This window comes from Vulpes lagopus, chromosome 8, assembly GCF_018345385.1.
Source record: "Vulpes lagopus strain Blue_001 chromosome 8, ASM1834538v1, whole genome shotgun sequence".
Lineage (NCBI taxonomy): Eukaryota > Metazoa > Chordata > Mammalia > Carnivora > Canidae > Vulpes > Vulpes lagopus.
Genome location: NC_054831.1, coordinates 7,092,521 through 7,224,775, shown reverse-complemented (window position 1 = coordinate 7,224,775; position 132,255 = coordinate 7,092,521). Strand labels below are relative to the sequence as shown.

The window sequence follows — 132,255 nt, the reverse complement described above, 5'->3', positions numbered from 1 at the left end:
GGCTGCGTCCAGCGCCGGACACCGGCGGTCCGGTTCCAGCCACACGGCGACCCGAAGGGGCGTGGCCGGGACCCAGGAGGAAACAGCCTCGGGCAGGTGAAGAGCGAGTCCAGGACGGTGCAGCCGCCCCCGGGAGGGGGGGGGTGTGGAGTCGGGGCGGCCCCTCGGACGCGCGGCGGGGACCCAGGCAGCCTCCGCGCAGCCGCCGCGCAGCCGCCCGGGGCCGGCGTCCCGGGATACCCGCCCCGCACCGGACTAGCGCGCAGAGGTTCCGCTGCGCCGCGCGCAGCCGGAAGTGGCCGGGCCCTAAACTGGGCGGGGGGGGAGACCCGGCGGAGCGGAAGTCACTCCGTGAGGCAGTGGCGACGGCGGCGGTGAGAGGATGAACAACAAGTTCGACGCGTGAGTGGCGCGTGGCCGCCCCGCGGGGCCCCTTCCCCCAGCCGTTCCCCCCGCGCCCGCCTCCACGGGGGCTGGCAGCGGCGAAACTCCCCGGCGCCGTCCTGCGGCCTGGGCTTGGGCTGCGGGCCTTCGCGGCCCGGGCGGCCGGCGGGGGAGAAGGGGGGCTGGGGAGGGAGGCGTCATGCAGGGGTGCGGAGGGGGGTACGGCCCGAGGGCGAAGCGCGGGGTCCCGGGAGGAGGTGGCCGCGCCGCCCGGAAGGAGATTTTTGGACGCCCCGCCCCGGTGGGTGCGGGTTGCCGGCGGCGCGGAGGGGCGGGGACGGCGGCGACGGCGGCGGTTTTGGGGTGTTGGCGCAGCCGGGCCGCCCTGCGGGGCTCCACGCACACGCTCTCCCGCCTGGGCAGCTCGCCTCGCCCCTCCGAGTCAGGGTTCTCCTCTGCAGAGTGGGGACGGTGACAGCCCGGGCCGGAGAGTGGTGAGGATGCAGTGAGGTAATGTGGCCGTTGGCGCCTGCAGGCGGCTCAGTTACGGAATGCTCCCGGCCTTCCCGAGGCTCCTTCCTGCTTCCTTTCTCCTCCCCCTTCCCCCCCCCCCCCCTCCAGCACGCTCCCTAGGAGCTGCTCCTGTTCTGGTCCACCGAGCACCCCCCTGTCATTGCCCCCGTTTCCACCTCCCCAGTTCCAGCAGCATCGTTTGGGGTCGCAAAAAAAAAAAAAAAAAAGGAAATGCAGAATTATTTCTTTGCACGTTTTCCTCTAGCGACTGTGTCTTGAGGCAGGTTATGTGCTTCTAGTAAGCATAGTTGATCTCTAGGGACCTAGATTCCCAGGTCCAGACCCACCAGTTTACCGCTTATATGACAGTGGAAGAGTCACCCAGCCATTGTTCACGTAAAGCACGTTAGCGGTTGGGGCCCTGCTGCTGCCCTGGTGTGTGAGGATCAAATCGGGTTCAGCAAGTGCTTAAAGGGACTTTGTAAATTGCTAATAGGGAGGAATGTAAAGTGGCATCACTGTTTAGGTTGTGACCTGCTGCTGATGGGAAATTGTATTTTTTTTGGAATTTTTTTGTTTTTTTTTTGTGTGCTCCCCCCCCCCCCCCCCAGTACAATGAGTGCTGGTTTGCACATTTGGGAGTCCCGGGATTCCAGCGCTCTAGGCAGCTCCTCTGGAATGTGTTCCTGGTTGCTGAGAAGTCTCTGGGACTTGGAAAAAGTCTTTGGCTAAACGTTCCCCCAGCCTGCTCTTAGCTGAGCCCATCTCAATAGGAACAGCCACACTTCCCACCACCACCCCCATTTGCACCCCTTATATCTTAAATCTTTGCAACACCAAATTCCAGATCTAAGTCCTCCTTCAGTAGAGCTTTCTGTAAATTCTGTACCTCTTCCTCCACTGAATTGAACAGATCAACATTGCATCTTAGGAAGGCACTTTATGGGTCAGCTAAGCAAGTCTTGCCCATATCATTTGGGGATCTGCGGTAAGCTAATTTAAGAATGATAGTAACAGTTTTCATAGGAATCTTGGTAGATACTTTTCATATGTTATTTCTACTGCTAACAACTCTGCTAAGGGGATCATGTTACCTCCTTTTATAGATAGGAAAATGAGGCCCTCTGAGGTTAAGTAACTTGCCCACGAAAACAGGAAGGCGCAGGAAGACGCACGTAGCAGGATTCAAACCCCGGTTTGTTTAACCTTGGTTCAAGTAACTCTTGACAAAAATTAACCTGGGTCATTTTTAATTCGTTCTAATTATTTACTATGCCTTATAATAACCCAGAATTTTTTAACATCTCCTAGGTATGCAGGAAAAAAAATAAAAGCTCTCATTTATTTGAAATTAGCAATTAGAGACCACACTCCTGTCCCTAGTTTTTATTTTTCATGTAACAAGTTTGTAGGGTTTATTTTTTAAGTTTGTTTATTTAAATAATCTCTACACCCAGCATGGGACTCGAACCCACAACCCTGAGAACAAGAGTTCCTCTGACTGAGCCAGCCAGGTTCCCCAAAAGTCTGCAGTTTTTAGACGATTGTTTGGCTTCTGTACTCTTCACCACGTGGTTCCTAAGGACTGGTTCCAGTTTGCCAGTATCCTAAAAGTCCAGTGCCTAGAGCTGGGTACTGTAGTCTAATCTGATCAGCCCAGATTAAAGAAGAGCTCTAACCTCCTGCGTGGGCTCAATTTCTGAGAGTGTAATCTAGGATTATAATTGCACCCCACCCCCTACATCTATCCAGTCAGTTAGCTACCACTGTCATTGGTCCTGTTGATGTGTGAAACCTTAGGATGATTTCACTTTCTGCAGTCCCAGACTGTGATTACCTTAGTTTTCAGATCTAGATGCCATACTTGATTTTGTTACTGTTCTCTCTTTGCTAGCTTTTGGCCCTTTCTTACAGTATTGTCGGAACCACCTGTTGGCTCCCATCCTGTTCTGCCTTGTATTGCTTTGATTTTAGAAGTGCATTCATTAAACATGTTTGTTGTCTGCCTCGGTCTCATGCTGGGCATGTAAAGATGAATTAATCTAAGTTCCTATCCACAAGGAATTGGTCTACTTATTTTTTTTTTTAAGATTTTATTTATTTATTCATGAGAATGCACAGAGAGGAGAGAGAGAGAGAGAGAGAGGCAGAGAGAGAAGCAGGCTTCATGCAGGGAGCCCGACGTGGGACTTGATCCAGGGTCTCCAGGATCACACCCTGGGCTGCAGGCAGTGCTAAACCTAAACCGCTGAGCCACCAGGGTTGCCCGGAATTGGTCTGCTTAGAGAGCAGTGTGAGGATAAACCTGGGCAGAGGTTTGGTGAGTTGACTTGGAGCCACTCAGTCTGGATAGCCTTAGAGATGCTAATTGCCCTCCTGAGTCTGGAGCACTGATTTTTAGTCCTGATTGTATCTTGGCTCAAATCCAGCTTCAAGCTGGGAAGAGTAGCCTCTGGAAGACAGGATGCAAGTGATTTGCCTTTAAGTATAGGCTTAGAGGGCAGGGTGGTTGGTTAGCTCCACCCTCAAGAAATAACACATTAGGATTTCCTTTTATCATCTCTGAAGGGAGTCAGGAAGTGTGGTCCAGGAATCACAGTAGCACTCTCTTCTCAGATATAATTATTTTTGCTATTTTTCTGTTTCCTAATCATGAATAGCAGCAAAGAAAGGAACATGTGCTTTTCTTAGGGCTAGTAAAATGAGAGATGTGGGATGACTGCCTTTCTTCAAGATGTAAAGGGAAGGGACCCCAGAAGACTATCGTGGAGGCTGGGAGGTAAGAAGAGAGGGAAATGGTTTGAGTCCTGAGATATGCCCTAAAGAAGAGAACGAGGTGCTGTCTTGGGCCCATTCAGTATAAAAAACCATTTGTTTGGGAGCTGATAAATTAGGCATGACCTTATAGCTGAGACCAGTACAAACACTGATATGATGAGGTTCAGAAGAGGGGAACCTGATCCAGCCTAGGGAGAGATTAGGAAATACTTCTAAGAGAAAGTGGCCCTTATCCTGAGTCCTAGAGGACAATTTAAGTAGGGGAAGAGAGGCTCTCCAACGAGAGACCAGACGATGAGCATAACAGAGGGAGGGGAGATCAAGAAGCTGCAAGTAAGTTGATAACATGAGAGTGGAGGTGTTTGTTGGGACCATGCAGGAGGTGATACTGGCACATACACACAGAGCAGGACCTTTGTAACCAAGCTGAGGCCTGAGTATGTATACCTTATCTCCTCAGTCAGGTGCTTGGGGACAGGCAGTAGCATCTGATACAATAAGTGGCTTGGTAAATATGGGACTTGGTGCTATACAGGCTCCTTTAGGAAAGTACATCAAACCAACTCGAGTTTAATAAGGGGAAAGGAGTATCATAAACGCAGATAACATTCTCCCAGAAGTCTCCTAGGTCTTACCAAGTCAGTGAGGTCGCAGCATCATAGACAAAACCCCTTTTCTCTCTGCTTTCTCTGCTCCATTCCCTTTCTCCCTCCTGGCTTTCTTTTCTCTTGTTCACTTTTTCCATTATGGCTTTTTTTCATATGGGACCCATATGATTGCCCCAGCTCCTGAATCTCTGATCTTTCATCTCCTGAATGAAAGGCCAAGGAAGAAATGTACTCATAATTTGAGCAAGACCACAAGGCACCAGTTATTGGCCAGGATGGACTGCCCTTATTTCAGGTGCCCTTCATAGTCCTGTCATGAGCAGGAAGGTAGGGGATGGGGTCACTTGGGGCATGGTGCACCTGAATGTATCCTACAGGTAGAGCTGTGAAGTGGGCAGAGGAGGTACCTCAATACATGGCTAGTTTGTGCATTCTAATATTTATTGAGTGCTTTTTATGTGTGTGGCATGGGAAATTTATGGACAAAAGAAATGCAAAATGCTTTGCAATGTGTTTCTGTAGGTATGTAAGATAATGTGTATGTTATCATTTGAGTATTTCTAGTACCTTTCTTGAGAATTACCTAATTCTGTTTGACTAGATAGTCCTTAGGGCCAGAGGTGATTTTGGAGAAGATCCATGATAAGCTAATGGTCCAGCTCTAAACTAAATGGCATTCTTATGTATTTGTGAAGTCATCACCTGCTTATCTTTTTGTCTAAATCCAGTGAGCTTTATATGTTACCTGAAAGCCTTAGGATACTTTCACTGCTTCTAGGAGGGTAGCACCTACTGTGCATTTGACCAATCTTACCAGGCGAAAAGACATTCATTCCTTCTTTCAGTCATTTCTTTTTCTTTTCATTAAACATTGATTCAACATCTTGTGCTACACGTTAGGGCGGCATCTTCTTGTCCTTGGTGCTGAAGGCACAAAGATTTATATTAGACTGTTCTAAGAGATCCCTCCACTTAATAGTAAAAACAGACATGGAAGGAATGTCACCTTGGGCTGAGGGGTAGTGTTTGCAGATAGCACAGCTGTGGAACTATAGGTTGCTTTGGGAGATGGGGAGGGAAAGAAGATTTCAGTAGGCAGGAGTCAGATTCTAGAGGATCTTAAATTTCATTGTATTTTATCCTGCAGGGTGGTCATCCAAAGACAGGGCACGGTTAATGGTTTTAGGCATGGAAGTTAAATGACTAGATTGAATTTATTAATTAAAGATTTTTCAAATTTATTTTAGTGTATGCGAGGCAGTGGGGAGGGCAAGAGGAAGAGAGAATCTTAAGCAGACTCTGCTGAGCATGGAGTCCAATGCTGGGCTTAACCTCACAACCTTAAAATTAGGACCCTGAGATCAACTACTTGAGCTGAAACCAAGAGTCAGATACTTAACCTACTGCACCACCCAGGTGCCCTCAGATTTGCATTTAGAAAGATGCTCGTGGCTATGTGGAGGATGGATAGAGGGTGGAGATGATTTTTGGCAAAGAAAACCGTCCCTTAAACTGTTTGCTGGGGATCCCTGGGTGGCTCAGAGGTTTGGCGCCTGCCTTTGGCCCAGGGCGTGGTCCTGGAGGCCCAGGATCAAGTCCCACATCGGGCTCCCTGCGTGGAGCCTGCTTCTCCCTCTGCCTGTGTCTCTGCCTCTCTCTCATGAATAAATAAATAAAATCTTAAAAAAAAAAAAAAAACAAAAAACTGTTTGCCTTTTGCTTCTTTACCTGTTAGAAAACTGGAAGACTGGGTTTTTTTTGGAATTCCTCCTAACTGCCTTACTGCACTCCTTGCCCTTTCCTCATCTCACGTACATCTCATTGCCTGTATTTTGAGTGACTTGGGGTTGATTATAATGTAGTTCCATTGACCTGGTGGTTTTGTTAGGTAAGCAAATATCAGCTCAGTCATGGGCTAACATTGTTTTGCCTTCCCATTCAGATTGAAAGATGATGACAGTGGGGACCATGATCAGAATGAAGAAAACAGCACACAGAAAGATGGTGAGAAGGAAAAAACGGAACGAGACAAAAGTCAGGGCAGCAGTAAGAGGAAGGTGAGTTTTGTGCTATATAGATAGAGGTGCCCTTGGACTTGAGATTTGGTTATTTTGTGGAATCTGTTATGTGAAAGACACTGGATTAACTTGATGGCACCCTGTTTGGGGATATATGCTTTTTTTTTTTTTAAGAGTTTATTTATTTGAGAGAGAGAATGTACATGCGCAGATGTGTGAGCAGGGGAAGGAGCAGAGGGAGAGGGATAAACAGACTCTGAGCTGAGTGTGGAGTCCGACTTGGGGGTCTATCTTATGACCCTGAGATCATGACCTGAGCTGTAATCAAGAGTCAGGCACCCAGGTCCCCCTGGAATATCTGCTTTTACTCTCAAAAAAAAAAGATTGTTGAATCACTGACGTTCATATTGGAAGTTAGAACTTTTCCCTTGGGATCCCTGGGTGGCGCAGCGGTTTGGCGCCTGCCTTTGGTCCAGGGCGCGATCCTGGAGACCCGGGATCGAATCCCACATCAGGCTCCTAGTGCCTGGAGCCTGCTTCTCCCTCTGCCTATGTCTCTGCCTCTCTCTCTCTCTCTCTTTCTCTCTGTGACTATCATAAATAAATAAAAATTTAAAAAAAATTAAAAAAAAAAAAGAACTTTTCCCTTGCCACAGGATCTTGAGATGTTGCCTTGCTTTACAGCATTCTCCCAGCATGAGAGATTAACCCTGGAGTTTAACAGGGCTATTTGTTGCTTCATAAGCTGCTGCTGAGTATTTCAAGTCCTACACATCCCTTCAAATTTTAGACTCTTTAGTTAATAGTAGTCTAAGCTGAAAGTGACTTGGAAAGGAGAAAATTTAGAGAATGAGAGATAGATGGATCAATTTCTTTTTTTTTTTTTTGGAATATCAAAACAATTGTTTATCTCATGAGGTCAAGTACTATCCAGATACAAACACTATAGGTGCTAAGAGAAAGGTGAATGAGACTATGGATCAAGAGATTTATATTTAATAGTAGCAGTAATAATGGTAGCTGACAATGAGCACTTAACTATATGTCAGGCACTATGCTAAGCACTTTACATCTATTAAATTTTTTTTAAGATTTATTTATTTATTTATGATAGACACACACAGAGAGAGAGGCAGAGACACAGGAGGAGGGAGAAGCAGGCTCCATGCCGGGAGCCCGACGCGGGACTCGATCCTGGGACTCCAGGATCATGCCCTGGGCCAAAGGCAGGCGCCAAAATGCTGAGCCACCCAGGGATCCCCCTCTATTAATTTATTTGTTCCTCTCAGCAGCTCTACGATATGGTTGTTATTATTTCCTTCATCTTGCAAGTAAGCAGCAGAGGCACAAACAGGTTACATAGCTTGTCAAGGTTACTAGTCAGTGAGTGATAAAGTATCATAGAGGAGGCAGTACTTGGCCTGGGAGTACTTGGCTGGGATAAGATATAAATGTAAATACCTAAGATAGAAAACAGAAAGTTACAAATGCCATAAGAGTACAGATAAAATGTTACAGGAACTTAGAGTCAGTTAAACACTAAAGAAATTTTTTGTGTAGCGGCACCTGGGTGGTTCAGTCAGTTGAATGTCTGCCTTCGGTTCAGGTTGTGATCTCAAGGTCCCTCGGCAGGGAGTCTGCTTCTCCCTCACTCTGCTCCATCTCTCTAAGTAAGTAAAATCTTAGAAAAAGAAAAGAAATTTACTGTGTAAGTGGAATCTTGGGCATGTTGCAGGTGGTGCAGTGTATCCTTTTTGTGGAGGTGTTTAAGGGGTGACACTGTAAAATGTTTTCTCAGTCTCTGATCATGTGAAAAATGCCCTAGATTAACACGGCTTCTTTAATTCACAGGCTGTTGTCCCTGGGCCAGCAGAGCATCCCCTGCAGTACAACTATACTTTCTGGTACTCCAGAAGAACCCCTGGCCGTCCCACCAGCTCACAGAGCTATGAACAGAATATCAAACAGATCGGCACCTTTGCCTCTGTGAGTACTTACTGGTTTAAGGCAATTCTTTTTTTTTTTTTTTTTTTTTAATTTTTATTTATTTATGATAGTCACACACAGAGAGAGAGGCAGAGACACAGGCAGAGGGAGAAGCAGGCTCCATGCACCGGGAGCCCGACGTGGGATTCGATCCCGGGTCTCCAGGATCGCGCCCTGGGCCAAAGGCAGGCGCCAAACCGCTGCGCCACCCAGGGATCCCTACTTACTGGTTTAATGTAGTAAGCCTCGGTAGTAGCATTCATGCCTATACTTACACCACTGCGTTTATTTACCTTCCTGGTAACCTACTTAGGATTCTGGTTTCCTTATTTGACTGACCTCAGTCTCTAAGGTGAGGTTTGCTCATTTTTAGATTTTTCATTAGATGTCCATAGGTAACATACAGAGGTATCAAGAAGTATATGAATTGTAAAATTGACCATAAGGGGACAATACAAAAATATAGGTTTGTTTAAATAGATACATATTGAGTCCTATTGTATAGTGCAAAGTGTCATGGAGGATGAAAAATTTTATAATACATTTTTTTTTTAAGATTTTTATTTATTCGTGAGAGATACAGAGAGAGAGGCAGACATAGGCAGAGGGAGAAGCAGGCTCCTTGCAGGGAGCCCGATGCAGGACTCAATCCCCAGAGCATGGGACTCTTAAACATGGGGGCATAGAGCTTACTTTAAAAACAAAACAAAACAAAACAAAAACCCTCTCATTAGGGTTTTGAACCTGTTAGTAATTATGCATGAAGTAGCATCTTTCTCTGTGTTCAAAAAGAAAATTAAATCCTAAGAATTGTTTTCATAGATCCTGTCAGAACCCAAGCTCTGTTTCTCTCCCTCACAGTTGTCTAAGTTTGTGTACCCTGAAACCTGTCTGCAGCTAAAACCAACCTTGTTCAACAAAAATTTTTATGCACTTCCTATGTGCTATATACATTTGATCTCTGGGCAGAATCAAACGGATTTATTATTTTCTTGAAATTTGTGGAGGTTTTTTCCTATTTGAAGTGCAGACACGGGACGCCCAGGTGGCTCAGTGGTTGGGTGTCTGCCTTCAGCTCAGGGCGTGATCCCCGGATCCAGGATCAAATCCCACATCAGGCTCCCTGCATGGAGGCTGCTTCTCTCTCTGCCTGTGTCTCTGCCTCTCTCTCTCTCTCTGTGTCTCTCATGAATAAATAAATAAAATCAAAAGAAAAAAAAATAAAGTGCAGACTGGAAAATGAAACTATAACAGATAGTAAACATTACAATAGGTAAAGAAGAAAGACAGTAATAAGCACTTAATGTAATTTCCTTAGATCGTTATAATAGCCCTATGAGATCAGTGATATTTATCCATATTTCACAAGCAAGGAAAAGTGAAACTTGGATTAAGTATCTGGTCAAAAGTATCAAGCCAGTCATAATCTACTTTAAGTGGAGGAGCCTGGATTACAATCAGGTTGGTTAGGCTGTAAAAGCCACATTCCAAAGCCTGTACAGACTCTTTCATTCACTCTTCCTTTACACCAAAGTGCATGTCAAGTGTCTCTAATATTTTTTAATGTTGCTTACTAGACAAACTGTTTATTACTAATCATATATATGTATGTATGTGTTTATATATATCTGATAATCAGATTATCTGATGACTCTGTTGAGTTGATACAATTTCAGCCCAAAGCAAGGATCTTACTTTAGTTAGCTGTGCTTCCCTGTTTTTTTTGTTTGGTTTGGTTTTTTTTTTTTTTTTTAAGTAGTCTCCATGCCCAGTGTGGGGCTCAAACTCATGACTCTGAGATCAAGAACTGCATGCTCCACTGATTGAGCCAGCCTAGTGCCTGCCTGTGCTCCCTTATTACTGGTAAATGTAGGCTTTTTTGAAATACTAAAAAGAGCTTGTGCATTGGGTGCATATTTGGTTCAGGAAATGTTTGTTGAATGAATTCCATAAGAGTTCTAAAATGAATCAGGACCTTGCCCTTAGAGAAATAAGTCATTCTCAGAGATTTCTAATATAGGGAGACAGAAGTGCTATAAGGAAGGCATGGCTGAAATTCAAAGGAAAGAAGGAATTAATTCCAACTTGGGGAAAGCCTCTTTCGAGCAGATGGGCTTAAAATTAAACTTAAGGAACACCTGGCTGGCTCAGTCAGAAGAACATGCAACTCTTAATCTCCTGGTTGTGAGAGTTCAAGCCCCGTGTTGGATATACAGATTACTGAAGTAAAAATAAATAAATTTAAATATATATATGAATAAAATAACCTTGAACTTAAAATTTTGAACAGGAGATATGAAAGAAAGGAATTCTTGGTAAAGGAAACAATAGAAATAAGCTTTTAAAAATATCAGAGCATTTCTAACATTCCTGAATCTATCACAGAAATGTTGTTGACCTGCCATGTGGGAATGTTAGACATTACAGGGAAGGTAGCAGCACATTGTGTTATGAACAACTGGATGAGCGCTCGGAGGGTCAGAGAAGACTGAACTTGGGTAGGGGGTAGTTTTTATTCAGGATTCTGTTTAGTTATTTGGGGGATAGTTGTGAATATTTCTAACATTTTTCTTTCCTTTTAAGAAAGTGTTATATATGAATTTCCCCAACTCGTGCGCAAAGGGTTTCCTCCCTCCCCCCCCTTTTTTTTTAAAGATTTTACTTATTTGAGAGAGCACACACACAAGTTGGGGGGAGGGGCAGAGGGAGAGGCAGATTCCCCACTGAGCAGGGAGCCCATATGACATGGGGAGCAGGGAGCCCATATGACTTGGGGAGCAGGGAGCCATATGACATGGGGCTCCATAAGTGGGGCTCAACCCCAGATCACAAACCGAGCCAAAGACAGACACTTAACTGACTGACCCCCCCCCCCCCCCCCCGCCCCCGGTACCTCCCTTTTGGCATAAATGTTTAGTTAACTAGAGCAGCAGCAGCAGCAACATCTAGGGTATCATTCTTCCAGACTCAGTGGGTGTGTGACCACAATGTTCATAGTTGACTGTCATGTAATTCAAGGCATTAGGAAATGCCTAACAATGTTAGGTTCCTTACAGAGAAATAATGACATTTTAGAACGTTTTAGCAAATCCAAAGTAGTATATCTCAGTGCTCCTTAATTCTAATATTTGACCGTATTTCAAAGTTCTTGAAGTCAGGGTGACTGAGAAGGCAGTGTCTTGAAATGGAAAGAGCAGTGGACTTGGGGATCATATGGCTCATCTGCTCTGGTTCCTGACTCAGGGAAGGGCGAGTTCTGAAACCATTTTCTCAACTATAAAATGAGAAACCTAGTTGAGACTTTTTTTTTCCCCCCAAAGATTTTAGTTTAGGGACTCCTGGATGACTCAGTGGATGAGCATCTGCCTTTGGCTTTGGTCGTGATTCCAGGGTCCTGGGATCTAGCCCTGCATCAGGCTTCCCACAGGGAGCCTGCCTCTCCCTCTGCCTATGTCTCTGCCTCTCTCTGTCTCTCTCATGAATAAATAAATAAAATCTTTTTTTAAAAAAAGATTGTATTTTAGAGAGAGTATATTTGTGACTGGGGGGAGGGACAAATGGACAGGGAGAGGGGAAGTAGACTCCCTGCTGAGCTCAGAGCCCCAAGTAGCCAATGCAGGGCTCGTCACACAACCCCGAGACCATGACCTGAGCCAAAACCAAGAGTCAGTCAGACACTCAACCAACTGAGCTACCCAGGCTTCCCAAGATTATTTCTGAAGTATTTTGTGCAGCTCCACATTCTGAGTCTGAACATTTGTTTTTTGCTTTCAGTGAGGAGTTTCAAAAACCAAAATTGCCTAAAGAGAAAGAAGAAAAAATCTTTTAAAGCCTAATCGTATTTCTCAATTTGTTTACCTCATCTCTTCTTGTTTTGGATATAAGATTGGAACTGTAAGATTTGTAGTCTGGCCATAAAATTGGGAGAGACTAAGTTATTATTTTTAAAGAACTTCCTTTTTTTTTCTTAAGGATTTTATTTATTTATTTATGAGAAATACAGAGAGAGAGAGAGGCAGAGACACAGGCAGATAGAGAAGCAGGCTCCATGCAGGGAGCCCGATGCGGAACTTGATCCCAGGTCTCCAGGATCACGCCCCGAGCCCAAGGCAGGCGCTAAACCACTGAGCCACCACAGGGATCCCCGGGAGAGAATAAATTGTTAATAGAGCAGTACTTGTTCAGGGAATTGTGGGTGGCTGGTATACTTTCTCCCTAACCACCCCTACCTCCAATTCCTAATTCACAATGAGCCACAGGCTTTAGTGGGTATATTTTGTTTCTTCCCACTGTTTCAGAATGGAAAAAGATGATTGCTCATTGGATACATATGGCCACTTACTTTCCCCAGTCACTGTATACAATTAAACATAGCAATTATTGAGATGAGACACTGCTTCATATTCCTATGGATGGCATTTGTTCCTGACTTCTTTGTAATGTGAGACAGTTCCCATGTACCTGTTCTCTAGAGGAACTGTAGGAACAGCCGCTTCATAAAGTGTAAGGTCTCTTTCTCCTTACTTGCTCTCCACATCTAAAAGTATGACCTGAATCTCTGTCTACTCAGTACCTATTTTTAACTACACATTATTGTGTCTTTCTGGGTGTTTCTTTAGAGCCTCCTCATTGATGTGTTGGCAAATCCCAACACCGTCTTTACACTATTCCATGTTTTTCCTTTCTTCCTAAAGTGTGCCTCTTCACTAGCCAGTATTTTGTGGGTATCCCCTTTGAGTTATAAAGGACTAGAGAGTAGGGTCTCCTTATCATGGCACTGCTGAGTGAATCGGAAATAGCTTGATGAGTAGGAATAAGCATGAATCTGATAGAGAAACTTATCTAGTTTTCTAACAGGATTGTGAAGGAGGGACAAGGAGAAACAAGTTTTCTAGCTAAGAAGAGGGACTTAAATCCCAAGTATGAGAGGCTGTGCTCCATTTGGTTTTGACTATTCTGGCCTTAGCAAAGGGCTCCATGTTTAGAGTAATGCATGTAGTTGTTTCTATCACTTCTGCTTAGTAGCCAAACAGAACAAAAATATATGCATTGTAGTTAACACTGTATCTGCCAGTAACAGTGTTTGATTGAGAAGTGATCAGACTTCATGGGGATGTGATGTACAGCATAATGACTATAGTTAATCATACTGTTTTTTGTTTTTTGTTTTCCCATATTGTATTTTTTAAAAAGTGATTTGGTTCTCAAAAGATGCATTCAGGCTAAGGTTATGTGGCACTCTAATATACCTCAAAAATAAAAGGATTCCACTGTGTTGGGACACTTGGCTGGCTGTTGGTAGAGTGTGAAATTCTTTTTTTTTTTCTTTCCTTTTTTAAGGATTTTTTTTTTTTATTCATGAGAGCCACACAGAGACAGAGACATAGGCAGAGGGAGAAGCAGGCTTCATGTAGGGAACCCGATGTGGGACTCGATTCTGGGACTCCAGGCTCACGCCCTCAGCCAGGGGCAGGCGCTAAACCCCTGAGCCACCCAGGTGTCCCTAGAATGGGAAACTCCTAATCTCATGGTCATGAGTTCAAGCCCCACATTGGGCATAGAGCCTACTAAAATAAAATAACATAACATAAAATAAAAGGATTCCACTGTGTAAAACAAGGTTCTCTTAGCATGCAGTGATTATCCTGGAGCTTCTATAACTAGGACTCCAGGCTGAGGCTGTCATTTTTCACCTAAAGAGTTCATTCTTGGGATGCCTGGGTGGCTTAGTGGTTGGGCGGCTGCCTTCGACTCAGGTCGTGATTCCAGGATCTGGGATCAAGGCCTGCATCTGGCTTCTGTGAAGAGTCTGTTTCACCCTCTGCCTATGCTCTGCCTCTCTCTCTCTGTGTATCTCATGATTAAATAAATAAATCTTAAAATAAAAAAAACAGGGCAGCCCAGGTGGCGCAGCGGTTTAGTGCCGCCTGCAGCTCAGGGTGTGATCCTGGAGACCCAGGATCGAGTCCCACATCAGGCTCCTTGCATGGAGCCTGCTTCTCCCTCTGCCTGTGTCTCTGCTTCTCTCTCTCTCTCTCTCTCTCTGTGTGTGTGTGTCTCTCATGAATAAATAAATAAAATCTTTTAAAAATAAAAAAAATAAACAATCCTCATTCTTGTATCAACAAACAACATGCCTTCCTTCCCACATACTTCCCCAAATGAAAATTTATCTTCAAAAAAGTAGAATCTGTAGCAGAGTGTCTTCCATGTTTGTCTTCTCTTAAATGTCATATTCAAAGAAAAAGAAAAGACACATCTTTTTTACTCTGGGGTCTTCTCTCTACAGGTGGAGCAGTTCTGGAGGTTTTATAGCCACATGGTACGTCCTGGGGACCTGACAGGCCACAGTGACTTCCATCTCTTCAAAGAAGGAATTAAGCCCATGTGGGAGGTAAGCTTGGAGGATCTCAGATCACTTTTCTGATTGTTTGGGGTTTTTTCTCCCTAATAAGAGTAAAAGTATTTAAAATCTTGCCTCAAAGCTACATCACTATTTGGTATATCCTTAGAGCCAGGGCCTTGGAAAAGGTACTGATGTCATTGCTTGTCTGTGTCGGTGGTTTACAGAGATTGTTTATATCACTAAAATGGTATTATAACAACATTAAAGGACTTTTTTTTTAATTACCCCATTCCCATCAAACTGGTTGTGCATGTATGTGATATAGTACTGTAGTGTACATGTGACAGAAACTGGTAAAAAGTAAGCTTGCTTATAGGCAGTAGTTGGAGACCCAGAGCTGAGCTCTGATCTCTTTGCTGTAATCCATCTTCTATTCTGATGCCAGCATTTTTTATTTTATTTTATTTTTTTATTATTTTTTTATTTTTAAATATTTTATTTATTTATTCATGAGAGACACAGATAGAGTGAGTCAGACACAGACAGAGAAGCAGGCTCCATGCAGGAAGCCCGATGCGGGACTCGATCCCGGGACTCCAGGATCACGCCCTGAGCCGAAGGCAGATGCCAAACTGCTGAGCCACCCAGGGATCCCAGCATTTTTTTTTTTTTAAGAAGACAAATGTGAACACACGTGCACACCTAACTACAGGCCCTTTGCAGCTCTGCATTGCTCACGTGCTCTTGCACTCACTTGCCCTCCAGGCCTCATCTCCCAGCATGCCTCAGCCTTCCCTTCAGTGTGCTAGTCTTCTTTGCCTGTCTCCCTGACACACGAACCACTTTGTACACACACATGATTTTTTTGATGCCTGCAGAGCCCTTCACCTGCTTTACTTGCCTAACTGGGCATCGCTCAAGACCCAGCTTAAATGTTTCCTCCTGAGTGTTTCTATCTTGTTTTTCTTTAACGTAGTGTATCTCTGGTACAGCAACACTTCTCCAACTGTACTGCTCTGATTTATCCACTAGATTGGGTCTGGTAGAGACTGTGGCTTTATGTCCGTGTGCTTGAGATATCATGACACTTGGGAAACTTTTAGTGAATGAAGCGAGGAATAATCTGTGTTTGAAATCTGACATCGCTTCATTTTGATTCCTAAAATAGTTCCAAAGAGAGAGAATTGTTTTTAAAGGGTCAGTTTAGCCATTCGTTGTAATGGCTTGTACCAAGGATTCCTACCTTGTTTTTCTTTTTTTCCTATTTCTTGTCTCCCTTGTCCTACCATCATTTTTCCTATAAAGTTGAATAACTGGAAGGTGACAAGACTTTAGTGTTCAAGGGACACTTGGCTTTTATCTTGCCGGCTTTTATTATGTAAAAGTAAAAGACCTGTGAAAGCACATTTTAACTTTAATGGTTTCTTTCTTGTACAGGATGATGCAAATAAAAATGGTGGCAAGTGGATTATTCGACTGCGGAAGGGCTTGGCATCCCGTTGCTGGGAGAATCTCATCCTGGCCATGTTGGGGGAACAGTTCATGGTTGGGGAGGAGATCTGTGGGGCTGTGGTCTCTGTCCGGTTTCAGGTAAGCCACTCCATGGGCAGGTCTGGTTTCCTGTATTGCCTTTGCTCTCCTCACTTCCTCTGGTTTGCTTTGACGATTCCTTCTGTTCCTCCTGTAGGAGGACATTATTTCAATATGGAATAAGACTGCCAGTGACCAAGCAACCACAGCCCGCATCCGGGATACCCTTCGGCGAGTGCTTAACCTACCTCCCAACACCATTATGGAGTACAAAACCCACACCGACAGCATCAAGTATGTGTTGGGGGTGCTCGGGGGGCATGTCCCTAAGCTTAGCAGAAATAGGTCCTTAGTTGGGCCCAGAGGGATATGTGGTTGTACAGGAGCCTGACTTACGGAGAAGGGACAGACCAGTCTTCCCCTCTAGTGCTTCTGGCCACTTGTAGCAGTTGTTTGCTGGTGAGGCTCCCTGCCCACCTACACTTGGGGCGCTTTGTATCAGAGAGAGCCCTTCTGCAGAATTCTGCAGAATCCCAGTTGCACTGCCTGGGCTTGCTTCTTTTACACAGGCTGTCTTGTCTTTCATTCACTAACCGCTATCTTAAAATGAAAGACAAAGTGCTCTTCTTTTTCTTGCTGTTTTTAAGGATAATTTCACTGAATAGTCCAGTCCTCCTCCCTGTCTGCCCCTCACCCCACTTTTGCATGTCTTTTTAACTTGTTAGTGTCAGTCTGTTTTCTTTGTCCTGGGAAATCGACTTCTTATCGGAAATGATGACTCTACTTCCTTGTGTGTAGAACTGAAATTGTAGAGGAGGCAGAATAGTGCGTTTGTGAGAGTAGAATCTAAGGGGAAGTAAGCTTTGTGATCTACCTAGGACTCGGGATACCTAGAATTGGATGTCCACAAATTGGAATCATAGGTTAGGGTTGCTCCTTCAGTGACCAAAGTCATAAATAAATTCAGGTTATTATGAAGAAGTTGTGGGGAGTGGCTGTCAGGTTTTCTCAAAACTAGAGGGAGAGCTAGCCAACTAGGAGTCAGGATTTTGAGGTTTAACTCTCTCCTTTGACTCCAGTATCAATATGTGCCTTTGGCAAGTCTCTGCCACTCTGTTTCAGTCTCCCCATCTGTAAAATGGAGGATAATAATACTTTATCTAACAGGGTTGTTGTGAGGCTGATTTAATCTTTGTAATTGAACGTCCTCAGGTGGAGAATGCTATTGCAGGGCCAAGTATTATTATTGCTGTCATCGTCATCATTAGTAATAATATCATCATCATGTTATTCTTATTAAAGACCAGTAATGAGCCCAGCGATGGTGTTCAGCAGGCAAACTATTTGGGAATCTTTTTCCCATGCATTTACAGATAACGTTGTGGGTGGAATTGGCTTAAACTAGCCAAGTGCCAGTTTTTTACTGGGAACACTGCCACAAGCATTGGTCCGCAATCACATGGCTGGCTGTGACTCCTCCGTAAACACCAACAGTTACTAGCCAGCCGTGGCCCCGGTTGCTTGCCTTAGCACTCCTGAGTTAGCATTGTTTTTCTCTAGGCAGATTTCCCCCATTCTTCATTCTGGAAGAGAATAGTTTCTGCCCTCCAGCCAGACATGGTCCAGGTTGGAAAGGTCTACACCTACTTTTTCTAGGACTCTTACGGTCAGGGTTCCCAAATGCCCCCCACCACCTCCCCAATCCTCACAAAAGCAAGCTTTTACCTGGATAGGAAAGGGAAAGAGGTATTTTTCAACTCTCCCCTCCACTGTTCTCCCTCTCTAATACCCTGAGGCAATTCTTCCTGACTTTTGTAGAAATGTGAACAAGTTCTTACAGAGTCTAGGAGAGCCCGTGGGCTTTTTGCCTTAGTCTGCTGCTCGCTGCTTTATCAAGAGATCTGCCTAGCACTCCAGCCCTACAGCCACAGGGACCAGAAACCCTCCTTGAGTCCCAGATGCTACTTTCCCTCGCGTCTCCCTCTCTTTCCTCTCCCAATGTGCCCACCTTTTGCACTTCCACTAGAATGCCAGGCAGGCTGGGCCCCCAAAGGCTCCTTTTTCAAAACCTCTGGAAGCCGCGGTTGAATGTGCCATGACCCTCTCCCTCTCTGGATGGCACCATCATTGAAGCTGGCATCATCGGAGTCTCTTGTTCTGTTGGCGTGCTACCTGGAAGATCCTTCTGTCCTGGACAAGAGGAATTGGAAGAGCATTTTATGTTTTAAGAACAGGCTGATACACAGCAGCTACAACAACAGCTGAGATCACTTAATAAATGGTGCTAAACTAGCTTGTCTCATGCTCTCGCTCTTTATGGTGCATCAAAGAAGTGGCCTTTCAGACTGACTGTCACCATATTAAGGAATGGCACAGACTTCTCCATGGAGGGCCATCTGGGGAATGCAGCCTCATTTCCATAAGCCCATTGTAGTGTCACATGATATTTTTTCCAGTTCTGCTGAGGTCTGACATAATGAGGTGATATCTCGCTCTCAAAATGAGACCCCATTTTCTGGTACTTGAACTGTAGTTCCCATCTGGTCACACTGATGACCAGAACAGAATGATTTCTGATTAGAATTCAGCTTGAAAGTCTGTTACAGTTGGAAAGGGGGATCCTTGGCCTTTGCTTTGCTGACTTTGTTTGCCTTCACTTCAAAGAACTCTCTTGCTTGGAGGTAAAGCCCTGCTTCCTTCTGTGTGTGGCTGTGTGTATGTAGTTTCCTCGCTTTGTGTTAACAGGGTTTTCTCACTGTGCCAGAGCTGCCCAAGCTACGAGCTCTTTGTCAGCCTTCTCCCTTCTGTTTTCCATTTAGAGCCAAATCCTCTTCCTCTTTGAGCTAGTCCTGCTTGCAAGGTTTCAGGGTTCTAGCCCTTCCCTTTCTCCCAGTTCCCCAGGGTTATTGTGCATTAGGATCTGGGGTGGGGAAATGTCTTCATCCTGTCTGAGTTTGCTCCTTAGGATATCTGACTGTAGCACATACCAGCCCCTCATATGCTTTGTAACTTGGCTCGTACGTGCTGCAGCGTGCCCTTTAGGCAACCTGCAGGTGGAATTTCAACAGGCCTCATGTTACTTTAAGTTTTCATATGAGCTACTCCCCAAACCAAAAATAAACAATTTTTGCAGAACTTTAGGTCTGGTTGCCTAATAGCATCTTGAAGGTGGCTCTGGGTGTAATGTGGAGTTTTCCAAAGCGGCTATTCCATTTTGGTAGCAACACCCTGCGCTTATACGGTCTGCACGTGGCCCAGGATCTCACAGAACACACAATGGGACTAGCGTTCAACATTCTGGAGGTGTTTGAGTCATTGTTCCTCTGTTTATTGCATATCCAAAACTGGTTGGGATACCTAGAAAATGGGAGATTTTTTGGCAAATGGAAATGCCTGTTCTCTATATTTTCAGCATTTGTCAAAAAATTACCTTCTATGGGTGGCCTTCTCCCTTTTCCCTTCCAATATTATGTTACATGTATTGACCTTAATTTCAGCTATATAACTGGTCCAAGAGATAAGCTTGATGCCTGCATCCGGAGTAAGAGTTGATCAGAAAGCACCAAACCCACCCAGAGGCCCCTGTGATCTTTGCCAAATGTGAACAGACATCAGAGCTGTTCTGCTTTGTTCTAGTCCTTGTGGTTCTCCCACAGGTGTGGCTTTGGTTAAGCCAAGAAGCAGCAACTCCGAGGACTTGAGGATTCAGGGGAAGTAGAGGAAGGAGGAGCTGACATTTGTTCTCCTGCAAGTTCTCTGGAGAGTAGGGCTGCTGGAAATAGGGGCATTTTACTAGGAGTGGCTTAGATTTCTCAGTCTCGTTTCTTCACCTTGCTGTTTCAGCCCAATTTTTAATGTCCTTTTTCAACTATTTGGTTTTTCCAGCCTTTCCCTAATCACATTGTGCTTGCGGCCTCTTCCTGCTGCACTCCTAGGTGAGCTGAGGCCAGCGCTGCTGCATACCACATGTGGTGAGCTGCTTTACTGCAGAGGGGATTCCTGCTTGCTGCCTCCTATCCTTGTTTCTTGCTGATAGTTCCGCCCCTAAAGGGTGAGCAGGTCCCATTGAGAAATGGCAAACCTGTTAAATTGATTGTTAGCTCAGGCGCATGGCTCCTTTTAATGAGACCAATCATAGTTGAGGTTTCATAGGTTTGGGTCCTTGCAAACATCAAGTAACTAACTGTACCCTCTTTTGAGGAGAAATCTCATAATGCAGCCAGACTTGCAACCACCAGGATAAAACTTGGCACAGAGCCACATAAAGCAGCAATATCTTTTGTGAGGTAATTCCTCTTTGGAATAGTATCATTGAGTTCCTTTGTGCGTCTGGCCTGGAATGGAAAAGGGGAAGACAGGGCCAGCTTCACTCAGTGGGCCACAGTATTGGGGAGTCTGACCAGACCCCTCTGCAGAGGAAGTTGAGGGTAGGTGACTTCTCTTTATTACTTTATTCTAGAGGAGAGATGGGTCAAACATGGGGACTTTGCTTTACCACTTCTAGATTTCATTGTATTTAAACGTTGAACTTTGTAGGCAAGAACCAACCATCATTCTCCTGTTTTGGCTAAATCAGAATCATAGCCTGGTGGCACTGAGTCACAACCAGCTTAATTGCTGGCCTGGCTTTGCGTTTATGAAATGTTCCCCCCATACTGACGTTCGAAGCAAAGGAAGCTGCACTCATTCTTGAGTATCAAGGGCCAGCTGAACCCAAGGCTGTGAACCCAGCTTTAGGCAGGGTGAAGGCAAGTTCAGTTACACAGAAATGAGATCTCTGCTGTCTGAATTTGTTTTCTGGTAAGTGAGACCAGAGTGGTCTCTAAAGGACTCTTAGTCATTCTGTCATTTGAATATGTTGAGAATTCCCTATAGGCTCTGTTTTTTTTTGTTTTGTTTTGTTTGTTTTGTTTTTTGTTTTTTAAGAAACTCCATGCATATGACACTTCTAACATTTAACTTGTTCTTTCTTTACCTTTAAAAGAACCAACTTTTAATATTGCATAAAATGCCTGGGATACCAGATGGAGAATAGCTAGGATGTTCAAATCCAGCTTTAGGTAGTTAACTTGCCTCTTAGCCAAGCATTGGCCTACAAGAGTAAGAGTGATTGTTCCAGTGACTGTGACCAACCGTTTGATTTCCACTGAATCCATGTGAGGAAATTTTTGTACCCAGATTCTTCATGTTGAGGTTTAGCATCTGAAGAAGATTCTTCTGAAGAAAATGGGAGGGCAGTTTCATACTGGAATGGATTAGAGGGGGAACTCTGAAATCTATATTTCTGCAGGTTAACACGCAGAAAACTGCTGTTTGGACTAGAGTAGGCCTTTCTGGAAACAAAAGGATAAATGAGATGAAGCTTCAACACAGCCATGTAATTTCTTGTTGGCACCTAAGGTGCTTAAAATATAATTGAAATTTATTAGAAGGAGAGAGGGGTTTCCTAGGCCACTGCCCAAGCATCGGACTTGCTTTACCCTTACCTTTGGAATGGAGAATGAAATAGCCTTCTGATGTCACTCATGGACTCAGGAAGTTCACCGCTTCACCGCCTCTCCGCCTCTCCAGAAAGGGCTGTGGAACAGATACCTTGCTGTGGACATTGAGTTTGTGAATTGACAAAGACTGGCACGCTTGTTTGGCGGTCTTACATTTTTCTTCAATTAAATTAGCATGTATGAGTAGCTTTGGTAATACTCTCTGAAGAAACCATCAACCACAGATCTATATCTCTTATTCTAAGAGGTAGATCATTAACTTTTAATTGCTACTGCTGTTCAAAAGAGGGAAAAACAAAACTGGCATAGATATTACCTGGAAAAAGGAATTTGTCATACCAGGTCTCTGTATTTAATCCCTCCCTATTTAAAAAAAAAAAAGAAAAAGAAAAGAAAAGTTACCTGTTGAAGGCCTGGTAATGAAGTATATTCTGTTGGGCATAATATTAAACCTGTAGTGAGTGACATAATATGTTGTCACCCTGGGTATTGTCATCCCTTTAAACAGAGACTGGAATAATTGCCGATAAGGAATTTTGTGTTTAGAAGCACCAGATTGTCCATTTTATATATATACTTCCTGGAGAACATACCAAGCACTTTGTCCTAATGGGGCTGAAAAGTAGCTAGGGCACAAAGATAGGACTTCAACTTCTCTGAGTCAACTCAAGGTGGTTCAGGGCTTCAGGATGTATGGGAGATCTGGTTTCCTCCTGTGTTTTGGCCAGCAGTCCCCAAAGACTTGTTCTTCATGGAACAGCACCAGAAAGACTACATACCTCTCAGACATTTTCTTATCCCTTCCTAACCCCAATTACTAAATCGAGTTAGTTGGCATGAAAGTTATAAGGAGCATTGATCCCTAGAAATGTTAAACTGCTGTGACCTATACAGTTAAGTTACATGGGTATTTCCAGAAACAGATGGGACCTGATACAGATTTGGAGTGTGAGTTGAGAAGGGTCAGAAGGTGGGAAATGTGAAAGCAGAGAAAGCACTATAGTTGCCTCATTGCATCTTCAGACATCATAGTGCTATTGGGTACCTGCCTTTACTCACAGGGTGAAGCCTAATGAAAAAAAAAGTTGTTTCTTCCACCTGTCCTCATGCCCCCAAGGCAGAAAGCACCTCTTTCCTTTGCCCCAGTGATTAGAGGTGTCTCCAGGGATGGGTGAGCTTAGCTCTGACCTCCATGGCCTCCCCAGTAGACTTGAAGCATAGGCAGAAGGATTGGCAAATCCTGCGGGAATAGTGAGAGGGGGTGAGCTGGGAGCAGCGCCAACTGCCCCGGAGAGGAACTGGCTACCACTGCTAATGTGAGTGGAAAGTCTAGGTGGGAAGCCTTAACCACTGTGCTTCCAGGTACTGTTGGGCTCCATTCGACCTTGAGGTATCTGAAGTGGGGTGTGGGGTTATCGTGTCTGTGCTCTTTGTTTAAAAGCTGTTGATCTGAATGTGCTATTGTGTTTTTTGTCTCTGGTTTGCCAGGGCCTGGGAGGAGTTTCATGGCCTGGTGAACAGCAGCGGCCGCTGATCGGACGCTCCCCTCTGTCTCTCACACTCAGGGTAGGGCCTTATCTATCTTCTCTGTAACCTTGTGACATACCTCTCAGCCATAGGGCCCCTCTTCCCAAGGACATGCCCTCTCCCCATTTACTGCCAGCCTTGCCTCTCCCAACATAGAGCCTACTCCAGCCTGTCCTCTTTGACTGATTATCACAGTCTCAGAGAAAAGCACTGAGTCTAAAACCACTGAATCATCCTTGCTGGGTCACCTGTCTCCTGGTGAGCCTCTGGGAAGATTGCTTAACTTACTATACCCTGTTTTCTCACTTGGGAAAGTGAAGCTCCCCAGACTAAAATGTCTCGGATCTCTTCTGATGCTATTTCATGATTTTAAATGTGCCACAGATCCTTTGTCTTTTACCCAGATGTGGCCATTGTTAAGCCATCTGGCAGTGTCCTGGGACTAACAGGGCAGTTCCATAGGTTCCGGTGTGGGTTAGGTGAGAGGTATGGCTCTTGTTTGCTGGTGGTGTTTGTTGGTTGTGAGCAAAATGATAGAACCTGAGGGTTTCACAATGAAAGTGAGCTGGGGTAGCTGCAGGATGTGCTGTCACTAGACCATCACATGCTTACTGGCAGGGAGAGGCCCTGGGAAATTGAAGGCGGGGTCCACTGATACATTCACTTTAAGAACATATGTATTTTAATTAAGAGAGTGCCAAGTCCATGTCTGTCTTTTAGCAGAGGGAACTGGGTAACTGGGTCAGTTTATCCTGGATGAGAGGAAAGTGTCTGTATATGCCTAACCTGGGAGTATATTCCTGGACATTACTGCCACCCACCCACCCCCCAAGCCACCTCCATCCCTGTGTGAGAGAGAATTGCTAAAAGTAGAGCAGAACATGTCAGCTGTAGTAGCCGCTTCAGATCTCCCCCTTCCCAGGAAGGAAATGAGCATTTTCAAGAGAAGGAGACCTGCATCCCTCAGATGGACAGGAAGAGAGAATGACACTGAGGGACAGAAGCAGGTGGCCCAGTGTCTGAGTACTCTGGAGCCAGGATGATCTGTAGATAAACAGTCCCAGCATTCCTGCATGCATGAATGATGCCACTCATGCCTTTTTTTTTAGCAGTTTAATTCCTTTCTTATAAATTTTTAGATAATATTAGACTTTTAAATTAATTAATTAATTAATTTTTTATTTATGATAGTCACACACAGAGAGAGAGAGAGAGGCAGAGACACAGGCAGAGGGAGAAGCAGGCACCATGCACTGGGAGCCCGACGTGGGATTCGATCCCGGGTCTCTAGGATCGCGCCCTGGGCCAAAGGCAGGCGCCAAACTGCTGCGCCACCCAGGGATCCCAGTATTAGACTTTTTAAATTGTAGGTTACTTATAAGGTTTCTCTGTAAAATATAGTCAACAGGATTCTCAGGTGGCTACTAGTATAGACAAGGAGGGGTGAAAAAACATGCATGGGCTATAACAGCCCCACTGATTTGCAGGCTGCAAAATAAGATTTTCAGGAGCCTGGCGCTATAATGACTTGTTTTAATAACATTACCAGATCATTCTAAGATTTTTTGTTTGTTTGTTTTAATGTCACTAAAATCAGGGTGCTTACAGTAAATGTGATAAGAAAAATTTTAACATAGTTTAGTTGACAATGTTTGCTTAGAGTACATAAAATGATGGGATCTTTAAAAATCAATAGCATCTTATGTTCCACAAGGGGGGGAAAAAGCCTTAAAATGAAATTGAAATAGAATGGGAGGAAATTTAAAAATGATTCCCTCCTCCTTTGCTAACACTGAATCCCTCGGGAAGGATATCTTTGAATTACCTCAAAAACATATTTTGTATCATCACCGTTTTGTAGTCTCTTTGTTCTTTTTGTTGCCTCTGTATCTTTTTTTATATGGTAGAAGAAGAAAGCACTTCATGAGCACTTGATAGTTTAGGTGTTCTTCCCTCTTTCTTTTTTTTTTTTAAGGTACGCTCCATGCCCTGTGTGGGGCTTGAAGTCACCACCCTGAGATCAAGAGTCTGGTGCTTTATGGATTGAGCCAGTCAGGTGGACCCTAGGTGTTCTTGAAGCACATGGCTTTCATGGCACGTGGAAGTCTGAGAGGAGTATTAGTGTCAAAACAAAAAAGTCGTCTCACTTCATTGTCCTAAAGACCTGAAAAGGACTCCCTATTTCATTTCTATCATCTTAACCCTGGAAGAGGTGCTCTAAGAGGCTGAGTACCTTCCACTCATAGCTCCTCAGTACCTCCCATTCATAGCTCCACAGCCTCTCCACTTTTTTCCAAGTAGACTGTGATCTGGGGAGAAATAAAAACTATTTAAGTAATTAAAACAATTTTTTTAAAGATTTACTTATTAATTTATTCATGAGAGACACACAGAGACAGAGACCTAGGCAGAGGGAGAAGCAGGGTCCCTATGGGGAGCCTGATGTGGGACTCGATCCCAGGATCCCGGGATCACAACCTGAGCCAAAGGCCTACGCTCAACCACTGAGCCACCAAGGTGCCCCAAGTAATTTTTTTTAAGTAATTCTTGAACCACAAATACTTCTCAGTTTATCTGATATTTTATGCTATTACATATAGCTGCTAGTGTTCTAGAACTGTTTCATTTGATCTGCATTACAAATCAGTATTGCCCTTTTAACCGTGGCTTCAGTAGAAGTCCTGATTAGCTACTGGGGAGGATTTAGGGTTACTTCTATGCCTGGGCTGATGTGCACAGAGCAGTGATCTGTTATTTGGGGAATGAAGTTGGAACTCAGTGGGAGATTAGAGATTGAAACTTGCCTCCATTGAACTAGGAGGGGTTTGTAGTTTTATTTCATATGCGGTGAGAGAGAGAGGAGGAAGCCAGAGCTGGCCTGGGTTGGATAGCTGACAGCCAGAGAATTTTCCTCTGAAGACTGTGTGTACTTAAGCCTATAGGCTGAATTGTGAGCGTACCCTCACATCCCCATCCAGAGGAGAGTCCACTAGGGTTCCTAGTCAGTGGCTCCGCTCCCAGTTTTCCCTGGAGGCCCCAGAACCACTGTGCTGCCCCTGCTAGGCACTAGCATTCTTCCTGCCAGAACAGAGAGGCATTCCTTTGAGGAACCAACCAACCACCTTCTCCTATGTTGTCCACACTCAGGAGCCAACCTCTACCTCAGCATATTCTTCCAGAGTTGGAACGTGTCCTTTTCTCTAGAAGGACAAGAAAGGCGATTATTTTGAGGCAGAGTAGATTAGGAAGTTGTTTCAGAGTATTTGGGCAGTCGTTTTGCCCAAAATGCCTAGGAACTTGAAGTTGGAAGGCAGTCTAGATGGGACGCTGGTATTTATGAGGCCCCACGACCAGGACAAAGAAAGAGTCATGCAGTAGAGAAGGTCTTTCTGATTTCTCTAGCCCTTTAGCTCCTGTGTCCTGGGAAGTAAAATCTTTGGGAGTAAATGAAGATAGAGTGGAAAAACTGATGTCTGAAAAGTCCCTTTAAATCAATACCCTGGATCCAGTCCCAGCTGCTTATTTTACATAAATTCACAGATGAGGGTGTAAAAATGTTCTTATTTCCTTCTAAAAGATCTGTTGTACCATTGAAAAAAACGGAAACACCAGAAAGTCCTTCCCAGTCACCAATGCACCCTCACAGCATTGCTAGGTAGCTAGAGGGGTTAGCTTTTAGGAACTCACTCTGGGTTTTCTAAATTATAGTTTGCTTTTAAAAGAACAGAAGCCCATCTTTTTAAAAAATACTTAAAGTTGCCTGTGATCTCTGCTACTTCCTGTCTTTCTCCTTCCTTTCTCTGTATCCTAATCTCTGGCACTGTAGCCTGGGACAAGGGACTGACCTGTGGATTAGTTCTCAGCTGGTCTGAGGTGAACACATTCCTCAGAGTGAATTTCGCAGTGAGTTGTTCTCAGCTCACTTTTTTTTTTTTTTTTTTTCTTTTAAGCTGGACCAGAGCCACCAGCTGCCAGCAGCCTGTCATTGTCAGGAGCTTGTCACCCATTCTCATTGCTCTTTGTTTTCCTTTATATCAGACTCTGAGAAGCTCAGCTCGATTTTCCTGGCTCCTTACTCTTCTCTCCTTTTCACATTACAAATAAACCTTAGAGTAATTGTGATTCCTTAGATTTTCTGACCATGAAGAGATCTAGGACAATAGAAATATTTAGAATAAATACTAAATATCTGTATGGGAAAGTATTATAGGCTCTTCAGTTTACCTTACCTGCCACAGAGAGAATTTGTGGCCCAACCCCAGCACAGTACAGGGACTCTTCCAAAAGATAAAGGTGACCTGCTTACAGTGATGACTTGTCTGGAAGTCTCTCTCCTCCATCACTGAACAGATGAAAGGGCTAGGGTGAGAACTTGCTTGCCAGCTCTCTTATTCCCAAATAGATCATTCTCCCACAGTGAGAAAATTCTGTGATTCTACTGTCCCACACCCTGCCTTTCTATTTACTCATTTTATTTCTCCCTGCTCATTGACTTTTGTGATCTGGTTGCTCTGTGGAGATAGACGTGGCAACATAAGGGAAGAAATGGAACAGAGCAAACCATTCCTTCCTAATCACTTTGTTGTTATTAGAGGGGTTCTCAGACATGCAGTCTCAGCAGTACATCATCCCCGAGGGGACTCAGAAATCTCACACAACAGTTACGCCGGCTTTTTTTTTCTGTTTTATAATCGGATACTTTCTTACTCATCCCTTGCTAGCTACTTGTGGCACCTCAGTGGGATCTGTCCTTTTGAAAGTCCTTTTTAAAAGATGATCACCCCATTAAGTTTTTCTTTGTGTTTGGTCTCTACCTCCTAAGGTGGCAATCATCAAAATGCTCAATAGCCATTGATAAATGAGCTCCATGGTCATGACTGTCAGTTATAAAAATACTAGTGGGTGTTGAGATAACCTCAGTTTCTTCCCAGTTCACCTATACCAGCTCTGGTTCCCCTCTTAGTCTACTTGTTTAATAGTCATTCTCTTTGTGTATTGAGGGCTGTTATTTATGGGCCGCCTGCCGCTGTCATAGAGGAGAATCTGTTAGCCAGTTGCTAACTGGAAACTGCTATTTGTCTAGACTAAGCATATTCTTTCATATTTATTCTGGACCAATAGCCATACACCCAATAAATTGTAGCAATTTAAAGATGGGTCAGTTAAAGCTAAAGCTTCTAAAATACCCCATTAAAACTAGAGGGAAATAATGACTCAAAAATCAGATTAATAAGAATTTCTGTTTTAGAATTTCAGGTACTTTAAAGTCAACTTCTGAGCTAGAACAGCAGTTGAGGTGACCTTTAAAGCCCTGTCCAGCCCTGAGATTGTGGGATTCAAATGGCAGTGTGAACTGCTAAGATGCTGTTGAATATCCAGTGTGGAACAGGAAAGGTTTCTGGTGGGTGGCCAAGCCTCTCCACATCCAATAGAAGGCAACTAAGAGGACATGTCTTATTACCATGTATTGCATACATACATGCTTCTCTTTCAAGAATTACAGCTAAGTATGTGGTACAGTAAAGTATGTGGTACTCAGATTTCACCTCGTAGAATATCCTTTTATAAGGAGCTATAAGTTTTCAACCAAGAGGTTTTCAGTTTAGTTGATTTTTTTGAATACATGAAAAAATCACATCATTTGATTTTAAGTGTGTGTGTGTGCATTGTGCGTGTGAGAAAAAAGGCGTTTCCTTCCCACTCTAACTCCATCTGCTCAGTTTCTGCTGCACCCCCGCCCCCTCCATTGCCCCATGTAACCGTTATTATTGGTTTCTTGTAAGATGACCTTATAGACTTTATGCCCATACAAGCAATATTAACTATGACTTTATTCCCCCAACCCCCAGTTACACAATAGGTAGTGTACTATATATACATAGACCATTCTGTACCTTCTCAGTTTCTCTTGGATAGCTTTCCATATTAGTGGTGAGCTTCCTTGGCTTATTTTTTAAAGCTTCACAAGTGTCCCATTGAGTGAATGTGCCATAATCATATTTAATTGGTGCCCTTTTGCCAGGTATTAGGGTTTCTAGTGTTTGGTTCTTGGAAGTAGTTGAGTTGAAGTGTTTGAAGGGACTTGGGAGGTGGTTTGCTACTTTGGCATTAGATTAGCTGCTGAGTTCAGATCTCCACCCCTACCTCCTGCCCCTGCCCCATATGTGTGTCATTGCCTATAGAAGATCTGTGTATTGAATGCTCTGTTCTCTCCCATTTTTTTCTTTCAGGGACAATTCAAGCTTTCGAAATACAAAAATCACATTGTGAAAGTACACAAGCTGGCAATAATCCTTTTCTGTATATGTGTGTTTGTCCGAAATGGATGGGAGGTCTCCAGCTGGTCCTTCCATCTGCTCACTGAAGGGACGTCCCTGAGCCGTGCGCTCCCCTTTTGCACTCATTCCTGGAGGACGGATTCCGCTAGACACCCTCCAGCATCGCTGACTTTATAAAGCGGAAAAACAGAAAACGTGACTTTGTAATAGACAAACTTTTTTTTTTAATGGGGTTTTGTCGGGGGGGAGTTCAGCCTTTCGTTTTGCTGTGTGCTGTCAGATGCCTGTCGGGCGTTCTGTTGTGCTCTTCTCTGCTGTATGGAGGGCATCGTGACCACGTGTACAAGCCAGAGCTGTCGACTGAGAGTTATCAGTATTATGAATGTCTGTGCATCCAGGAAAAGCTTTCTGTTGGAGAGTCCCGGAATAGCTATAAATGCTCTCTTCTAGCTCTGCCATTAAACTATTGGGACATTTTGTTTATTTCTCTTCCCCCAAGCCCACCATTTTCTGAAAATGTGTTACTGATTTTGTATAGTCTCCTGCCTTATGCCCTCCAGTCCTCCCTCCTGTGGGACTCTTTCTTCTTAGGCACTGCTGCACTTAGAATTTTAATCCAGTGGGCCACACTGGTTTCACTGAGGCGGCTTAGAAGGTATGCCTTGGTAAATGAAACTGGAGCAGAATCCAGTGTGATTAGGAGCTAGGTTATAATAGCGGTTCCAAGTGCAGGATTTGGAGCTGAGGGCATTGTCTGCAACCAGATGAGCAGGGCCTGTGTGTCCAGCCTGTTTCTGTGGGTTCTTGCATGACCCTCATTGAGGAAAAGAAGCAAAAGCTTGTCACCCGGTATTAACATTTAATGTGGTAAATTCTAAGATCCTGAAATGGGCATCTGAAGAAAAGGTGACCCTGATGGGTGGCTTTCTTTGCATGGCTGTGCCTGTCTGCAGTGGCTGAGGAAACCGGCTTTTGGTCCTCATCAACTGGTAGACACACTCGTGAATGTGTGCTGACCCATAATACCTGGACGGAAACCTCATAGGCCACTGCAAGCATGCTTTCAAAATGACCAGTCATGCATCAGAGAAGCTGGGTGACCTGACTCCAGAGGGACTGAAGTCAGAGAAGTCAAAAGAGCACCTAGGGTTGAGAGAAGTACTAAGTACAAGTCCTACAGCAACCTCCAAGGAGCACTGTCTTACTTGGCTCTTGTGAGCAAAGATCGCAGTACCTTAAATTAAGGTCTCTCCTAAAACCTATCCTCGAAGGCCAGGGCCGTAGCTGCCTGGTCTCAGAGAAGTCATATGAGAGTAACAGGCATTTCCTTACTGTATTGATATTACTCTCTTCCTATTTTCCAACTCCTGAACACCTTCTAATTACCACTGTCTTGGGATGTTTTTTCCCAAAAGAACGGGAGTACAGGAGCCAAAAGGGAGGTGCTTCCATTACAGGTGACGTTAGATCGCTTAAGAAGATCTAGCAGTGATTTAAACTCCACGAGTATGAAGAATGAATTGTAGTGCCCAGACCACTGTGAAGGGCTCAGGCAAATACAGGAGCAACATTGGCTAAAATGGGGAGCAAAGGTGCCTCCTGAGTATTTGTCTAGACCCCAGGAAGGGCTTTACTTTTGCCTACACTCAAGATTTGCCGTGAGAATTCCAAAGAGCAGACATTTGGATTTGCCCTCCGTGGGGCACCTACCTGACTGTTGTGTGTGCGAGCGGGTGCGTATGTGTATGATGCGTTCAGGAGGGAGGGCTCAGCCAGGCTGAGTGCTTAGGTGTATCGTTCACATTCATATTTTTGTGCTTTTCTTTTTTTTTTTTTTTGGTCTCATTCAGATTTTCAAATCTCTTGTGTTTTCTAGAGCTGCTCATGTGTCCCTTCCTCCTTGTCATTGCAGTATTTGAAAGTTATCTTTTCCCATCAAAAGATGCTGATCCTGTGCTGGTTAGAACAAGAGTGATTTACCCCCAGAGCTCACCTAGCAGTTTATAGAGTGGGAGGTGAGGAATCAATTTAGCCAAACCACCCATTTTCCAAACTAGCTTGAGGGGTCCTCTCATTTTTTTTTTTTTGACCCCGTGGGCCTCTGCTATACTGCCATATGGCACAGCAGTGGCAATGGTATCAATCTTCTCTGGGGGCAAAGTGGGGCAAGGTGCACGGCAGGCCGACCTCTCTGACGTAGGTTGGTGCCAGGAGACAGGGTGTCCCCTTCCACACTTTGCACAGGTGGGCTGTTTCCCCATGACCACTCTGCTGGGTTTTCCATTTGAAATTGGCCCCTCCTCCCCTCCAGTGCTCTTCTCATTTGATCCTGCTATTCATGTGTGTGGGTTTTTTTCCTGTGACATTGGCAGTGGCAATAAATTTCCACCTCAAGAGAAGCTTGTGGTCCACGGTGCTCCAAGAATGAACTTCCAAGAATTTGTCAGCAGAGGAGCAGAGGCTGTGACAAAGTGATTTGGTGTTGCACTTTCAGAGCAATTGTCTACTGCAGTAATAAATGGAAAATATCCGCAAGAACCAAGTTGTAGACTCTTTAATACAGGAAAGTGGGGATACTGGTAATTGTGGCCGCTCCATCAGTGTCATTGACATAAATGTGTTGTAAAATATTTTCCAATTGGTGTTAATCATTGCCAAAACTCCCATTTAAATTCTTTTTGGTATAAAGTTTTAATATCAAAATACAGTTCATTTTCATTCCCAACATGGGGTGAGGACCATTGGAATGGAAGGAAATTTGAAGGATTAGAATTTGAAGAAGTCCTCAAATGCCCATGTGAAATACCAAGGGAAAGAGAAACATCACAGGGCCTCAGTTGATAAAGGATTTAAAACAATGCAGGCTTGACGCTCCATTTCAATAGAAATGGACAGAAACTTCCTGTGTCTGTCAAGTCATGGTCCAGAGAGACGAGAGAACACATGAAAGTCATTTGAACAATAGGATAGGATTTTTGGCATAGTAAGTAAAAAGGCAAAAAGAAAGGAAGAATCAAGGAGGCAGCAGCTCCAGGAAGAGCTGCCTCGGGATGGAAGCCATTCCCCTGGTGCTGGTTGCGTCTGCAGAGATGGTGGATTTGGTGGGCTTGGCAGGCTTGGTGGCTTGGCGGGCTTGGCGTGAAGGAGCTGCTGCTGAGCGTGTTGGCGATGGAGAGCCGCTGGATTGAGCTGTAGCTCCGGGAACGTGCCTCCCACTGCTGCAAAGGGGTAATGCTATAGGAACGGGGAGGAGTGCTGGAGCATCCCACGGGATGCCCCCCAGCAAAGCAGGAAGGTTTGCAGAGAGCTGTGGCCAGTTTCACCAAAGCAGTTAAAATGCTGGGCGTGAAGCTGAGGCAAGAGCTTAGTAGTTGGTACGGCCCTGCCCCGCAGCCACCCAGCATCAATACCCAGCCTTCTACATTCATTTGGACTTCAGTACTGTCCCCAGAGCTACTGTTTGTGCCCAAGATGCAGCTAATTGTAAGAAGATGGACTTACTGTGTCCCACACTGAGGAAACTGTAAAGCCCAGCAACTGCTGTGTGGATCTCTGGGCCACGCCGATTCCTCCCATCCAGTCACAGTCTTGTCTGGATAAAATATAGAACGGTAAAGCACAGAACGGTACCTACCTAAAAAGGAAACGGTAAAGTTAGCTTCCAACAGACATTGCGTGAAATCCTGAGAAGGAGCAAAAAGGAAGTTGTGTGTTGCACGCGCACAGCAATCTAGAAAGAATACGCAGAGTCTGTTGTGAGGCTGGAGTTGATATTTATAACCACCTTTTCCACTACTTGGTCTACATTTCCTTTGCCCTCAACTGGGATCTTAGCTGGTTAGGATTCTTTTTTGGCATCATTGATCCAAACCTTTATTCCTAAAGGGTCTGAATTAGTTGTCCTGCCTTGGTTTTCTTAGTTTTTCGTTCATCATTGTGATTTCTAAGAGGGACCTAGAGGGTTTTCTGGGTTCCAGCCACAGTCCTCCCTAACCCTGTCATGTAGCAGCACCTACGTTTCCCCTCTGCAGTATTCCTAGCAGTAGAATCATCCCCCGACCAGCTTGTTGGTTCAGTGTCCTGATGAGCCCAAAATAGCCAGGTGAGCCTCAGTTTGCAACCCAGTGAAGGCATTGCTGTGTTTCCTGGTGGAAACATTATTCCTTTGGAAACCAAGCCCTTCATGCCAGCAGAGCCACCATGAGTGGACTGGTGAGAGGAACCACTCCCGTCTCTATCCGTTGATTCCTGGACCCACAAATTCTGGCTACAGGAGAGTAGATTCATGCAAAGCATATACTGCAGCCTTTAAGGTAGAACTCTGCCCTTTTGGGGTACTGTCTCCCCTCGGCATCATAGCTGAGTCTCCAATAGGCCACGTCAGTCTATCCAGCACTTCTGTGTGGTGAGGGATGTGGTAAAGCCTGTGAGTTACGTGATCGCAAGGCCATTGCCTGACTTCATTTGCTGTTAAATAAGGTTCTCTGATTAGAAGTACTATGTAGAAAAAATAAAAAAAAAAAAAAGAGGAGTACTATGTAGAATGCCATGCTGGTAAATAGGGCATCCCATCAATCCACGGATGGTTGTGCTGGGAAAAGCATTATGGACAGGGACTGCAAATCCACATCCAGAAGACGCAGCTACTCCCACTGTTTGCCAAAGGGCAATGGAACTGATCCAGTCCTTTCCTTTGAGTTCTGTCCTCCGCAGAGACCTGGATAGCCTGTGTTTTGATATTTCTCATCTTTCCTTGTCCCTGCCCCTGGGCCTTGGGTCTGCTTTCCCTTGATTACAGTCCTGTCTGGTGCCAGTTGAAAGTGTCAGCCCTGGCACTTAGCCCCAGGCCTCGTTCCACCAGTGAACTCCCCTCTAAGATCCTTCTGACTCAAGCTCAAACGTCCTGGACAAATCATCCATCTCCATCCCAGCATCTCATAAAAGTACAGCTCTCTGATGTGTCAGCTGCGAAGGAAGAGAGTCCGCAGCTGGCTTCTGCAGGTCTCAGAATGTTCCTCCAGCACTGGCCTCCCGCTTGGGAGCCTGGGCAGTATGGTGTGTGCGGTAGAGATGAACAGGAACCCTGAGGTGGTCCCCCCCGCCAGAGCTCGCCGTCTGAAGGGGACAAGCTCCGGGACACAGCACGGGAGATGCAAAGGGAGGCGTGCCGAGTGTAGCAGGGGTGCTCAGGTGGGGCTTCCCTGAGGCTTCCTCCAGGATGGCCGGAGAGGGAGCAAGGTCTCCTGGAGGATTGGGGGTTCCGATGTATCAGTGGGGCCCAGGCCAGCGGACAGGTAACCTTCACTCACCTGGATTCTCCAAGTGCAGACCTGGGCTCCATGCAGGAGGTGTCCCTGTGGGGGAGGCTGGTGCTAAATGGTACCTGTTCGCGAACAGTCCATTGTGCTTGGCACTGTGATCGCTTCCCGTGCACACTTCCCTAAGTCTCCCAGCAGCCCTGTGTGTAGATTGGTATGGTCTCCCTGTAACCGATGGTTAAGAAACAGGTTAGCGCCTTGCAGAAGGTCACAAATCTTATAAGGACAGAGATGAGGTTGACCTTGGATCAGTTGAGCTCTGGGTTGCAAACCTCCTAATGCAGGGAGGCGATGGCTCACCTTGTCTATAGGCTGGTGTCCAGAGTGCACCCGGGGCCCTCTGATGGCACCATGACCCCTGCTGCTACAAGGGGGTCCCAGTGGGTGAGAGGCCCCCAGCTGGCCACAGAGAATCAAGAGCAAGTGAGTAGAGTAGCTTCCCCTGAGGTCCAGTGAGGGACAGGAGGGCATAGTGGTGTGCTGGCAGGGTGACGTCTTAGATCCTCTCCCCAACCCCATGCCATCCTTCCGACACCAGGGAAGCCTCACCCCAGACCACACTGTGCAGATTCCACGACCACAAATATGTGAAGTTCCTCTGCCCAAATCATTCTGCATTACCGCCCCCCCCCCCCGTCTTGTCAGACCCTCTGCACCAGCTCTGTGGGAAGCAAATTTTCACCCCAAGAGCAAAACTTCCAAATTTTTACAAGCTCCCCCAGCCAGTGAACACAATGAGTTTTTGCACCCAGGGACTGACCTGACCTCCACCCTGGCCTCTGTCTGTGCGCGCCAGGGCTCAGAGCGCCCCTCCACCTACCGCTCTCTCGGGAACATGAGTCAAGGAGATCTGGTCCACGAACCCAAAAAAGCAGGTGGATCAATTAAATGTCCCACAGCCGTGGATGTTCCTCCTGTCGCTGACTAGACCCAAGAGCCAGAGGCCTACCTCAGTCTTGGCCTCATTTTGCCCTCCCCAGACCCCACTCGCTCTCCACTCAGGATGGTCCCAAGAAGGCGGTGGGGTCCTGCAAGGGCTGAGCACACGTGGTGGGGCCGGCCTGGCCCTGCCTGGCGCGGGGCTCCTGCGGGGCTCCTTGGGCCTGGCCTCTTCTCCCTGCTTGAAGTGCCCACCAGCCCACCATGCCCAGCCTCTGCCACCCAGGCCGTGCTCCGGGCCCCTCAGTGCTATCGCTAGTGCGGCGCCATATATGCTCACTCGTGGCCCACGGACCCCATGCGCACCTTGTCTCCTGATGGTTCTCACTTGACCCTTTTGACCTCCAAGGCCCTTCATTTCAAAAGGTAGGGGGTGGGCCCCACCTGTGTGATGGAACAGCCAGAGGCCCCTGGCAGAGATCCCTGACCACCTCCACCTTAGCAGAGTGCTTCTTGGGAGGTTTGATTTATTTTTTTTAAAAAGATCTTACGTAGGGCTGCCCGGGTGGCTCAGTGGTTTAGCACCACCTTCAGCCCGGGGTGTGATCCTGGGGTCCCAGGATCGAGTCCCATGTTGGGCTCCCTGTGTAGACCTGCTTCTCCCTCTGCCTGTGTCTCTGCCTCTCTCTCTCTCATGAATAAATAAGTAAAAATCTTTAAAAAAAAAAAAAACACGTATGCATTTATTCATGAGAGACACAGAGAGGCAGAGACACAGGTAGAGGGAGAAGCAGGCTCCCTCCGAGGAGCCCGATGTGGGACTCAATCCCAAGACCCCAGGATCACGCCCTGAGCTGAAGGCAGATGCTCAGCCCCTGAGCCCCACCCAGGAGCCCCATCTTGGGAGGTTTTAACTGGCAGCTGAGACCCAGGCCCCGGCCTCGGAGGCGCCTCCCTCCCTCCTTCCCGCCTGCCCCTTAGAGTATGCCTTGGCTTCAGACAACCCCCAGCAACTGCCCCTTTGGGGTCCGAGTGCTCTCACCTCCCCCCACCACAGCCTCCACAGCCCCGCCCAGGTGGGGTGGCTCCCTCCGATGGGGAGAACAAAGGTAAAAGAAACGCAGAAGGAAAAAAAATTAAATTTCCCTCGCAGTCCATGGGCAAGCACACAAGAGGAGCAGAGTGACCTTCCTCCAGGAGCTCAACGCCTCCATGTGAAGGCTTTGCTGGAGGCAGAAGGCAACCTAGCAGGACCCCAGCCTGACCTCCAGGATCCTGGGAGCCTCCTCTAACCCGTGAAAATCCCTTTGGGAACTCCCTTTATCTCTACCCTCCTCCCCAGAAAAATGTTAGCAATCACCCTCCGAGCCTACGGGCCCCTGAAACCGGACAACCCCGGATGAGGGTCCCACGACCGGGTTCTGCTAGACGGGGCTAAATGAACTCACCCTAACAGCAGCCAGCCCCTCGCGGTCCTGGAAACCCTGCTTCCAAATTTCTTAGAGACTGACGCCCTCCCTGACCCCCTCCCAACCGGGCACATAACCAGTCACCTCGTCACCACCCGGGTGCAGCTTTTTCAGCCCACGGGTCCTGTCCCAGCACTTTCATAAAACCACTATTTTTGCACCAAAAATGATTCAAGAATTCTTTCAGCTGTTGACTCCCGAACCCCAATGTTTCACATCAACTCGACTGAGCCTGGCCCTGCTAACTGAGGGACTGCCCGTATTTCTTCAGTGAATGCCCTCGCAGGTTGAGTTCCCCCCAGATACACCCTTTTTCTTTTTTTTAAGATTTATTTATTCATGAGAGACACAGAGAAAGAGAGAGAGAGAGAGGCAGAGACACAGGCAGAGAGAGAAGCAGGCTCCCTGTGGGGAGCCCAATGCAGAACTTGATCCCAGGACCCCAGGATCACCCCCTGGGCAGAAAGCAGATGCTCAACCGCTGAGCCACCCAGGTGTCCCCAGATACACTCTTTCTTCCTGCTTCCACACAACTCATCTCCTGCTGTGGGAATCGCCCTCTCCACCCTATGCCTGCTTCTCTCATCCTTCAGATAGATAATTGCTTCCTCCAGGGAGCCCTCCTGGCCCCCTCCTGCCTGAATTACAGGCAGGCCCCGTGTTCCTACGGTGCTGGGTGCATGCCCATGCCCTTGTCTGTTCCTCCCCCTGGGAGGGAGGGCTTCCACGATGGCAGGGGCCACTCCTTGTCTCTGAACAGGGCTGGGCTGGAGCAGACCCCCGCGGACACTGGCTGCCCAGAACACCTCTGCCAAAAGCAGATTTACAAAATGCCTAAGTCATCATCATTGTATTCCGCACAACACTGCTTCTGCCCAAAGACCTCGTTTTATAGCAAATGAAGTGCAGCGATGGGCTCGTGCTCACGCGGTCCCCTGGGCTCACCTGTGGCCCATCACCCCGAGGTAGTGGTATGAAACTTGATTTCTGCGTTCGAATTTCATTCACTGGCAATTCATAAATTCTCCCTGTTTGTGGTAGCTGTTCCGATGATTTGCTTGGATTTTCCAGGCATGTGGATAATCTTATCTTCTAATAGTGAAAGTGTTCACTTTCTCCTTTCAAATGTGTATACCTCTGTCTTCTCTTCCCAGATTGCATTGCTTAGCACCCCAGTCCGTTCTTAAATCATGCTGCCAAAGGTGAGCCTTTGCTCTTGCTCCTGATTTGGTGGGAATGCCCCTGATGGTCCCCATTAAATGCCAGGCTGAGTTTGGAGCTAAGATATATTAATCCTGTTAAAGAAGACAAGGAAAGGTGTAAACGTTATAAAGCAGAGTGTATGTACGATTTTTTTTTTTAGCCAGTTCCCTAAATATAATGCACATTTGGATTAATTCCAGTCATTTGCTAATGGGAAGAAACCAGCAATAACTAACTTGTATGTATCTCCATCATTTTGCAGATGTATAAGCATCTCTGCAGGATAAATTCCTGGAAGTGGAATTGCTAGGCTAGGTCAAAAAGTAGATGGATTTGATCATTACAGCCAAATGTCTCAGCAGCTCACACGCTCATCAATGATGTATCTGTTTCCTCACAGCCCCATTGTGATATTGTGATTTATAAGAAAAATATAGGGGCACCTGGGTGGCTCAGCCAGTAAGCATCCAACTCTTGGTTTTGGCTCAGGTCATGATCTCAGAGTTGTAAGATGGAGATCTCTGAGCTGGGCATGGAACCTACTTAAGATTGTCTCTCTCTCCCACTCCCTACCCCGTCAGCTCACACTCTTTCTTTCTCTCTCTAAAAAAGAGAAAAAGATGTATTTGGTCATTCAGATAACCAAAATGTATTTCGCATATTTCTATTTGGGTTTTGCTCCTGGAATTTGCTGAGCAACAAGACCAATGGAAGCGTCTTTTGTTCTAATATTTGGTCTCTTGTCCTCAGTTCCTGAAATCTATCCAGAAACACAAAGGTGAATGGGTGTCTTGTTATTGACAAAACCCTCCGCTTTACCTGTGGGACCTGCTGCCATCCCCAGGTAGACAGTGTCAGAACTCAGTTGAATTGTAGGACACTCAGCTGGTGTCTGAGCATTGCTTGCTGAGGTGGGGGGGGCTCCCCAAACCTCCCCTCACACACACATTGGAATTGAGAGCAGAATGCAAACAACTACCAAGAGAGTATCTTATAAAACTTTTTGATTTATGCTAATTCTGATAGGTAAAAAAAAAATCCCAGTGTCATTCTTTATGAGTGAGATTGAGTTTCTTTCATATATTTAAGAACAATTTGTATTTGCTTTTCTGATCACATATTGACCATTTTTTTCTATTGAATGGATAGTCCTTCTCTTAATAACTTCTAGGAGTTCTTTGTGTATTAAGGAGACTATCCCTTTGCCTATCCAGTGCAAGAACCAACAAGCTAGTAAGGAGTCCAGGGTGGCTTATCCGATGTGGTAGGATGGAATCACTATTCTGTTGGTGGCCAAGGATGGGCTAGAGAGCCCAGGATGAGTTGTATCTTCTTTTTTTTTTTTTTTAAGATTTTATTTATTTCTTCATGAGAGACAGAGACAGAGAGAGAGAGAGAGAAAGAGAGAGAGAGAGGCAGAGACACAGGCAGAGGGAGAAGCAGGCTCCATGCAGGAAGCCCCATGTGGGACTTGATCCCAGGACTCCAGGATCATGCCCTGGGCCGAAGGCAGGTGCTAAACCACTGAGCCACCCAGGGATCCCCTGAGTTGTATCTTCTTAACAAGCAAATCTGTTGTATGCAGGTAAGGTTGGCTCTAAAGTGGCTGCCCATATAACTTATTATGGAATCTCTAGGGTCTAAGAAGACAAGATGCTATTAGGGCAATGTGAACATTTTTTCACTCTCCTTCCAATGGGAGGAGCTACAGTGCGTCCTGCTTGTGGTAGCTGATGATAGGTCCAGCTCCACTGTCTCCTGTCCCTCCAGACTGTGTGAGCAAGGATTCTGGCCATGATATGTTGACATGCTCAGTTCCTTTCTCTGTCCATGAATCACCCTATCTCCCCTGGACAATCCTCCACTCTGATCTGCTGGGCTACTGAGTGCTTCCATCTGCTCTGCGTGGAATCACTGACCACCAGAGGCACAAGAGTTCTCTTCTAGACTGTTCGGTTGTGCCCAATGTTTTTACATATAGAGTCTTGCTGCTATCTCTTCGGACTGGCTGGTCTTTCCTTTTATGACTTCTGGAGTTTGAATCATACTTGAAAGGCCTTCTCTGGATCTACCGACAGAGAAAGGCAAAGGTTTGGAAGAGTTCCAGAGCCTCAGTGAGGGGGGATGGAAACCAACTACACACCACAGAAGGACTTTTCAAGGAGAGCCTGGCTTGCTGCCCCAAACCAGAATGGAATAAGTCCAGTTAGGGTCTCTAGGCTCAGGAACAGGCCGAGCTGGTGAGGTTGAAAATGAAGTGCAGTCCGGAGAATGGAGCTGGCCACCAGTGACTACGCGACTGGCCAAGAGACCCACGCAGGCAAGAGGAAGGTGACTCATGGCAGAGCAAGGAGTTCTCAAAGAGGCCAAACGGCAGACAGAGGAGGAGTGTCAGAAGACTGGAAGGAAAGGGCCACAGGTACATGATCCAAGAAGAGAGTGGCTCCAGGAGATGGCAGAGACCAGAGGGTGGGCCCGGGGAGGCCGAGGGACCACCAGGGAGGACAGTGATGTCCTGTGTCCAATGACACAGGCTGAAGCTCAAAGGGAGACCAAAGCCATGTAAAGCTTGCACACCCCATGTCTTCCCCAGACACACCTCAGCCCTGAACAAGCATTACACTCGCCATTGTCTGGGCCCTGGCATCTGTTATTCTAACAATTCCTGTTGTATCTTAAGTCCCTGTTAATCTACTTTACACTGTATGGGGCGGTGGGTGTATGAATGAAGCCCGAGAAGACCAGGAGCCCCTATGGTTCATCCAAACCTACCCTCACGGACTCCCCAACCTATGCCTGAAGCCTCAGTTTATAGCCCCAGAGCCATCATCAACTTAGACCTGGTGCAGCCTCAGGGCGGATCTAGGCACAAGCTTGGGCTCAGAGGTGTCACTCCGGCAGCATGTCAGTCAACTCATGTCAATGAGTCCACTGACTGGTAGCAAAGGGTCTGCCAGGGAAAGAGCAGGTGCAGATGAAAGCCGAGGAAGAACTGCAGTTTGCTGTAGTTGCCTTCCTGCAACATGTACCCTCGACTACTGCCATCAAAAGCCCATCAAAATCCTATGAGATGTGGGGCACCTGGGAGGCTCAGTCGGTTAAGCATCTGCTTTCGGCTCAGGTCATGATCCCAGGGTCCTGGGATCGAGCCCCACATCAGGCTCCCTGCTCAGTGGGAGCCTACTCCTTTCTTCCGAGCTGAGGCTTGCAAAAACTCTATTTTTCCTTTGCTGCTCCCCCTACTTGTGCTCAATCTCTCTCTCTCTCTCTGTTAAATAAATAAGTAAAATTTTAAAAAAATATATGAGATGCTAGAACAAACCCTGTAGTGCCAGGTTAGAGGAGGAGACACCAGTATGAGATTACGTTTACTCTATTTTTATTGATTGATTTGATTTTTAAAGATTTCATTTATTTGAGAGAGAGAGAGCAGGAGCACAGCTGGAGGGGCAGATGGAGAGGGAGAAGCAGACAACCTACTGAGCAGGGAGGCTGACTTGGGGCTTGATCTCAGGACCCTGAGATGACTTGAGGCGAAGGCAAATGCCCAATCGAGTGAGCCACCCAGGCGCCCCCTTGAGAGAGCAAACAAGAGGGGTGGAGAGTATAAGCAGGGGAGAGGGCCAGAGGGAGAAACAGGCTCCCTGCTGAGCAAGGAGCCTGATGATGGGGGGCTGGATCCCAGGACCCTGAGATCATGACCTGAGCTGGAGGCAGATGCTTAACCAGCTGAGCCACCCAGGCCCCATATGTTTACTTTAACACACACACATACATATATAGAGACAGAGATACTGCCATAGAGATATGTGTGTGTATATGGCATCGGTGGGTCTCGTCGATATCATGCACCCCAATAGGATGTGATGAGAACAATTCACCTCTGAGGTCTTCTTCCCCCATATCCATAACCTGTCTGTCTACTCATGAGAAAAGATCATGAAATCTTAAAATCAGGGACGGCTGGGTGGCTCAGTGGTTGAGCGTCTGCCTTTAGCTCAGGGCACGATCCTAGGTCTGAGGATCCAGTCCCCATCGGGCTCCCCAGGGGGAGCCTGCTCCTCCCTCTGCTTGTGTCTCTGCCCCTCTCTCTGTGTCTCTCATGAATAAATAAATAAAATCTTTTTTTTAAAAATCTTAAAATCATAAAAATCCCACAATGAGGAATATTCTACAAAATACCAAAATACCTAACCAGGACTATTCAAAAGTGTCAACATCATAAAAGACTGGGAAGGACCTAGAAACTGTTATAGATTAGGAGAAACTAAGGGGACGGGATGGCTGAATGTACTGTGGGAGCCTGGACCGGAGAAAGGACACCAGTGGAAAACCTGGGGGAATCTGAATGAAGTCTGAGGTTTGGCTCGTGGTCGTGGACCAATGCTAACTTCTTGGTTTTGATCAGGATGCCATGGTTAGGGAAGATAGTAATATTAGGAGAAGCTAGGTGAAGGGTACAGAGGAACTTTGTGCACTATCTTTGCAACTGTTGTATAAATCTAAAATTATTTCAGGGGTGCCTGGGTGACTCAGTCGTTAAGCATCTGACTCTTGATTTCACGTCGGGTCATGACCTCAGGGTCGTGGGATGAAGCCCCATGTGGGGCTCCAGGATCAGCACAGAGTCTGCTTGTCCCTGTCCCTCCTCCTCCCCCTGCTGTCTCTCTCTCTCTCTCTCTCTCTATTTCTCTCTCTCTCTCTCACTGTCTCTCCAATAAATAACTAAAATCTTTAATAAAATAAAATAATTTCAAAATAAAAAGTCCAAAAACTTGCATGAGGGGTGATGCTTGATTTAAATGCCTGGTGGATCTTGCTCCAAGACAGGGCCTGGGTTCCTTCCCTCCAGAACAAGTTCCTAAGCCTGACAAGAAATGAATGTGAGGACACCTGGGTGGCTCAGTGGTTGAGTGTCTGCCTTCAGGTCAGGGCATGATTCCGGAGTCCTGGGATCGAGTCCCACATCGGGTTCTCTGCAGGGAGCCTGCTTCTCCCTCTGCCTATGTTTCTGCCTCTCTCTGTGTGTCTCTCATGAATAAATAAAATCTTTAAAAAAAAAAGAAAGAAAGAAAGAAATGAATGTGAGCCCCACTTGGTACAAGGGAAACATTTTTGTGAGCTCAGCTCAAAAAAGACCATGCTATGAGATCAAATGGGACACCCTCATCCCACCCTGACCTCAGCAGGAGGAAAGGTGGGGGGGCCCCAACTGGCAGGTGGTAAAGAAAGCAGCCCCAGAGAGGAGATGTGGCTCCCAAAGGACCAGCAGGAAGGGGACAGGGTGGGCACCCCCAAGAGCAGAAAACATAGCCCATTGTGCCCCTCAAGGATCCCCTCCTGACCTCCCACCCTGGGTGGGCTCTGGGTGGTCTGCATGAGTCAGGGGGGCTGGAGTCTGAAATGCAGGAGGCACTGCCCCCAGCTTTGGGTCACTGATGGGCCAGTGAGCAGACTGTCCCCTCCCAGGCTAAGGCATGCCAAGGTGGTCACAGATCAACAAAAATCATGGCAAAAAGTCAGAAAAAGGGCACCATGCCAAGACTAAGCTGAATCTCTGGAACAACTATTGGTAACATATAAATTCAAAACGAGCTGAGGCTTGCAAAAACCACCACGGGCAGTAGAGAAGACCTTTTAGTTGATGATCAGAGCATAAAAGGAACAGGAGACAATTGGTGTGAGGTTAACAGAGGAAGAACAATCAGATTTCTTGGCCGGCAAATGGGTCATCCCAAGGGTAGACCAGATGGCTGTTAAGGCCCCGGTCAGTCCTAGAACCTGGGAGGTGGAACTGGACTGGCGGGTGCACATCGCACCCCCGCTGCCTCTGTAGCTACCCCGGCAGCGGTGGCAGACAGGCGATTGGGCTGTGGTCGGCTGGCGAATTATGCCCTGGCACCTGTGGCAACAGGCAGCCTCCCAGTTTGGCCGAGAAGGTGCCACATGTCCAGGCTCTGAGGCCCTGGTCTCCTGGGACGTGCTCATAGCTTATTTATAAAACGATGGCTCAGTGGTAACTTTTTCCAGACTGCAGCTGCCAGGAAGGGGGAGACAGGGGTGCTTTGAAACCCACCATGAGCAACACAGGAAATTCCTCAAGGCCCAGGTCAGCATGACACAAGATATCAAGCGTCCCTGCACCTGTCATGCCTCTGCCTTCTCTCCTAAGACCCGGAGGCCCAGGGCTCACTAAGTGCCTCCTGCCGGTGCCTTCCCTTCCGCGGCCCCTCTCCCGGTCAGGGCCAGCAGCCCAGGGCCTGCCCCGTGGAATGCCCTGCTGTGCCAGGCTTCCCTCCCCATCCGCGACAGCACCGTCGTCGTGAGGTGCCTCTCTACACGCACCTTTGCCCTCCGCCTCGGCCCTACCAAATCCCCTTTATCTCCCTTTCTAGACAATTTCTTATTTAAAAAAAAAATGTTCACTTAAAAAAAATGCTCATTTGATAAACTGTGGTACACCCATATAATGCGATATTCGTCAATAAATAAAAGAAATAAGCTATCAAGTCATGAAAAGATGTGAAGGAATTTTATTTTTTTTAACAAATGTTCATAACAGCATTCTTTTTTTGTTTGTTTTTTAAGATTTTATTTATTTACTCGTGAGAGACACACAGAGAGAGGCAAAGACACAGGCAGAGGGAGAAGCAGGCTCCTTGAGAAGAGCCCGATGCGGGACTCGATGCCAGGACCCCGAGATCTGATGGGAGCCGATGGCAGACACTGGACCACTGAGCCACCCAGATCCCCCTCCGCTGTTTCCTTAGGACAGGTTGCCATCAGTCATCACTAGAAGTGCTGGGTTGCAGTGCACCCTCTCTCTGCTTCAAACAGCAGGGTGACCAGCTCCCAGCAGTGCAGCAGCTGCGTGGGTGCCCCGCCTGTGTCCCCGGACACTCATTCCACAGCAGGCTGCTTTTGCTCGCTGTGGGCATGCATCTCCGCTTCGGGACTTATTCCTCTTGGCCGGGGAGCACACTTGGCCAACACATGAGTAAACTAGAAGTCCCAGCTGGTTAGTGCGCCTGGAGACAGCAGCCTCCGTTTAACGGTGGCTAGGGAGCTGCCCTATAAGCACCCTGCTTCTTGGCCTCCCCACTGAGATAACTTGGAAGCTGTGCGATGCTGTATCCCTGAGTTCCCCGGTGGGATTAAGTTCCCGTTGCCCCCAGAGGAGACTGGCTTCATATCACACGCTTCCCTCCCCTGCCTCATTTCCATGGCTCTCCTCCTGGAATCACTTTTTTTTCTTTTTTTTTTTTAAAGATTTTAAAAAAGATTTTATTTATTTATTCATGAAAGACAGAGAGAGAGAGGAAAGACATAGGCAGAGAGAGAAGCAGGCTCCTCGCAGGGAGCCTGATCCAGCTCCTGCAGGGAGCCTGCTTCTCCCTCTGCCTATGTGTCTGCCTCTCTCTGTGTCTCTCATGAATAAATAAATAAATCTTTAAAAAACAACAACAGTAATGATTCTCAGCCCCTGAGCCATCCAGGCATCCCTAAGATTTTATTTATTTGAAAAAGAGATCACGGGTGAGGGGAGAGAGAAGGAGAGGAAGCAGGATCCCCTCTGAGCATGGAACCCAATGTGGGGCTCAATTCCAGGACCCCTAGATCATGACCAGAGCCAAAGTCAAATGCTTAAACACCTGAGCCAGCCAGGTGCCCCTGGAATCCCTTCTCCAGCCACTTGCTCTGAATCCTCGTCTCAAGGCCCGCCTCTAGGGGGACCTCCTACTAAGGGATAGAGGGGATTTATTGGCACACAAAACAAGAAGATACAGAGGATAGAAGGCTTCGGGGTTGGTGTGATTCACAGGGTCCCACAATACCATGGGGGACCCAGTCCTTCTCTTCACTCTGCCTCCCTCAGGGCAGCTTCATCCTTGGCTCCACCTCTCACAGTGGCAAAATGGTTGCTGCATCTCCAGGGTTCTTAATATGTTCCATCCCTTCCAGAGAAGGAGGGAGGGTGCACGTCTGAGAGTCCTTGCCAAAGAACAAGTAATCTTTCCCAGCAGCCCCAGCAAACCTCCGCTTGACTGTCTTTGGCTCAAATAGGGTAAAGAGGCCAAACCAAAACCAGGCCTTTGGCCAAAGGAAGGGAACTTTACCCAGCCGATCTCTGTGGCAAGCGAGTGGGATTATCCTCGTTGGATTAAGATGATCACCCTGGGGGCACCTGGGTGGCTCAATGGTTGAGCGTCTGCCTTTGGCTCAGGTCGTGATCCTGGGGTCCTGGGTTCGAGTCCTGCATCAGGCTTCCCCGCAGGGAGCCTGCTTCTCCCTCTGCCTGTGTCTCTGCCTCTCTCTGTGTCTCTCATGAATAAATACATAAAATCTTTAAAAAGAAAAAGAGATGATCACCCTGGGTTTTTTTTTTTCATAATATAGGGCAAGGATATTAGTAATATTAAGAATCACAATATGAACTACACACTTTTGAAATGTTTTTTAAAGGTACTGGCAAACTGTTCTCCAGAAAATACGGCGCCTGTTTTCCTTTACACTCTCCTACTCTAGGTTTTATTATTATTCTTTAATCTTTACTATTTATATGTAAGAAATAATACCGTTTGGGGCACCTGAGTAGCTTAGTCGGTTAAGTGTCTGACTTCATTTTGGCTCAGGTCATGACCTCGGGGTCGTCAGATTGAGACTCATGTCAGGCTCTACCCTCATTGTGGAGTTGGCTTAGATTCTCTTTCCTTCTCTCTCTGCCCCCCACTCCCCCCCCCCCGCCACCATATTTTCTCTCTCTCTCAAATAAATAAATAATTAATAAAAAAAAGAAACAATACTCTTCTATTTTGGACATTGTATTTGTGTTTTTTGTGGGGTTTTTTTGTTTTGTTTTGTTTTTTTGTAAATTGCCTACTTACGCCCGGAGACAATTTTTCTATTAAAATAAACATCTTTTTAATTAATTTTTGAATAGCTCTTTAGAGATTAAAAGTACCAATCGCTTGTCATATCTGTTGCAAACATTTTTCCCAGGTCGTCATTTGCTTTTGAATGTTATTTATGGTACTTAAATTTTCTACCCAGTGAAGCTTATCAAATGTTTCTTTATGATGTTTGCTTTGGCTTTAGTTTTCCTGTTCTAAAGTTATGTGAACTTTAACCTATACCAAGTTTTCTTCCAGTAAATCTGCTGCTTTTTTGTTTGTTGGTTTGCTTTTGTATTAAATCCTGAACATGTCTGGAATAAATGGCTTAACATATTGGGTAGGTAGCTAACCCTTTTTTTTATGTGAGCCACGTTTTTTAAAATACTATTTGAAAAAAAATAATAAATAAATAAATAAAATACCATTTGTAGGTGCGCCTGGGTGGCCCAGTCCATTGAGTCTCCAACTCTTGGTTTCAGCTCTGATACGGATCTCTGGGTCGTGAGATCAAGTCCCACAGCGAGCCCCACACTTGGTGTGGCATCTGCTTGAGACTCTGACCTTCTGCCCCTCGCACCCACACGGTGCACATGCTCTCTCTCTCTTTCAAATTAATAAATAAATGTCTTTTTAAAAAAGATTTTATTTATTTATTTATTCATGAGAGGCACAAAGAGAGAGGCAGAGACACAGGCAGAGGGAGAAGCAGGCTCCCTGCTGGGAACCCAATGTGGCACTGGATTCTGGAACCCCAGGATCACACTCTGAGCCGAAGGCAGATGCTCAACCACTGAGCCACCCAGGTATCCCAATAAATAAATTTTTTTAAAAAGTACACCATTTGTTAGGGACAACAAAAAATATAAATATATTTTTTTAAAGATTTTATTTATTTATTCATGAGAGACACACAGAGAGAGGCAGAGACACAGGCAGAGGGAGAAGCAGGCTCCATGCAGGGAGCCTGACGTGGGACTTGATCCCAGGTCTCCAGGATCACGCCCTGGGCTGAAGACGACGCTAAACCACTGAGCCACCCGGGCTGCCCCCTTTTTAAAAAAATTTTAAACCTAGGTCCTACAACCTTTTTGCTAAATTCATTCCAAGGTACTTTATATTTTTTGTTGTTATTGCAAATATATTTTTTCATTATATTTTAATGACATTGTGGTAGAGAGAATAGGTATTGTGTTTGTATGTTTCTTGTTTCTTTTTAAGGTTTTATTTATTTATCTGAGAGAGAGAGCAGGAGAGATGACGAGCAGGGGCGAGAGGGAGAAGCTGGTTCCCCTCTGAGCAGGGGGCCCAACACGGGGCTCGATCCCAGGGTCCCGGAATCATGACCTGAGCCGATGGCAGATGCTTCACCGACAGCCACCCAGGCGCCCGTGTACTGTGTCTGTATATTTCTCTTATAAACCACCTTCTACTGAAAACCAACTTGTTCTAAAGTTATAGGCTTTGCAAGATACGTATGTGTGTATACGATGTAGGGTTTGGGTTGTTTTTTTTTTTTTTAAGATTTTATTTATTTATGAGACATGCAGAGAGAGGCAGAGACACAGGCAGAGGGAGAAGCAGGCTCCCCCGCAGGGAGCCCAATGCAGGACTCAATCCCAGGACCTCGGGGTCTCCACCTGAGCCGAAGGCAGCCACTCAACCGCTGAGCCACCCGGGCACCCACAATGTAGGGTTTGATTTAGGAACATCTGCACACGGTTCGCAGCCCTGGTGGAACTGCTGCCAGCATTTGCCCTCGTCTTCAGCAATAATTTCTCTTCCTCTACACTGGTCTCTCTCTTCCCAGCTAAAAACAACTTCCCATGACCCACCCCTTTGTCCCTTTTCTTCCCTTCCCAGCCTCGGAAATGATGCCCAGGCCCAGCAGGCACCCACACTCTCCTGACCCCGGAACCCACCCCCTGCACCTTCTGCATTCTCCCTGGCCTCTGGTGGCTCATCTCAGTCGGCTTTCTGGGGGTCTCTCTGCCCCCCGTCCCCCCCCCCCCCGGCCTCTCCGTTCCTCCCAGGGCCTAAGTCAGATCCTGCCCTTCCTGCTCCCCTTTCTCCCAGCTTCTACCACCACCAATAGCATCTCAGATTAGCACTGGGGCCCTCGCTGCCTCTCCCCACCTGCCCACTAGACACGAGATGTCGCTGTCACCCCACATTCTGCCCGTCTGAAAGAGTCCCTTTCACCCCACGCGGCTTGGACTTGGAAACCTTGGCGCCCCTGTGTCGCTCCTGCAAGTCCTCTGGGTTTCCTTGGGGACGCTTCCCGTAGCTGCCCTTTGCCATTCGTGCCATCGCACTCACTTATTGGCACTGACACGACTCTGGAGTTGTGTCTTTGATACACACTCTCATTCTGTCCTTCCGCACCCTGAGAGCCAGATAACAGTGATCCCATTTTACAGATAAGGAAGCCGAGGCCCCAGGAAAGGAAGCACTTTACCAGATTGAACATCCAGTAATTGTGGAGCCTAGGAAGAGGGGGGGGGATGCCCCAGGCACCCCTTCCTCAGCAGACCCCTCCCTCCAGGGCCTGTCCCAACTCCCTGGATGTCTCACTGTCCCCACAGTCCCGTTTGTCTCCTCAGCTGGCGATGAAGCTGACACCCAGACACTAAGCCACAGCCCCCCTAGTCTTGGAGGGATGGTAGCAAACTAATGACCAAGTCGTCAAAAATGTTTTGTCCCTCAAAGTCTCGGCCTCCCTTCACCATAGGGAGGTGGCTTTTGTCTCCGTGATGTCCTATGATGTAGAAAAACAACTTCAACACGGAAGTGCAATCCCTGGGGGGTCGGGGGGTGCAGGGCAGGTGGAGCGCACAGGCTTTGGGGTCAGGCCAGCCTCCCTGCGTGCTTTCCTGCTTGCTGGCTACACCGCTGAAGCCTCAGGTCCTCATCTGGGAAGGTCATGGTTCTCTACCCCTTGAAGCTCCGTTAGGATCGAGGCAACTCAAGCCCCAAGAACCCGGCACAGTGCCTGGCACGCGGTGGGGATCAGCAACCACGCTGGGGCCCAAGGAGGCGATGCTCGCGGGCGCCCCCAGCCTTTGCGCGGAATGAATTGCGCGCCGTGGCGCCATCTGGCGGTCACCCCGCTTTGCTGCATCCAGGCCCCCGCGGGGAACCGAGAGTCAAGACCCAAGAGCCACCTCCCAGGCTTCCCATCTGCAAGTCAAATCCAGACTCAGCGCGATGAAGGGAAACCCCAGCAAAGCCCAGCAGTCTCGCTGAGTCGAAGAGACACGGACTGAGGTTTGGAGAGGCCAAGAATGGACAGGCCTGAGCTGCTGGGAAGAGAGAGAAGCAGATAAAGAGCATAGGGTCCCCTGAGTCTTTGACCGGAGACCAGTTTGTGCCTGCAGGTAGAGAAACTCCACAGGGCCTGGCAAAAATGCCTTCCAGGAGAAGAACAATCACTGCGGAGCCATAAGCTGAACAGTCTCCCTGAACTGGTAAGAATTAGGAATTGTTTCTAGTAGGTAGGAGACTCCACTGGAAGCACAGGATGTTCCGTAGAGATCCCAGACGAGCCACACCTTAAGAGCGGGGTTCAATTAGCCAGAGAGGGAAGACTTACTCCAGACCAGTCTTGAAAGAGCTTACAAAGGAGTCTCAAAAAGATCAAAGTGGGGGTGCCTGGCTGCCTCACTGAGAAGAATATGTGACTCTTGATCTCAGGGTCATGAGTTCAAGCCCCATGTTGGGTGTAGAGATTGCTTAAATAAAAAGTTAAAAATGGGGGATCCCTGGGTGGCTCAGCGGTTTGGCGCCTGCCTTTGGCCCAGGGCGTGATCTTGGAGTCCCAGGGTTGAATCCCACATCGGGCTCCTGGCATGGAGCCTGCTTCTCCCTCCACCATTTATGCTCCGAGCCCAAGAACCCAAGACCAGTGTGTTCTCTGAATCTCCAGCACAAAGCCCAGTGCCTGGCACAGTGTCATCCCTAGAGATTTGCTGAATGAATGGGAATGTGTACGTGAACAAATGCTATGGGCATAGTGAATTTTATTCAGTCTTTGAAGCAAATTTTAAGAAGGTCACTGACAGGGACACCTGGGTAGCTCAGTGGTTGAGCATCTGCCTTTGGCTCAGGTCGTGATCCCCGAGTCCCTGGATCAAGTTCCACATCGGGCTCCCTACATGGAGCCTGCTTCTCCCTCTGTTTATGTCTCTGTCTCTCTCATGAATAAATAAATAAAATCTTTAAAAAAACAGGAAAGAAAAGAAGGTCACTGACAAACTGGTGGTATGCAGGAGGGTGCTCCAAACCACATACTTTTCGGATCTGGGCAGGTTTAAGCCCAGGTGTGCTTTCGAGAGGCATAGTAGGTGCAGGTAGAAAGGTTCCTGTCTCCCTTTTCATGATTATTTCTTCTTCTTTTTCTTTTTCTTTTTTCTTCTTCTTCTTCTTCTTCTTCTTCTTCTTCTTCTTCTTCTTCTTCTTCTTTCTTCTTCTTTTCTCCTTCTTCCTCTTCTTTTAAAGATTTTGTTTGTTCACTTGAAAGAGAGAGCAAGCAGGGGAAAGGGCAGAGGGAGAGGGATAAGCTGACTCTGCACTGAGCTTGGAGCCAGAGGCAGAGCTCCACCTCAGGACCCTGAGATAATGACCTAAGCCAAAATCAAGTCTAACACTCAACCGACTAAGCCACCCAGGTGCCCCTTTTCATGATTTATTAACAGAGGCCTTTCTCTAAAGTGTCACTACTCCGGGATCCCTGGGTGGCTCAGTGGTTTAGCGCCTACCTTCGGCCCAGGGAATGATCCTGGAGTCCTAGGATCGAGTCCTGTATCAGGCTACCTCCATGGGGCCTGCTTCTCCCTCTGCCTCTCTCTTTCTCTTTCTCTGTCTCTCATGAATAAATAAACAAAATCTTTAAAAAAAAAAAGTCTCACTACTCAATCCCTTTAGGTCATGACCTGTAATATTAAAAGCATCATCCTCATAGGTGGGAGAGACTGTCCCCAGACATAAAATGGGGGGGGGGGTGTTTGCCATAGATACTCTTTAAAGCCCCTTTCAAGCTTGAAAGTCTATGGTTTTTTACGTTAAGCAGCAAATTTCTCTCTTTTTTAAAGATTTTATTTGGTTGAGAGAGACAGAGGGTGCACACAAACAGGGGGATGGGCAGAGGGAGAGGGAGAAGCAGACTTCCCGCTGAGCAGAGAGCCTGACAGGGGGCTCAATCCCATGACCCCGGGATCATGATCTGAGCCAAAGGCTGATGCTTAACTGACTGAGCCACTCAGGTGTCCCTCTCTTTTTTAAACTTCAGTTTTATTGAGGTATAATTGACATTTAAAATTGTCAGATGTGGGGATCCCTGGGTGGCGCAGCGGTTTAGTGCCTGCCTTTGGCCCAGGGCGCGATCCTGGAGACCCGGAATCAAATCCCACGTCGGGCTCCCGGTGTATGGAGTCTGCTTCTCCCTCTGCCTGTGTCTCTGCCTCTCTCTCTCTCTCTCTGTGACTATCATAGATAAATTAATTTAAAAAAAAATTTTTTAAATTGTCAGATGTTTCTGGGGCACCTGAGTGGCTCAGTCTGTCAAGCCTCTGACTCTTGGTTTAAGCTCAGGTCATGATCCCCGGGTCATAGGATCGATCCTGGGACAGGCTCCACGCTCAGCACAGAGTCTGCTTTGGATTCTTTCCCTCTACCTCTGGCCCTCCACTGGCTCACACACGTGCTGTGCTCTCTCTCTCAGAGAAATAAATAGAGGCATCCAGGGGGCTCAGTCGGTTAAGCATCAGACTCTTGATTTCCACTCAGGTCATGGTCTCAGGGTCCTTGGATGGAGGCACAGGCTGGCCCTGTGCTGAGTAGGGAGTCTGCTTCTCCCTCTCCCTCTGCCCCTACCCCCACCTGTGCTCTCTTTCTCTCTCTCTCAAATAAATAAATAATAAAATATTTTTTAAAATATTTTAATTTCTTTAATATTCTTTAATGTTAAAAAACATAAAGTAAAAAAAGAAAACAAAACAAAAACATGAAGTAGGGCAGTCTGGGTGGCTCAGCGGTTTAGCACCGCCTTCCACCCAGGGTGTGATCCTAGGGACCCGGGATCGAGTCCCACGTGGGGCTCCCTGCATGGAGCCTGCTTCTCCTTCTGCCTGTGTCTCTGCCTCTCGCTCCGTGTCTCATGAATAAATAAATAAAATCTTTAAAAAATAACAAAGTAAAATAAAAAACGAATAAAATAAGATCTTTAAAATTGTAAGATATTTCAGGGGTACACCGTGGCTCTTCGATAGACGTATACATTGTGAAAGAACTCCCCCATGTAGTCGGTTAACACATCCATCACCTCACCTAAGTATCATTTATTTCGTGCGTGAGGACATTGAAGTTCAAGGACAGCCTCTCGCTCTCCACTTTCTGGTCTGGGTCGGTGCGGGGGCGCGGTCATTCCCCCCACCGCCACTAGGCGGCACTGCCAGTTTTAAATTCCCGGCGGGGCGCCAGGTTTGAAATCTCCAGTTTAAACCCGCGCTCGGAAAAAATAAATAAATAAAGTAAAATAAATAAAAAATGAAAATAAGCCGGGTTTGTCCCCTGGAGGAGAACATCGGTACCTGAAAGCCGGCCGGACCCCGCAGCCTCCCGCAGCCCGGCTCCTTCCCTCCGCCAGGTGCGGACTCACCTGCGCCCCCGCCAGGTCGCGTGGGGGATCGCGCGGGGTCGCGGACGCGCTGGGCAGGCTCCGCGGCCCCCTGACCCTCAGGGAGCCCCTGGCCGGCCTCTGCGGGATACCTCCAGCTGAGGACACCCCGAAACAGCGCAGGTTTTTAAAAAGAGTTATTTATTTTTATTTATTATTTTTTAAAGATTGCATTTACTTATTCGGGAGAGACACAGAGAAGGCAGAGACACAGGCAGAGGGAGAAGCAGGCTCCCTGCAGGGAGCCCGATGCAGGACTCGATCCCAGGACCCCGGGATCACGCCCTGGGCTGAAGGCAGATGCTCAACCACTGAGCCACCCAGGTGCCCTCTTTTTTAAGAATTTAAGGCAAAAAAACGTTTTAAGGGACGCCTGGGTGGCTCAGTGGTTGAGCGTCTGCCTTCGGCTCAGGGTGTGATCCCACAGTCCCCAGATCGAGCCCCCCATCCTGCTCCCCGCAGGGAGCCTGCTTCTCCCTCTGCCTGTGTCTGTGCCTTCTCTCTGTGTCTCTCATGAATGAATGAATGAATGAATAAAAGTTTAAGACAACCACCAATTGAATAACACTGCAGTTGCTAGGGAAAAAGAAAAGAAAATAATAAAACACGTAACTTTCATAGCAAAAGAGAGGAAGAGAGGAAAGGAAAAACCAAGGGGATAAAAAGCATAAAGTACAAAGTCACTTCAAACCTATTTATTCCCAAAATGCGTTTGGATAGGTTTTAACTGATGGTATGAGACAGATTTTTTTTTTCTTTTTCTTTTTTTTTAAGGAGGAGAAGCATAAAGGCTCTTAAAATGAAAACAACCTTAGGGACACCTGGGTGGCTCAGCAGTTGAGCATCTGCCTTCGGCCCAGGGTGTGATTCGGGGGTCCAGGGATTGAGTCCCCCATCCGGCTTCCCGCAGGGAGCCTACTTCTCCCTCTGTCTGTGTTTCTGCCTCTCTCTGTGTCTCTCATAAGTAAGATCTTTTTTAAAAAAATGAAAACGACATTAAACACATCACAGGTAAACATATTCTGATCAGGGCAGGCAAGGTTGAGAGAATTATAAAACTCTAGTCCAGTTATCCATTACTTCTTTCTTTCCTTCCTCATTACTATAATTTTTTATATATATATAATTTTTTTAAATGCCAAGTGTCTCGGGCACTGTGTTGGGGACCAGGATCCAGAGATGAATTGACTAAGGCCCCCCAGGGACCCCGCAGTAGGAGGGGCAGATGTAATCATTACAGCAGGGATCACATCCGCCGGGATGGGTGTTAAACGCGGGAGGGAGGCTTGGTTCTCCTGATTTGGGTCATGCCCACCGTCTCCCATGTCCCCTGGGGCCTCCCGCTCCCTGGCCTTCAGGCTGCACATCTCCCTCCGCCTGTCCCTCCTGAGACAGACCGAGTCCTGGCCTTGGCCATTTCTGACAGCGGCTGCATCTAACACATGATGCATCTTTCCCTCTGGCTATTCCCCTTCAGCTAGAAAGCAAACACAGCGGGATCCTCCAGGTGAGCACCGAAGTGTCCCCAGGCACTTGGCCGTCGGAGGGGCGGGGCGGACCCTCCAGGTCCACTCTGTGAGGCAGGGAAATAAACTCAGGACACTCACCACGGCTGTCACTGTCACTGGTCACCCGGCCCACTCCCTCTAGAAGGCAGGGGGAGGGATCCAAGAGGGCTTAGACCCTCACGGCCCTGCAGGTGGAGGGCCAGGGCTCGGGGCAGTGGCCCCGTCCCGTGCCAACGGGGGCTATTCGAGCCTGTGGAAGACTCCCCCAAGACCCCCGGGTCAGGGAAATGGGGGCAGCCTGGACCGAGGCCGGCTGTGCCTGCTGCTCACTTAGGGCCGCAGGACACGGCCTCGGCCGGGCGGAGGCCCAGGGGAGCCTGCCTGCTGCCCAGCAGCTCCTGGCGTGGGTAAGGGGGGGCGGAGGAGGAGCCCCTCCTCACCCTGAGAGCTGGACCTGGACACAGGCTGTGATGTGGGTGCAGGCCCAAACCCAAAGGCCACTGAGGCTGCCCTGAGGAGGTCAGTGGAGGGAGGAGCAGGGGTCTCTGGTTCCACGGATGAGGGAGGAGGGCGCCTTCGCCGACGCCTGGGGAATGGGGTCTGTCCTGGACTCTCCTCACACGGGGCGCTGTGCATGGGAAGGCAGGAGGCGAGCGGAGCTGGGCCCCGTCGGTCTGGCCTGCCTCGGTCCGTGGAGCCTGAGGCCTGTGCACCTGCCCGGGGACTGCCAAGACGTGCAGGGCCGGCTCTGCGGAATGAGCCCGCGCCACGCACCACGGAGATTTGTAAGGACACCTTCGTGCTGAGCGTCTCTACCGAAGAGATGGCTGGGTCCTCACGTTTGCTCCTCTTTCTCCCTTGCACCAGGGTTTCAACCTGGGGTCCATGGACCCCCGGGCAACAGTGGACAGAATCCAGAGGGTTTCGTGAACTTGGATCAGGAAAAAAATTACATCTTTGCCTTTATTAACCTCCAACTGAAATCTAGATTTTGGGGGTATCCGGGTGGCCCTGTTGGTAGGGCATGCAACTCTTGATCCCCATGTTGGGTGTAGGGATTAATATATAAAATCTTAAGGGATGCCTGGGTAGCTCAGTCCCTTCAGTGTCTGAGGACACATGGTTTCAGCTTAGGTCATGATCTTGGGTCCTGGGATCGAGCCCTGAGTCGGCTCCCAGCTCAGCAGAGGGTCTCCTTGAGATTCTCTGTCCCTCTTTCTCTCCCTCTCCCCCCTGCTTCAATACATAAATGAAATCTTTAAAAAATAAAAAAATAATAAAATTAAATTTAAAAAATGAACCTAGCATTTTCTTCAATTGTGTACACAGCAACCTAGCAGGATTTGTATCCCATTGCAATCATCGTAGATGTCTTGAAATACTGTTCACATTATTCTCTTTTGAAAATACTGACATTAGTAGACCTGCTGTTATAGTACACATTTTCAAATATTTCGGTCATTGTATTTCAACAAAATCAGTTTCTTTTGTAGTCCTATTTGTTTTGTTTTTTTTGCGTTTAAAAATGTTCTAGAAGTGCCTGGGTGCCTCGGTCAGTTGAGTGTCTGACTCTTGGTCTCCACTGAGGTCTTGAACACAGAGTCGTGAGTTTGAACCCCACATTGGACGCAGAGCCTACTTTAAAAATAATATTAATAGGGCAGCCCGGGTGGCTCAGCGGTTTAGCTCCACCTTCGGCACAGGGTGTGATCCTGGAGACCTGGGATCGAGTCCCACATCGGGCTCCCTGCATGGAGCCTGCTTCTCCCTCTGCCTGTGTCTCTGCCTCTCTCTCTGGGTCTCTCATGAATAAATAAATAAAATCTTTAAAATAATAATAATAATAATAATAATACCCTAAAAGAGTCCATAGGTGAACATGCCAGCAGGGTTAGGGCAAGAGAAAGATCAAGTCCCCGAAATTCCATCTTCTTTTGTTGTTTCTGTACCCCAGAGGATCAACCTGCAGGTGCAGGACCCAGCTGACAAGCGCTGGTCAGACCCAGAGGGAGGAAGCTCCAGACCCCACCTGTAGAGGTGAGGAACTAGAATGATGACCTCCCACACCAGGACCCCCACCCTTGCCTACTGTGTCCCTGCAGTCCCTTGACCCCACAGCATGCTGGGAGGGGGAATCCAGCCTGAGAAAATAGCAACCTTGGTGAGTCCATCCAAAGGCTTAAACCCGAGAGAGGACACGGGCTCTGCACCCTGGTCCACAGTGGCATCTTGGGAGGGAACTGTCCATCCCCAAGATGCCACATTTTACCTTTGTGATTAGACCTTCCAATAGTGGCAGAGAACTCAGGGTGGCCAGCCGTGCTCACAGCTACTCCCAGGCCAGGTGGAGCCACTTCCGTGTCCTGCATCTGAACTCCCTCCCCAGGGCAGAGCAGTTCTGTTTGTCCTCCCAAACTTGGAGATTCCAAGAACTAAATCTGAAATGCCTGAGGCAAGAACTGTCCCAGTGATGTGCTGCCAACAGGAAGCCTTCCCCACATCCAGGTGGGAGGCCCACCTGCCCTGGGGGTCCCAGCAACCTCCAAGCCAGGTGACTCAGGGACACCTCCAGCGGGCACCCCGGGGTCCAAAGGAGCAAGTGGCCAGCAGGGGGCAGCGTCTAGCATAGAACCGGCCTGCCTGGTCCTTCACCAGCCAGACTCGAAATGTGGAAATCTTAACACCAGACAGGAGTTATGATGTCAGAGTCTGTGGCATTTCAGCTTCACTTTATCTGGATTGCTGAGTGACGCCCAGTCGGCTGGGCTTGGAGCACCACCCCTGCACTGAACTTCTCCCTCTTTTGGATATTTTACTGACACAAAAACAAACATGAATTTCCAAAAACACCAATAAGAAAATTAAAAGGCAAGCCACAGACCGGGAGAAAATATTCACAATATGTATATCTGGCAAAGCACTTGTTATCAGAAACTATAAAGAGCTTTTACAACTCCATGATAACACAAACAGCCCAAAAGAGGATCCCTGGGTGGCGCAGCGGTTTGGCGCCTGCCTTTGGCCCAGGGCGCGATCCTGGAGACCCGGGATCGAATCCCACGTCAGGCTCCCGGTGCGTGGAGCCTGCTTCTCCCTCTGCCTGTGTCTCTGCCTCTCTCTCTATCTCTCTGTGACTATCATAAATAAATAAAAAAATTAAAAAAAAAAAAACAGCCCAAAAGAAATGGGAAAAGGTTTGAACACTTCACCAAAGAAGATCTACAGATGGCCAATAAAGACAAGAAAAACTGGCCACTGTTGTTAGTCATTAGGGAAACGCTACTTAAAACCACAGTGAGACACCATTACTCACCCATTAGATTGGCAACCATTTGAAAGACCAACCATGCCAAGTATGGGGAGGATATGGAGTAAATAAAGCCCTCATACACTGTCTCTAGGAATATAAATACTACACCATTTTGGAAAACAGATTGGCAGCTTCTTAAAAATTGAAACATAACATTTAACTTAAGCCAGCCCATTCCTAAGTCATCAGAGGAAATGAAAGCATATGTCCGCAGGAAGACTCACAGGCAAATTTCCCCAGCAGCTCTGCAAGTAATAGCCCTAAATTGAAAACAATCCCAATACTCATTGTTTTATTCCATTAGGGATGCTGTAACAAAATACCACAGCCTGGGGGACTTATAAACAACAGAATTTTATATCTCACAGGCCTGGAGTCTGGGAAGTCCATGGTGAAAGTGCTGGTAGGCTTGGTGTCTGGTGGGAGCCTGCTTCCTGGTTCCTAGAGGGACATCTCTTCGCTGTGTCCTCGCTTGGCAGAAGTAGGAGGGGATCTCTCTGGGGTCTCTTTTAGAAGGCATTAACCCCATTCAGGAGGGCTTTACCTTCATGACCTAATCACCTCCAAATACCATCACATGTGAATGGGGGAGAGCAAAAAATTCAGCCTATAGCATCCTCCATGAATGAAGAGTAGATAAATTGGTGTCCCCACACAATGGACTACTGTTCAGCCCTAAAATAAAGAACCCAGACTGCCAGACTCATACACATAACAACCTGAATGAATCTCAAAATCATTTTGAATGGAAAAAGCCTATAAACTATATGCCTCCGTTTATTTTTATTTTTATTTTTTAAAGGTTTTATTTATTCACGAGACACACAGAGAGAGGCAGAAACACAGGCAGAGGGAGACGCAGGCTTCCTGCGGGGAGCCCTGTATGGAACTCGATGCCAAGACCCCAGGATCATGACCTGAGCCAAAGGCAGATGCTCAACGCTGAGCCACCGAGGTGCCCCTATGCCTCTGTTTAAATATAAATTCTGGAATAGGCAAAATCAATGGAAGGTGGCAGAAAAGAGATCCAGGTTACCAGGGCTCTGGGGGGCCCACTGACCCCCCATGAGGGTTCACTTCTCTGCCTTGTGCATGTTCCCCTTTGGTGGAGGGAGGAAGGACACTGGAGCTGGTGGCATGGCCGGGATAGGAGGGTGTGCCCACCAAAGTTCAAGAGTAGATACAGTTGATTGCTTTTCTGGTATTTCGAGGAAGACATCATACTGTTACATCCCTCCCTCTCCAGGGCACCTTCTTCAAATGTGTCGAGTTACGAGTACAACTAGATACAGGCCTACAGATGTGGTTACATCTAGTGGTAGATGGTATGTGTTTTTACATTTTTTTTTACAAGATCTAAGTTTATATTGTCTGTCTCCATCCAAGTAGTCATGATTCCCTCCTTTCTTTAATCTTCGTATTTAAGTAGATTTTGTACTCACCCCAGACCTTCTGCTTACAGCTTCTCCATGCCTGGTCTTGTTTATTTGGATTTATCCCTGGCTGGTGCTGTCTGGCACAGACAAGGTTTGTTTTTTTCGAGAAGAGGTCATGGTGCTGCATTCCCTGAGCGTCTGCATGTTGCCTGATATTTGTAGGAATGTTTTGCTGGGGAACACCTTCTTTTTTAAGTGCAGTCACTTTTTTTCTTTAATTAATTTTTAGTGAGGCCCAACATTGTTCCAGCTGTTTGCTGTAGTGTAACAAGCCACCTTGAAACTAGTGACGTGTGAGGTTCACGGCAGCATTATTCACAACAGCCAAAAGGTGGAAGCAACCCAAGTGTCCATTAGTGAAAAAGTGGACCAGCAAAACGTGGTATGTGTGTGCAATAGAGTGTTATTCAGTCTTGGTAAGAAAGCAGACTCTGGCACATGCTACCACCTGGATAAAACTTGAGGACAGGAGGCTAAGTGAAATAAGCCAGTCACCTAAAAAGGACAAATGAATATGATCTCTTTTTTTTTTTTTTAAAGATTTTATTTATTGCTGTGCCTGCGTGGCTCAGTTTGTCGGGCATCTGCGTTTGGATCAGGTCATGATCCCATGGTCCTGGGATCGAGCCCCACATCAGGCCCTCTGCTCTTCGGAGGGCTTGCTTCTCCCTCCCTCTCCCTCTATCTGCCCCTCGCCTACTTGTGCTCTCTCTGTCAAATAAATAAAGTCCTTAAAAAATATTTATTTACTCATTTGAGAGAGAACATGAGCAGGGGGGAGAGGAAGAGAGAGAGAGAAAGAGAAGCAGACTCCCCACTGAGTTTCCTTTTCTCAAGGTGAGAAAGTTCTGGAATCAGTTGCATAACTATGTGAATATACTTAACACTACTGAGCTGTACACTTAACAATGATTAAGATGATAAATTTCTTTTACGTGTTTTTTGCCACAATTAAAAAAAAAAAAGCTTAGTGATGTAACACAGCCACTACCATTTTATTATGTTCATGGGCTCTCTGGGTCAGGAGTTTGGGCTGGAGGAGTGGGAGCTGGAGAGTACTCATCTGAAATGATTTCCTTTTATTTTTATTTTTTTTAAGATTTTATTTATTGGGCAGCCCTGGTGGCTCAGCAGTTTAGCCCCACCTTCAGCCCGGGGTGTGATCCTGGGGTCCCAGGATCAAGTCCCACATCGGGTTCCCTGCATGGAGCCTGCTTCTCCCTCCGCCTGTGTCTCTGCCTCTCTCTGTGTGTCTCTAATTAATAAATAAATAAAATCTCTAGAAAAAAAAGATTTTATTTATTTGAGAGAGACCAAGAGAGCACTCTCAAGCACAAGAAGGGGGAGGGCAGAGGGAGAAGCAGACTCCCCGCTGAGCAGATAGCCCAACACAGAGCTCAATCCCAGGACTCTGGGATCATGACCTGAGCTGAAGGCAGACACTCAACCAACTGAGCCACCCAGAGGCCCCTGAAACTATTTCTTGACTCACATATGTGGCTCCTGGGCTGGACAGCCTCTGCTGGGCCTGGAGACTGCAGCGCTGCAGGTGGCATCTCCAGTCTGGCAGCTCAAAGTAGCCAGACTTCTTGCAGAGTGACTCAGGGTGGCAAGAAGGAGTGTTCCCAGCAGGCAAGGAGGGACAGCGCGGGCTTTTATGACTCCTTCTGGGAAGTGATGCCACATTCCTTCCATCATGGTCTTTTGATCCACCTGTAGCAGAAGCACATCCAAGTACAAGGGGAGGAGGGTACCTAGACCCCACCTCTCAATGGGAGGAGTCAAGTCATTTGTGGTCATGTTTTAAAACCACCACAAACGTAAATACAAAAAAGTAAGTACACAAATCATGAGCATGCTGCTTGGTGAAGTTTTGCAGAAGGCACCGCTCCCAGGGTGCCTTCAGGGGATCTTCTTCCCAGATCAAGAAACAGAACCCTACCAGGAGGGGCCCCTGGGTGGCTCAGCGGTTGAGCGTCTGCCTTCAGCTCGGATCATGATCCTGGGGTCCTGGGATCGAGTCCCTCATCCCTGCGGGGAGCCTGCTTCTCCCTCTGCCTGTGTCTCTGCCTCTCCCTGTGTCTCCCATGAATAAATAAATAAAATTAAAAAAAAAAAAAGAACCCTACCAGGAACTCAGGCACACCTCCTGTGCCCCCTCCCAATTGCTCCCCCAACCCTTACTCCTGACTTCTAACACAGAACATAACTTTTTGCTTGATTTGAACTTTATTGAAACATTCAGGGTATACTCTTTTATGTCCGGCTTCTTTCTCCTCACCTTGTTTGTGTTATGTGTTCAAGCAGTTCATTTCCTTTGGCATATAGCATTGTAATGCATGGATTTGCCATCCATTTTGCCATGAATGGCCGTTTGGGTTGTTTGCAGCTTGGGCTTTTATTAGTAAAGCTGCCATTGGGTACCTGGCTGGCTCAGTTGATGGAGCATGTGACTCTTGATCTCAGGGTTATGAGTTCAAGCCACACATTGGGTGTAGAAATTACTTACAAATAGAAACTTTAAAATTTTTTTAATTAAATTAAATTTAGTTTAAAACATTTTTAAAAAATTTTAAAGCTGCCATGAACATTATGATGCATGTTTTTCAGGGCACACGTGTGCATTTCTGTTTGGTATCCATCAGAATATATCTGTTCTTTTGCAACTTTTTTACTCAACATTATTTTTGTGAGTCATTCAAATTGATGAATATACCTGTGGTTTTTCCATTTTTTTGCCTCCTATGACAATGCAGTAAAAGGACAGGGAAAATATCTCCTAGGTTCTCAGCTGGGGCCCTGTAACAAAAGACAGATTAGGGGCTCCTGGATGACTCAGTGGGTTGAGTGTCTGCCTTGGGCTCAGGTTATGATCTCAGGGTCCTGGGATCGAGCCCCACGTTGTGGTGTCTGCTCAGCGAGGAGCCTGCTTCTCCCTCTGTCTCTACTGCTCCCCCTGCTCCTGCTCTCTCTCTCTCTCTCTCTCTCACTCACTCTCTAAAGTAAATAAATAAAATCTTAAAAAGAAAAAAACACATTAACAGGAGAAAACCATACACATTTATCTAATGTAAGTTTTATGTGACATGAATCTTCACAAGAAAATGAAGACTCAAAATTACACTTGAACGTTTTGATGCTGGATCTGATGGTGATGAAGAGTGAAAAATCATGTAAAAACATGATAAGACAAAGGGGTGTGAGCTCAGGGTAGTGAAAAGGGGGAGGAGACAAGGCTGGTTTGTTTAAATCTTCTTGGCGTCCTGGAGATGATACCTCTTCCTCTGGGAATCGGAGTCTATGACTTGGTTCAGGGAAAGGTCAAAAAGTTCTTCCTGCCCCTTCCATTTCTCAAAGTGCTTCAGTTTAAAATATTCCAGGAGCACCTGGGTGGCTTTAAATGTCCAACTCTTGATTTCGGCTCAGGTCATGGTCTCAGAGTCATGAGACTGAGCTGAGCGCAGGGTCTGCTTGAGATTGTCTCTCCCCCTCGCCCTCTGCCTCTCCCCTCCCCATGCATTCTGTCTCTCTCTCTCTCTCTCTCTCCTCTCTCTCCCTATCAAATTAAAAAATAATAATAAATCTTCTTAAAAAAACATTCAAAATGCCCAGTTGCCATATTTTGGAGTAGTGTTTCTTGAATTCCATCAATAGGTATAAGCATTTTTAAAGATCTATTTATTTACTTTATATTTTTAAAGATTATATTTATTTATTCATGAAAAACTCACAGAGACAGAGGCAGAGACACAGGCAGAGGGAGAAGTAGGCTCCCTGCAAGGAGCCTGATGCGGAACTGATCTTGGATTCTAGGATCATGCCCTGAGCCAAAGGCAGACGCTCCCCTTTCTCTCTGTGTCTCTCATGAATAAATAAAATATTTTTTAAAAATGTTTAAGCATGTTTCCTTGGATTCTTGTCTCTGAATTTGTGTGAATTCCTCTAACATATATATCCACTAGTAGTAAAATGTGTGAATCTTCAAATGGTTGTGCCAATTTATACCCTCGCCAGTGGTGTGTGAGAGTATTTATTGTCCACATCCAGTCAAGCTAAGTTTTGTCCGATCTTTTTTTGTTGTTTTCAAGATTTTATTTATTGATTTGAGAGAGAGAGAGAGAGTGCGTGAGAGGGCACAAGTAGGGAGAGAAGCGGGCAGAGGCTAAAGGAGAGGGAGAAATAGGCTCCCCACTGAGCAGGGAGCCCAGGCGGGGCTCGATCCTAGGACCCTGCGATAACGACCTGAGCCACCCAGGGAGTGGAGGCCAGAGAGGAGGCCAGACAGGAATGTCTTCAGCAGCAGAACTTCTTCCCCAGTTGAGGGTCAGCGCCCGGGAGCAGACCGCTCCGATCTGTCTCTGAGCATCGAGTAACCCCAGACGGTAGCCACCAGCCACAGCTGCTGCTGGGCCTGGAAATGTGGCTACCCTCATGGAGAGGAGCTGTGAGTGTAAAATACACCCCAAATTTTGAAGCCCTGCTACAAAATAAAATGATGTAAAATGTCTCAATATTTTTTATATTGACTGATATTTATATTGACTAATATTAAGAAGATAACATGTGGCGTGTATGGGGCTAAATGAAACATTATGGAAATTAATTTCGCCTGTTTTCTTTTACTTTTTAAAATGTGGCTACTGGAAAGTTTAAAGTACAAAATACACATTCTGAAATTAAAAATATGAGTTGTTCCTCCTGGACAGCATTAATGTGGACCAAAGTGGAGGCATTGTCACCCACTGCCGTTCCAGGCAAGTGCTGGGTTGGCCTGAGGTGGGGGAGGGGAGAGAAGAGAGAGGTCTCAGGGGACCAACAGTTGAGGGATAGAGGGAGCTTTGGGAAGAAAAGGCTCCCCGGGGTGGCACCAACCCAGAAGGGCTTGGGTGGAGAGAAGGTGGACCAGGGTGGGATTAGCTTCTGACAGCCACTGCCAGGAATCTCTAGGCCGGGGTAGGGGGCGGGGGGTGTCCAACCTTGTAGGATTCATTTTCACCCACTCCTAGTTCTTTGTGGCTTCTATCAGGTGAGAAATAGGGAGGTGAATATTTTCTCTATTAGCAGCTTTTGCTGTCTGGAGTCTCTTTGTCTTCTGAGCAGAGAGCTGAGGCCACCCAGGGAACCTGAGTCTGAGCGCGTTGCCCTCTGGGGGGGCTCCCTGATAAGTCCCCAAGGCCACAGACATGGATACCTGGTGCCTCAGGGGCCTGGGGACCAGGCATCATCACCTGGGGTTGGAGCCTCTGGGTCTGGCCTCTAGCTTGGAGTCAGGTTTAAAATTTTTTTTTTAATTTTTATTTATTTATGATAGTCACAGAGAGACAGAGAGAGAGAGGCAGAGACACAGGCAGAGGGAGAAACAGGCTCCATGCAGCGGGAGCCTGATGTGGGATTCGATCCCGGGTCTCCAGGATCGCGCCCCGGGCCAAAGGCAAGCGCCAAACCACTGCGCCACCCAGGGATCCCTGGAGTCAGGTTTAAAAAGCTCCCAGGGTTTTGCTCCATAGCTCTGGGCTAGCACCTTCTTCTGCCGCCGAGCCAGCGGGGGGCCTTCCAGGGTCCTGAGGAGGCAAGGCCCGGTTAGGGATTCTTTTATACTTCCTGGCTAAAAGAGGAAGGGGAGAAATCCCATTTAGGGAGAGCCTGTGGGCTTTCCACTGGGGACAGACAGGAGTCACTTTCAGGGTTTCTCAAACAAAAACAAAGACCTGAAATTGGCTCTTGGGGCTGGCCATTATTTTTTTTAAAGATTTTTATTTATTTATTCATGAGCGACACACAGAGAGAGGCAGAAACACAGGCAGAGGGAGAAGCAGGCTTCCTGCGGGGAACCCAATGTGGGACTCAATCCCGGGACCCTAGGATCACACCTGAGCCAAAGGCAGATGCTCAACCACTGGGCCGCGCAGGTGCCCCTGCTGGCCATTATTTAAATGTGCCTCCCAGAGGAGACTCCTCCTGGCCATTTTGTAGCTGGGCGCAGGGGTGCAAGAGCGCCTGGCTCCGGGGGTCCCAAAAAGACCAGGTTCAGCCACTCACTGCTGACAAAATCCAAAGGCAGGGGACCAGCGGTGGTGAAGCAAGCAAGGAATTGTTTCAGTGAGGCCAACACCGCAAGACAGCAGACTAGCAGCTCGAAGATGGTCTCAGAAGTGCCAAAAATGCTCCCAGGTTTATATAAGGAAAATGTGGGACAGAGGTCAGTGGGTGCATGCAGGTGGGCCGTGGGGGTCAAGTCCACCGAGGTCTTAGGGTCCCTCATGCAGGGTCTCCCTGACTGGGGTAGTGCTTACCGCCTGAGGGAGGTTGAGCAGCTGCCTTTGGCTCAGGTCCTGATCCTGGGGTCCTGAGCTAGAGTCCTTCATCCCTGTGGGGACCCTGCTTCTCTCTCTGCCTATGTCTCTGTGTCTCTCATGAAAAAATAAATAACATCTTTAATTTTTTTTTTTTATCTGAAGCTGCAACCTATTTCCCTCCCACATCTTACACTTGGCTCTGCTTTATTTCTGCCTTGGTCTTTATCATCACCTAATACATTAATCTTATTGACTATCCCCACCCCATGTAGGCCATGAGGACAGGGACTTATGGGTGTTACAGGATTTCTTTTCCTTTAGTCCCCACAGTTCTTGGTCACCCTGCTTTGAAGAATGAAGAGGTAGACCAGAGGAAGAGTGCTGGGCAGCAAAGTAAAGTTTATTGAGAGTACAGTAAGGTTTATCGAGGGAGAGTACAAGGCTCTCGAAGACAGAGGGGACCCAAGAGGGTTGCCACTTGGGTCCCCTCCGGAGTTTCCAAGTCTAGGGGTTTTTAGGGGCTTGCCGGCGGGCTCTTTTACTGATTAGCCCTCTGTGTGCCTGTCATCCAATTGCAGTTTTGTCATCTATCTAACACGAGGGCAAGGGTGGAAGGCTCCTTCCAGGGTGGTGTAAAATCCTTTAAAAGGTGGTTGCCTCTGACAGCCTGGGTGGCTCAGCGGTTTAGCGCTGCCTTCAGCCCAGGGCCTGATCCTGGAGACCCAGGATCAAGTCCCACGTCGGACTCCCTGCATGGAGCCTGCTTCTCCCTCTGCCTGTGTCTCTGCCTCTCTCTCTCTGTGTGTCTCTCATGAACAAATAAATAAAATCTTGAAAAAAAAAAAGGTGGTTTCCTCGTAGGGTGGGAGCCCCTTGTCCCTCCCTGCCTTCTCTTAACCATCCTTCATCTTGAGGAGCAGCCCAAAACACCTACAACGGGACCTGGCCCTGAGTTCAGATTAATTGAAAAAATGAAGTTTTCAATTTTTAACCCAAATGCTACATGGGGGTAGGAGGGGAGTCCACCTTCCACTTACTGAAGCTCTGTGTGGACGGCAGAGGGTGGAATCAACCCGAATGCCCACTACCAGGGGATGGGTTGGATGCTTTCTGCTTGTACCCAGAGAATAGAATACTTGACTGCCATGAAAAGAAAGAAGGTAGATTTATATTTCTTAAAATGTGGCCCACAGACCTCTGAGAGCTATTTTGTGATACCAGGGCATCATTTACACAATGGTACAAAAGCAGAGGCAGGTGAAACTGAGGTCACCTCCGTGGACACAAAGGCAGAGGCACCAAACCCAACTTAGAGTCTTTTTTTTTTTTTTTTAAGATTTTATGTATTTATTCATGAGAGACACAGAGAGAGAGAGAGAGAGGCAGAGACAGAGGCAGAGGGAGAAGCAGGCTCCATGCAGGGAGCCCAATGTGGGACTCTGTCCCCAGGCCCCAGGATCACACCCTGAGCCACCCAGGGATCCCAAACCTAGAGTCTCTAAGAGTCTTCATATTCTTCACCTTCAGGCACTCCTGGTTTTTGTTCCATTTTCCAATCTTTTGTTTCGTTAATGTCGTTTTGAAAGAGGACTTGAATTACCTCCTCCATAGTGACCTCAGACTTTCTCATGAGAAGTCCTTTCCAGCTGATCTCCTAACTCAGGCAAAAGACCCTGCAGGCAAAGGGCCCCATGAAAACACCCTTTCGGGTGGTAAGCACTGCCCTGAGCCAGGGAGCCCCTGCACGAGGGACCCCAAGACCTCGGTGGTCTTGACTGCCACGGCCCACCTGCACGCACCCACTGACCTCTGTCCCACATTTTCCTTATATAAACCTGGGAGCATTTTTGGCACTTCTGAGACCGTCTTCGAGCTGCTAGTCTGCTGTCTTGCGGTGTTGGCCTCACTGAAATAATTCCTCGCTTCACCACCGCTGGTCCCCTGCCTTTGGATTTTGTCAGCAGTGAGTGGCTGAACCTGGTCTTTTTGGGACCCCTGGAGCCAGGCGCTCTGGCACCTCTGAGTGTGAGCCTCACTTTCACATGACTGTTGTTGATGAAGGAGAACTTTTTTTTTAAGACTTTATTTATTCATGAGAGACACACACAGAGAGAGAGAGAGAGAGGCAGAGAGACACAGGCAGAGGGAGAAGCAGGCTCCATGCTGGAGCCTGACGTGGGACTGGATCCCAGGTCTCCAGGATCACGCCCTGGGCTGAAGGCGGTGCTAAAGCGCTGAGCCTCCCTGGCTGCCCCTGAAGTGTAGAGATTATTTAAAAATAAAATCTTTTGGGGTATCTGGTTGCTCAATTGGTTAGACGTCTGCCTTTGGCTCAGGTCATGATCTCAGGGTCCTGGGAGGAAGCCCCACATCAGGCTCCCTGATCAGTGAGGAGTCTGCTTCTCCCTCTGCCCCTCCTCCTGCTCATTCATGCTCCCCCTCTCAAATAAATTTTAAAAATCTTAAAAAAAAAAAAAAAAACAGTCTTTAAAACAAAACAAAACCAAAGAAAAAACATAGGGGTACTTATATCTTTTTGAATTAGTGTTTTCATTTTCTCTGGGGAAATACACAGTAGTGGAATTACTGAGTCATATGGTATTTCTATTTTAATTTTGTTAAGATTTTATTTTTTTTTATTTTTAAAAAAGATTTATTTGAGAGAGACAGAGAGAGCATGAGTGGAGAGGAGAAGCAGACCTTCTACTGAGTAAGGAGCTTGATTCCAGGACCTGGGATCATGACCTGAGCTGAAGGCAGACCTTTAACCAACTGAGCCACCCAGGCACCCTTAAGATTTTATTTTTTAAGTAATATCTATCCCCAACGTGGGGCTTGAGCCTACAACCCTGAGATCAAGAGTTGCATGCTCTACCCACTGAGCCAGGCAGGTACCTCTCATTTTTTAATTTTGGAGGACCCTCCATACAGTTTTCCACAGTGGCTGTGCCAATTTACACCCCTCCAACAGCGCACAAGAGTTCCTTTCTCTCCACATCTTCATTAACACTTGTCATTTCTTATGTTTTTTATTCTAGCCGTTTCGACAGGTGTTAGGCGATATGTCATTGTAGTTTTGGTTTGCCTTTCCCTATTGATAGATGTGGAGCGTCTTTTCATGTGTCTGTTGACTTCCTGTAAGTCTTCTTTGGGAAAATGTTGATTTATGTCCTCTGCCCATTTTTAATTGGAATATTTGGGGTTTTTTAAGCGTTGAGTTGAATACATTCTTTATATATTTTAGATACTAACTCCTTTTAGGATATATCATTTCCAAATGTCTTCTCCCATTCAGTAAGTTGCCTTTTGTTTTATTGATGGTTTCCTTCACTGTGCAAAAGCTTTTTTATTCTGGTGTAGTTCCAATAGTTTAATTTTGCTTTTGTTTCCCTTGCCTGAGGAGACACATCTAGAGAAATGTTTTTTCTTTTTTTTTTCTTAAGAATTTATTTATTTATTTGAGAGGGAGAGTGTATGTGAGCGAGCTAAGAAGGGGCAGAGGAGGAGGAAGAGGAAAAGAGAAAGAATCTCCGGTAGATTCCACTGAGTGTGGTGCCGGTTGAAGGCTCGATCTCACAACCCCGAGATCATGACCTGAGCCAGAACCAAGAGTAGGATAGGATGCTTAACTGACTGAGCTACCCAGGCATCCCTAGAAAAAAATGTTTCTATGGCCAATGTCAAAGAAATCACTGCCTATGTTTTCTTTTAGGAATTTTGTGGTTTCAGGGATCCCTGGGTGGCGCAGCGGTTTGGCACCTGCCTTTGGCCCAGGGCGCGATCCTGGAGACCCAGGATCGAATCCCACGTTGGGCTCCCGGTGCATGGAGCCTGCTTCTCCCTCTGCCTATGCCTCTGCCTCTCTCTCTCTCTCTCTCTGTGACTATCGTAAAATAAAAAAAATAATAAATAAATTTTTAAAAAATTATTTAAAAAAAAAAGGAATTTTGTGGTTTCAAAGTCTCACATTTAAGTCCTTAATCCATGAGTTTATTTTTGCATATGGTGCAAGAAAGGGGTCCGGTTTCATTGTTTCACATGTAGCTGTCCAGTGTTCCCAGCACCATTTGCTGGAGGCTGTCTTTTCCCCATTGTCAATGAGCCCTCTAGCTCAACCATAGTCCACACCGGTTATTTCTCATCCCACTTTCTTGAGGCTTTGGCAATGACTGGAACGTTCTAACTGCCAGAGAAGCCCTGATAGCAATGGAATGCCTAGCAATGGACCCCGCACAGTCCCCTTCCCTGCCCAAGATCAAGGGCTAAACACAAACCAGCCTGCAGCAGTGACCACGCACTCTGCCTGTCCTCTTGCACCTGCCTGAACCTCTCCTATAGAACTTTCCATGTCCATCTTGCTGGCAGAGAGGCAGGTTGTCAAAGCTTGAGCCTGCCCCCTCCCCCTGGCTGAAGCCACCTGAAATCAATCTCTCCTTATCTCTTGTCCAAAACCTTCAAAAGTCTCTGGTGTTATTCGGTTCTGTTGTGATGAGTTTATCTGAGTTTGTTCAGCAGCAGTGTTGGCAAACCCAGCCTAGAGCTGGGCTTTGGATCCGCCCTCGGGATGCCCAGCAGTTGGCCTTGACAGCACCAGGTTTCGCCACTTGGTTTCCTGAGTTAGTGCTGAGAGGTCCCACTACTTCCGTTTCACCAGCGTACCTTCTTGCTTCCTTTGTCGTCAATTAATTGACCAGATAAGCGTGAGTTCATTTTGGGGCCCTCTTACCAAAGTGTAGTAGTCATTCGAGAAAAGCACTTGCACTATTGATTGAGCTGTGAGCTGAACTAGCCCCCTTTGCCAGGGAACATGACTTCTTTTGTGAAAGAACAACTGACGAACTGCGGTTATTGACAGTGGGAACTTGGAGACACTTTGTTGAACAATGAACCAAGTGAGCCTGTTGCTTCATGGTAAACAATTGGTGGTATTTGCTATCAAGAATATTTGAGTTTTGGGGCGCCTGGGTGGCTCAGTGGGTTGGGTGTCCGACTCTTGATTTCTGCTGGGCTTGGGATCTCAGGGTTGTGGGGTTGAGGCCTGAGACGGGCTCCACGCTCAGTGGGGATTCTGCTTGAGATTCTCTCTCTCTCCCTCTGCTCCTCCCTACTCCCCCCACCCTGCATTCTCTCTCTCTCTCTCTAAAAAAAAAAAAAGACATATACTAAGATGGAAAACAGTGTTCTTCTCACTGACATTATTTATGTTAAGAAGCAACAGATTATTATTGCCATTTTAAAAAAATACCAGGTATATTGAGATATAATTCACATAACCACAAAATTCATCCTTTTGAAATGTACAGTTCAGTGGTTCTCATATATTCAAGGGGTTGTGCAACCATCATCATGGTCTAATTTTAGAATATTTTCACTTCAACGAGGGATAGGATGAAGAAACTTGGGAAGAGCACATGGCATCAATAATGACTTAATTTTTAAGGGACCAACTTTTTTTTTTTAGGTAGGCTCTGTCTGGAACCTAATGTGGGGCTGGATCTCATGACGCTGAAATCAAGCCCTGAGCTGAGATCAAGAGTCTGATACTTAACTGACTGAGCCATCCAGGTGCCCCCAAACAGTTCTTTCTAAAACAAATCCGAGGGGTACCGAGGGGCACCAATTGTTGAGCATCTGCCTTTGGCTCAGGTCGTGATCCCGGGATCCTGGGATCTAATCCCTCATCGGGCTCCCGGCGGGGAGCCTGCCTCTCCCTCTGCCTCTCTCTGTATGTATCTCATGAATAAATAAAATCTTTAAAACAAGATTAAAAAAATAACACAAGTCCAAGCTCTGAGGTTTTGACTTGTTAAAGTTGGGGGACGCTTGGGTGGCTCAGCGGTTGAGTGTCTGCCTTTGGCTCAGGTCGTGATCCCGGGGTCCTGGGATCGAGTCCCACGTCGGGCTCTCTGCATGAAGCCTGCTTCTCCCTCTGCCTATGTCTCTGCCTCTCTCTCTGTGTATCTCATGAATAAATAAATAAAATGTTTTTTTTTTTTTTTAAGAAGTTGTTAATGCAAACACAAGCAGGAGGCATTCTGCCTCCAGGGATGGAAGTGTCTCCAGCTTTCTGCTCTCTCAGAAAGGGTTTTCCCTTTCTGGAAGTTAGTTCATTCCATCTTCTGTGTGACTTGCAGGTCAGCCCTTCCCAGAGGGCGCAGAGATCTGTAGCAACGCATCCAGACTCAAAGACTTATCTGTTCTTGTCCAGATGCCACAGAACCGGAATAGGACTCAATCCGGCAGGGATCTGCGGAGGGAGAACAGGCAAATTGTGTTTTCCAAAGATGGCCACAATAGTATGTATCCCATCTCACTGGCTATTCTTAGATGTGATGTTGTCACTCCTCCACTGAGAGGTGGAGATTTATATTCCCTCTCCTTTGTGGCTGCCTTGACTAATAGGGTTCAGCTATGTGATTCCTGAGCCCACATCATAAAAGGCGACTCCCTTGGGGCACCTGGGTGGCTCAGTGTGTTAAGCCTCCAACTCTTAATTTTGGCTCGGGTCATAATCTCAGGGTCATGGGATGGAACCCCGCTTGGGGCCCCATCCGGCACAAAGTCTGTTTGTCCCTCTCCCTCTGCTCCTCCTCCACCCCCTTCTCTAAATAAATGAATAATTTTTTTTTAAAGGCGACTCCCTCTTTGCAAGGCTGACCTGGGCCCCCAGCCACTGTGTTATAAGGAGGCCTAGACCACATGAAGAAGCCGTGTGTAGGTGTTCCAGCCAACAGCCTAAGGAAGAACCAAGCATTAGCCATTCATTGATGGCTAATGCATTAATTGATGTATTAGCATCAATTCTGTATCGGTGAGGGAAGGAGCCTTCAGGTTCATTCTTGCCCCTGCCCTGGAGTCGCTCCTGTTTACCCCAGGTGGGTCAGGAAAGAGATTTTTTCCCATGAAGTTCTGCCCAAACTGCAGATTTATGAGCAAAGTAAATATTGCTGTTTAGAGCCACCAGCTTGGGAAGTGTTTGTTACACAGCAAACACTGAAAAAGAAGTCTATGCAAAAAGGTTAAAATACATTTGATCTCTATGAAATGCAGAAGGTCCTTTAGCCACCCTGGAGGAATGTTAACAAGCTCATGGGACGATGTACAGTGAAGCGCTTTCAGCTGCTCTATGGCAAATATCCACCCTCTGGTATCTCTTCATTTTATTTATTTATTTATTTATTTATTTATTTATTTATTTATTTATTTTTATTTATGGGGGCTACCTCTTCATTTTAAACAACTTTTATTTTCTGATTATGATAGTTTATAATCTCACTATAAACAATACAGAAAAATTAGAATTAAAAAAGAGAATGGAAATGATCTGACTTCTAGCATTTACAACTATTCATAATTTGGTCCCTGTCCCTTTACTCTTTTTTTAGAAATTTATTTCACAAAACGTGGGTCATGTTTGCATAGTAAATACCGATACTGACCCATCATTCAGCAATCCTGTTTTGACTTTGTCAGACACCCAGCTAGACACTGGAGAAGGGGAGATGGGGAGCAGGGCTTTTTCAACCATGGCAGTGATGGTGATTCACCTTGTGTCACTAATGAGATACTGAGACTTCATTTGTAGGGGTGGCTAGGTGTTTCCTGGTGAGCATCAGGGTGTCTGTGGCTTTGCTGCCAGGGGTGGGCACCGCCCAGGAGGTGTTCCATCCTCCACTACCTCAGCGGCAAGGAAGCTTGGGGGATGGCTGGTGGGCACAGCCCCCAATCTCTGTCCCTTGCAAGTGATATGTCTTTCGAATGGCACCCAGGTGACAGCTCATACTTTACAGAACACTCTGCAAAAGTATATCCTTAGAGATCCACTGTCTAACACATAGCATACAGTAAATGGATTTTAAAATTTCAAAGGGTTAATCTCACGTTCAGCGTTCCCAAAAAGCTCCCCAAAACAAAAACCAAAAGGGCACATGGAAACTTTAGGAGATGATGGATATGTTTATGACCTTGATTGTAGTGATGGGATGATAGGTGTTTGTCCATGTCCAAACATTAAAGAAAGCTGTAAAAAAAAAAAAAGAGTGCTTCCTCCTTTAGAAACACTTAAACGACAAAGTTGAATTGCATTCAAAATCCACTCTCAGGGCACCTGGGTGGCTCAGTCAGTTAAGCTGAAGACAGCTTCAGCTCAGGTCATGATCCCAGGGTCCTGGGATCAAGTCCTGCTTCGGGCTCCCTGTTCAGTTGGGAACCGGCTTTTCCCTCTCTCTCTCTCTCTCTCTCTCTCTCTCTCTCTCTCTCTCTGCTGCTCCCTCTGCTTGTGCTCTCTGTCATATAAATAAAATCTTTTCATACCATCAGGTCAGGAAGGGTGGCACTCTGTAATATAGATATAAAGGGGTTCATTAATTGCCATTTCAAGCAATTGGCATCTGATATAAAAAAAAAGGCTGCTTTTGCAGAACTGGGTAAAATTGCTTAGAAGGAATGCGAAAAGATTTTGATATCTTCATTTAAAAACTTGATATTTCTCAGGATGCCTGGGTGGCTCAGCCATTGAGCATCTGCCTTTGGCTCAGGGCTTGATCCCTAGGTCCTGGGATCGAGTCCCACATTGGGCTCCCTGCATGGAACCTGCTTCTCCCTCTGCCTACATCTCTGCTTCTCTGTCTCTCATGAATAAATAAATAAAATCTAAAAAAAAAAAACAAAAACCTTAATATTTCTCTAATACTTTTTCATTTTAAATAACTTTAAAAATTTTAGTTTTAGGTAATCTCTACACCCAAGGACCTGGAGATCACCAGCTGCAGACTCTTCCCACTGAGCCAGCCAGAGGCCCCTTGTTGTTGTTTTTGTTTTTTCCCACTAGGCCTCCAGAAATGCCTCTGAATCCCTGGCAGGACCTGTGCTTGCTCTGTACACACATACCAAAGGCTGGTCCTGGGTCTCAGGCCCCCCAATTCAGCAGAGGTCACAGACAGGACTGGGTCAGCAGCCCACCAGGTGGTCTGAGCAGTGGGTCCAGGCTGGACTTACAACGCCTTGATCATGGAGCAGGCGTCCGCATCAGCCTTCCTTAGGGAGAATGACGAGTGTACTAGGTTTTTTTTTTTTTTTTTTTGAGTGTACTAGTTTTACCCGCTTGTTAAAAATGCTGATTTATGGGCAGCCCGGGTGGTTCAGCGGTTTAGTGCAGCCTTCGGCCCGGGGCGTGATCCTGGAGTCCCGGGATCGAGTCCCGCATGGGGCTCCCTGCGTGGGGCCTGCTCCTCCCCCTGCCTGTGTCTCTGCCTCTCTCTCTCTCTCTCTGTGTCTCTCATGAATAAATAAATAAAATAAAAATGCTGATGTATTTATTTTTGAGCTTCCTTTTTTCCCTTTTCTTTCTTGTGTGTTTCACAGGAAAAGCTGGAGCCCCCCCCAAGCCACGCGGCTGGTGCCTTGCCTCGGGGAGGGGGGGGCGGGGAGCCACGAGTCCCGTTACCCTTGCTTGCTCTCTTTTCTGTTTATTTGTTTTTAGTATTTTTAGTATGTTTTAGCAACATCTATTTTCAACGGAGGTTGGAAACGCAGCTCCCGGCGCCCTGCGGGCGCCTCCCGCCCCCAGACCTGGCGACCCGGGGGTGCCACCTGCCGCCGTGGGAGCGCTCGGGGTTTCCCACCTGCAGCCTGGCCTGGGCCGCGAGCAGCTCCCCTCGAGGTCCGCGTGTGCCTCGGGGAAGGAACCGCCCGAACGGTCGTGGGACCCGCGGCTGCCGTTTCCGCAGGGCCGAGGGGTGCCCGGGGCTCCCGGGAGCGCGCGGGGGCGGCGAGGTCCGAGGGGACCGGGGCTCCCCTTGCCGTCCCGACCTCCGGAGCGTCGGGGCGCGGCCCCGGGCGGGGGGATCCCGGGCCCTGCAGGCACCTGCGCCCCCCCGCGGCGCCTCCCCGGAGCCCCGCCCCGCCCGCGCGCGCCTCTTAACCGCCCGCCCGCGGCCGCGGGGGCAGAGCGCGGAGCCGCGAGGCCGGAGGAGCGCGCCGCCCGCCGTGCCCGCGTCCCGGGTCGCCATGGCCAGCCCCGAGCTGGCGCTCAAGCTGCAGCGGCGCCTGCGGCGGGAGGCGGCGGCGGCGGAGGGCCCCCCGCAGGCGGAGCCCCGCGCCCCGGCCGCGCGCGCCCCGGAGCCCGACCTCCCGGGCCGGGCGCCCCCCGGCAGCGCGGACGCCGAGCTGAGCGCGCAGCTCACCCGCCGGCTGGACATCAACGCGGGCGCCGCGCGGCCCCGCCGCTGCAGGGTCTTCCACCCCTACTCCGAGTTCCCGGAGCTCAGCCGCCGCCTCGTCAAGGACCTGGAGAGCAGGTTCAAACTGTGAGCGCCCGCGCCGCCCTGCGCCCCGCGGGATGGAGCGGGATGGATGGAGCGGGGTGGATGGAGCGGGGTGGATGGAGCGGGGTGGATGGAGCGGGGTGGATGGAGCGGGGAGGGGCCGGCGCCCCGCGGCACGGGTGGGCTCCCGGGGACTCCGGGGGTGCCCTTGGCAGTCGAGCCCGCTGATCCCGTCGGGGCGGGGCACCCACCGAGCCCGGGAGCCCCCCGGGACCGCGCAGCCCGAGCCCCCGGCTCCCGGGTCCGCACGCGCCCCCCCGCCCCCGCCCTCGCCCCCGGGGCCGATCGCCGCGCAACTTCGAGGAACCGGAGCGCCTCACCTGCCAGCTCCAACTTTATCTCCCCAGGGAGCCATTAGCCCCGTTGTCCTTTTATCTTTTAACACAAAAAGAGGAAAGTTCTCCTTGGCCGCCCCGCGGGGGCTCCCGCGCCCAAGACGCTGGGAACTGGGAGTTTGTTAAACGCGTTGCAAAAAGCTCAGGACGTTCCTGGAGCGAGCGCGTCCGGGAGCCTCCTCTCTGTGACCCCTTCTGGCCCCTTGGGCAGGAGGCGCCCGTCGGGACCGGACGCGACAGCTGCCAGCGGGTCCGACGGGGCTCGCTCCCCCGGCCGGGGGTGGGGGGTGGGGGGGTGGGGCCGAGAGCTCCCACTGTTGGGCCTTGCATCCTGCATCCTCCGAGGTCCCTGGGCCTCAGTTTCCTCATCTGGAGACCGAGGGCAGGACTCGTCCCGGCCTTTTAAGGCCATACCGTATTTTGCACACCCTAAGCTCCCAACCGAGCTATTAATATTATTTCCAGAATTGGGCCAAGACCAGAAAAATGCCTGGGGGAGCAGAGGCCTCCGGCCAGGTCATGCTTGGGGCGTTTTTTAAAGCCCTTGGAATGTGTTTGTCCTCTCGCGTGGAGGCTCTATTTAAAGGCTTTGTGGCCGGCACTGTGTGGCCGAGCCCTGGCCCCGTCCTGAGGCTGGGCTGCCTTCCAGCCTCGGCCTCTGTGGAGGTCAGCAGAGGCTGGCACCCGGAGCCTCCCTGCCTCCTCTGCTTCCCCGACATCCTGGTTTCGCTGGCTTCCAGCCACTGTTCGTGGGTGTTCACACCTGGTGGGACTAATTTGGGCAATTAAGGAAGGCTGAGTTCAGCCAAAATTTAAAAAAAAAAAAAAAAGTGTCTGGGTGGAGATGGAAAAGCAATGGGTGAATTGTTTGTCCGAGCCCCTTTGATTTATTTGGGGTTCTGCCTCTCTTGGGAGGACTCTGGCTCCTTTGCTCTCATGTCCCAGCAGTTCCTCCCAGCCCAGCTGGATTGGGGGAGTGCATCTTAGGGACCTCCATCTTCAGACTGCTTTACGGTAACTTCGGCTTCTTTTATTAATTTATTCTGTTGCTTTTTTTCGCCTTTGAAAGGGTAGGTTTGTCTGTTGGCTGTCTAAGAGTAACAGAGGGCATCCACACAGAGGGTCTTCCGGCAAGGTGGCATCTGTGAGGAAACAGGCCAGAGGGAAGGCAGTGTGTGGTCCCGGGTCCCAGCAGAGCTACTGTGTCAGGAAGAAGCCTAGGTTGGGTTTTCTGTTACTTTCAATCAAAATTGGCATAAACAAAAAGGAGGTTAATTGGCTCACAATTGGTGTCAGGTATGGCGGGACCTAGGTGCTCAGATGATGCCATCGGTGTGTAGTTTCTCATATCTTAAGCCAGCTTCCTCTCTGTTGTCCCCATTCTCAGGTGACTTATCCTTGGTGGTGGCAGCCTGGCCACAGAAGCTCCAGTAAGTCCAGGGGGAAAGAGTAACCACAGCAAAGGCCTTATTGTCTCTCTCTCTCTCTTTTTAGCTTTACTATTGTTTCTTATTGGCTCTGAACCAATTGCTGTGGCCAGGGGAACTTGTGGCTTCCATTGGCCAGGCCTGAGCCACGTGCCCCGCCCCAGGAGGGGGGGAGGACAGTCCCATCCTAGCAGCAGGGACTTGGTGCTGGGGAAGAATGGCTTTCACAGGCAAATGTCGGGGCTCTAGCTGAAGTAGGAGGGTCCTGTGCTGGGTTGACTGTGAATGACCTTCATAGGTCATCCTGGACCCAGATTGTGGGCAGGCTCAGGCCTGCTGCTTTGCTCCCCTTCAGCCATGAGTGTCCTGAGGCAGGACTGGGAGCCCCTGTCATCAGGGAGTGGGATCTGAGGCCCAAGCTGGTGCATAGAAGCCTTCCTGGGAATCAGCCCCCTGTGTCCCGGAAGGCAGGAGAGGCAGAGGTGCCCCTCCAGTTAAAGTCAGCTGAGCAGTATCTGGAGACACCAGCAGGGCAGTAGGAACAGTGTCACCTTTGGATTCCGATGGACATAGGGCGGAGAGGGCCTCAGGTCTGTGACCCTGGGCAAGCTACATAATCCCTCCAAGCCTTGGTCCTCTTGCTGCTAAGATGCTCACAAGTTGCTACCTTCCCACGAGGGCCAGGTAGCTGCTGTGGCCACCGGGGCAGGGGCCACTGGGGAGTGCTGCCTTTCCCTACTGTGGTGGGAAAGACTCCCCTAAACCTGGTGTCAAGACCCAGTTATGCATCATGAGTGGGGGAGAGTGGGGATGAAGCCCCTTTATTCCGGGGGCTTAACCACTTCTGTCCTTTCATCTGTAGAATGGTGGCTGTTGTTCCTTTTAAGGAGTGTTGTGAGACCGGGGAGATGGATGGGTGACCTGCTGAGATGGCATGTGACCTAGAAGGGGGAGCCTTTTGCTAAAGATCATCCCCCCAACTTTGGCTCCAGCCCTGTGTCCCCATGCCCTGCCCCACCTTCAGGCTCCCCACACCCCACAAAACAGGGGTTGCATTGCTCCAACTCCTGGGCTTCCACAAACTCTGCACCTACTATCTGAGCTCATTGGTTTTGCCCCTGAGTGCTTCTGCCCAGCTTCCCATACTGGGAGGCAGCCGAGACTTGGCTGCCCTTACCCCCACCAGGGTCAGCCGGCCCTGGTTTGGGAGATTTGTTACCTGGATACTTTTGACGCAGTTGAGTATGTGGCAGTGACTCTGGGTGATGGACAAATCCCCCATCTTGTGAAGGGGCCCTGCTGTGCCTGCGGTCACTAGATCTGGCCAGTCTCCCTGCCAACCCCCTCCCCAGGGCTCCCTGCCCTCCTGCTGCCTCCACCTCCCTCCAGAGGGCCTTCTCTGCCTGAGCCCATCAGTCCAAGGGGCTGCCTGCCCCTGTGGCCCTGCCAAGGCTGGGGCAGGCCTTGGGCCCCCATGCACGCAGGAAGGCTGCTCTGGCGCTTGGCATTCCGGGATATGCCACCTGGCCTGGCCTGGCAGTGCCACCTGTCTTGTTGCTGGTTCACTGTAGCCTGCCGAGGAGCTCTTTGGTCCCAGTTCTGCCCACAGCCCAGCCCTGATTCCCTACTGGCTCTCTTTCATGTTTTCTTCTTCCTGCTATCCTGTATAACTTAAAAAAAAAAAAACAAAAAACAAAACCTCTAGTAACTTTTAAACTATGCATAGGTAGGTCCCCTTGAAAACCCGATTGCACCCTCCTCTGTCCCCATGCCCACTCCTGCATTCACCCCTCTCTATAGCCGCCTTGGCCACTCACTGAGGGCTGGGCCAGGAAACTCTTTACTGGGGCCTCCCGGGCTCCTAGGTTGCCTGGAGGAGCCCTGCATGTGCCAACCCCTCCCTGACTCTCCTCCCTGCCCCATGGGGGTGTCAGCTCAGCACCCGCCCTGCTGGCACTAGTTGTTACTGTGCTTCTGTCCCCAGTTGAAGTGTGACCCCTAGGTCCCTTTTTCTTTTTCTTTGCTTTTCTATGCATAAAAAAGTATAAGCATGTAAAAAATCCCAACTTACTTCCCATTGCCTGGCTTTCCAAACTTTTTTTTTTTTTAAGATTTTATGTATTTATTCATGAGAGATGCAGAGAGAGGGAGAGGCATAGGCAGAGGGAGAAGCAGGCTCCTTGCGGGAAGCCCAGTGCGGGACTCCATCCCCAGATCTGGGATCACACCTTGAGCTGAAGGCAGACGCTCAACCGCTGAGCCACCAGGCGTCCCTGGCTTTCTAAACTTAATCCACTGCAGAAGCCGTGCGGAGGCTGTGAAGAGCAGGAATGTGGAGCCAGGCTTCCTGGGTTCAGACCCTGAGCCAGGGCCCAGGAGGTTTGCATCACTCAGTTTCAGATGATCACCCAGCTGTCATTTTGTCGGATGTGCAAATTTTATGTTGTCCTTCTTTTGCTTAATAATTCAAAACCAGGGGTGCCTGGGTGGCTCAGATGGTTAAGCATCTGCCTTCAGCTCAGGTCATGATTCCAGGGTCCTGGGACAGAGCCAGCGTCAGGCTCTCTGCTCAGTGGGGACTCTTCTGCTTCTTCCTCTGCTCCTCACCCACCAGTTCCTGCTCTCTCTCTCCTCTTTCTTAAATAAATAAATAAATAAATAAATAAATAAATAAATAAATAAATAAATAAAATCATTAAAGAAAAAATTTCAAAACCACTTTGCAATGTTTGCATTATCCTTTGAGGTTGATTTCTCCTCTTGAGCTGGAGAGTGGCGTCCTGGCTCCTTGCTGAGTAATTGGTCCCGCTGGGGCTGTGCCCTGCCTTGTTGCCCTTCCAGGCTCTGTTGATGGGACTCACTCGCTCCACTGCTAGAAGAGTGGATAAGTGTCCCAGTCTGGTGTAACAAGTGGCCTCAAACAGTGTGAATGCATTCTCTGGCCCTTCTGTAGGCTGGTGCCTGAACTCAGGGTCTCAGCAGGGCTCTGCTAGCCACGAGAGCTTTAGGGAAGAATCCTTCCGTGTGTCTTGTAGCTCCTGGTGGTTGCCAGCAAGCCTTGGCACCCCTTGGCTTGTGGGCACCTTGTTCCAACAACACCTTGCTAGTGTCCAGCCGAGCATTGTTGATGGTGCTCTCCTTATATGTGTGTCTTTGTATGGCCTTCTTGTAAGGACATTGGTCATTGGATTTGGGGCCCACCCCAGTGTAGTATGACTTCATCTTAGTTTAATTTATTATGTCTGTGGTGATCCTATTTCCAAATAAGATCACAGTCTGAGGGTCTGAGTGGCCATGAATTGGGGGCGGGGGAGAGGAACCTGATTCAACCCATTATTCCAAGTGAGCAGAGTTGCCCAGTCCCTGTGGCTCCATGATGGCTTCTCCTTCCTCCTGAGTGGTGGGAGTGGGGAGCCAGAGCGGGGAGGCCCCTGCATTTGGGGGATGTCAGTGGCTTCAACAAAGCCAGCACGATTTCTACCCCCAGCAGAAGAGGGATCAGTCTTCCCAAAGCCCCATCCTAATGAAATGGAGTTGCCGTCTAATGACAAAACACAAAACCAATGGAACCCCGACCCACCCCCTAACTCACACCAGGAGTGCGCTTACTTTCCGCAAGAATTTCTGCTTAATCAGTTCCTAGATCCAAATTCTGATGTCTCCTTAGTTTACTCAGAACCCGACGACGGGTACAAAGTACGCCCATTCTTTTTGTTCAGGGCTAGAGAGATTCATGCAGATGCTGCAGAACGGGCTGTGATCTTTTAAATTTGATTTTCCTCTTTGAAAGTGTTCTGCTAAAGAAAAAGAAGAAGACAAGAAAAAGTATGTTGTTGCTTAGAGATTGTTAAGGTTCGGGAAAAAAAACTGGATTCTCCCCAGCCTGCGAGCATGTTGGGTTCTTGGGCTGGGGGTGACTTGTCTCTGTGCCCTTAGGGTCTCCCGCAGATGAGCCTGGCTCCCAACTGGTGTGTTGTAGGAGGAAGAGAATTTTCGAGTGAGTGCGGGAAGCCAGAGGCACCATCAGCCTGGGCCAGACAACGTTCTTCTCCGTTTCCAAGTGTGTTACTGGATAGCCCGAGCCAAGAAAACAGTGGCCTGATTTTAAATGAAGAGCGAGAAGGCCCAGAAGAAACCGACTCTGTGTGTGTGTGTGTGTCCAGGGCTGCAACCCGAGCTGGGGGAGGTTAAGGCTAGACAGGAAATTTTAATTACCCCGGCTTCTCCAGGGGCCTCTTTCGGAGGGAGGTACCTAGGGCAGCCACCTAAGGGCAGGCCCCAAATGCTGTAATCTTGAAATGTGGCTGCGATGTTTTTGCAGCTATACTCAAAGCTTGTGCTGTAGTTCCCCAAAGAGAGGGTGGGAAGAGGAGCCTTTGGCTCCGGGAGAATCCTCTTTTTATTGAGAGAATCCGAATCGGTGATGTCATGGCCACCCCTCCAACCCTGCATCACCACTGAGCTGGGGAAAGGCTGGGATGTTGTGGAGCTGCTCCTTCCCCGAGTCTCCTTTCTCCTCCCTGAGGGAGGAAGAAAGGGGTGTAGACTTGGAGGGGAGCCCTTTGCTGTAGAGGCGAAGTTGAGGACTTTTACTTGGGGGAGGAGGCAGGGAGGAGAGACAGGGCACCCCCTCTCAGGTGCATCTTTTTGTTGTTGTTAAAGATTTTATTAATTTATTTGAGAGAGGGGATCCCTGGGTGGCTCAGCAGTTTAGCGCCTGCCTTCAGCCCAGGGCATGATCCTGGAGTCTCTGGATCGAGTCCCACCTTGGGCTCCCTGCATGGAGCCTGCTTCTCCCTCTGCCTATGTCTCCACCTCTCTCTCTGTGTCTCTCATGAATAAATAAATCTTTTCAAAAAAAAAACTTATTTGAGAGAGAGAGAGTGCACGAGCAAGCACGATCAGGGTAGAGGCTCAGAGGGAGAGGGAGAAGCAGACTGCCCGCTGAGTAGGGAGCCCGATGTGGGACTCCATCCTAGGACCCTGAGATCATCACCTGAGGCCAAGCAGCTGCTTAACCAACCAACTGAATCACCCAGGTGCCCCTCAGATGCATCTTTTGAGTGAATTGACTTGGACGATGGGAAAAGTGCATGGAAACAAACGGAAGCTCAGTGCTTCCCCCCCCCCGCCCCCCAGCCCATAGAGACAAGCGAGAGCTTCTGACTCTGATTGCATCTTCAGTGCACAGTGACCCACCTTGGATTTGAAATTCCCTCACCTGCACTGGGTTTTGCACCTTTGACCCCGCTGCCGGAGGGTGGGGCCGAGAGAACCCTGGGCCAGTCTGAATTCCTGGAGGGCGTTCAGCCAGAACCCGGGCTGGCTTCTGTTTTGGGGCCTTGGCTTCCGGCAGAGAGGCACCATGACTTGGAACTAGAACTACCACTTAGGCCCGTTCAAGCACCAGTTGTTTCCATCTGCCCTCGTGCCTGCCACAGGCCACGGAGGCGAGCCGCAAGGGCGGTCACAGTTCCTGGCAGTTAGATCTTTGCAGGGAGTTTCTTCCTCCTTCCTTGCTCCCTATGTCTCTCTCTCTCTCTCTGGGAGTCTCCTCCACTCTCATTACAGAGCCTTTTTCACATATTATGAGAATTTGAATAAGAGGGACTTGGAATGGAGTGATTAAAGTTGAAATTCAGTGAGTTATTAAAATCTTATATTATGCAAAAAGAAAAAAATTTCCTTTTCCCCTTCTGCCTTGCAAGATCAGGTAACAGGTGCCTGCTTTCAAAGCTGTGGGGCCTAGGGGACTCTAACTTTATGTATACAGTAGCTCTGGTGCACCCCGAGTCCAACCAATAAATAGAAATACCTTCTTTTACTGGATTTGAGGAGGGTCTGATTTCCACCGGGCGAGGCCATGTGCAGTTTCATGATGCGGCTGAGCCAGTGGGTCTCTGAGTGGTGAGTGGGGGCTCCTGGGTGACTTAGTGGTTGAGCATCTGCCTTCGGCTCAGGTCATGATCCTGGGGACCTGGGATCAAGTCCTGAATCAGACCCCCTGCAGGGAATCTGCTTCTCCCTCTGCCTATGTCTCTGCCTCTCTGTCTCTCTCTCTGTGTGTGTGTCTCCCGTGGATAAATAAATAAAATCTGTAAAAATTAATTAATTTTTTAAAAATGGGCTGAGCAAATCGGGTCTCGGAGCTGAGGCTGCCAGGACTGTCTGTGACCAGGGATGAGTCGTGCCATGGAGGAGCCCAGCACACGCTCCAGGGTTGGCACACGTTGGCTTTCAGTTTCCCGCTTCATTAAGTAAGACCTGTGCCTTGGGCGTGCGTGCACTCTCGTGCTCACCTCACGCTCACCCTCACACACTCAGTGCTCATCTCCCCCACATGATGCTGTCCTGCCTCTAGAGCCTCTTTCAGCCTCCATGTCCCATCAGTGTTGCTGATGGAAGAGCACTACTGGTCCTCGATCCTACGTACTTCTTGGAGGGCCCATGTCCACGGGCATCTGAGCCTTTGGAGCAAGGACCACACTCTCCTGCAGGATGAAATCTGATTTATGGTCAATGACCTGCCAAGAAAATGGACCCCAGACATGGACTCGGTTGCTTCTGAGACTGCATGACATTTTGTGACCCCTTTTCTAGTGTTCCTGCCTCTGGGCTCCCACAGCCAGCAATGTCTATACATTTGCTAACCATAATCTACTGTGGTACCATAATGATGGTGATGATCATGAGCCTCCTTCTTACCTACTATTTATAAGCTATTCATTCATTCATTCATTCATTCATTCATTCTCTTATTCATTCTTTCATTCATTCAGCAAAGCGCCTGCTGCGTGCTGGGATTATACATATTGATCCAGAGGAGTCACTGCCCTTGAGAAGCTCGAACTTTTTTTTTCTTTAAGATTTTATTTATTCATGACACACAGAGAGAGTCAGAGACATAAGGAGAGGGAGGAGCAGTCTCCCAGTAAGGAGGCTAATGCGGGACTCAATCCCGAACCCCCCGGGATCATGTCCTGAGACTAAGGCAGACACTCAACCCCTGAGTCACCCCCCAGGTGTCCCGAGAAGCTTGAACTCTTAACGGCTGGATTTAAATGATCCTGGTTGACAGGAAGGAATGCAAGTTCTGGAAAAGCCATCCACCACCCACGTACAAGACACTTCATGTGGCCTAGAAGCCCATGAGGATGCCAGGGGCACTATGACTCCAGGCTGCTGCTTTGAGGGCAGGGGTCCTGGTCTCTGTGGACATAGCCAGGGAAGAGCAGCCAGCCAGGACAGGGAGGGGACCCAGGTCCCTGAGACAGGGAAGCACTGAAGGCCTGGGAGTGCCAGGGAAGCACTGAAGACCGAAGGATCCTCGAGGTGGAGGATGGTGGCTGACAGCTTTGAGCGTGGTGGAGAACCACGCAACCATGGTGGGCACAAGGAAGGGAGGCTACAGCTTTGCTTCAGTATACAGAAGAAAGTTTTCTCATGCTTGGAGTTGCTGAGAAATGGAAAAAATTGTCTGGAAGGTGTTAAGCCCTTTACTCTGGGGCTTCACTGGGATGTGGGTGGTCTGACCTCTTGGGGTGAGAAATTTGGGGCAGGGTTTTGGGAGGTGGGGGGGTGGGGGGGATGGACTATATGGCCTTCTAGTTTCCTTCAAGGTCATGGACGGGCAAACTCCTTCAAGAAGGGGTCATACAGTAAATCTATTCAGCCTGTGGGTCCTTGGGTCTCTGTTGCCACCATTTAGCTGCCACCACAAGACAGAACCAGCCATTTACTGCACCCACCAGCAAGACTGCGCCAGTCCCACGTGGAGAAGGATTTGCCCTGTAGGCTGTAGCTTGCCAACCCCTGTTCTAGGTAATTAAGTCCCTCTGGAGTCTGCTGGATCCTAAGCTGTGGAAATCCCTGCTGGTCTCACTCTTCCCCTTCCTGAGTTTCATTCCCTGAGGCAGGCCTCAGGGCCCCAGGGAAAAAGAGGCAGAAGCAGAAGGGGATGGAAGAGGGAGCCCTGGCCACAAACACATCTGCTTCTTTTGCCAGCAAAGAGGCCCTGCAGCTAGGGTCCCTGGAGTGACACTGTCCCCTTGGAAGGGCTGCCTTGGTGTTAATTCCCCTGAGAGGTGGTCCAAGGTGTCTGAACCAGGCTATGGGACAAACTCCAGCTGAAAAGGAAAAACAAAAGCTAAGTTGGTGGCAGAGACCTCGGCCTTGGGTGTCTGCCTCCTTAAGCCCCATGGCTGGAGCACGAGCTCTTCCTCAGATAGTCAGACCCTTTCAAATCATGTATCCAGCTGCAGGCACCCATTTGCTGAGAGGATCCAGCTTCTCAACATTTTTTGTTTTGTCTTGTTTTGTTTTTTAAGGTTTTATTTATTCACGAGGGACACAGAGAGAGAGGCAGAGACATAGGCGGAGGGAAAAGCAGGCTCCATCCAGGGAGCCTGATGTGGGGACTCGATCCCAAGACCCTGGGATCACGCCCTGAGCCGAAGGCAGATGCTCAACCACTGAGCCACCCAGGTGTCCCTCAATGGGGTTTAAAGCCCATTTCCCCAAAGCTGAGATCCGTTGGTTTGGAGGAACAAATTAAAATCTCACGACTAAAAAGAAGACGATTTTTTGTTTAAAAGTATAATGTCCCTGTTCCAAATCTCTTGTAAAATAATATAGTTGTGACTTGGAAAGTGAAAGCCTGATGGTTATTCTCTTCCGTGGGATCGCTGCCATCAGATTAGGTACCAGTTCCTGAACGTGAGTGTTGAGACCACATATGCCCATCTGCCTGTATTAGTCCAAAGGCCTTTGGCTCAAGTGATGGAAAACCCTGCCCTGAACTCATCAGTGAAGAATCATCTCGTATAACAGGGAGTCCAGAGGACAAGGGTGGCCCTTGGGCATGCTTGGCGGCTGCTCTCAGAGACCTAGGTTCAGTCCTCTGCCCTCCTCCAGACCTGGCACTGCCTTCATCTGGGGGCTGCTGGCAAGATAGCAAGTCCCCAAGTCACGTACAGCTGTGACAAAATTAGAGGCAGGAAAGACCAATAGTTCTTCTATTTTTTTTTTTTTAAGATTTTATTTATTTGAATGAGAGAGAGCACGAGCAGAGGGCAGAGGGAGCAGCAGGAGCCCAATACAGGTCTCAGTCCTGGACCCCGGGATCATGACCTGAGCTGAAGGCAGACGCTTAACCGACTGAGCCACCCAGGTGCACCGACCTATGTTCTGAACAATGAGAAGATCTTTTCCAGACAGATCCAGTAAGCCAGCCTCTGGCATTCTCTTGGCCAGCATTGGGTCATGGGCCCACTCAGGCCAGTGACTGTCCTTCCCTGAGGGTCAGGAAACTGGTCACCATGAGGGTTCTGGAGGGGAGGAAAGGAGGGCTGGGGTCTAACAGTGCTCCATTTGGGCCTTTTCCTGACTTTGGCTCTTTGTGTCTCTTGTGTCTTTGTTTTTGTATGGGAGGGGCTTTCAGAAGCAGGTCTGGATTCTGGAGACCAGGCAGGGAGCAGCTCATGACTGGGGGCCCTTGGATGCCTGAATGGAGAGGTCTTTCCTCTGGGACACTTGCTGCTGCCATTTTAATCAAGAGCCCCTTTGATTTCTCTCTTTCCCTCTGGTTGTAGATCTCTGGCAGCTAAGACGGAGGTGTATCTGGGGGTGGGGAGGGGGATGTGTCCTCGTAACTGCCCTCTAGGCCAACATTCAGTAAAGCCCTACATTTGCCTCAAGTAACCCTTCCACCTTACAAAGAGCCTGGCTGAACCCGCCACCTTGCCTCTGGGTTTGGAGCACCCAACTGGCTCCCTTGGGCAGAATCACCAATTAAACTCCTAGTCTGTTTTTTTGTCTTTGATGATGCCTTGCTTTTCCCAAGCTCCCCTCCCCTAACCTCCTTTATTCTCTTTATCATCATGACTCTTGTATCCCTTCTGGAAGGATCTCCAGGTGGAGAGACAGTGAGTGCGTGGGGCCAGCCACCATCTTGACTGGGAGTCATAGGCATTGATGGCTCTCCCTCCTTTTAGCGGCTCCTAGTACTGGGTAACTGAGGGCCCCTCTTATGTGTGGGGTGGATGGGTATATGGAGGGGTACCTAGGCCTGGTTTTATTCCCTTTAAATCAGACTGTCCCACCATGTTGCAGGATAGAGGTAAATTCTTTGGTTTTAGAGGGAAAGACTGGGGTGCCAGGGCCTGGTTCCAGGGCAGGCAGAGCCTTGGTTGGGGGGCGGGACAGGGCGAGGAGTGACGGACTCCTTCCAGTCACATTGGAGTCTGGTTCTGAAGTAGGGACCCCTATTTCTGGTGAGTAGGCGGCCGCCTGGTCTCCCCCTATGCATGGCTGCCTCTGGGTGGATGATATGCGCTTCTGCCTTCTGCCAGCTTGGATCGGATCTGCAGAAGTAGGAGGACATTGTCCAGCATCTACAAACCATGTACCCAGGGCTGGCCCCTCTGCCCCTTCCAGGTGGGAAGGATGGACTGAGGCTGCAGCTGATGCCAGCTCTGGGGTTAGATACCCCTGAGGGGGACTACCAGGCCACCTGGCACTGCTCAGAGAACAGTATTGGGCCTGGGACAGCAGGCCCGGCATCAACCCTCTGCTGACAAGACCTGGCTGCTCACTGTCCCAGCTCTATGGCCATGGGGACCTGGTGAGCTCGGTCTTGGCCCTGGAGAAGTGTTGGCCTGCTTGGCCTCCATGACACGGTCTCTGTCCCCTCCCTAAATGCCTCATGCTCTCCCCACCCCGCCCTACAATGGTCAACTTTATTGCATATTGGGCTCCCCCCCAAAAGAGTGGTTGCTCTTTACCACTTGTAGAGTACCTACTGTGTGCGGGCACTGCTCTTGGCATTTACATATTATAGGCACTATGAGGCAGGTACTATTATCATCTCCCCATTTCACAGATGGGGACACTGGGGGCAGAGAGAAGCTAAGTAACTTGCCCAGCATCACACATCCTGTACGTGGTGGAACTGGGCTTTGAACCCCAGAAGGCCTACCCTCTTGTTCCCTGTGCCACTAGCCTCTCATCAATATTATTTCTACCCCCATCTTCTCAGGCTCCAAATCTCAGCTGTCCTTGACAGCCCCCCTTGCATAGCCAGGGGGGTCAGGGGTGACACAGCCTCTACAGGCTGCCTGACCACCAAGCCAGGGGCAGCTGGCCTCCTCCTTCCATCTAACATGTGACCTCTTGCAAGAGTCCAGAACTCATTGCTGTGCTTCTCTATTCGGATTCCTCTGTGGGTTGGGGAAAACAACATTCAGTAGCTTCTAGTTGCCCATGGGATGACGCCCAGGCTCCTCATGATAACCTGTAAAACCAGCCCCAGTTGGCTAGTGTGTTCTTCTCTGTTACTGGTTGCCCCAGCCTGGCTCCACTCTTACTGGGCTGTTGCCTGTCTCCCCCCAGCCCCGCAACTTTCCCATACTCCCCAATTTCCAATCGATTGTACTTAGTCACTTGATTCTTGTGATGTTCCCATCCCTTTCCATAGTGTTTACCCTGGGAAAGCAGAGACGAGTCTTTATGCTCGAATGTGGCAAACATCTTCCTCCAATCCCCATGCCCACCCCAAGGCCAGGGTCAGGGTAGGGGTGCCTTGACTTCTGGGGGTCTGAGCTCTGCCTCTGGAGCTGCACTGTGGCCCTAATTACTGCCTCTGGGGGCTGTCAGAGGAAGGGGGGCCATTGCCGGGGCTGTAGCAGTGCCACAGACCACATGCCACATGGGTACAGGCTTGTAAGTGAGATGTGGAAATGGGTAAGTGACCACATTCTCAGGTTATCCCCAAGATCGTGTGACCACTCAGCATGCAGGCAGAGCCTTAATTAGGTCCCTCTGGTTCCAGCCCTGTGTTTTTTCCATGGAGGGCCTGCAGGTCCCTCTGCCCCAGAAGGGCTGCAGGATTTACAGTGGGGCCAGTCCAGAAGAGGGACACAGGAGAAGGACTGGCTGGCAGGGAAGTAGTGGGGTGGAGACGGGAGGCTGAGGGCCCCAGAGGCTGGAAGCCCGGGTGCTTTTTCTTCTTGTTTAGAGGGAAGGCTGAGTCCCCCACAGTCCCCTTGGGTAGGGCCTCAGCCTTCCCTCAGGGCCTCCCCCTGCCATTTCTCTCTCTGACTCCTGGATTTGCAGGTGGAGGAGGGGTTTACTTGGGGGGGGGAGCAGGACCCTATTCTCTTTGTTTTTGTTGTTAAAGATCTTATTTATTTATTTGAGAGAGAGCACAAACAGGGTAGAGGGACAGAGAAACAGACTCCCCACTGAGCAGAGAGCCTGATGTGGGGCTCAGTCCTGGGACTCCAGGATCATGACCTGAGCCGAAGGCAGACTCTTAACTGACTGAGCCACCCAGGTGCCCCTCAGTTTGACATTCCTGATCAGAAGAACTCTTTTGGCCTCACCACCACTTCCACTGGGGATTGCTCAGGGCGGGCTGCCCATGGTGCACCAAGTGCAAATGCCACGTCCTCACCACCTTGGTCCTTCTCTCTCTCCTTTCTGATGTATTACCTGGGACTTTAAATTCTCAGATCCATTCAGTCCACTCCCTGTTCTCAATCTGAGTCCCCAGCCGCCTATACTTACCCAAGCCCAGCAAGGGTGCCCCCACTTCAGAAAGACCAAGGAGAGACCCCAGGATGAGAGTCTTTTTCTTAATGAGGTAACAGCCAAAACTAAAAACGTGAGCCCTCGCTGAGGGCTGAGTGCTTATTAGCTTCCTTTAATCTTGGCAACGACTGGACGAAGGAGGAATTGGAAGCCAGAGAGTTAGAGTAACTTGCCCCGAGACACACAGCATACAGTGTCATCGGGGCTTTGCTCCAGGGGACTCTGACCTGAGGAACACACTCCCGCCACTGCTTCCTTGCCTTCCTGAGAGGAGCCCCGGAGCTTTAAAAGACTGAACTGTGCCTGTTCCATTTGCATTGCTGAGTCAAACTTTCTGAGGCTGAACCCTCTGTAGCCGGTCACTCTTGGTCAGAGGATTCTTGGCATTTGTGCCTTCAATGTGGCCAAAGAACTTTGCACTGCTGGCCTATTGTCTCGCTGCCACTGGCATGTTCCTTTGAGGGTGATCATGGGATTCCGGTTGCTTTGTCTCCATGCTGGGTTGCTGGCATCATTGGGAGAATTTGCATGTAGCTGAAACCTCCCTGTTTACTGCACCCATTGTGTGTGTGTGTGTGGGGGGGTGCTCAGTAAGGCAAGTGGCCCTCCTGTGAGTTCATCCCTGCCCTCTCTTCCTGAATCCATGGGGCGGTCCCTGGCAGGGGCAGTGCACTCCCCAGCATGCATTTGGGACAAAGCAGATTTCTCTGTTGTCTTGTGAGGCTCTGAGCACACAGTGGGTACTCTGTAGTAGTGGAGGGGGGTGCTTCAGCTCTGTCCTGCGTCCCCACCTTTCTTAATGAACTACCGGACACCGTGTATGAAACTATGCTGCAGGATGCTGTGACTGATGGGTGGGAGGCACCCAACCTCCGCTGGCCTCCTGCAGACTACAAAGATGTTGGCCTCTTACCAGAAAAGGGTATTTACTATAAGTGAGCTCCCCACAACACAGGCTGTGCCCTCAGAGCCAGCCCCGCCTCCCCATCACCCTCCCTGCATCCCTCCATACCTAGGACCAGCGTGTGCTCCCCAGCTGGGCCCCCACCTGGAAAAACCCATCCCACACCCTGAGCTGAGAAGCAGCCTTCTGATGCCGCTTCCCTGGTTCAAACTCTTTGGAGGTTGCTCCCACCTCCCGTCCCCCACTGCCCTTAGGAAGACATGACTCTCCCAGAATGCCTTGTGGGAGTTGGCTCCACTTGCCGCTTCTGGGACATCCGGGCACCCCTGGACTGGCCTGGTGACAGTGTCTCCCTCCCTTGGCTCTGTACTCATAGCCCTGTTAGCTCCTCCGCCCCAGCCGGCTGCCTGCAGTCCAGCTCTGCCCAAGTTCCGGCCGGCCCGGATCAGCGCTCAACAGCCTCTTTGTACATCTGCCTGCCCGCTGGGACTGGTCTTTGTGCTTTCCTTCTGCTCCGGAGAGGCCCCAGGTAGACGGGAGCCAGGTGGTGAGTGAGTGGATGAATGGAATCGCAGGGAGCCAGGAGCTGATTGGAAATCAAAGACTTTGGCCTCTCCAGCTTTTGTACATACTTCACTCCTCAGAGTCCTCCAGTCATTGTACCCACTCCCCCCCGCCCCAACCCTTGCTTACTCTTACTTACTCTTACTTTGCATGCAGTTGTAACACTTGGAGAGCTGGTTTCTGGGCCTGTTCCCAGCCTGTAGCGAAGGAAGGAAGGAAGGAAGGAAGGAAGGAAGGAAGGAAGGAAGGAAGGAAGGAAGGGAGGGAAGGGAAGGGAGGGAAGAGAGGGGAAGAGAGGAGAAGAGGAGAAGAGGAGGAAAGAGGGAAGGAAGGAAGGAGCAGGTGATTTGCAGCTAGGGAGGATCCTCCAAAGATAGGAAAGCAGAAACTCAGAGAACTGGGCAACCAGGAGAATCTGGAGGAGAAATGACAGTCCTGTGACCTCAGGGCAACCTGAGACTCATCTGGACAGGCACAGTTTGGGGGCACCCACAAGGTGAACCAGGGTGCCCCCAGAAAGGCATCTGGCTTTGGGGGATAGTCTGACACGGGGCCCTCCTCTGACTTGAAAGCACCTGGGCAGCCCAGGGCGTGGTGAAGATGTAGGTTCTGATTCAGCGGGTCTGGGGCGGGGCCGAGATTCTGCGTTTGTAGCAACCCCGGGGGACCGCAAGGCGGCCCTCTAGGGACCACACCCCGAATAACCTGGGTCGGCCTGCTTGGAAAGGCAGCGCATGATTCCCTTACGAGGCCTCTCTACCTAAGGAAACGCAGCCTGTTCAGTGCACCGGGCCTGGAGGCGCGCCCCTCAGCACTAAGGCATTTTCTGGGGCACTGCCATCCTCCTGAGAACCCCCCCGCCCCCGATCCCTGGGGAGTTTCTGATGGTTGAGCCTCTGGCAGACAAAGGCTGGCTGGCTCCTTTCTTGCTTAATGGCAGGATTATTCAGAAAAGGGGAAACCAAGAACACCCAGGGGCTCTGCGCAGTGGAAGCTGAGAGAGCAGGTGATTCACGGAGCCTGGAGGGGCCGAGCGCCAGATGGACACCGGACACTAGCCCCTGCCTAAGTAGACGTTTGGTGGGGTTACCTGGACCCCTTTGGCCAGACCAGGGGCTTCCCCAGGTCCTCGGTACCCATGGCACACTGGTGAGGGACGTAGGGATGTAGGCCATCCCGCCGCACCCCACCCCACCCCACCCCCTATCCAGGGACAGCCCCAGTCTGTAAAGAGCCTTTCCCAGTGAGCCCTGGTGAGAGAGCTGATCCTCTCACACAGGCTGGGCTGGGCTGGGCCTCACGGAGCATGGGCTTCATGGAGATTCTGAATAAGGGGCCTCGCTCGGCAGGCTGTGGATTTGGGATCCCCCAGCATGCTAAAGATGCTGACAGCTGTGTGAGGCCCAGTAGAGGGTGGGCAGCTCTTCGGAGCAGGAGCTCTGCAAGCTGTCTTCCTCTTCATGGCTGCAGACAGGTATGACTTTTAAAAATAGCTCCCTCTCCTTGGCAGCTCAGTGGGTGCCAGGGCCGAGTGCAGGCATGTTAGCTCCTCTCCTTGTGCCCGGTCTGCAGAGGGCTCCCCAGCCCGAGTGTCTCTTCCACTGGGAGAGTGGGTGTCCACACCAGCCCGTGTCTGCAGGGCTGTCCCCAGGACTGACAGGGCTAGAGTCTCTCCCTAGCAGATCTTGGAGAGTAAAAAGGTGACAGGCACTCTTAAAGCAAAAACATGGGAAAAATTCACCAATTCAGAGGAGGGCTAGAAGGAAACCCTAGGAAGCAAACAAGGGTGCAGGGTCTTGAGTTTCTGGCTGGTTTTCCTTTAGCGTCCTGGGTTGCCTTCAATAAGAAAAATCTGGGTTGAAATTTAAATTACTGGGGAAAAAAAAAAAAAGACAGGTATAAGGAACTAAGATGTTGGTAGGGGAGGAGCCCAAGGGCTTCACGGACTCCTACAAGCCTGCAATCATTTGAAAGACTGAAACTATGGGAAGGCAAAGGGAATATTCTGATGGTTTGAAATAGGGGGAGGGAAATGCAGGTATAGGCCAGGCTTGTAGGGAGAAGGAAAACCCCAGATGGACCTGGGGCTGGAGCTCAGGTTCTGCAGTCCCCCCTTCCCAAGCCTGGTCCCACACCTCCCTTATGGGGAAGGCTTTCTGTCCCCGGTGGCTGTGCTGGGCAGGGGACCCTGACCTGGGCAGGCTGTTGGAAGCACAGTTCCCTTTCCATGGGGCTGGATTCCAAATCAAAAGGAAGGTGATGGCATTTTCATGGGGGTGGGGTAGTAGGCAAAGGAAGTTTCCAGAATGCAGGAAACAAATCCAGCTGCATTCTTCTTTCTCACAGACTCGAAAGTTGGTAGAAGATAGCGGTTTGTGCTCAGCCTTGTCGAAAGGGGCTTCCCTACTGGACTGCTTGTGGAGAGGAGCTCGGAGCAGGCTGACAATGCCTGTTTTGCCCCCTGGCCCGGCCTGAGAGCCTCTGCTTCCTGTCACCTCCCACTTTCTGCAGCCACACTCACTGTGGGATGTGATAACAAAGTCCTGCAGCCTTCAGGAAGGCCTTTATCTCTTTAATACTTCCTCGGGAATCTTCTCTCTGCATTGGCTTTGAGAGGCAACCTTGGCGTTCTGTTAGGGCTGCCTAGATATCAAGCCTTATTCCTCCCCCAAATTAATTCTGGTGGCCTGGCTGCTCAGCCCAGGACTCAGGCTGAGGGCTTGGACCTCAGGCGAGGGGTCCTCCCGGTTAACCTCGGTGGACCTAGTGACCTTGGCCTGGTTCACCTCAGTGGGCCCCAGTTTTCATCAGCCTGACACTCCTCTACCCCTAAGAGAAGTGCCGGAGGGTTAAATCAGATGAAATTTATTTGAAGGGCTTGGCTGGTGAGACTGTTTCTCCAAATGTTTGTGAGATGGCAACCTTGGCATTCTTTTGGTCCAAAAATAATGACTTTGCACGTGTGAGCGGTCTACTGCACCGTACTCTGAGCCCCAAATCAGAAACCACGCATGTTCAGGACTCAGCCACGTGTATCATTTCTGCCAGAGTCTTCAGGTACACGTGGTAAGAGGGGTACCTCTGGACAGTCACAAGAATGGTCTATTTGTTGGGACAATGAGTGTGCACTCTGCTCCCTCCCTTGTGGGGCACGTGATATAGACTCAGTTAATGAGCATCCCTGCCTTCCCTGCTCCCCTGTAATGCCAGGCTCCTGCTGGGAAGTCCCAGGTTCGTTCTCATCCATAGGATGTGGTTTCACTGCACACTCTTCTGCTTTCACCCTCTATCCAGTGGGGTGACATTAATGACCACATCACAGCACGATTGGACCAAACGAGGTGATCTTGCACAGTGCCCAGCACTTAGTAAGCCCTCGATAAACCAGAAACACAGGCGGCTACTAGTAATTCCTCATAAGACTGGTGTGAAGATGAAAAGGATTGGTGTATGAGACAATGCGTCGCGAACGGCAGAGCAGACCAGTTTTAGTTATTAGACGCTTTGAATCCCATGGTGCGCACTGCCCGTGCGGTCGCTGGGTGCTTTGAGAGGAGCAGATCAAACAGGATGACGCCAGGGACCTGGGAGGTTTTTCCTGTCTTGCAAAGCCAGGCCCTGAAGGAAGTGACCATGGGCAAGCCCTCGTAGAGAGGGTCGTTTGAAGAGTGAAGGATGCACTTCTGGATTATAAATCCCAGCTCCACAGGGAGGGGTGAGGACGCCACTCATGTGTCACTTTAAAATCCTGCCAGGACTTCACATAGCTGGCCCTCGGCCAGGGCTTCAGGCAGGAACAAAGGCAAGCAGCCTCTACTGAGTCCCGGGAGTGATGGTGGACCTGGCTCGTGACCCTGCTCTCCCCTGCCCTGCTCAGCTTTGGAGATGTCCCTCCCAGATCCACAGGTGGGCTTTCTTCCTGTGCCAAGCAGGTGGCCTGCTGCACGACACAGACGGGTCCACCCAGCGGCACCTTTGGCCCTCTGCTCAACCGGGGCCTTGCCCGAAGGAGTGCTGGGCTTCTGCTTCCAGGCACTGACTCACTAAATGGGTCACACTGAAAGATTTCTGCCCATTTAAAGATTTCTTTAAATTCCCTTAGCCTGTTTCCAGACTTTGCTGAGTGAGGCCCTTTCTGACCTATCTGTCCTTTTCCTGAGGCCTGGAGAATGTTTCATCCTTGTAGGCCTAAAAGAAAGTTTTCCTGGGCAGCCCGGGTGGCTCAGCGGTTTAGCTCCGCCTTTGGCCCAGGGCCTGATCCTGGAGACCCAGGATCGAGTCCCACATCGGGCTCCTGTATGGAGCCTGCTTCTCCCTCTGCCTGTGTCTCTGCCTCTCTCTCTCCCTTCTCTGTGTCTCGAATGAATAAATAAATAAATAAAAATCTTTAAAAAAAAAAAAAAAGAAAGAAAGAAAAGAAAGTTTTCCTAAACCTTCTGGACTCAGTCTGAACTGCGAAGAGGGGAAGGCTGGCATTTCTGCCCCTCCCTGAGCCTGACCCCTCAGCCCCAGCCCCCCTGTGCTGGGGGAGGCCGTCCTTACTCTAGGTTGTGCGAGACTTGTGTGAGCCAGAGATCCTGGTCCGTCCTTCCTCCACTGGCTGAGGACCATTTCCTGCCTGTTCCCTGACCTGTTGTCTCCTCCACCTTCCTTTCCAGCTTCTCTCTGGTTCTGAGGCTCCCCCCACTCCTCTTACACCCAGGCTTTCTCTTCTTCTTCCTCTGTGTTGAGACCCTAAACCTCTTTGCTTTTGCCCCAAGTGCTTCACATCTTAGATGCATGCCCCTCCACGCTTCAGGGCTCCTCCTCCCTACAAACTTCACCAGAACATGCACCGTGTGCTGAGCGGTGGGCAGAGGACATTTATTCAAAGTCCCAGCACGATCAGTACCACTGTGGTCATTGAGCTGACCGCCCCTTCTAACACTGAATTGTTCTGAGAGGCGCTTCCCAGAGTGTTTTCCTTGGAACACTAAGATGGCCGAGATGTGCCTTCTTCTAGTGGAAAGTTTCTGAGCACAGAGGATTGTGTGATCAGCTGAGTCTGCGTGCTCTGTTTCCCTCTGGCAGGTTTCAGATGACCATATGAAGGCTCTGGAACGTTCCACACTAAAGAGGCCTGTTTATTTTGACTAGGACTGCCTGTAACAGAGCCTGTCCCTTCTAGCCTGTTTGTAGGAGCTCTTCTTACCTCAGGTCTTGTACTAGTTGGCTGTTTTTGCCAGAAAGCACTTCCCTGTGTTGGCTAAAGTCTGGCTCTGTCATGTCCATGCACAGAGCCCAGTTCTTGCTGCAGTTTGGGAATGTTCCTGGAAAGTTGAAATGCATAATCTAAAGACGGTGCTGTGCTTCATGGGGCCAGATACTGCTGGTTCCTTCTGCTCTCATCCTTGCATTGACCTTGGGTGGCCTCCACCGACCAGACCCACATCCTCCAACATGCAGGGCCAGCCTGGAATGGAGAAGACTGTCCCAGGGTGGGGAGGACCGTGGTCCCCTTCTTTCACGTTTTGGGCTTGAGAACACAGGGCTGCTGCGTTAGGAAATATCCAGCAGGGGGAGGTGGCGTCTGCTGAGTTCCCCACGGTGGGGCTGTTAGCTATTAGAGAAGGAAGGGCAGCTCCCTGAGCTGGGGGTACAGAAAGGCCACTGAGGACTGCGGGGTGATGGGGTGCGGGGTGCATTCTGGATGGGAATAATGGCATGAGCCGGCTGCTGCAGCTGGAACAGAACACACTGAGGAGTAGTGGGCCTCACCTCCAGCCTGACCACGTGGGCCTCAAAATACCACCAGCCCTCAGAGTTAGATTTCTGATTGCCCACAGGCCGCATTCCTTGGTAGGTGGGTGTGGGCGCCAACAATGGTGGGCTTTTGTTGTGGGGTGGTGGGTGGGGAGGGCAGTGCATAGTGAAGGAGCCTGGTGTGTTTATCTCATTTTATTGTGGGGAAAATGCACATAAAACTTGCCACCATGACCATGTAAGCCGTGAACACTGACCCTCTTGTGGAATCATCGCCATCATCTGTCCCCAGATCCTTTCCCTGTCCCAGACTAAAACTCGAACCCACGAAACAGTCACTCCCCAGGTGCTGGTAACCACTGTTCTACGTTGTCACTACGATTGGACTCTTCTAGGTCCCTCAGACAAGTGTGGTTATTCAGTATTTGTCCTTTTATGCCTGGCTGATCTCAGCCCTGCCATAACGTTGTCTGGGTTCCTCCACGATAGAGCTTGTGTCAGATTTTCACAACTTTTTTTATCGTGAATAATATTCTATTGTATAAATATAGCATATTCCATTGTATGGATATACTGCATTTTGTTTAGCTGTTCATCGAAAATGGACACGTGAGTTTTTTCCACCTTTTGGCTGCCGTGAACTGATTTGTTTTATAAAGCAAGGTGCTCAGTTCACCTGGGTGGCTCAGGGGTTGAGTGTCTGCCTTTGGCTCAGGTGTGATCCCGGGATCCTGGGATCGAGTTCCACATCGGGCTCCCTGCAGGGAACCTGCTTCTCCCTCTGCCTGTGTCTCTGCCTCTCTCTGTGTGTCTCTCATGAATAAATACATGTTTTAAATCTTTTTTTAAAAATTTATTTATGATAGTCACACAGAGAGAGAGAGAGAGGCAGAGACACAGGCAGAGGGAGAAGCAGGCTCCATGCACCGGGAGCCCGATGTGGGATTCGATCCTGGGTCTCCAGGATCGTGCCCTGGGCCAAAGGCAGGTGCCAAACTGCTGCGCCACCCAGGGATCCCCTACATGTTTTAAATCTTAAAAAAATAAAAAATAAATAAAGCAAGGTGTTCACACCTGAGCAATAAGTGATCCCTGAGGGGCAGAAAATGGGTCCTGGACTTGAAGGGAGAAGAGCCGGGGTGGGCAGCCTGAGAAAAACCTCCCACATCCCAGGTGTGTTGAGAAGTGGAGGGGTACGGATTGGGAGAAAGCCGAGGCCAGAAGGCTACAGAGGGCTCCTGTCAGCGCAGGCACTGAGGGTAGAGGGCAGGGCCCGGATCCCCCCACCATGGGGAGGCTGGGGGGCAGAGGGACAGCTGGCACAGCTGCTGGCTCTGTGGTAAAACTTGGCCAACAGGTCAGAGCCAGGTACCCTCTCAACAGTCACTTGCAAAGATGTAACAGTTTGGACCTGGAGGCCAGATGAGCAAGCCAGAGCGCAAAACAAAACCAGAGAGCTGGGCCAGGACAGCCACGTACAAGGGTGGGAACCAGCTTCCACACCCAGGAGACCAGAAGGATGAAAGGAGAGTGGTGCCTGGGGGCTCAGTGGGCTGGGTGTCTGACTCTTGAATTTGGCTCAGGTCATGATCTCAGGGTCCTAGGATCAAGCCCAGCGTCCATTGGGTTGGTGCTTGGCTTAGAGTCTGCTTGTCTTTCTCCCTCTGCTCTTCCCCCCCCCCCCATGTTCTCTCTCTGTCTCTTTCTCTCTCTCAAATAAATTTAAGGGGCTTGGGTGGTTCAGCTGGTTAAGCATCTGCCTTCGGCTCAGGTCATGATCCCAGGGTTCTGGAATCAAGCCCCGTGTCAGGCTCCCTGCTCAGTGGAGAGTCTGCTTCTCCCTCTCTCTCCTCCTCCCTCCTGCTCGTGCTCTCTCTCAAATAAATAAATCTTTATAAAAGATAAAATAAATTTTAAAAGATCTTTAAAAAAATGAACAGAGGCATTTGTGGGAGTAGAGGAAGCAAAGACCTTAGAGGAAGCTCCTGGAATTGCCCATGGCTCCGTGAGAATGTTGGGAATGCCTGGGCTCACTCTCACAGCTCTTGGTTGTCCAGTATTTAGAGGTTTGGTTGGGGAAAAAAAAAAGAGGTTCGATTGGTGTTTGCCAACCAAAATTGGGGGACAGTAAGGTAAACGGGCATGTGTCTCATCTTCGAGAAACTTCTGGCGTAGTTAAGGGAATAAGAGATGTGAAGACAGCCGTGTGGTAAAAGATCCCCTTTGAACTGTGTCGTGCAGAGCCCGAAGGCATTTCAATAAGGGGGTCCCTTCCGATATGGTGACCAGGGTGGGCCTCGCAAAACAGCAAGTAGCTGAATTATTTTTCAGTTAGTGAGGCCAAAAGAATGAATGTTTGGGAGAGTGAAAAGTGTCCTATTGTTCTGGCCGTGGTGGTCCCTAGTCAGTATCCTTTCTTTGATCCCACAGGTATGACTCTGGACGGGATGGCTTCATTGACCTGATGGAGCTGAAGCTGATGATGGAGAAGCTGGGAGCTCCCCAGACCCACCTCGGCCTGAAAAACATGATCAAGGAAGTAGATGAGGACTTTGACGGCCGGCTCAGCTTCCGTGAGGTACCTGCTCACCTGTGGTCCAAGGGCCCTGAGTCCCCAGTGGGGAGGGCCCCTAAAGGGAGCCTCGTATTTACAGTCCACTGGAGCACGATTCAAAGCCACTTGTCCTCCAGAGTGCTGATTGGAGAGTTAACCTAAAGTTCTTTTGTTTATTTATTTTTTACTTATTTTTTTTAAGATTTTTTATTTACATATTCATGAGAGACACAGAGAGAGAGAGAGAGGCAGAGACACAGGCAGAAGGAGAAGCAGGCCCCATGCACGGAGCCCAACACGGGACTCGATCCCGGGTCTCCAGGATCACACCCTGGGCTGAAGGCAACGCTAAACCGCTGAGCCACCGGGGCTGTCCTGTTTATTTTTTAAAAACATTTGATTTATTTTTTGAGTGAGCGAGAAAGCCTAGGCAGGGGGAGGGGCAGAGGGAGAGGGAGAAGCAGACTCCTCTCTCATCAGGGAGCCTGATGTGGGACTCGGTCCCAGGACTTGGAATCATGACCTGAGCGGAAGGCAGATGCTTAACCGGCTGAGCCACCCAGGCACCGCCCTAGAGTTCTTTTAAAAATATTTTAAAAAGCTGGTGAACCGCGATGCTGGCATGGGAAAATGCAGTAAGCAGATTGAAAGCCACTGTGGGTAGGACAGCCTCCTCTTGGTGAAATGGTAAGTGCTGAGAAATCGGGAGGATGTTTTACCAAGATATTCATAGTGGATATTTGTGGGTGCAAAGTTTGGGTAGTTTTATAATTTTATACTTTTTAATACATTAAAATTTAAAATTTTTATAATAAGCATTTAAAGATGGTCAAAGAGCAGCTGAATAAAGGGTTTTCCTCTGTGCCCATGGAGCTCCCCTCCTCCCCACAGCAATCCAAGAACAGGCTTTTTGGCCTTTGGATCCCTGAAGTTGCAAGCAAGATTTTGTACATGCAGATATCTTTCTGGAAGAGTGCAAGTAGATTCACTAATCTCTAATGTGTCTGATTCCTAAATGTGTGAGAACATTGGTATATGGCCATTTCTATCTAGGGGGAAGTCTCAAGGCTACTGGGTTGTTTCCAAGGCAAGGTTGCAGCGCCACAAGGAAGGCTTCCATGTCCAATGTGCGTGAGTTTTATAAGGCCTCTAGACATGTCGGTGTGCCCTGGTGACAACAGGTTTGGGAACAACATGCAGGCAAGAGCTCCAGGCATTAGCCCAGCTGCTACAGTTCCATTTTGTCATGTGTCACTGGGCCCTTGGGGGGTGGGAATAGAGAGCGCCGTCCTTGCTTCTTGGTGTGCAACCTTGATTATTCCAGAAACAGTGGAGTTCCAGCATCCTGGTTTCTGACGGTGAGAGCTTTGGTCAAGTATGGGTCCTCTCTCCAGGCTAGATAGGGCCCGTGGACATCTGTCCTGAGGTCCCTGTGGCTGAACTGGCAGCATTGAGTCCCCTCCCCAGCCGTGATAAAACCAGCCTTGCTTCTCACTGCCCACAAATCAACCGCAGATCCCCTCTTCTCTTCTGAGAAACAGAACTGGCAGGTGCAGAGATAGAAGATCACGGAAAACCTGTGTTGGGCATAACCCTCAGGATATTTTAGGCCAGGCTTCTCATGTCAGAGCTAAGGAGCTAGAGGGCCAAAATGGTCAGCACTTGGCCTGAAATCACGTTCCAGCTCAAGGCGGGACCTGGTGGCAGCCTCTGTGCCCACAGCCTCCCATCATCACCTGCCATGCTCGCCTGCACAGCTGTCCCTCTGGCTCCCTCGCCTCTCAGTTGGCTCTTTTGTATCATTCGTGCCAGGCATTGGCTCTTTCAACCCAGCTATCCCTGGGGTAGAGAAAGGAAAAGCTTTCGTGTGGGTGAAGCTTTGGAGGCAACACCAGGGATAGAGCTTCTGTGGCAAAGTTGTGATCTGTGGGGAACTGAGAGTGAGAGGGTGGTGAGAGGTCTATGCAGGTCACCAAGTAAGCCAAGACACAGTCCCAGGAGCCACCCAAACGCACCCCTCCCTGAATCCAAGATGCTTGGTTAGCTTTAGGTTAACGGCAGGTTTGGCCATCTTGCACAGAAATGTCCGCGAGTGGACACCAGAGGTTTAGAAATCTCCCAGGTGTTCCTGTTGTAGGGTCTCCTCACTCTCACAAAGCTTCAGTGACGTTTGTGTCTGTCCTTTATCATTTGGACCCTGCTGTGGTCCCATCCCTAGCAGGTGTACCCAGAGATACGGGATTTGGAAGTGTAGACATGTTTGCTATTAACACCTCACAGCCCAACCTCCTGCTTTTCTTCTTTCTTTTCTTTTCTTTTCTTTCCTTTTTTCTTTCCTTTTCTTTTCTTTCTTTTTTCTTTTTCTTTTTCTTTCTTTCTTTCTTTCTTTCTTTCTTTCTTTCTTTCTTCTTTCTTCTTTCCTTTTCTCTCTTTCTTTTTTTAAGATTTTATTTTTGAGGGATACCTGGCGGCTCAGCCGGTTAAACACCTGCCTTAAGCTCAGGTCATAAAAAAAAAGCTCAGGTCATGATCTCGGGGGTCCTGGGATCGAGCCCCACATCGGGCTCCCTGTTCAGCGGGGAATCTGCTTCTCCCTACCTCTCCATTTCTCCCCCAGCTTGTGCTTTCTCTCTATCTCTTTCTCTGTCAGATAAACAAATAAAATCTTTAAAAAAAAAAGATTTTATTTTTGAGTAATCTCTACAACTCAATGTAGGACTTGAATTCACAATCCCTGAGCTCAAGAGTTGTACACTATCACTGGAGCCAGCCAGGCACCCCTGCTTTTATGTTTTCATTCTGCTGGTTTCTACCAGTGTTGGGAGCCACTGGTGTGTTGGTGCTTTGCTTATGCAATGGCAAGAGGCCTGCAGTCAGCTCGATCTCCACACAGAGCTGTGTAACTTGAGCAAGTTATTTTACGTCTGAGCCTTAGACTTTCTGTCTTTAAAATAGGGGTGTTAAGGGGCGTCTGGGTGGCTCAGTCGGTTATGTGTCAGACTCTTCATTTTGGCTCAGGTCACGAGCTCAGGGTGTTGGGGTTGAGCCCTGTGTCAGACTCTTTATGCAGAGTCTGGTTGAGATTCTCTCTCTCTCTCTGCCCCCTGCTTGGACTTAAATAAATAAATCTTTTTTTTAAAGATTTTATTTATTTATTCATGAGATGACACAGAGATAAGGCAGAGACATTAGGCAGAGGGAGAAGCTGGCTCCTCGCAGGGAGCCAGATGTGAGACTCGATCTGGGAACCCAGGGATCACGCCCTGAGCAGAGGGCAAATGCTCAACTGCTGAGCCACCAGGTGTCCCTTTTTAAAAAGATTTTATTTATTTATTTGAAAGAGGCACAGAGAGAGAGAGAGAGAGGCAGAGACACAGGCAGAGGGATAAACAGGCTCTCTGTGGGGAGCCCGATGCAAGACTCGATCCCAGGACCCAGCAGTCACGCCCTGAGCGGGAGGCAGACACTCAGCCACTGAACCACCCAGGCATCCCAATAAATCTTTTTTTAAAAATAGGGATGTTAGTAGCTTTCCCTCAGGACTGTTGTGGGAAGGGAGTTGTCTCTCCATGCCCTTCCTAGTGGCAAGCGACAGAGAATGCCAGCTAATTTACCTGTGAAGAGTACAACTGTCGAACAACTATCGGCTCGCATAGCTGGGAGATGAAGACGTGGAATTGCATTGGGCGCAGCAGTGCAGCATCTTCTCTTGTCATATCTCCACTGTTCTTCCTTCTGTGTCCACCTCACCTCTTCTTTCCACGTTGCATGTTCTTTTTTTTTTTTTTAAGATTTTATTTATTATTTATTTATTATTTATTTATTATTTATTTATGAGAGACAGAAAGAGAGAAAACGAGAGGGGGGTGGGCAGAGACACAGGTAGAGGGAGAAGCAGGCTCCCTGCAGGAAGCTGGATGCAGGACTCGATCCTGGGTCTCCAGGATTACACCCTGGGCTAAAGGCGGCGCCAAACCACTGAGCCACCCGGGCTGTCCCCCACATTGCATGTTCTCCCTAACGCCTGTCAAGCTGGCCGCTAGCCACTTCAGACTCCTTTGTCCCAGTTTAGCAACCGAGGGCCTGGACTGGTCTCAGTTGGCCTCTGACTGGCGCTGCTGGGGACACATGCCCACCTCCTGGACCAGTCATTGTGTTCAGGGGACCGTGATTGGCTGGGTCCAAGTTGTGTGCCATAAGACACCATGGCCAACAGCCCCACCATCATCCTCACAGAAGGGCTAGGTTGCCAGCAGGCAAATTTGCTCCCTTCTACAGTTCTTTCCTCACAGCCTGACAGTTCATAGATGCTTAGTGAATGTTTCTGTTCCCTTTCTTTCTCATTGGATTAACTTGACCGAAGCAAGTCACATCTACATAAAATCTCTTTGATATGGAAGATATGTCTCCGTTAAGTATTATTTTGCTGCTTTTCCCCAACATACAAAGCAATCGATCTTTCTTTTAAACCATTTCCTTTCTGATTATGAAAAGAATGCAGGTAGGGGCACCTGGCTGGCTCAGTCAGTAGAGTATGTGACTCTTGCAACTCAGTATCCCAGGGTCATGAGTTCAAGCCCCGTGTTGGGCATGATACCTACGAAGAAAGAAGAAGAAGAAGAAGAAGAAGAAGAAGAAGAAGAAGAAGAAGAAGAAGAAGAAGGAGGAGGAGGAGGAGGAGGAGGAGGAGGAGGAGGAGGAGGAGGAGGAGGAGGAGGAGGAGGAGGAGGAGGAGGAATGCACGCACGCACGCACATTTGGTGTATTTTAGGAAAGTGGCATATTTGGAATCCTTAAAAGTGGTCATGCAGCAGTGTTTCATGACCAGAGGACAAATGTTGACAATGTGACATTGGTAGGGTTAGCATTTCTATCTCCGTAGCTGTAGTAATCTGGATCCTAGGTGGTCTCCCACCTCCTTCTCTTTTGGAGGCAAGCAGAGAAGCCTTAATATCCTCCTCTCTTTTTCTTGTATTCCTCTCTAATCCCATTATATTTCTCTCAGAGAAGAATTACTCCCAAGGCCAGGTGAGCGGTGGTTTTGTACAAAGGTTGGGTGACAGGTTTACTGGATACCTGTCAGTACTGGCAATTGTGGGTTCCACCTCTTTTGTACCCTCCCTTCGGCGGGGTCCTAGCTGTGCTAGGTTGCCCATCAGCCTCATCATTGTTGATGGGCCATGGATGGACCCCAGGCCAGACTAGGTCCATGATCTTCCTTGTCCTGGGAATTTGAAATTAGGGTGAGGTACTACAAATTGGTTCTGCAGGTAGCTGTTCCTGCGAGACTAAGTCAAAGTGGGGTGGCCATTCACACCACATGGACCAGATACGAGAGCCAGAGAGGGGATGTTGCCTGCGATCCTGAGAGTATTATCTCTCCCAGGTCCAGGCCTCTTCCAGGCTACTGTGCTTTGCCCTTGGGACATCATTTTTGTATACAAATACCTCCTTTTTGCTTAAGCCAAGAAATTTGTTTCTGTCACTTGTGATCTTAGAGTGCTAATTTGGAGGAAGTGTTTGCATTACCAGCCAGAGCCATTAAATTAAAAATTTCTTCAAATTTAGGGGTTCCTGGCTGGCTCAGTCAGCAGAGCATGTGGCTCTTGATCTTGGGGTCATAAGTTTGAGCCTCCCATTGAGGGTAGAGTTTATGTAAAAAAAAAAAAAGAGGGGATCCCTGGGTGGCGCAGCGGTTTGGCGCCTGCCTTTGGCCCAGGGCGCCATCCTGGAGACCCGGGATCGAATCCCACGTCAGGCTCCTGGTGCATGGAGCCTGCTTCTCCCTCTGCCTGTGTCTCTGCCTCTCTCTCTCTCTGTATGACTATCATAAATTAAAAAAAAAAAAAAAAATTAAAAAAAAAAAAAAGAAAAAAAAAAAAAGAAATTAAATTAAAAATTTTCTTTAAATTTATCAGAAGCATTTGATAGCTTGTGTCTGAAATTACTCTTTTAGCTTTGTTAGTCCTTTCTCTGTTTCTTTGTTTTCTGCTTCTTCTCTCCCCCCTCCCCCCCTTTGCTCACAATCACAGCTAGGACACTTTCCAATTCCCCACAACATACCAGTCTTTGTGGACTATAAATAGGAAGACAAACAAGGCTGGGCAGTTGGAGAAATTGTCATTCAGGAGTTGGTGATTATAATAAAATCAAATGGGAATGCCTGGCATGCTTTTCTGGAAGGCTGAACATTTTCAGGTTGAGCTGGATTTGTTTTTTTCCTTTAACTGGCTGGGGTGGGGACCCCCTATGTTATGACAGGGCTGCTGTTGGTCATCCATGAGAATGAGCACATGTGGCCAGGACCTGCTCTAGGAAGAAAGATCCATGGGGAATACTTTAAGCCCTTCCATATATACCACCTCCAGTGTAGATGTGAGAAAATGAGTCTCAGGGGCACCTGGGTGGCTTGGTGGTTGAGCATCTGCCTTTGGCTCTGGTCATGATCCTGGGATCCTGGGATCCTGGGATCAAGTCCCACATCAGGCTCCCTGTGAGGAACCTGCTTCTCCCTCTACCTATGTTTCTGCCTCTCTCTGTGTGTCTCTCATGAATAAATAAATAAAATCTTTAAAAAAAAAAAAAAAAAGAAAAGAGTCTCAGGGATGAGGAGACCCCTCCTTACCATCACCACCATCAAGGTTACTTGGATTGTTGCAAAGGCTGGGGCCATGCTCCATCTTTCTAGAGCTGCTTTCCCAATGTAGAAGGGCTACCTCTGTTGTATTTACCTTATAGACCAAGGGAGGGATAGGGGTGTTCTGTAATGCTGTAAATATTTTAAGGATGGACAGAGTGCTGAGGGACAGGATTTCATTCCTTCCCTCTGCAAATGGCTCACATTTGCAGTGCTGTCTCTTGGCTGCTGCATTCTCTTCCGTGAGAGCCCAACTACAACCGTCCCCCCCCTCCCCCCACCCCACCCCCCCACCCCCCGACTCCACCCCACCCTGTCCTCCGCCCCCTTGCCCTTCATCCTGTTCTTGGGAGCCTCACCTCTGAAGGGCTTGTTTTCCAAGACTTGGAGCCAGTATTCTGGCTCTGATAGTCTGCAGCAAACTGAGTCTTTGCCGGCCTCTAGTGAGAGAGTTTGAAGCTGCAGGTGGATGAACGTGGCATTTCTGTGGAGCCAATTTGACCGCGGCAGTCTCCACAAAGCTCCCATCTTGGAGCATCTTGCTCCATCCCTTGTTTTGCATACAGCAATGTCCACAGTGGAGTTAGGAGCCCTGAAGCAAGAATTCAAAAAAAAAGGTTTATTAGCATCGGATTTTGGGGTGGTGGTGGTAGAGGCTGAGACTTCTACTTAGTGAAACACACTTCCCTCTAGGGACTAAGACTCTTGGCAGGAAAAGACATCCAAGTTGGAATTGGGAAAACCTGATGAGGTTGTTTGGCCCCTCAGTCTATTTAGGTAATGTTCTTTTCCCTTGGGGAAGCCATTCTTTAGAAGGGATGGTCATGGAGAAAAAAGAAAACCCTGAAAACTCAAAATTCCCCTGTAGACACATGCATTTTATGTAGCACCTAAGAACCAGGAGAGGCTCCTTTCAGTGCCGACGTGGAAAAGCAAATAGAAGCTTAAAGAACAGTTGTTTGACAAATAAATTCACCAACATTCTTTAGAGAAGAAAAGTAAAAGTCTTAAAATTGCCTTGCCAGAGAAGGTCTGGAAGATGGGAGGCCTGCCTTTTCAGCTTGGCTTCTTCATTTATTTAAAAATGTATCGTGTGCAGGCTTTAGTACAAATTGGCTTTAAAGATTAATGCATTCAGAAAGAAAAAAAAAGATTAATGCATTCAGGCCACATTTGGAATCTGGAGGAAGAGGATGGATCGTTCAATAAACGGTGTGAGGATTGCTAACTAACCATTTGGAAGAAAAGAGGGTTAATGATCAACCTCACAGGATAGATTGGAATAAATTTCAGAGATTAAATATTTACATGTTTAACAAAAAAAAAAAAAAAGGAGCCATAAAAGCAATAGACAAAAACATAGGTGATTGTTTCTGTAACCTTGATGGCAAGAAAGGTTTTTCTTTTCTTTAATTTATTTATTATAGTCACAGAGAGAGAGAGAGAGAGAGAGAGAGAGAGGCAGAGACACAGGAAGAGGGAGAAGCAGGCTCCATGCACCGGGAGCTCGATGTGAGATTCGATCCCGGGTCTCCAGGATTACGCCCTGGGCCAAAGGCAGGCGCCAAACCGCTGCGCCACCCAGGGATCCCAAGAAAGGTTTTTCTAAGCATAACACTGGTACTCTGGTAAGAGCAAAGAAAAAGACTGATAATTATATAAAATTTTTGGAAGTCAAAAATGATCATAAACACAATTAAAAGGTAAGTGATAGATGAAGTATTTGAAGCATATCAGGTTCTACACAGATCTCTTAGAAAACATTTGTGAGGGGCACTTGGCTGGCTCAGTTGTTGGAGCATGTGACTCTTGATCTCAGGGTGGTGAGTTTGAGCCCCACATTGGATACAGACATTACTTAAAAATATAATCTTTAAAAGAAAAAAAAGAGGGATCCTTGGGTGGCTCAGAGGTTTAGCGCCTACCTTTGGCCCAGGGCGCAATCCTGGAGTCCTGAGATCGAGTCCCACTTCGGGCTCCCTGCATGGAGCCTGCTTCTCCCTCTGCCTGTGTCTCTGCCTCTCTCTCTGTGTCTCTATGTCTATCATGAATGAATGAATGAATGAATGAATGAATGAATAAATAATCTTTAAAAAAAGAAAGAAAACATTAGCAAAAGTAAAACTCTAATGCAAAAATGGGATATAAACAGAAAATATGGATGATTTAAAAAACATCAAAATTATTTGAAATAGGAAATACTCCATATAGGTTTATTGGATTTTTTTTTTCTGGGGCTGCAAACTAGGACATTGCCAGTTTTTTGCTTTTATAGACAATACTTCTTAAACTGTTGTGCAAATGTTTCTGAGGGACAGATGCCCGGCTGTGGAATTAATTGTTGGAAGGGCGAAAGCGTTTTATTTTTGGTAAATATTTCCAAAGTGCCCTCCAAAAAATTTTGAGTCAGTTTATATTCCCTTCCACTGGATATGAAGGTACCCATTTCCCTACGTTCCTGTGAAAAAAATGGGCATGTGTTCATTTTTGACCGTGTGGTAAGTGACAAAAATAATTGGTCACATACACATTTTATACCCTTTTTCATAGGCTTGGCAATCAGGACTTTCCCTTGGGCTGGAGGGGGTCACTGTAAGTCTCAGTGAGGTTGACCTGATTCTGATCAACCCTTTCCTGCAGTTCCTGCTCATATTCCACAAGGCTGCAGCTGGGGAGCTGGAGGAGGATAGTGGGCTGATGGCGCTGGCAAAGCTCTCGGAGATCGATGTGGCCCAGGAGGGCGTCAAAGGTGCCAAGGACTTCTTTGAAGCCAAGGTAGGTGCTTCCTTCTTGTGCGGGAGCATCCTCCCTCCCTTCACCCTGCCCAGCATGAGCTCTCCGTTAGTGACTACCTCATTCACTCACCCAGGACAAGCGGAACAGCAATATATCGTGTGTGATCGAAGGGGAATGAGTGTGATTGCATGTAATCTGAAAATTAAAAGCAAAGTGGAAAAACAGTCAAATGGTAAATGCATTCCATCATGGTTTCTTATTCAAATGGGTTTGCTGGTATGGCACTCCCAGATCGGCTCTTGATCCAGACTTCCCTAAAGTACTCCTCTCTACCCCAAGCCACAGTTGAATTACTTGAGCAGATACTTCAACCTTTAGGATATTAAATGCTGTGTGAACAAGTGAACCATGGGGCCAGAGGAGGGAGCCCCACTGGCCTGCCTCAAATCAAGCCAGTGTTTGCTTTACCGACAGTGGTTTCTGAGTTGGGAAGCAATCTCCAGTGCATGGCCCCAAAGCCCTTCTGGGTGCTTCCATTCATTCACACATTTGTCCAGTCATCAAACATTTATGGAGAGCCTCCCCCTGGCTGGGTGCTGTCATTTTCATCTCCACAGAACACACCTGCAGAAAGAGAAATCAGAGAACCCTCTAAATCCCCTCTCAGCCAGAATAGTAGAGTGCAGTGGGGTGGGCTGCCTGGGTTCAGATCCTGTTTCCTCCACTGACCCTGTTACCTCTCTTTGCCTCAGTTGTCCCATCTGTACAGTGGAGGTGATAATAGGATGGCCATGAGGACTAAATGAGCTCACATGTTTAACAAGTGCCTGGCTCACTGTGAACACTCATATGTGACATGAGCTATTGGGACTTCCTCCCATCCCAGATGGAAGCCAGCCTCTTGGGGAGTATTGGTTTATTCCAGGAGTTTGCCCAGAGACAAAGTGTCCCTGGCAACACATCCTGGCCATGCTGGCCCCTGAATAGGGCTGTCCCCTGACTTCCCTATAATGCTGCTTGGAGGCAGGTTCAGTCATTTTTCTGCCACTATGTAGACTATGAATCATGGTGGACTCCTAACCCCTATATCCCTCCTGCCGTCATCTGAGAATTATTGGGACAGGCCAACCACTAATGGCACCTTGAACACCAGCATCCTATGCCCAATCCTGAAAGTAGTTTGGCCCTTCCTTCATGACTTAACATGGATTCAACACAGCTCTGGCAATGCCAGGCACATGAAGCTCTGGAAATGCAACTCCTTTACAAGGAGGTATTACACAAAGCTTTTGCCTTCCTCAGGACACACATAGTCTAGTGAGGAAAACAAAAAACTCTCAGCCTTGAAAGAGAGGGAATAGAGATGAGGGATGGGTGAATTCTGGAAGGATGGGTCCTCTCTATTCATGGCCTGATGAGCCAACACTTTCAGATCTTTTGTGATGCCTCAGGTGGGGCCTAAGATTGAGACCCAAGTTTAGCTTGGTCACTGCTATCGCTCAACATACCACACCAAGTGCTGTTGTTAAAGTCTGCATGAGGCAACTCTCAAGTCCTCTTCCTCCTCTGGAGCTTTGTACCTCAATAAACCTTGCTTTGTTGCCTACTGGAAAAAAAAAATCAGTGCAGTCTCTGGGAAATCTTTTTCTTTTTTTCTTTCTTTTTTTAAGATTTTATTTTTTTTACTCATGAGAGGTACAGAGAGAGAAGCAGAGACATAGGCAGAGGGAGAAGCAGGCTCCCTGCTGAGCAGGGAGCCCAATGCAGGACTTGATCCCAGGATCACGACCTGAGACAAAGGCAGATGCTCAACTGCTGAGCCACCCAGGTGCCCCAATGATGAATAATCTTATAATCTGATTCTGATCCTTGCTCTGGCCTCCATCTGATGCACAATTCTTCAAATAACTGCCTTTTAATGATTGGGCCTTAGTGTCTGCTGTTTCCTCTGCCTGGAATACCCAACCCAAAGGGCTTTCTCTAGAAAACTCTACTCGTTCCATGTTAAAGAATTGCCTCCATTTGGCCACTTCTCCTGAGAAAGTCTACCCTACTCTGTGGGCCTCTACTATGAGGAGAATGGTATTATAATTTATCTGTTCACAGAGCACCTATGTGGCTCAGTAGGTTAAGCGTCCCACTCTTGATCTCAGCTCAGGTCATGACAGGCGTGATGCCTGCTTAAGATTCTCTCTCCCCCTTTCCCTCTACCCCTTCCCCATTCTCAGACATTTTTGGTAAAGAGTACAAATTGTCCCAGCTTTTTGGAGAGTAATTTGGGGCTTAGCTGTGAATGCTTCGTCTCATTTACCTCTGGGATTCTGTCCCTAGGATTTTTTTTTATCCCTTAGAAGCATAAAAATGCAACCAAACATTGACCTAGAGACAGGGATTTCATACAGCATTAAAAGAGAAAAATTGGAAGTGACCAACGCTCCCATTATCAGGGAATTGAGATCCTGGTGGCCTGCCCGCTTGTACACCCTGTGTGGGGACAAATGTCCGAAACGAAGAATGCAAAACATTATGTTTGAAACCTAATCGTGTTAATTACTAAATACAACCCAGATAATTACATACTAAAGTATTAGTAATAGTTATGACATAAGGACTTCTTTTTTTATATATTTTTGGAATGTTTTGTGATGTGTGCAGTATTTTTATAAGGAGGAGAAAAGATTAAAAGAATAACAATGAAATGTTTTGAACCGGTCCTGTGTCTGCCTCCTCAAGCCAGACTCAAAGGCAGAGTAGGTGTGTTATCTTCGTAATTACAGAGCCTGGCACATAATGGCCCTCAATAAATGTTTGCACGAATGACGAACGGAGGGAATCATCACTCAGATTTGGGAGAGGGCCATAAAGGAGCTGACATTTGCGACAGATGTTCAGAGATGAATGGGAATTCACCTGTAATCAAGGAAGGGAGGGCGTTCCTGCCGTGGGAACAGCAAGAGCAAAGGCTCTGGGCATGGAGGGTGAAGCGCATTTGGAGGCTGGCCCCTGTGCACATCCAGCGGAAGGTCAGGCCTCCCCAGGCTGCTAACCACCAGAATTATCTGCAGACCAGCTTCTCAGATCCCCCTCCCTAGACCTCGTTGGGATTTTTCCAGGGTAGGGCCCCAGAAACATGGAGCTGAATGAGCTCTGCAGGCAGTTGCACTGCAAAGACATGCTCAGGAAAGACAGCTGAAGGCGCTGGGGGCCCTCAGTGGGCCTCCCCCTGACCAGCGCTGGGTACTGGGGATGGACGTGTCTGGGGAAAAGCTGGAATCAGCCAGGCTTCCATGGACATCTGGAGAATTGTGGGTCCACTGAGCACAGGGATGGTGGGACTGAGAAGGAGGTGGTAATGAATCTCAAACTAGCTAGCACTCTCGGTATTTATGACTGCTTGCTTGGAGGTGGATGGTAAGAAATGCTATTAGGACTAGATTTGTGGAGCTGTGTAGAGAGGGTTTGATGATATTTTAAAAATCAGGACAGGGGCGCCTCCTCCCTCCCAATATGGGAATGATGTGAGGAAGGGGATGGTGTTTCCTTTCATTTGAAGGGCACATGGGGGTGCCTGGCAGGCTGGCTTAGTCAGAAGAGCATGTGACTTTTGATCTCAAGGCCATGGGTTCGAGCCCCATGTGGGGTGTAGAGATTGCTTAAATAAATTTTAAGAAAAAGTGAAGGGCGCAACGTTAGTCCACAAATAGCTTCATCCTGTCTTTCTTTCTTGGGGTCTGTGTGCGCAGCTGTAATTCTGCTAGTAGCAAGGATGGGGACACTAGGTAGTGAGGGTCATGGAATTATCTCTTCCACACATGTCCAGCACTGGCTGAGGGCTAAGATACCATTATCCCCACTGGGCTCTCTGTGGAGCTCAGGGTAGACAGGTCAGTCTCCCCAGACCCTCGGGCCATGTTTCCAAGCACGAGAGGAGGGAGGAAATGAATGCTTCATGGATGCCCGGCTCACGGACCACGGGATCTGCCTTCACAGGATACAAGCAGCTCCTCAAGAACTCGCAGGGGTGACTATGGTAGAACACAGTGGTGACTGGATGGGGGGAAGAAACTGACTGGAGATACAAGGAAATCAAGGCTTGAAGTCAGATGAGGCCAGAGTGTGGGTCTTGGGTCTAGCAAGTGGGACAGTGGAGACTTTTGGAGCCCAGGTTCCCTGTGGAGGGCAGATGGCAGTAGGGTAAGAGGTGAGTGGGAAGTGGGAAGCGGGGAGGAAGAGCCCAACTTTTCCATGTAGACTGCTGGTGGGGGAGGCCTGGACAAAATGGGATGGTAGTTTGGGATCAGGCAAGATGTCTGTTGTTGTTGTTGTGTTTAACCTAGAATAGACAGATGGTGGTATGTTTTTAGATCCCAGGGAAGTGGTCCACAGAGAAGGAAACATGAAGACAGAGTGGGGTGATTGGCGAGACAGGACTCACAGACCATAGAATCAAGGGGAGAGGTAGACTTTTTTTTTTTAAGATTTTTTTTCAAAGATTTTATTTCTTTATTCATGAGAGACAGAGTGAGAGGCAGAGATGCAGAGGGAGAAGCCCGCTCCTGGTAGGGAGCCCAATGTGGGACTCGATCCCAAGACCTTGGGATCATGACCTGAGCCAAAGGCAGACACAACCACTGAGCCACCCAGGTGCCTGAGGCAGACTTTTATAGTGGAGAACAAGGACCCCAAGGGAGGGAGTCACAAGGTCCCCTCCCCCTCTGACCTGGCCAGCAGTAGTAGGCAAGTACTCCAAGCCCTCAGCTGAAGACCTCAGCGTCACGTCTTATCTAACACTCACACAGACACTCTGGATGGAGGCAGTGGCATCCCACTCTCTAGATGAGGACACTGAGGCTTAAACTGTGGCTTATAGGTAAATATTTAGCAACCGGCTCTCTGAACGAAGTATGCATATGGATGCATATGCATAACTTTATTATAGATTTTAATGATATAAAGGATATGTAGACATAATTTACAAATAATAAAGTATACTCTACTTTTTAAAAAATATTTTATTTATTTATTTATTTGGGAGAGAAAGAGAGCACATAGAGGAAGAGGGAGAAGCAGACTCCCCACTGAGCAGGGAGCCCAATGCGGGCCTAGATCCGAGGACACTGAGACCATAACCTGAGACGAAGGTAGACACATAACCAATTGAGCCTCCTAGGTGCCCTGTATACTTTACTTTTATTATAAATTCCACATAGCCTATTGATCCTCAAAGAACAACTCCTTGGTTTTTGTTGGGCTCTGTATCTGTTGCCTATGGTTGCAAATGACAACAGAACCTAGTTCCAACATGAATGTTGGTTGATACTGTAAGTTAATTTATAAGAAAAAGTGAAGGGATGCATGTCAGAATTGTATTCTTTCCTCAATGATGTGAACAACTTGTTTGCTGAAATTTTTAAAAAGATTTTATAATGTGAGAGAGAGAGAGAGAAGAGAGAGAAAGAGAGAGCAAGCATGAGGGAGTGGGCAGAAGGAGAGGGAGAAGCAGATGAGGGGAGCAGGGAGCTCAACATGGGGCTCGATGCCAGGATCCTGGGATCATGACCTGAGTTGAAGGCAGACACTTAACCAGCTAAGCCACCCACATGCCCCTTTGCTGAATTTGATAATACTTGTAAAATATTGGAAGAATATTCCCTGAATTTCTTTGGAGCTATTCATAATGGAAAGACCACAGTCACTACACATTTTTCAGCTTAATCTGCATTTTTAACATTTCTCATCACTTTTTAAAAATCATTTTTTTTTAAGATTTTATTTATTTATTCATGAGAGACACACACAGAGAGAGAGACAGGGACACAGGCAGAGGGAGAAGCAGGCTCCATGCGGGGAGCCCAACATGGGACTCGATTCCGGATCTTCAGGATCAGGCCCTGGGCCAAAGGCAGTGCTAAACCACTGAGCCACCTGGGCTGCCCATTCCCATCACTTTCTTAGGAAAAGATTGCCAATTACACAATAAATCAAGCCCTACTTTTGTAGCATTTTGTTGGGTTCCAAGGTCTAAATATTCCCACCAGGGTTGCTTTCAAGCTTCCAAAAGGATATTGCTGAACATGGATTTGGGAAGATATACAGTGTGTTATTGTATAGGATTTCCACCTTAAAGTTATACCAGAAACAGACAACTTTCAAAAACACAGAAAGAATAAAATGTAGCAAGATAATAAGGAAGCAATGTCTTTTTAATATTTATTACAGAGACTCCTGGGTGTCTCTGCTTTTTAAAGCAGCAGTTGAGCGTCTGCCTTCAGGGCGTGATCCTGGAGTCCCGGGATCAAGTCCAACATCAGGCTTCCTGCATGGGGCCTGCTTCTCCCTCTGCCTGTGTCTCTGCCTCTCTCTGTGTGTCTCTCATGAATAAATAAATAAAATTTTAAAAATTAAAATGTTTAATATTTGTTACCTTTACTTCTAATATAATTTACTTATAGATTTATATAATTTAACTTTTAATATATATATTTTAAAGATTTTATTTATTTATTCATGAGAGACACAGAAAGAGAGAAAGGCAGAGACACAGGCAAAGGGAGAAGCAGGCTTCCCGCAGGAAGCCCAATGTGGAACTTGATCCTGGGACAGGGACCACGCCCCGAGCCAAAAGCAGACACTCCACCACTGAGCCACCCAGGCATCCCAGCTTTTAATATTTAATGGCCAGCTCATAAAATTCTTGAAAACAGAACAACAAGGAAAAAAATGAATAAAGGTGAAGAGGAGAGGGGTCAGGGCTAGACAAGGAGACTGGGGTCCAAACTTTCAGCCCGAGTCTGGGAACAGAGGGTGATGAGAGTCAGCATGAGCTAGACTCTGCTTGAGGCAATTAAATCTGGCCTCTGGTGACTCCGATGCCAGGGGAGAACTGCTTGAGACAGAGCAGGGCCTCCCTATGAAATACCTGGGAACTTTGGAAAACATAATTTCCTCCCCCTAGGGATTCTGATACAGAAAGAGTAAAAACATAAAGCTCCATGGTTAATATTTTCAGAGGTGTCCTGTGTTCAGACACAGACCCCTGTGCATTACAGGGAGAATGTAGGAGGGGTGTTATCATTTTTCATTGAGATGTGAGAGTCTGCATTGTGCTACGAAGGTTGTAATGGACTGAAAACCAGAATGGACCGGATAAAGAGCATTCCTGGAAATGGTAAATCTCAGCTGTAATGCACAGAAGTGAGTAGAAGCAGAGAATAGGCATGGAGACACCTAAACGTGGAAGCTTGTGATGGGGAAAAGATGACGGACCTAGGAATGTGTTAGTTAAAAATAGAGGTCAGGTCTCCTGGATGCTTAGTTGGTAGAGCCTGAGACTCTAGATCTCAGGGTTTTGGGTTCAAGCCCCCATGTTGGCTGTAGAGCCTACCTAAAATTACAAAAAAAAAAAAAAAGTAGAGGTTAGGACACGTCGAATTAACATCATTAAACACTCAGCAAAACAGAATGCTCTTCTATAAATGTGAGATAACTAGACAGTGATTAATTATAAAGACATTTAGGAGCCCCCTCCCTGCCCCCACCAAAAAAAAAAACACCCCACAAGTTAAGTGCTGGGGAATTTAGGGATTTATTCTTCAATGTTACAGATTTTTTTCAATGTCACAAACTAGTTCGAATATATTGAAAAAGATTACATCACGCTAATTTTCTCTTTTTTAAAAGATTTATTTATTTTAGAGAGAAAGCTTGAGCAAGCCTGGGCAGCAGGGGAGAGGGAGAGGGAGAAAGAATCTTAAGCAAACTCCCTGCTGAGTGCGGAGCCCCACATGGGGCTCAGTGTCACAACCTTGAGATTATGACCTGAGCCAAAACCACCTCTCACATTCATTCTCTAAAGCCATCATGATTCTAACAAGAAAATCAGATAAAAACACGTCAGAAAAAAAAAGCATATTAACGTAATGAATATAGCTGTGGGACTCTTAAGACATGTGAAATTTATGTTAAGACTGCAGGGATAATTTTAAAATTCTCATAGGTATCAAATATGAAAAAATGTGATCATTTCAGCAAGACATCTCAAAACATTTGGTGAAGTTTAATATTCATAGTAAGACGTTTAAATATATGGAAAGATGGATGCCTTGGTGGCTCAGTCAGTTACCATCTGACTCTTGATCTCAGCTCAGGTCTTGATCTCAGGGTCATTAGTTCAAGCCCCGCGTTGGGCTCCATGCTGGGCATGGAGACTACTTAAAAGAATAAAAAAGAAAGAAAGAGGGCAGCCGGGGGGCCCAGCGGTTTAGCACTGTCTTCAGTCCGGGGCCTGATCCTAGAGACCTGGGATCCAGTCCCATGTCGGGCTCCCTGCGTGGAGCCTGCTTCTCCCTCTGCCTGTGTCTCTGCCTCTTTCTCTCTCTCTCTCTCTCTGCCCCCCCCCCCCGTGTGTCTCTCATGAATGCATAAATAAAAAATATTTTAAAAAGAAAGAAAAGGAAGGAAGGAAGGAAGGAAGGAAGGAAGGAAGGAAGGAAGGAAGGAAGGAAGGAAGGAAAATATGAAAAAAGTGTGCTTAGTCAACATAATGAAAGAATACTTTCCTTAGAGGTTGCCTGAGTGGCTCAGTCAGTTGAGCATTTGCCTTTGGCTCAGGTCATGATTCGGGATCTTGGTGTCCAGCCCCGCATCAGGATTCCTGCTCAGCAGGCAGTCTGCTTCTTCCTCTTCTGTGCTCTCATGTTCCCTCTTGTTCTCTCTCTCTCTCTCTCAAATAAAAAATAAATAAATAAATAAATAAATAAATAAATAAGAACAAAAAAGAATACTTTCCTCATAAATATCCAGGCATTCTATAAACAGTAATATTAAATAATGTGGTACATGTGTAGGAGTAAACAAATCAGTCAGTGGAACAGGATTGAAAATAGTAAAAATGGGATCCCTGGGTGGCTCAGTGGTTTAGCACCTGCCTTTGGCCCAGGGTGTGATCCTGGAATCCCAGGATTGAGTCCCACATCGGGCTCCTGCAGGGAGCCTGCTTCTCCCTCTGCCTGTGTCTCTGCCTCTCTCTCTCTCTGTGTCTCTCATGAATAAATAAAATATTTTTTAAAAGTAGTAAAAACAGACCTCCTTCATGTGGGAATTTGGTACATGAAAAAGATAATTTTTAAATCAGTGGGAAAATCATGGGCTATTCAATAAGAGGCATGAGAAAATTGGCTCTCCACTTAGGAAAATGAAGTCAAGTCCTCCTATGATATATACTTCCTTCACTGACATAAAATATAGGTGACTTTAAGAGCTTAATGGGAAAATAAAACCAGAAAAGTATGAAAGGAGGATGGGTGTAGAGCCCTGGGGTATAGAAGACTTTCAACATGACATAAGAGGAAGGCCATGGGGTGGGTGCCTGGCTCAGTTGGTAGAGCATGTGACTTTTTTTTTTTTTTTTAAATAATATCCATAGTTCACTTAGATTTTCTTTTTTTTTTTTTTTAAGATTTTATTTATTCATGATAGACACAGAGAGAGAGAGAGAGAGAGAGAAGCAGAGACACAGGCAGAGGGAGAAGCAGGCTCCATGCAAGGAGCCTGAAGTGGGACTCTATCCCAGGACTCCAGGATCACGCCCTGGGCTGAAGGCAGGCACTAAACCACTGAGCCACCCAGGGATCCCCAAGCGTGTGACTCTTGATCTTGGGGTCGTGAATTTAAGCCTCACCTTGGGCATGGAGCCTACTTAGAGAGAGAGAGCTCAAAGCTAGAATGGAAGAGGTTGAAAATTTAGATTACATCAAAATTTAAATATGTGAAAAAAAATTAAATATGTGCATGGCCTCAGGTATCTTGAAGTTAGACCAGCAAAAGACTTAAGAGTAGCTGAAAAATATATAGAAAGAGACTAAGACTAAATTATGTAAAGAATGGTGAAGTGGGAAATCCCGGGGAAATGGGTAATTCACTTAAGAGGAAATAAAAGAAGGTGCCAGGTTTGTGGGTTTTTTTTTCCCCCTATCAGATTGGCAAACAGGAAAAAGGTTACTGATAAATGTTGGTGAGGCTGTGGGGAAATGAGTACTCACATTCCATGATGGTGGGGGTATAAATTGGAACAGCTATTTTGGAGAGCAATTTGGCAATCTTTATTAAAATAACGTGCACAACCAGTGCATTTGGGAATTTTACCAAATGGATGAGACACTGAGCCGGCGGGGGGCGGGGGGGTGGGTGCAGTGGTGGGAGGAATTGGTTCCAGAATACAGGATTTTTTTCTTAAGATTTTATTTATTTATTCATGAGAGAGACAGAGGCAGAGACACAGGCAGAGGGAGAGGCAGGCTCTATGGAGGGAGCCCGACATGGGGCTCGATCCCAGGACTCCAGGATCACACCCTGGGCCGAAGGCAGCGCTAAACCGCTGAGCCACCCAGGGATCCCCCAGAATAGAGGATTGGAAAATGGATTTATCTGATATGGCATTATTATAGATAAACTAGGTTTAAAGAATTAGCACCAAATCCCATCCACAACATCCACAAGAACACATGATATTTGGAAGTAAATTCAGAATGATTGATAATGTTGTAAAGGTATCCGCTTGCCACAGGCAGATTGATGCGACTGCAGTCAGAATCCCAGCAGGAAGTTCGTTTGGTTTGGTTTTTGGTCTTCTCCCCCTAGAATAAAACTATATTATTGTGAGATTAAAGGTTGACACAGAAGTCGGTAATAGGTGGGTGGTTAAACGATGTCCCCGCAAAGAAGTGAAGTGGGAAGACCAACCGTAGCGGGTGGGACCGTGTATAGCATGGTGGCAGATAAAGTGATGCCACCCACCACGGGGATCAAGCAAACTTCCAAGGGGTACCAGCTCTGGGGGGCGCGGGGTCCTGCCCTGCAGTGGACTGGTTCCCCTGTCTCTGGGCTCCAGCCCCCTGAGGTCTGTTTGATGCGTGGCTCCATCTCCAAGCTTCTCCTCCCCTCCCTCAGGCTGTTGGTTTGTTTTTGCTGTGTCTCTGCAGGTCCAAGCTTTGTCCTGTGCCAGTAAGTTTGAAGCTGAGCTAAAAGCCGAGCAAGATGAGCGGAAGCGGGAAGAGGAGAAGAGGAGGATCCGCCAGGCGGCCTTCCGGGAGCTCAAGGCGGCCTTCAGTACTTAGGCTGTCTTCACCTCCATCCACAGTGCCTCACAGATGCCCCCAAGAGAGCTGGCTGGGCATCTTCACCCCTGCCACCCCTGCCCCCCAACCAGCCTCCGCACCCACCACCCAATGCAAGCTCCTTAGCCTCACGGGGTGGCAGGGGCGGCTCTCATCCCTGGGTGGGAGCCCCTCCCAAGGATCCCGGGATGAGCCAACTGCCTCCCTTGCTTCTCTTTCCTGACCCCCTTCCTCTGTAGCCAGATTGTGCCTCTACTTGGCAGTTTGTATTTTTTCCTTGTCCCTTTGCCATTCTGCATCAAAGAGTGTTAATTTGTGCAGATCTTTCTTTCTTTGATGGTCCTCAGAGGAGATAGTCCCTGGAGGGCTCTGATGTTAACGTGGCCTGTTTTCTTGGGTAATTCTCTGGCCCTCTCCTCTCTGGGTCCCCCTCCTCTTTGTTTGCCATCCGACTTCCCTATTTTCCTTCTGAGCCTGATTCTGCCCATTGCTTTTGCGTCTTCTGTCCTTTTTTGATGGTAAGGTTTAAGGCAACCCAGGCTGGACCACTGCCTGTCCTCTCTTCAACAGAAGGAGTGGCACACTGCTGAGATGACAAAATAGTAGAAAAATAGAACATTCTGTTCCTTCCTATCACCTTTCTCCTGTCCTCCTAGCAGTCTCCCATGACCCACCCTCCTCATCCCCCCTCCATTTGTGTGTTTTCATTTCACCCTTTCCTCCTACTCTTAAATACTATGCTATTTACCTGAAAGAAAAAGAGAATTATCAGAAGTGCTATTAAAGCGTAGAAGAATCCCTGTTAATTCTGACTATGCAAATTATATTACAGCAGACCCCTACACTCCCAAGCGACAATTCCAGAGCTTTTCAAAATCCCCAAAGTCATGACCATCCTCATCTGGCCCGTTTCCAACTTTTGCTCCCAAGATGTCAAGATGAAACTGTTCCTACCCCCACTGCAAATTTTTATGCATTGTGTGCTCTTGGGATTGCTCTCAAATGCCAGGGGGTTTGTATTTTTAAAAAATAATTCCTAGCATCATATTTATTACTTCTCTTTTGTAACTGCTGTCTTTATAACAGGAAAACATCTGCATTTCTACTTTACAGCTGTCTCTTTTTAAATAAACCATGCAAATGGACTTTGCCATCACATCAATGTGCTTTTAGTCTTTTTTGACTTGGGGGGAGAGAGAGGAGTGTTTTTTGCAGGGGCCACATCCAGCCCAAGCTCCTGTGTGACACTGAATCCCAGAAGTAGAGTTAGAAGTGGTAATTAAGGGTCAGCTTTACTCAGGGACACTCTTTGTATTGAGGTTGTCTGTCAGCTGCTCTCCCCTTCCCATCACTGAGAATTCTCAGCTGCAGGCAAAAATCTGTAGCTTGATTTCTCTTGCTTCTTAGATCCCTTGAAACTCTGATGAGGGCCAATGACCCCTCCCTCTCTCCCTCCCTCCCTCCCATGTAGATTCTAGGGCATTTGTGGACCTGAGTAAGGACTTCTGTCTCACGAGAACACCCATAGCAAAAAAATAAAAAAAATAAAAAACAAAAAATACTCATAGCTTCCCCATGGAGAATTATACCTGTTTTTGCACAAACCCAAGACCTACAATTCTTGGGTGTCATTTTTCAGATAGGGTCACCTCCCCACAGGGGAAGTGGACACAAAAAAGGGATGGAGATGCTCTTTTTTTGTTTAGATTTTATTTACTTATTTGACACACAGAGAGAGTGTGTACAAGTGGGGGAATGGCACAGGGAGAGGAAGAAACAGGCTTCCCACTGAGTAGGGAGCCTGTGGGGCTTGATTCCAGTACCCCGGGATCATGACCTGAGCCGAAGGCAGACACTAAACCAGCTGAACCACCCAGGCACCCCAGGATGGAGACACTCTTACCATACAATCCAGGAAATGTGCTTTTTGGCATTTTCTTAATCCAAGAAATTTTGTCTCCACAAAAACCTGCACATGAATGTTTATAGCAGCTATTTCTTAATTTCCAAAACTTAGGAGCAACCAAGATGTTTTTCAGTAGGCAAATGGATAAACTGGTAGATATGTCTATACAATGGAATATTAATTCAGCCGTGAAAAGAAATATTAGCAATGAAAAGAAACGAGCTGTCAAGTTGCCAAAAGACATGAAGGAAACTTAAATGCATGTTGCTAAGTAAAAGAAGCCAGTCTGGAAAGGTTACACACAGTATGATTCCAACTATAACATCTGGAAAAGGCAAACCTACAAAGACGGTGAAGTAAAAAGTTAGGGGTTGAGAGAGAAAGGGGGAAGAATGAATAGGTGGAGCATGGGGGATTTTTAGCAGTCCTATAGTCATCCCATAGAGGTCATTAGACATTAACCAAAATGCACAGAATGTACAACACTAAGCGTTCACCCTAATGTGATCCACAGATTTCAGTTAATAATAAGGCATCGCTATGTGCACATCAATTGTAACGAACGTAGCATGCTAATGCCAGATGTTAGTACCAGGGGAAGAAAGGGTGGGGGACAGGGAGAGAGGTATATGGGAACTATCCTTTCTGCTAAGTTTTTCTGCAAATATAAAACTGCTTTAAAAAATAGTCTATGAATAAAACAAAAAAGGAATGGGGACAACTGTGTAGTTACTTCATTTTGTGTGTGTGTGTGTGTGTGTAGTTACTTCAAGCATCCACTTGCCTCTCTGGACACCATGCCCTGCAAGAACTAAAAACTCATGATTGTAAATGATAAAAAAAAATGTGACACAGAACAGGTGAAGACAAAAAGGACAAATAATTGGGTTCATGTAACTGGAGACCAGGGATAGGACTTCTTTGCCCCTTCTTGATCACATAGTCCTATAGATGTTGTCCCTCTACACCTCTCACCCGCAGCTCCCATTCTCCACCTCCATGGCCATGGACTTCCTGGGCTGTTTACGGGTCTCTGCAATGGCCTCCTGAATGCTTTCCCTGCCATCATTTTGCCTGCATGGTCCACCCTGAAGTTAGGATAACATTTGGTTGTAATATTTCCCCTTCAGTTTTTGCTTCCCCCACTTTGGGGATCCAGTCCCCTGCTCTCCTGTCCTGCCCTATCGCTTGTCCCCTTTCCCTCCCCTCTGTCCAAACTGTGCTCCAGGTACACCTGCGAAACCAAGTGGTTCCTAGAAAGTGCGGCTCCTGAGGGCTTTGCATGACTGTCTCCTCAGCCTGGAGCTTGCCCCCTCCCTTCCCCTGGCAAAGGACTTCTTATTGTTGATGACTCAGCTCAGAGATTATCTTCAGGAAGCTTTCCTGATACCCCAGGCTAGGTGAGGTGCCCCTTCTCTGGGTTTCTGTTTCCTTTTTCCTCTAGTATAATCTTCATGGCATTATGCAATAGCCTTCCTTTCACTTCTCTTTTTCTTCTTTGGACAAGGAACTCTGCTTTACTCACTGCGGTAGGCCTAGTATGGTGCCCAGCCTGGGACAGGCTCCCCTGCCTACTTCATAAGGACAAACCGGGTTTGTTGCAGCAGAGATGGGTAAGGGAGGACCTCTATCACCCACTCAAGGACTTTCTAAGCGTAGTGACACGGGAGCCTGGCCTGAGGGAAGAGCTCTGAAAGTGAGGATAGTGGAGATTGTGGGGATATCATTCTCACTGGAAAAGTGATGAGTCTACTCCCCAAAGGCCCCCTCTTTGATTGAGCAATAGGGAAACCAACAAATCAACAAACCAGTTCTGCCTCTGTCCTGGGGGCTGTGTGATGTAATGGGATTTGGAGTCAGATATAAATAGTAGCTTAGCTTCTGTGATCCTCAGTCCTCACCTGTAAAATGATGATGATCATCTACCTGGCACTTATTAGTGCTCAGGACATAATTGGTTCCCTTTCTATCTTCCACCTTGCAAGACTGTAAATCTGCTACCTCCTGAGCCCTGGGTCTTCAGAGTCATAGGCAAAGGATCCCAGGCCAGGGTGGCCCAGTTCTGGCTGCTGCCTTGGACCTAAGCACAGGTGCCTTCTCTCCCATTTCTCTATTCTTTTGAGGCTTCTGACCCAATGAGCCCAAGGGACTCCTGCCAGTGTGCCTGTTTACCTGCCACACCCTCTGCAGCTGCTACTTGCTGAGCCCTCCTGGGTGGATCTCAAGGCCTGACACCTGTGGCCTTGTCCCTGCTCATATTTCTCCCTCCTGACCCTGCCTGTCCACCAGGCCAGATTCTGGCCACATCCCTGCTCACAGGGCTGACTTATAAGAACAGTGGTTCCAGGGCAGCCTGGGTGGCTCAGTGGTTTAGCGCCGCCTTCAGCCCAGGGCATGATCCTGGAGACCCAGCATCGAGTCCCATGTCAGGCTCCCTGCATGGAGCCCACTTCTCCCTCTGCCTGTGTCTCTGCCTCTCTCTCCCTCTCTCCCCCTGCTCCCCCCGTCTCTCTCATGAATAAATAAATAATCTAAAAAAAAAAAAAAAAACCAACCAACCAACCAACCAACCAACCAACCAAACAAACAAACAAAAAAACAGTGGTTCCATAGCCATCCCCTGGGTCCTGTGCTGGTGGGAGGTCCTGAGGGGCAACATAGAGTTCCACAACTTAAGGAAGTGCTGAGCATGGACCTTATCAGGGTTCAGTTGTCCCTCTTCTGCCTCCTTTCTGTAACCAATCACTTTCAGTACTCTGCCACGTGGTATCAGTGGAAGTGCACACTGTTCTTACAGGTTTGGAAGAGCAGTTTGGTAAGCTGTTAAAATTGTATCTGTATTATTTATTTTTGTTTTAAATCATCCCCTAACTTAGTGGCTTAAAACAACGATTAACATTTTATTATCTCACACAGTTTCTGAGGGTCAGGAATTCAGAAGCAGTTTAACAGGTGGTTCTAGCTCAGAGTCTTCCATGAGGCTGCAAAATGTGAGTTGGGGCTATAGTCATCTGAAGGCTCAAGTGGGGCTGGAGATCTACCTTTCAAGGTGGCTCTGTCATACGGTTCACAAGTTGGTGCTGGCTGTTGGCCAGAGGACTGTCACTTGCTGCATGAACCTCTCTACTGGGCTGTTTGAGTATCCTTACAGCATTGCAACTGGCCTTCCTCAAACAAGTGATATGAGACAGCAGATATAAGCCACAATGTCTTTTAAAATCTAGCTTAAGAAATCATACTCTGGGGGGTGCCTAGCTGGCTCAGTAGTGTGCAACTCTCGATCTCAGGGTTGTAAGTTTGAGCCCCACATTGGGTATGGAGATTACCTTACACTCAGGTGCCTCTGTTTCTTCAGGTTCTTAATCCAGATCCAGAGTCTGAGGCCAAGTCCAGTCATGTGCCCACATGTTGGGGTCGGAAGGGTTAGTATCTGGACAGTTTCTTTTCTGTAAAGGGAGGCAGGCTCTGCCTCTGGCCAAGATTTTTGTTTTCTCCAAATATGGGAAAGTATTTCAGATGCAGAATAGCTGTGAAAGAGTAGCAGATGTCCATTGCAGAGCTACTCATGAGTTTGATCCAGTGGTGTTACTTCTGAGAATTTACCCTATAGGTAAATATAAACATAATAAAGGGTATATTTAGGGCGATACTCATTACTGCATTGCTTGCAATAGAAAAACTACCGGAAACAATCAGGATGTCTACCAGTAGGGAATCGATTAAGTATATTATGGTACAGACATGTAAGTGTCTGTATACGAGGCAGTCATTTAAAAAATGCCAAGGACACCAAGGCATATTGTTTCTTAGAAAAAGGTCAGGGGCAGAGCAGCATGTATAGTAATTCTTAGGTATTTTGTTTTGTTTGTTTTACATGAGAGATTCAAAATCATGGCCCAGCCTATGTAGACCAAGGTGCATGAGGTCAGAGACCAAGTGGATTTTGGGGCAATCAGCATACCCTCAGCACTTGATGGTGCTGAGAATGAAGCACATCATACTTGTTTATGCATACAACATTTGGGGGGAAACCTTACCAGAAACTGTCAAGAGTGGGTTACCTCCATGGGGGAGAACCTGAGGGTCCTGGGTAGGTCTTGGGGGGGAGGATTTGAATTTTTTCCTTTATATGTTTTTGCATTCTGAAAATTTAAAAACCATAGCATGTATTGCTTTACTACTTTTAACAACAATTAATAATAAAGAGAGGAGACTGACCATCATGAAAGTGAAAAGGGCGATTGCACATATATATGGGAACCCTCTGCAGTATGAACAGCTGCAATATGAAATCCTAAATAAGCAAAAGACCCAGGAGAAAACAAAACATTTTGGGACACACTGCGGGGCATTTACGTGAAAAAATACATTTATTGTATTCCAAGATAGTTTTATTTTTATTTTTATTTATTTATTTGAGACAGAGAGAGAAGGGAAGCATAAGCGAGGTAGCAGGAGGGCCAGAGGAAGAGGGAGAAGCAGGCTTCCCACTGTGCAGGGAGCCCTCTGGCACAGGGCTCAATCCCAGGACCCTGAGATCATGACCTGAGCTGAAGGCAGACACCTAACCAACTGAGCCACCCAGGCACCTCCCAAGATAGTTTTTTTATGATTAAATTTTCTTGGTATACCTCTGAATGTTAGAAATGAGAATAGAATTTAAAGTATGGAAAAAAAAAAGAATTTAAAGTATGAAATTGTATGGGGCGCCTGGGTGGCTCAGCTGGTTTAGCATCTGTCTTAGGCTTGGGTCATGATCCTGAGGTCCCAGGATTGAATCCTGCATTGGGCTTCCTGCTCCACAGGGGACCTGCTTCTCCCTCTCTGTCTGCCTGCCCCTCCCACTGCTTGTGCTCACTGTCTCTGTCAAATAAATAAATAAGTAAACAAATAAATAAATAAAATCTGCAAGTACTTTTATAATAAAAAATGCTTTAAAACATAAAAATGGATCTGTTTCCATAGTTATCATCTAAGCAGCCTTTCCCTGATGTTTGCTCAGCTCTCTGGCTCTCTATCTTCCCTACCCTCTCTGCTTGTGTTTTCTCTTGTGTACACAACACTTTCAGTTAGGGTCCCAATTTGAGTGGCCACTGCCCTCTTTACTAACAAATACATCCTCCCTTTTCATTCACTTCCACACTTTTGTATCCTCCTTCCTTATCTCCTACTCTTCCCTAATCTATTCTTCCTACTCCAAAGAAAATTCTAGTCACCAAATTCAATAGCTGTTTCCCCAGCCCCAGATTCTCCTCCTCCTCCTCCTCTTCCTCCTCCTCCTCCTTCTTTTTATTAGCCCCAGACTCCTTGACGATTCTGTAGATTTGGCATTGCTAATCAATTTCTTCTTCTCTCTGTTCTGAGAGAGAAGAAGAAATTCTTCTGGCTCCTGCTCCTTATCTGGTCCTACCTGTAACTTTTCTCTACCTACCAGCCATGTGTTTTCCTCCCCAGAGCCTGCCTTAGCTCCATACTTTTCCTTTCTGCAATTGCTGGTTATGGAGGATTCCCCATGATTTCAAAGATCTCCTCTCTGTGGATGACTCTCAGATCTGTAGCTCAGACCTCTGAAATTTCATTTGGGGCTTTTGCTGGAGGCAATTACATGGGCCTCCCCTTGTAGTCTAGGCTTACTCACAGAACCGTTACCTCAGGCTATTTGGGTTTATTATCTGGCAGCTACTTGCTTCCAAAGAGACTGTTTTAGCAAACAAGGTAGAAGCTCTATCACCTTTGTGATCTAGCAAAGGAAGTCACCTCCTTTCATTTTTGACTTGTTCTATCAGATATAACAGTTCCCTGGGGACTTTGCCTTTAAAAAGGGCAGTGGCAAAGTTCTAGAGGAGTATGTTGGTTGGAAAATATTGGTGTTGCCATTTTTAGAAAAATACAATTTGTGGCAGTGTATCAACCAGTATTTGTTACATACTAAACTTGTTTCTGGCTAAATTCCTTCCTCCTTCCTCCCCTCAATGATGTTACCATCAACTTCAATGTTTCTATCAATGATACAATAAAGATGAAACTTTGTTATTACCCCTGGGTTGAGTAGGCCTTCCTCTACTGTTGTAACTTTAAAACCAATATTTAATGAAACATTGGAAAGAGAGGGTGAATGCAGGAGAAGGGGAAGACACCCTTCCTGTGGAGTAGATAATCAAGAATTGATTTGATCCTGTAGGTATTTACCAAGTGTCTACTGTGTGCCAAGACAACACCAACTGCTGAGCATGTAAAGTCAAATACTCCTTCCTCCTCCTCTTTCTCTTCTTCCCTTAGATTTGGTTCCTACTCTCTACAAGCTTATACTTTGGGCCTAAAAATGTGGCTAAGGAGCTCTGAAACACAGTTTCACAGTTACTGATAAAGTTAGAAATATCCCCAATTCCATTATGAGTTATTTACCGACGTGAAATAAAAACCTATGTTTACACAAATACCTGCTTGTGAATATTTATAATGGCTTTATTAATAATCTCCCTGGCTGGAAACAACTCAAATGTCCCTTAGTGGGGGGAATGGATAAGCATATACATAGAATGAAATACTACTCATGAAAAGAAGAAGGGGGAAGGGGAAGGAGGAGGAGAAGGAGGAGAAGGGAGGGGAGGCGGAAGTACTTAAGGAGGCAACAGTATGGCTGAATCTCAAGTGTATTAAGCTAAGTGAAAGAAGTCAGCCTCAGAATGCTACATACTTTATGTTTTTATTTATATGATATTATAAGCCAAAACTATAAGGACAGGGTTATTGAGGGATATTATTGAGTGGATGGTGGGACTATTTTGTACTTCAATCTTAGTAGTATTACACACATCTGTATGCATTTGTCAAAAGCTGCAGAATAGCCACTAAAATGCTAAATTTTACTGTATATAAATTAGACCTTAATTATATATATATTTAAATTATATCTTACATATTTAATTTTATGTATATAGATAAAATTACAGGCACAGATGGCATAGCATCAGAGAGATGGAGGTAGCATGGCAAACTGGTTAGGCACTTGGGCTCAGTAATCACTCGGCCTGGGCTAGAAGGTCACGGCTGAGATTTAGAGAAGGCACTTCTTCCAGGTGCCTGGTTGGCTTTCTTAGTGCTCCAAAATACCATTGCCAGGATTACAAGAGAATGAAAGCAAAGCCCTTAATGAGGTGGTTAGCACGTAACAAGTATTAGCATTACTTTTTTTCTTAAAAGTAACAGCTCAGGAGGTAAGGTCTGTGGTCTAAGGGAGGGGATTAGAAACAGCTTCACAGAGCAGTAACATATGATTTAGGTATTTATTTATTTATTTATTTATTTATTTATTTATTTAAAGGTTTTATTTATTTGACAGAGAGAGAGGTGGAGAGAGTACAAGCAGGGGGAGCAGCAGAGGGAAAAGGAGAAGCAGATTCCCTGTTGATCAGGGAGCTCAATGTGGGGCTCGATTCCAGGACCTTAGGATCATGACCTGAACTGAGGGCAGACATTTAACCAATTGAGCCACCCAGGTACCCCTGCTTTAGGCTTTTAATGATGAGCAGGAGTTATGCAGGTTGGTAAGAAGTGGGCCAAGTGTTAGGAAAGGCATTGTAACAGGAGGGAAGAGCATCTGCAAAGGCCAGAACAGAATGGCATATTTGAGGACCTGTATCTTAATTTTTAAAAGGTTTTATCTATTTATTTGAGAGGGGAGGAGCAGAGGGAGAGGGATGAGCAGACTTGATACTGAGCACAGAGCCTGATGAGGGGCTGGACCCCATGACTCTGAGATCATGACCTGAGCTGAAATCAAGAATGGGATGCCTAACCATCTGAGCCACTCAGGTGCCCTTGAGGACCTTTAAATATGGGCATATCTGAAGCAATATGTTCAGGGGAAAGAGGAAGGAGAGGGGGACAATGCAAGTCTAGGGTTCAGCAGAATGAGACTGTGAAGGGTCCATTTGAGATTCTGCATTTCTAACAAGCTTCCAAGTGATACTAATGCTACTGGTTCATTGACCACATTATGAGTAGCAAGGACATAAAGATCAAGGGAATAAAGTATTGCAGAAAATAGGGAGTTGTCAATCACATTGAAGATGGGAAAGCACTAAGTCAAGACTGCGACTGAGAAACTCTAGCTACCAACCTGTAGGTTGAAGATATCTAAGAGCAAGCATTAGGTGGATGAGTCAAAACAGAAGCCACATTGGAGTGGTTGATGATTGCTTGCCAGGCATGGAAATTGGGCGAGTGAGTAGAAACAACTCTTTTGGCTCTGAAAAGGAACAGAGAGGTAGGGAGGTGGTTGGAGGCGGAATTGTCATTTTCTACCATTAACTTTTATAGTGGAAGACATTCGAGTATTTTTTTTTTTTTTTTTTTGCTTTTTATAGTAGGCTCTGTGCCCAACATGGGGCTTGAACTCACAACCCAAGATCGAGTTGTATGCTCCACCAATTGAGCCAGCCAGGTGCCCCAACTTTTGAGTATTTTACAAAACTGCTGAGTGGTGCTTGGGTGGCTCAGTGGGTGAAGCAGCCAGACTCTTGATCTCAGCTCAGGTCTCTATCTCAGGGTCATGAGTTCAAGCCCCTCCTGGGGCTCCACGCTGGGTGTGGAGCCTACACTAAAAAAAAAAAAAAAAAAAAAAACTGTTGAGAGGGATCCTGTAAAAAAAGGAGGCAGTTGGATGCAGAAGGAAAAATGAGATGACTTGGGAAGGGTTGAGTTCTCAGATACAGAAATAAAAATAAAGGACGCCCAGTTAAATCTGAATTTCAGAAAAACGTGTGACTTTTAGTGTAAAATATGTGCCCAATATTTCTGGGCGTCCTGTATCTTATCCGGAAGCCACATCTCAAGCCTCTAGGATGCATTCCCAGGTCTACCAGAACCGTTCCCCAGTAGAGACCCTGCTTTGAATTTCAGCTTTTGTCATTTCCCCATTGTCTCTGGGACGGCACAGGGGCAGGGAAATGCTGGGTAGGTAGAAAGG

At 47.8% G+C, this 132,255-nt stretch overlaps 2 protein-coding genes across 5 annotated transcripts; both read left to right on the top strand.

Moving 5' to 3' along the window:
* The first annotated feature begins 262 nt into the window (after positions 1-262).
* EIF4E2 (eukaryotic translation initiation factor 4E family member 2) lies at positions 263-32,011 on the top strand. 3 transcript variants are annotated; one of them, XM_041766746.1, is made up of 8 exons: positions 264-402; positions 6,226-6,340; positions 8,153-8,287; positions 14,577-14,681; positions 16,071-16,223; positions 16,321-16,457; positions 23,153-23,230; positions 29,422-32,011. In XM_041766746.1, the coding sequence occupies exons 1-7, from the start codon at positions 383-385 to the stop codon at positions 23,196-23,198; spliced, it is 711 nt and encodes a 236-aa protein (XP_041622680.1). In that variant the 5' UTR covers positions 264-382; the 3' UTR covers positions 23,199-23,230; positions 29,422-32,011. The 3 variants fall into 3 exon arrangements, with proteins under 3 accessions (XP_041622681.1, XP_041622680.1, XP_041622678.1); XM_041766747.1 differs by lacking the exon at positions 23,153-23,230 and having other exon boundaries at positions 263-402; XM_041766744.1 differs by lacking the exons at positions 23,153-23,230; positions 29,422-32,011 and adding an exon at positions 18,190-18,455.
* A 44,396-nt stretch (positions 32,012-76,407) lies between these two features.
* EFHD1 (EF-hand domain family member D1) lies at positions 76,408-122,536 on the top strand. 2 transcript variants are annotated; one of them, XM_041768297.1, is made up of 4 exons: positions 76,408-76,759; positions 100,768-100,915; positions 110,169-110,303; positions 121,244-122,536. In XM_041768297.1, the coding sequence occupies exons 1-4, from the start codon at positions 76,461-76,463 to the stop codon at positions 121,376-121,378; spliced, it is 717 nt and encodes a 238-aa protein (XP_041624231.1). In that variant the 5' UTR covers positions 76,408-76,460; the 3' UTR covers positions 121,379-122,536. The 2 variants fall into 2 exon arrangements, with proteins under 2 accessions (XP_041624231.1, XP_041624232.1); XM_041768298.1 differs by lacking the exon at positions 76,408-76,759 and adding an exon at positions 96,390-96,501.
* The last annotated feature ends 9,719 nt before the right edge of the window (positions 122,537-132,255 follow it).

Excerpts from the sequence above, each read along its gene's own strand:
- EIF4E2 (XM_041766744.1), top strand. The coding sequence starts at position 383 with ATGAACAACAAGTTCGACGC. Across the intron at positions 403-6,225 it reads ATGAACAACAAGTTCGACGC|ATTGAAAGATGATGACAGTG; the intron begins GTGAGTGGCGCG and ends CTTCCCATTCAG. Across the intron at positions 8,288-14,576 it reads AGATCGGCACCTTTGCCTCT|GTGGAGCAGTTCTGGAGGTT; the intron begins GTGAGTACTTAC and ends TTCTCTCTACAG.
- EFHD1 (XM_041768297.1), top strand. The coding sequence starts at position 76,461 with ATGGCCAGCCCCGAGCTGGCGCTCAAGCTGCAGCGGCGCCTGCGGCGG. Across the intron at positions 76,760-100,767 it reads CTGGAGAGCAGGTTCAAACT|GTATGACTCTGGACGGGATG; the intron begins GTGAGCGCCCGC and ends TTGATCCCACAG. Across the intron at positions 100,916-110,168 it reads GCCGGCTCAGCTTCCGTGAG|TTCCTGCTCATATTCCACAA; the intron begins GTACCTGCTCAC and ends CCTTTCCTGCAG.